The 137,258-nt window shown below is 51.5% G+C and overlaps 7 protein-coding genes across 10 annotated transcripts; 4 read left to right on the top strand and 3 right to left on the bottom strand.

Annotated features, from left to right (window-relative positions):
* Nucleotides 1–934: 934 nt before the first annotated feature.
* Nucleotides 935–22,339, bottom strand: TAF15 (TATA-box binding protein associated factor 15). The gene is made up of 16 exons (XM_054287249.1): nucleotides 22,231–22,339; nucleotides 18,125–18,161; nucleotides 17,266–17,314; nucleotides 16,992–17,082; nucleotides 16,796–16,913; nucleotides 13,952–14,235; nucleotides 12,159–12,273; nucleotides 5,799–5,833; nucleotides 5,173–5,205; nucleotides 4,558–4,667; nucleotides 3,896–4,025; nucleotides 2,529–2,618; nucleotides 1,944–2,028; nucleotides 1,774–1,859; nucleotides 1,576–1,678; nucleotides 935–1,310 (listed from the first exon to the last, which is right to left on the bottom strand). The coding sequence occupies exons 1-16, from the start codon at nucleotides 22,238–22,240 to the stop codon at nucleotides 1,271–1,273; spliced, it is 1,416 nt and encodes a 471-aa protein (XP_054143224.1). The 5' UTR covers nucleotides 22,241–22,339; the 3' UTR covers nucleotides 935–1,270.
* Nucleotides 22,340–25,181: 2,842 nt separating this feature from the next.
* On the top strand, nucleotides 25,182–33,736 carry RHBDD2 (rhomboid domain containing 2). Its single transcript, XM_054287250.1, has 4 exons — nucleotides 25,182–25,326; nucleotides 27,152–27,553; nucleotides 29,110–29,260; nucleotides 31,421–33,736. Exons 1-4 carry the CDS (start codon nucleotides 25,182–25,184, stop codon nucleotides 31,779–31,781), a joined length of 1,059 nt encoding a protein of 352 aa, XP_054143225.1. The 3' UTR covers nucleotides 31,782–33,736.
* A 4,515-nt stretch (nucleotides 33,737–38,251) lies between these two features.
* Nucleotides 38,252–68,480, top strand: LOC128944121 (NADPH--cytochrome P450 reductase). 4 transcript variants are annotated; one of them, XM_054287241.1, is made up of 17 exons: nucleotides 38,252–38,331; nucleotides 40,613–40,748; nucleotides 51,629–51,818; nucleotides 57,735–57,783; nucleotides 58,607–58,735; nucleotides 59,138–59,287; nucleotides 60,120–60,244; nucleotides 61,090–61,179; nucleotides 61,645–61,743; nucleotides 62,525–62,641; nucleotides 63,330–63,448; nucleotides 64,481–64,662; nucleotides 65,369–65,518; nucleotides 66,285–66,612; nucleotides 67,474–67,619; nucleotides 67,798–67,883; nucleotides 68,090–68,480. In XM_054287241.1, exons 3-17 carry the CDS (start codon nucleotides 51,643–51,645, stop codon nucleotides 68,232–68,234), a joined length of 2,091 nt encoding a protein of 696 aa, XP_054143216.1. In that variant the 5' UTR covers nucleotides 38,252–38,331; nucleotides 40,613–40,748; nucleotides 51,629–51,642; the 3' UTR covers nucleotides 68,235–68,480. The 4 variants fall into 4 exon arrangements, with proteins under 4 accessions (XP_054143216.1, XP_054143218.1, XP_054143217.1 ...); XM_054287243.1 differs by lacking the exon at nucleotides 38,252–38,331 and adding an exon at nucleotides 38,352–38,366; XM_054287242.1 differs by lacking the exon at nucleotides 38,252–38,331 and adding an exon at nucleotides 38,361–38,375.
* Nucleotides 68,481–70,028: 1,548 nt separating this feature from the next.
* TMEM120A (transmembrane protein 120A) lies at nucleotides 70,029–77,393 on the bottom strand. Its single transcript, XM_054287251.1, has 12 exons — nucleotides 77,291–77,393; nucleotides 74,979–75,097; nucleotides 74,418–74,534; nucleotides 73,988–74,047; nucleotides 73,238–73,333; nucleotides 72,927–73,016; nucleotides 72,547–72,612; nucleotides 72,376–72,437; nucleotides 72,104–72,196; nucleotides 71,429–71,493; nucleotides 70,597–70,665; nucleotides 70,029–70,517 (listed from the first exon to the last, which is right to left on the bottom strand). Exons 1-12 carry the CDS (start codon nucleotides 77,363–77,365, stop codon nucleotides 70,404–70,406), a joined length of 1,026 nt encoding a protein of 341 aa, XP_054143226.1. The 5' UTR covers nucleotides 77,366–77,393; the 3' UTR covers nucleotides 70,029–70,403.
* Nucleotides 77,394–78,466: 1,073 nt separating this feature from the next.
* On the bottom strand, nucleotides 78,467–90,585 carry STYXL1 (serine/threonine/tyrosine interacting like 1). The gene is made up of 9 exons (XM_054287263.1): nucleotides 90,461–90,585; nucleotides 88,914–88,975; nucleotides 88,368–88,494; nucleotides 87,828–87,881; nucleotides 86,834–86,979; nucleotides 85,371–85,516; nucleotides 84,277–84,371; nucleotides 82,545–82,654; nucleotides 78,467–79,204 (listed from the first exon to the last, which is right to left on the bottom strand). Exons 1-9 carry the CDS (start codon nucleotides 90,561–90,563, stop codon nucleotides 79,073–79,075), a joined length of 975 nt encoding a protein of 324 aa, XP_054143238.1. The 5' UTR covers nucleotides 90,564–90,585; the 3' UTR covers nucleotides 78,467–79,072.
* A 203-nt stretch (nucleotides 90,586–90,788) lies between these two features.
* On the top strand, nucleotides 90,789–99,565 carry MDH2 (malate dehydrogenase 2). The gene is made up of 9 exons (XM_054287252.1): nucleotides 90,789–90,866; nucleotides 93,204–93,372; nucleotides 94,110–94,193; nucleotides 95,118–95,227; nucleotides 95,752–95,877; nucleotides 96,514–96,591; nucleotides 97,673–97,772; nucleotides 98,188–98,339; nucleotides 99,265–99,565. The coding sequence occupies exons 1-9, from the start codon at nucleotides 90,807–90,809 to the stop codon at nucleotides 99,394–99,396; spliced, it is 1,011 nt and encodes a 336-aa protein (XP_054143227.1). The 5' UTR covers nucleotides 90,789–90,806; the 3' UTR covers nucleotides 99,397–99,565.
* An 8,580-nt stretch (nucleotides 99,566–108,145) lies between these two features.
* On the top strand, nucleotides 108,146–136,278 carry SRRM3 (serine/arginine repetitive matrix 3). Its single transcript, XM_054287245.1, has 15 exons — nucleotides 108,146–108,205; nucleotides 116,207–116,436; nucleotides 119,565–119,666; nucleotides 123,230–123,364; nucleotides 123,474–123,554; nucleotides 123,919–123,948; nucleotides 124,355–124,423; nucleotides 124,721–124,756; nucleotides 125,374–125,424; nucleotides 125,523–125,627; nucleotides 126,442–126,613; nucleotides 132,077–132,405; nucleotides 133,041–133,268; nucleotides 133,520–133,657; nucleotides 135,951–136,278. The coding sequence occupies exons 2-15, from the start codon at nucleotides 116,213–116,215 to the stop codon at nucleotides 136,165–136,167; spliced, it is 1,917 nt and encodes a 638-aa protein (XP_054143220.1). The 5' UTR covers nucleotides 108,146–108,205; nucleotides 116,207–116,212; the 3' UTR covers nucleotides 136,168–136,278.
* The last annotated feature ends 980 nt before the right edge of the window (nucleotides 136,279–137,258 follow it).

Here is a 137,258-nt window from a genome sequence, read left to right as displayed (position 1 = left end):
TTCCACTGTCTTAAGAAGACAAGCTGTCCCTAATCTGTGACAAATGTCTTTTCTAACACTGCAGATGCTTTCAAGAGAAACCTGAAGGCCCAGCAGTCACCACATTTACAACCCTGGGTAATGCTGATTTGCACTTTGTTACCATGACCATCAATGCACACCAAGCTGGGGAGTGGCTCACAAACCTTAACAAAAGCCATTTCTGCTCATTTCTGTGAGATATGGCCCAGCTCTAAGCCCAGCTGTAACCACAGCCCCCAAGGACCTGTATTCATAGTGCTGCCCACTGGAATACTGGACAGCCAGAGGTTCTCTCTCTAAGGCCTGTGATGCAGAGGCAGCACTGCCATGACCTGGCTGGGACAGTGCCCCTTCTCAGACTGCTCACCTGTGCAGTGACCTACCTGAGCAGGAGGGATAATCAACCTCCCTTCTCTCCTCTCCCTTGGCTGCAGAGCTCAATCCCAAATGCTCACAATGCACCTACTGAACCTCACCTGCATCTGAACTCCAGGATGAAGCAGCTGCACACAATTGCTTCTATCACCCACATTCCAAAAGCAGCAGGATGTAGCAAATCCCTTTTTTTAAAGCCATCCCACCTTGGATTTTGAGCTGTTCTGCCCCTTGGCAGCAGCAGAACACACTCACATTGCTTCTGCCTGCTCCCCTCAGGGTGCAGTGAATCAAAGCAGGTTTGCAGGCACCACAGGGGGGAAAAAAGAAAGGAGCAGGGGACAAGTCTGCAAATCCAGGCCAGAGGATATGGACAGCAAGGAGGCTCATCACTGACCTGCCTGCAGATTCTGTGAACACACAGAGCTTGGGTCAGAGCTGCAGTGCCATTCCAAACAAGTGCCTATTTACTGTTTAAACCATACCACAGGAACACTGGGAATATGTAAGGAAATGCATGCAACTCAAGGAATTGTGAAACAGTAGGATTTCACAAATAAAACAATCAGCATTTATTGTTGTATTACAAAACACTTCATATTTTGGCAATATTTTACAGTTTATCTCTTCCTTCTTAGGGCCTGTTGAAAAGGTATGGGGTGAGGGGGGGAAGAAAAGAGGAGAATGTGGAAATTAGGATTAAATTTCAATGTCCTGCTTAAAAAAAAATCCTCCCAAACCACCCCAGTCCCTCCCACCAAAATAAAAATCTAGTTTCACTCAATTCCACTATCGAAAGAGGCCATGGGTGAAGCTGCAGGCAATTTCACTATCAAACGCATCAAGAAGACAAATAAAACATTCACAGTGGTCTTCAGTATGGTCTGTTGCGTTGATCATTTCTGAAATCATTTCTGGAAAGGGAAAGAAAAGGTTCTAAGCATGTAATAAATGAAGCAAATAACAAACAGTCCCTTCAGTCAAACATTTCTGATGTCTGTGTTTACAGAGAGCCTCATCCAGAAACATTCACAAAACTCAACAGACTGAGTGGCTCTCTCTGGAAGCTCCTGTCTGTAGTGAATACTTTCATGGCAGTTGTACTTGCACACATAAACAACACTTTTCCCACAGTCCCCATCAATCCCAGAGCCAGGCAAAGGCAAAGGCTGCTCTTACCTCCCTCCCATTTTGCCCCCATATCCTCCTCCCCTGTCGCCGCCTCGACCGCCGCGCCCTCGATAGCCCCGCTCTCCTCCGTAGCCACCTCTGCCACGGAAATCTGGGGAAACACATGGAAATGCATCAGCATCTCCAGAAAGATGCAGGTGATATGAATACTTGAAATGTTTAAAAGCTGTAGCTGGTTTTGCACACCTCCTGATGGACGTGAATCCTCTGGTCTGGGCTCCCCACACTGGTTGCAGGAATTCCTGCGAGCGAAGTTCATGTTGCCACAGGAGCTGGAACAGACAAGGATTGCCCAGACTGAGCTGTGAAGGTGAAGCACACGGGGAACATCCCATCCCAATTCAAATGACACTTACGGGTTAGGACAAACCCAGTCACCATTTTTGGGTTCCCCACTTCTGCCCTGGAAGCCCCCACCTCTTCCGTAGCCACCTCGTGAACCTGCAGACAAAATCATAATCAGAATAAAGTTCTATAAACTGCACATGACAAACAGGTTGATTAAAGGAAACAGAAATTTAAATGCTGCTCCAAATCAGCAGCAGCTGAATTATGTACCCTGCTTTATCCCAGCTGGAAAGAGAGAATCTCAGAGCTCTGCTGTAACAAGCAAATACTCACTGGGAACTCCCCCCTATATATGTGGGGCTGGTACAGCTCAACATCCCTGTTAGACTTTCTCTTTAAAAGCAGGGCAGACAAGATCTGGAGACTTTCCAGTTCTAAAGGAAAGCATAAATTCTGTGCTGTGCAGAAGAGATTACAGATTTCAGTTTACTTAACTGGGTTCAATCCTTATTACTCCCTTTCTTGGCAGAATCCCTAAGGCTCATATATTTGATGAATCACTGCTTCAAAGTCAACTTCTTTTTAATAAATCAATCATAGTGGAAAAGCATTTAATTGTGCAAAAACAAGAACTCTACAGACTTCAGTCCCACCTCGACGGCCGCCACCTCCACCTCCTCTCATGAATTCAGGTCTTCTGGTTGCAAAAGAAACTTTGATAACATTGCCATTGAATTCTTTTCCTGTGGGAGGAGAGAAAGGATCAATACAGCTCCCAACAACACAGCAGCAAACCCAGCAGAGCAGAAGTGATTTGCACACCCAGACTGAGCACAAAACTCTTGAGACACAGGGAAGCTGCTGTAAATCTCTTGGTTTTGAAAGCACTGGTCCAAAGGTGAGTTGGAAACCCTGATCTACTTGCTAAACTCTCCTCAAACCCACAGATATTTTAGTTTAAATGAGATCTGTAAGTTGAATTTAAAGACATAAGAATGTCTAGAAGATTTTTGGCCATGCTCATGGGGAAGTAGTTTGGATGTTTGAACTGTCTGCAATTCCACCAAGGCAACAAGGCTTTTGTACCACTCAATAGCCAGCCCAAAACTCAACTCCCAAGTGTATTTAGATAAAGTTCATGATTTTCAGTGGCTGCATTCTTCATAGATCCAATGTTTATCACAGACAAACAGCACTGCACATGTGCCTAATATAGTCATATTTGCCTTACCCTCTTAAACAAAAGTCAATTTGCATTTTATTAGCAACTACAAACATCAGACAAGCGTGGCATGCCAATTTTTTAAGCAGTATCATTTCCCACGAGATACAGAGCATGACTTTTTGTTTCTACCCAGTATCACTAAAATTCTGTCAACACACAAGGTGACAGGAGAAGGCACTTTTCCCTCACCCCCTTGACTTTATTACTACAAGAATGTCACTACTTCCTGCAGTCTGAGGAGTTTTACCTCAATATATTTCTGGGGATAAATCCACAATTTTAAAACCTTGTTTTTCACTGTGTATATACAGTGAAAAACAAGGTTTTAAAATTGCCAGAACCATTCCCAAACTCTAAGAATGCTCCCACAACACTAAAAATACCAATGCAACCCTGTAGGGAATCCCTCCAGCTGCTAACAGAGATTACAGCTCTGTTGGTCTAAACAAGAAGTGACAAACACCACCTCTCATACCTTGGGCATGGGTGACTGAGGTACAGCAGCAAACCCTCAGTTTCACTGCACATTTTTGGTCTAAATCACTATCTGCTGTTTAATGAAATGAGAGAAATCCAATATACACAAGAAACAACGAAATATAGGCCTTTGCTTAAGGGAAAAAAAACCCCAAATTAACTATAATCCTAACCAAAACCCCCAAAAACCAAACCAAAAGCCCCAACCCAAAATCTACATAAATAGCAGCACTGGGCCCCCAAAAAGGTAATTGATTTGCTTCTTCCACTGCCTGTCAGATTCAAAAATGGCCAAAGGAACAGGTAAGTCTCACCCACCATCAAACCAGTCGATTGCTGCTTTAGCAGAAGGAGGGTCATCAAAAGATACTGTGGCTTCTCCCTTGGGCTTGCCAGTATCCTTGTCTGTGTACAGATTTATCATGGGTTTGCCAGTCTTTTTGTTGGTCTGAAAAGAAAGGTTGTACATTTGGCATAGCAGAAACACTGGTGAAATCAGTTCAGAGCATACACTGTAACACTAAGTATCTTTAGAGAGAATATTCTCCTGGAGCTGGCCTGCAGAAACAGGATTTGACTGAAGGATACTGACTGGCTGCTCTCCATGAAGTAATGATGAGCCCAGCTTTAACAACAAAATGAGGTCAAGTGCATAAAATCCTAATTTAGAATGGCAGAACCAGAAGCAGCAGCCCCAGAACAGAGGGACACGTGGTGCAGTACGAGGGTGGCACAATGGATAGAGTGTCAGGGCTATAAAGACTAAAGAAGAGACACAATGCAATCTAAATGTCACCAGGAGAAAGGTGCTAGTGCTGCCAGCTTACAAATGAGCTGTCAGCTGGGAACCCAGATAAAATATTATCTACAACTGCTGGGGAGTCAGAGAGAACTCTGCCTTGGATGATACCAGTACATTCCCAGTACACCAGCTCCACCAGTTCCCCTCCTTCTGACCCAAGATTTCTCATTTCACCTACCTTTATGATACCAATCTGTTTGAAATAATCTGCCACTTGATCTGTTGAAACATCCTCTCCAAGTCCTTGCACGAAGATGGTGTTGTTATCAGAGTTGTCAGACTCTGAATCTGTGGAAAATTAAGCTACATTTACCATGGATTTTTGTGGGAGCAATACTATGAGCTCAGCTCTGTGCTGCCCAGTAGAAAACCCTTAAATACAGAGACATTTTGTGTGAAATAAAAGAGGAGCAGGGAGTTTAATTTTGAGGTTAACACCATCAACTGAGCACACTGGACAGCTGACCTGCCTTATACCCAACATGCATGCAGCTGGGCATCCCAACCCACCAGAGCAGTGTGTGTTTTAAATAACACAAGCTTAGCAGAAGTGTGATGACAGTTAAAGCAGCTGCTTGGCTCAAGCACATTCAGAATTCAACAGGAAATTCTTACTTGCTGCATTAACATCCAAAATTTCACATGCACTTAAATTAAATATATTTCTTTCATGGATAGTTAGATTTCTTTTGAGCCATGGGAACTGCAGCCACATCCATCTTTCCAGACAAACATTTTAGAAGCAGTGACCTAAGAGCTACAATCCACTCCCACTCACTGCTTGTTTCCTCACCAGCATCTGATCTCGGTCCATAATCCCTTTGACCTATGATACAGGTTTGACCAAAAAAAAAAAAAAAGAAAGAAAGAAAAAAGACTATTTTTAGCACAACACACTCAAGTGACTTTTTTAGCAACAAGAAAATATACAAAGAATGTATGCAATGCATCTAAGATCTAAGACATTCACCAGAGATTTAGAGAATATTTAGATTTAAACGTTCAACAGAAGGCGTCTGTAGGACGTTAACGTGTTCTTTAACTTGCAGCATGTGGCACTTGCCACACTGATGCTGTGCTGGTGTTTGCTTGCAAATGCTGGTTGTCACATCACCAAGCAGTTTCCCACTTTTTTTTTCTACCTCTAGTACCTTTCTAAGAAGCATTTGTAACAAAAATTAAAAAAAGAAAAGAAAAAAAAAAATCCGGTGAACGTCACTGTCTCCACAAATTCTCTCATGCAATTTGACAAAGCAGAAATCCAGTTTATTGCTATAAGTTTGGCTATTAAAACTCGTGAACACACCAGCCTCACCAAAACTCTATAATGCTTCTACTAGATAGTAACAAGATATTATTGGTGGCTTTTAGATTTATAAAGAATTTCCACTGAAACATTTTTGGATACTCGGCACTTACCACCGTAATTTTTGAAGCCACCACGGTCACCACCACTGCAGAGGAAAAATTGAAGAAATGATTTCTTCCTTAAGTCTCTACGTGCTGAGCCCAAGGCTCAATCTACAGTTAACTGATGACAAGTTGAGAATTACTGTCTGGCAGCTAAAGCACCATGTCTATGTTTTCCTCACTACCCATTCATGTTCAAAGATTAAATTACAAAAAAAGAAAATCTCTCAGGGTGCTGCATTGGAGAAGACAAGCCCTAAGGAGTATTTTAAACTAACCCATACACATGTGGTTGGTTCAATACTTTCTCCCATCCCATCAGCCAAAATAACAGCTATTCAAAACTGGGGTTTAAAACAAAAATGGTATTTTCATGAAGATTAATGTGGGCTTTAATTGTAGATGTAATTGCTACTTTGGAATAATTAGTACTTTAGTACTTTCCTAGAAGTCAAAAGAGCTAAAATTAATCTCTATTGTTATGCATTCATAATAGAGGGGATAAATTAGCAGAATGAGCCATTCTCTGAGCAAGGGTCTGTGGGGACCTACTGTACTACAGCACTTGGCATTACAGACAAGGGGTGTGTGTATGTGAGCTTCAAAAGCAGAGGCCGTGAAGTTTTATTTCATTCATTCTGAAACCTGTGGCACAAAATGTAGACCAAGTTAAGAGAATACACACATCAATTTTCAGAGGTTAAAAGGGGATTTAAAACAGGTGGTTATGCCTCCAGTTATGTGCATGAAAATAAACCCTCACTTTTTTTTTCACTGGATAGGTTTGTACTGGAAGGATTTTTCACAGCAGCTTTTTAATTGCATCCATGTTATGAACATAAGATAATCAATACTCAGAGCTGTCAGAAAAAAACCACTGGGTTTTTCAGAAAGTCAATAACCAAATGTCAGAAGGACTCTCTCATACTTCCATGTACAACTGCCTGCTTGTCCTCCTTGTCCTGAGGGACACAGCTGCCACCTCAAAATCAAGGCAGGGTCACCTCATCCCAAGAGCTTTGGGAGCTCAAACCCACCAGTGTGAGCTCAAACCCTGCTGCAGAGAAACATCTCCAGCCTCTGGAGCTGTTGTGCCTCCTCACCAAAGCATTTGTGACCAGAAATCACTGCAGGTGTTAATTCCATCTGTCTGCTCACACGTCAGCCCAAACAGGGCACACAAGCACCCACCAAAAGGCAATGCAGTAAAATTAGGGAGTCATTTCTCTGGCACTCTGTCCATCTGTTACAGCAAATGGAAAGTCATAAATGGAAGCTGCTGATAGTTAACATTTATGAGAAAATCTGCCCAAAGTGAGGATCAAATAAGGTTTCAACAGGTTATTATCAAACCTGGATTAACAGACACTCTTTGGAGGATGACAGACGTCTGGACAGTTTGGCACAACAGACAATATCACTTTTACTGGGACTCTTCTTAAAATAAATTTCTGCTGCAGATTTTATTGCTGTTCCACAGAAGAAATCTGAATGCTAAATTGCAGCGTCATTTATTCATTAATTCACTCTGCTCATTAAAGATTTTACATGCAGCATCAGTGCTGGTCTTTACTCAAGGCTGTCTGTTTTCAAGGACTGATGATTGAAAACACAATGGTGATGATAAAATTTACTGTAAATACCTTTCTGCCACCTCCAATTCACTTCAGCTAAAAAAAAAACTTCATTATGACACAACAATTTTGAGTAAGATGCCTGTTTTTCTGGGATTTTAACTCAGAAACAACAACAGTGAATAATATCAACCATCTAAATGTTATGAAAATTTTCCAACCCCAGATTATGGTCCCAGCTCATCAGGACAGCAATATCCAGAACAAATATATTTTCTGGTGTGGAAGTGTATGGCAGTTAGAAAATCCAACTTACACAAAGTAAGTTTGTGTCAACACATGCAGGATTTTGCTGGAAGTGAGGGTTTTGTAGGATGCTGGGGTGAAAATGTGTCCACCATAATCCTGAAAAGCAGGAGCTGAATATACAAAATGTAAAGGAAGTCACAATCCAATGCCTTAAATCTGTGATACAGCAGTTCTGCACTCTGCACTAATGAGTGCAATGAATAATTTTAATTATTTTTTTAATTAATGTCTACAGAAATACATTTTTGCTCAAGTATGCCTCAGCTTGTTGTCTGCTTAGTCACACATGACCAACCCAACAGAAATGTGGAACAATCTACTGACAGACACCTTTGACAGTGGATTGATGCTTTGCTACATTTTTATGTGGCATTTGATATGGGATTTATGAAGCTGCAGTTTGTTACCTTCCTGCAATTGCTGGGCAAAGCTAGCCAAGACTCCCTGGGATCAGATATCCAAGCCAAACACAGACACTGCAAGCAGCTGATGCCACAGTCTCAGATTTGCCCCTCATTGAGACCCAAAATTCAACCTCAGCAACTGAATTCGTCCCCACATTATTGGTATAAAACCTGTGGAAAATACAAGTGCAGCATTCACAGCCCACTGCTTTGCCAGACCTCAGAGAGGGGTGACCAGATGGAATTTGGGGTCTTTGTAATATTCTGTGTCAGAAACATGAACAGGCAGTTAAAATTCAGCAGTGCCACCAGCTAAGATAATAAATAAGAGGCTGGCAGCCAGAACATGCCAAGGCACCACTCACTGTGTGAACTTGCTGCCTCAAGTACTCAGTTGTTCATTTCTCCCATATTCAATCACAGATTTATCATCCCCTACTAGACTTTAACTGGATTTCATCTGGATATTGCTTAATCCAGCTGGGAACATCTCTTTAAATTAAAGTGCAGGTGATACAGGGAGCTCAACATACAAGAAATGCAGTTTTAGAAATATCAGATACTGGCAGAAGCAGCACTAAGAATTCAGGGACCAAATTCAGCCTGCAACATGGATCTGTCTCACCAAGTATGTCCCTAACACCTAGAGTGTATTTTACAAACAAGAAAGGAATATTTAGTGCACCAACAGATGGGGTTTTTTCCCTTGCTTATATTTATTGCCTCTGTTCACATTTTTCCAAAGTCTCCATAAGGCTAAGCTCAAGTATATCTGTTACAAGTCAAAATATCAATTCTGAACACAAACCACACTTATAAAACTCATCTGCAGTATGCTGCAATTTTTTATATCACAGTAATTCCCACTTCTAATAGCTGATAAATAAAGCTGCACAGGTAGCTTGTGTTTATAGATCACCATAAAACTGCACAAGAGAGAGAAAATAATCTCTGCTGAGCAAAGTCAGGATTTCTATGACAAACCCTAACACAATGGCAAATCCTCTCTGAACTGCATCTCTGTGATTCCCCCAGCACAGTTTGTGTGAGCAGAGCCAAAAGCAAAGCTCCTCTCACCTGCTCTGTTTGCTGCTGTGTTTCCCACTTACAGCCTTAACCAAAACAATTCAGTCCCCCAGCCACATTAACCATTAATTCCTTGTTTTTTTCAGATGAGGACTCTAAAAATTGGGTGAATTTCTTAAAGTAAAGCTCTGCATTCTCAAGACTTGCTGTTCCTGCTTTCTAATCAAAAGATGACACTCTTCTAACGATGAAGAAAAGAGAAATATTTTACTTCTTAGCCAGAATAAAAATTTGGGAGATCATCAATTTTTCAAGCTTCAAAACAACAGGGTGGGGAAATTCTACTAAAATCCCAAAAGATGCAATTCAAGACCATTAAAAAAATCTCTAGGATAATTCTGAAACCTTAAGTTATTTAAACTAAAATGTAAACTTCTGACACATGACAAAATGTATGTTCTTCACTGGACTAATATCAGCTAAGAAATGTGAACAGGAATTTCTCCAAAGAGATTTTCTTCTTAGTGCTGGGTGACTTTACACAGGCACTAAAGAAAAATGAGTGCTGAAAGCATTCAGTCCAGGACATGAACTGCTTGTCACAATAAAACTACACCTCTAAAGCTTCTCCTTGTGTCTCAATGTCACACAAGGAAGAATTATTACTAGCTAGGAAGAAGAGATCCATTCATTGTGGTCTCACATTTGATGTTGATTTGTTTGTAAAGTCAAGGAGCAATTTTTACATATTATTTTCTAAGCACTGTAAAAGTCAAAGCCTGTTGTTATTCCATCCCCTGCTCAAGGCCAGGTTGGATGCAGCTCTGGGATAGTGGAAAGTGTCCCTGCCCATGGCAGAGAGAGGGAAAAGTTGATTTTTGAGGTCCCTTCCAACCCCAAACCATTTTGGAATTCTGTGATTACAGCACCATTAAAGTATCTGTGCAGACAAGATTTTTAGATTATCTCCTGATGGTTATGGAATTGTCATGGTTTAGCATTAAAAGGGGATCAGAACAACTGAAAATAGTGGCTACTGAAGATGAACCTGATACTCCTACACATATTTTCCCCCAAGAAATAAACATATAAATAAGAGAAACCCAAGAATATAACCCCCTCAAAGAACCCTTACCCTTAAATCCCACATTTTCACAGGACTAAACATGATTTCTTACCTTATTACAAGTTATTTTCCCCTTCATTATAGAGTTTGTTAATTAATTTAATCTTTTAGACTTCTCTAATAAGCATGTCTGGTAAAATACATATGTCAGAAGGAGAATCCTCTGTCACAATTATGCAAAAAGACTGAATAAAGATATATGACACTGCAGTTCCAGAAAATTTCCACAAAAATACCCTTAAAGCCAACATCACTTAACAGAAGCAGACAGAATTCCTTCCACAAATGCCTTCCCACTTCATTGAATTTTCCTCCACTTCTTCATTAACTTCCCCTCTTTCCCTTTTTTTGGCTCCATGATCTACATGGATGTGTGAGCAAAATTTCCTCACATTTTGGAAAAATATGGCAAGAGGCTTTATTTTCACAGACATTAATACATTTGACTTTATTTTGCAAAGACCCAAGTTTGTTTCAAAGTGACAAACTCTATCAGCAGTGTGTTTTTTGAAGCTCACATTCATTGCTATTATTGAAAGGGCTAAGCTATGAATTTTTTTTTTTAATAGTTTTTATCACAGGAATATGGAAAGTCCTCATCCACAAAGAAAATCCTAATTTAAGAAAAAGGTTCAATTTTAACTGAAAATTAAAATTAACTTAGAAGTTATTATGCTTGTTATTTTTGTTTTATGTGAGGTGCTATATATTATAGAATTCTTTGTTATATATATTTATGTTTATTTATAGTATATAAATTTGTGGCTATTATAAAAATATTACAGAAAAATATGCATTAAGTTTATATTATATAAACCCCCAGCAAACATAAAATAACATTAATGATTTTCTAATTGTACTACCACACCTAATTAGAAGAGGTAAGATCCTCCTACATCATTATAAACAATCCATTAAGTACAATTTAAGAGCATCTTGGAAGCAGGCAGATTTTAAATATGATTTTAAAATAAATACCTTTACAAGTAACCAAGTAGAGGATTATTTTATTTAAATCAGATCAGTTCAGAAATAGAAAACACTGTATAATTATGGAGTTTTTCATCTGGAATTTAGGAATAACCCAGAGTTGTGCAGCCTTTTGAAGGGTAAGTGGTGCTGACAAGCAACACCTCAAAGCTCTCTGGAAGCTTCAGCATTCCTGCCCTGCATCAGTGAGCCCTGTGCACCTCCCACCACCCAGAGGGACAAAGGGGAGCCTGTGGTGTGAGTTATTAATAAATAATATGTCATATGTTTAATTCAGTAGGCTTTAAAGCCAAAGTCCCAATTGCAGACCTCGGCATGAGATCATCTGCAAGCACACAATTAAATATGTGCATAAATTTTCTTGACAGTGCAGGGCCTAAGGCAATGGGGAAAGGGGTGACTGCATTGTTAGTATTTCAGATCTGCCCAAAATAAACGTGTTCAGACTGACAAATAAATCAATAATAAAAATATGTGGATTTTAATAGAAGCTTATAACTGAAAAAAAGCAACAAAGAACAAATAATGTTACTACTAAATTATTCAAGGCCAAAATAGTTCCCTGGTAAAATGTGAGCTACCTTAAGTATAAATTACATTTTTCTCAATTGTCTGTTGGTTTTCTCATCACTAAAAACAAGTGATGGGCTGGGGCAGTTTTGGTATTGCAACTCATGCAAATAAAATGCAGCTGTGTGTCAAAACAATCAAATGCCTGCTCTCAACCTATGTGAATCTAAAAGCTGCTCCCATAAGCAAAACCCATTTCTGTGCAGTGCAGAAAGGTTTAATTTTAGAAACCTTCCAGTTTTGGAAATCTAAACCTGAACCACCTTAGGAATAGACATATAATAAACAAAAATGAAAAGCAAATAATTGGAATAACTAAATAATAGGAAACAAGGGTAAGGAGCTGCAGCACTGGAATGAGATCACTTACCTATATCCAGACATATGACCTCTTCCATCCATGTCATATCCCCCTCTACCTCCTCCCTGTGACCCGCCATATCCTCTATTATCTTCTCCATACCTGCTCTTTTCACGGCGATCATCTGGGAGGAGTCAAACCAAACAGAGTCAATTGTAGTGCAAACTGCAGCACAGAGAGAATTCACACCCTGCAATTCCCACCTCCTCTTCATTTACATCTGAAATGTATCAACTCCTAAATCTCTCTGATATTCTCTGTGCCAAAAATGAAAAAAAAGAACAAACTTTGCTCCATTATCTCCAGGGTCATTGAGTATATCAAAATGTAAAACCACTCTGTAATTACATTCCACTTTCCAAACATTAAATACATAGTGGCTAAAATACACTTTCCATTTGATTTCCATACATTTGATTTCCATGCAGTCCTCCCAGTTTGCAAAAGACATCGTTGAAGACAGAACAAGGATAAACAGAGTGGGTTGTGCTGCTGGTGTGAAGTTAATGCAAAAAAAAAAGCTTCATCTTCAACTTCTCCTATCTCACAATTCACCTACACAGCATAAAGCTGGAATGTGAAGTGCAGAAGCTCTTCATGACTGATCAAGACATGTCACCCTCGTGCAGGAAGAGGGTTCAAAATAGCTTGGGCAAAAAAAAAGCCATCTAGAATTTGCAGAACTGAGGGGCAGAGTCTCTGCAATGCTGTTCTAACACACCTAAATGCAACCATTTTGGGGCCTCAAGAGATTTTAATCTCCCTATGTTTTGAAATGTTTAATGTTTTGAAAGTCTTAACAAATAAAACATCCCCCAAGAATATCAACACGGAAAAGAATTTAAGTATCCATCAAATCAAACTGCTTGCAGAAGGAAATCCAACCATTTCACAGAGCTTCTTCAAGACATGTCACCCTCGTGCAGGAAGAGGGTTCAAAATAGCTTGAGGAAAAAAAATCCATCTAGAATTTGCAGAACTGAGGGGCAGAGTCTCTGCAATGCTGGTCTAACACACCTAAATGGAACCATTTTGGGGCCTCAAGAGATTTTAATCTCCCATCTCAAAACAACGTTTTGAAAGTCTTAACTAATAAACACCCCCCAAGAATATCAACATTGAAAAGAATTTATGTATACATCAAATCAAACTGCTTGCAGAAGGAAATGCAACCATTTCACAGAGCTTCTTTATGACTGATCAAGACATGCCACCCTCGTGCAGGAAGAGGGTTCAAAATAGCTTGGGGAAAAAAATCCATCTAGAATTTGCAGAACTGAGGGGCAGAGTCTCTGCAATGCTGTTCTAACACACCTAAATGCAACCATTTTGGGGCCTCAAGAGATTTTAATCTCCCTACTTTCAATGTTTTAAAGTCTTAACAAATAAAATATCCCCCAAGAATATCAACATTGAAAAGAATTTAAGTATCCATCAAATCAAACTGCTTGCAGAAGGAAATCCAACCATTTCACAGAGCTTCTGGTCAATTTTATTGGTCAATACTGAATTCAAGCTGTCAATTTTACCTGTTGTGGCTATAGTTTCCCTTCTGGGACTGGTAGGATTGCTGGGAGTGCCCATATGAGCTTTGGTGCTGGTTACAGCCAGACTGCTGGTCATAGAAGCAGCCACCTCTTTGGGTCCCCAAGAGATTTTAATCACCTTACAATGTTTTGAAAGTCCTAACAAATAAAACATCCCCCAAAGATATCAACATGGAAAAGAATTTGAGTCATCAAATCAACAACTGCTTGCAGAAGGAAATCCAACCATTTCACAGAGCTTCTGCTCAGTTTTACCTTGGCTGTTGTGGCTATAGCTTCCCTTCTGAGACTGGTAGGATTGCTGGGAGTGCCCATATGAGCTTTGGTGCTGGTTATAGCCTGACTTTTGGTCATAAGAGCTCTGGTGGCCATAGCCAGACTGCTGGTCATAGGAGCCCTGGTGGCCATAGCCCGAGTGCTGGTCATAGGAGCTGGACTGCTGGTCATAAGAGTCTTGGTTTTGTCCATAGCTTGACTGCTGGTCATAAGAGCTTTGGTGCTGACCATAGTTTGATTTTTGTTCATAAGAGCCTCTTCCACTTGAAACAAACAGAATTGGAATTAATAGCTAAATGTTCAGAGAATAGAGAGGAAAATAATGGTTGAAAATTCATGATATTGCTAACATTTCCTAATTGCAGTTAACTCATTATGTAAATTAGGAGCATCATTCCTCTCACATGTCCCAGTCCAACATTTGCTTTCCCCCCTCTCCCCAGTACCATCAATGGCTGATTGTGACCTGCTGAACACCAAATCCTTCCCTCTGGACCTGCAGGGCAGAGCCTCAGTGCTCATGCTCATAGTGCAGCTGAGACTTGCTGCCTTAAAAATCCCGAAATTTTGCTTTGCTTTTTGAATTGCAACTTTTCTTCTTCTAGGCATTCTACAATTTTATCAAGAATTTTTCTAACTGTAATATACCTGAGGTTCTTCTCATTTCAGTGCCATCTACACTATCCCAGCAGCTCTCATCAGAAACACTGAGCAGCATCAAGGATGCTCCAACACAATGCAGCTCTACATGCCAAGAGGGAGCCATAAATCTTCTCTAAGATTAAGATTAATAACTTTAGAGCAACCACAAGGGAATCTCACCTGCACCACACCTGCCTACACCACACTACTTCAGCAGAAACTGAAGTATTTTGAAAATCTAGATATATGAGACAATCGTTCTCTTAGCCTTTCATGGCAAGGCATAATATAGATTTATGAGAAATAAATTGCATCCAGGGAACACTGGCTGTTACTCATTCCTTTGTTTCCCCCAGGTACTTAGTTGTGCCTTAGCTGTCTTATTTTTTCAGTAACTGAAAAGAATCTCTGACCTCTACCACCTTTTCTTCCCTTCTCCCTTCCTGCTTCCACCCTTTTTGGAAGGATGAGGCACTAAATCTGCCACTCTCCAGTCTCTGACAATCTTACTTGCCAGTGAAAGTATCTCAGAAAAAGGAAAAAAAATCCACAAGAACCTCCAGGAAGTTTCCAGCAGCTTTTCAAAGCACTTTCAGATGTAGTGCACTGGGTCTAACCAATCCCAAAATATCCCATCTGTGTAAATACCATTTAATCTGCTCTCTCCCACTTGTAGCCTAGATATCAGCTTTAACCTTGCTAATCCCAGTGGTAAACAGCTTGTGAAGATTCTTGTTATTATCTCCATTGCAAAAAAGTCAGCTGTGCTTTAGCCTTTGCATCTTTACCACCAAAGGCAGCACTGCTGAAAGCATCCACTATTTGCTGTCTCCCTCCCCTAGGATGTGACAGCTGCAGTTTTGTGACACCCTCTTCAAAGCTGCAACCATTTAATTTCTCAGTTTCTCCTTATTTGTTACAACCCTACATTGAGAAGCTTCCCTTCAAGGCCTTTTCTTCATCTTCTAGATCACAAACTTGCTGGAGAACCTATGTGCTGTATTTTTATTCTACTGGACATCTACAGAGTTAAAAACTCCATTGTTACCTCTAATAAATACTCAGAAAACAAAGCAAAATTTAACTGTGTACCTGCCTTTGTTACAGAAGCAAAAATGACATCTGAGTGAAAGCACTTATTGCTGGCAGATTAGATCTTTTTTTAAATATTAAAATGTTTTATTGTAAGAACTACAAAACCAGAAACCAGGTAGAGGTTTGCTCAAGAGCAGATTGTTTTATCACCTCAAAATCATTGTGATAATTGTTTTATCACCTTGTAAAAAATACAAAACCATTTGGACCTTGGACACAAGAAGGAGGTTTAGGACTCAGAGTATTTCAGAGAGGTCACATGAGCCTCAGTAAAGCTCCAACACAGGCAGTGACCTGGGGGGAAGCACAAAGCCTGTAAAGCAGACAGGGCAGGTATTCTTGCATTAAATGGTCTTTTTAGTCATTCTGGGAAGTTGGGTTGTGTTCTCCAACATACTTTCAAAGCTGTATCTTTAATCCTCCTGAAATTGAATCCAGTACAACATCACAAGTAAAATACATTTGCAATAGCACAGAGTGCAGCATGCATGGGCACATTTAATTTCCTGATGAGGATATAAACCTACCATGTTCTGAGAACTCTACTTAGCTGGAAAACCAAAATATATTTCTTACATGACATTTCTGAATCCCTTCTCTTTCAAGAAAAGGCATTCTGAGCCAGATAAGTAGTCTGCAATCTGAGAGCAGCTAAGAGTTGCACGGCTAAGAGCTTATTTGAAGTTAATAAAAGAGCTCTGTGAGTTTATACAAAAGAATGCGATTGGAGAGGGATTTGATAGGTCTTTCTCCTAATCAAAACACTCTGCCAAGTCCATTCTTCATTGTAGCCACAATCCAAAGACTTTCTAAAGTGCATGTCCCCATACAGCTTGACTTCAAAACAACTACACCCATCCTTCTCACATAAAGAAATATTCTGCCTGTACCTCCTTTCAGACATTAAACATGTTTCAAAGATGTGGACCTTCAAATATTTGTATTTTTCTAAGCAATATTAGCAAGAAATATGTTATAGCTCTAGTTAAGAATGTGTCAAAACAATCAATACCTGGTCTCAATCTATGTGATTTGTGACTACTAGACAATACTTTAAATAGATACTGATAAATTCTGCTTCCTTACCCTCTGGATGACCCTTTCTGCTGCCCCTGGCTGCCATAGGACTGCTGGTTGTAGGAGCTCTGATTCTGATTTTCATAATTAGATTCATCATCATATCCCTGGGAATCTTGTCCATAACCTGGAAACGGAGGAAGAAAATTTTTAGTCAATATTCACCTTTTCAATCCTGCCAATGAATGTAACAAGCTAGCCAAACCTGATTGATTTTGTCCATAGTTCCCATGATAGCTTCCATAGTTCTGTCCATAGGAGGAATTGTCTCCACTTTGCCCATAACCAGAATATCCCTGTAATTTCAAGAATGTACTCAAATAAGTGGAACTTCCATAACAGTAAATTACAATTTTCGTTGGCTAGACACAACTGCAAACATCAAGCACAGCTGAGACTGGAATTCTTCCTGGCCCAGGAACAGTTTTTTCACTCAAGGAACATCTGCTTTGAAAGCCACAAGGTTTTTTTCAACATACCTGTCCTTGTCCATAATTCTGACTGCTCTGATTGCCATAGGATGAGTAGCTGGAAGAGAAAAATGCATTTAGGAAATGTTTAGAGTGCCCTCCACACAGGCTGGAAAGTAAAGGTATTTTTGGTGTCTCTAAGTTTCTTTTCATTCCAACATAGGTGTTTAATCCAAGTACTGCAGTTCCAGGCATATTAAAACTGCATCAATGAATTAATGTTGACTGGCAGATGCCAGAAGACCTCATTTTAATTTCTGCTGTGTTTCAAATATAAATTTTAAGTCCATGAAAGCTGGGTTTGCTGTAATTTTATATCATACTTACTCATTATTCTGCCACTTTAAGCCAGAAGAAGCACATGCTGTAACTCATCATACTGAGGTACAAACCCAAACTCAGGCACAAAGCCTCATGATCCTCATTAGCACAGGCAGCATTAGCCATGATTTTTATACTTCCATAAAAACCCTTGTCTCACTGATTAAAACATGCCCTGCAGCCTTGGGCCATGTAACAAATATCATAACTTTTGGCTAAAATCTCAGTGAACAGCTTAAGGCAATCACATGGAAAGTATTTCTCTATATTCATGTCATTTCAAAAGTTCTCACTATTACAAGATGTCATCCCAATTTACATCCATTTACATCACATGACTATTGTCTTCTTTTCAGGAATACAGACTGATTTCTCTTTGTTTTATAAGACATCTTGAGAAAGGCCCACGTGCAAGCTTTCTGCATCCTTAATTCCAAAAACCTATCAATACTCCATCCTGAACAATCAGCCATCATGCTGGGAATACTAAAGGGTCTTTTAGTCTGCAGATGTAATTGTTAACAGCAAAACAGAAATCCTTACATACCTCTGCTGGCCCCCAGACTGACTGTAACTTCCAGAATCTAGAAAAAGAAATAAGTCATATTGAGAATTTCCAATGAACATTTTAGTCTCTGCTTACTAGAAGAGAAAATTTGGGGAGAGGGAGAAAGGTTCAGGTACCCTGGATATTACAGCTGCTATCCCTGCAGAGTGAAACTTCCTCTTCATTAACAAAAGTGAAAATATGGAGACTGGAATGACAGCAGCACAGAGTGTGGGGGACACACACACTTGGAAATGTCCTTTTTGAAGGAATTCTGTTTTCAAGGAGTCTTTCCAAACACCCAGAACTGTAGAACCCCTCTAATGGCTATAGAGTACAGTACCATCATCAATGAGCAGAATGCAGCAGCTTAATTAATCAAGCAAAGCTAAGTAGGTCAGTGCAGCTGAACCCCTTTTTGGGATGCTCTGAGAAGGCTCTGCTGAGCTAAAGGGCACAAACACAGAATGGGAGATGGAAAACCAGGGATGGAGGAGCCACCACACTTCCCTCTGCTCCTGCTGCAAGGGGAAAATCCCAGCTGAGAGCAGAGCAGCACGTGAGAGATACAGACACAGAACACACACACAGAAAACACACACACACAGAACACACAGAGAACACACACACAGAACACATACACACACACAGAGAACACACAGAGAGAACACACACACACACACAGAGAACACACACAGAACACACACAGAGAGAACACACACACAGAACACACACACACAGAACACACACACACAGTGAACACACAGAGAACACACAGAGAACACACATAGAGAACACACACATACACAGAGAACACACACACAGAGAATACACACACAGAGAACACAAAGAATACACACACACAGAACACATACACACACAGAACACACACAGAACACACACATACACAGAGAACACACAGAGAACACACACACACAGAGAACACACAGAACACATACACACACAGAGAACACACACACACACACAGAAAACACAGAACAAAGAACACACACACAGAGAACACAGAGAATACACACACAGAACACAGAAAGAGAACACACACACACAGAACACACAACACACACAGAGAACACACACACAGAGAGAACACACAGAGAACACACATACAGAGAACACACACACAGAGAACACACAACACACACACAGAACACACACACAGAGGCTCCCTCAGCTCACATCCATCCCCAGCCCAGCTCTGCAGAATTCCCCACTCTGCCCCGAGCCCTTCCAGCCTCTGTTCTGCTCAGGCTCCATCCAGCTCCCTTCCTAGGCAGGAGGAAACTGCATGAAATTCCCACCTTCTTGTTAAAACCCAAACTTTCTGGATAAGCCCTGCAATTTTTCTCTTCAAGAATGTACAGAAATACTCTTGTGCTATGGTGTAATAAGATCTATCAGGAGTTTCTCACCCCCATTTTCACCCTTCCCCCCACATTCTCTCTCCAGCCTCCGTCCCCAGAAGTGCCTGAAATGCTGACACTGAGAATTAATGACAAGGCAGGGTAAATGTCAGAAATGACTGTGACCATTTTCCAATCAAAACACTCATCAGATTGCTGAATGTGCTCATTACACCTCCCCCAGCAGGCCATAAATCCAATCCTGCCCGTGGTTACAGAGCTTAAGCAGAGCTGTGATGAGAGAATCACCTGAGGTGATGGATGAGAGATGGGGGGGATCACCCCAGATATTCACACACAAAACTGCATTTTTAATGGTAAGGTATCTCCTCAAAGCAACACAAAGTATCCCATTTCATATTCTGTAACAGAAACATTTACCAAACCCTAAGATGAGATGAAAGGAGGTTAAATTTCACATGTCCTATAAAGCAGTTTCACTCAGATGTGAATTTCTCCTCCTTTTGCACTGCTACATAAATATTTCACTGCTTTTTCGTATTGAAAGGCAATTAAAAACCCAATGTAGAGGTGCAATTCAAAAGGGGTAAGGTAAAATTTTTCATTTCAATTTAAATGATCACAAAGATTACTATTAAATAGATAACCACATTGTGAAACATGGTTGTGGTTTAACTCTAACATTTCTATGCCATTAATACTGCTAATTAAAGAATATTAATGGTAGTATCAGAATATCTTGAGTAAGGATAGAATTAGCTATAAATTTAAGAACTGCATTTCATCTCCTTCACAAACTTCCACCAAACCACAACATTTTGGAAAAAAAATTGAAAGCAACCAGATAAGGAGCCTGTAAAAAATGAAAACACACAAGCAGAGGAATTTCCTTTATTTATACAATTTTCTACATCCTCTGCTTGACCTCTTACAGACTCCTGATCAATTTATTTTCGTGGGCTCAATGGGGACAAGAGTCTGTAAGGATTTTTGGAAATAACAGTTTATTCTGGAAATTCCTACACAGATTTTTTTTTTTAAATGTAATGTTTAGAAAGTTGATGGAAGGATTTCCTGTTGATGAAGTGGGATGTAGCACCCTAATCACCTTGCACTGCTCAGGGGGTTTATTCCTCTCTCAAGATACAACAATCTGCTGTGTACATTTGAAAACAGATTTTCTTATTAAGTAATTCATATAAAGGAGCAGTAGTGCCTCTCAGTATCCTCCAAAGAAAAAGAAGCTCATGTTTGAACATCACTAAAAACAGAGGAGACAAATTGAATGGTCAGTAGCTGATAGATGAGGGGAAAGTGGATGTAATTTATAGAAAAATTCGTGATTTGGACACATCTGCTTTTCCTGAATGAAAGGATTCCTGCAGCAGCCCTTGCTTTGTTTGTATAGTCTATCACTCACACACACAACACGAGACAACGCCAAAATGGCTCGACCACAACAAAACATGGCTCGCTCCACAAAGCACGGGCAGCCTTGGAATTCGTCCTCCCACTCTGGGACACACCAGTACCCACACCTCGCCAAGGCTGCCCTGCCGGGGGAGCAGCCACCAAAGGGGAGAAGGAATTGTGCTCCGAGAGGCCCCAGGGGAGGCTGGGCTGGCTCAGGTCACCAGGGAGAGCAGATCCTGCCTCTGCGCTCGGCTAAAGCCCCGCTGGAAAACAATCCCAGCCAGGGCGGTGTTAAACCTACAGCAGGGGTGAAGCCCCCCCATTTCACACTGTGGAGAGTAGAGGCAGCACATGCAGGGACACAAAGGTGGCACACACCGGGACACAAAGGTGGCACACACCGGGACACAAAGGTGGCTCCCCTGCTGGAGGTAGGGAGGGCATTGCCCATGTAAAGAAGGGCAGGACCCCAGGGAGGAGGTGCCTGCATTCCATGCGGGTGCTGATCCAAATGGAGAGCACACAATGCGGGTTATGGAGAGGGGCACGACACAAAGGTGACCCCATCTCACACCGGGATGGGGTCACACAACCCCATCACAATATGATGGGGGGGCACCACAACCCAAAGTCCACACAGGGGAAAGCTGTGACCCTCAAGGGGGAGCTTCCCTATCACACCGGGGGGAAACTGAACACAACTCAAAACTAGGGGAGCCTACAGTGGGGGGCATGAACCAAAACAGGGCCCACATCCCACACATGGGGGATACACAACCCAAGGCGGGCGGGCCTACAGCGGGAAGTATGAACCAAAATGGGGTCCGCACTCACACTGGGGGGGCTGTGGCCTAAAGGGGGGGCTCAGACCCCATAAGGAATGGTGCACCCCACGCATCATGGGAGCACAGGCCCCCACAGGGACCCTGCCCCCAGGGCCCCCCCATTACGACACGGGCGGGGGGCGCGCCCCAGGCCACGCCCCCGCGCCTAAAGGGGCGTGACCCGCGCGGCTCGCGCAGCGGGGCTCCCCCGGGAGGGGGCGTGGCCTCGGCCGAGGGGGGCGTGCCCACGGGGGCCACCGGCGGGGGCGTGGCTCCCCTCCCCCTCACCGAGCGCAATGGTGGGGGGGGGGGGGGGGGCGTGAGGGAAAAAGCGGGCGCGTCCCCCGCAACATGGCCGCGGCCTTTCCCACATGCGCCACATGGCGCTCGCTCCGCCCGCCCTCCCGCGCCCCACCGCGCCCGCGCTCGGCGGCGGGAAGCGGAGCCGCCGCTGCCCGCTGAGCCCGGCGGGGCTGGCGGCACCTACCCGAAGCCATGGCGGCGGCGCTGAGGGGCGGAGGGAGCGGAAGGAGCGCAGGGAGCGACCCGCCCGCCGCGCCGGCCGCGCGCACACTGAGGCACCCGCAGCTCGCGCGGACTGCGGGGCCGGGCGGCCAATCAGAGAGTGCGGCGTCTACCACTCGCTGGGGAAGCGGGGGGGGAGGGGAGGGGAGCTGGGCCGTGCCAAGGTACAGCGGGCGGGGGGGGGGGTTGGACCAAGGGGAGAGGGTGCGAGGATGTGCGGGCGCAGCGTCAAAGGATTAAATTAATTTAATTAATTAAATTAATAAACTCACAGGGCACGGTTAGGGTGCGCAGAGGGAAATGAGAGGTTTGCACACCCGCCTTTCAGCAGCAGCCCCTCTGTTTCCCTCAGTACCCCACTTGTGCATCACCGTTTGTAGCAGATGCTAAATGGGCTTAGAGAAAACATCCAAAATCTGGGTCCTAAAGGAAAAATAAGAAAGGTTTGCCAGCGTTTCTGAGTATCCTAAAAAGCCAAATATCAACCTGGAGAATGGTTTTCCAAAGAAAGGGACGGGTCATGATCTTGGGAGCCACTTCTGTGAAACGTGAGGGTTGGTTTGCTTCAGAGAGGAAGAGTGATGAAAGGAGAAGACAGCAAAAGCGACCTTGATTATTTAATCTGATTATTTTTAGAAGTTGTATTTCTTGTTTCACATCAAACCACCTTCTTGTTAGAGTTGGTAAGTGAACAGTTGCACCTTTCTGTCTAGGGACAGTCTGCACATGCAGACTGAGAACAGTGAGGATTTACCCTGTTTTTGTTTTTTTTTAATTTTCAAGGCAGTGAGGAGCTTTCTCTCATTTCAGCTGAATGCTTTGAGCAGATTTGAGAGAAGTTGGGTTGTTTCTTTTCCCCCTGGGCGTAGCAGCAGGAGGCAAATCCCACTGCCACAGCCAAAAATAAGTTTGGGCAAAACAAGCAGTGACTGGAATGATTAATTAAAGAAAAAAAAAAAAAAAGAAAAAAATAAAAGGGGGTTGAGCTCCCTGCCTGTCTTTTGGTTTCTCCTTGAGAAACTTCTCCTCCAGCCATGATGCCTTCTACTGCTCTGTGAGTCTGTCTGTGCCAACCTGGGAGCTCACAAAGGGATTAGGGCAGATCCCAAACAATGCTCCCTAGACAGGGGATGTGGGGGATGTATAGCCTCTGAGTGTTTGTGCATTCCTCAGGGTTTCTCATAGGTGGAAATGGAATTAATTCAGAGAGTGTTTCAGGCTTTTGTGCCTGCCTGCTGGTAAGTCTGTGCTATGGTCCCAACCAAAAACTTTGAAGCTGAGATGTGGGAAAAACATCAGCCCTTCAACCCTCTGCTCTTTCCCCTTGCCTGGAAATTATTCCAGCTGCTTCAAATCCTTCTCCACGTTGCAAAATCAGAGGTGGTGTGGGACGATTAAGCCAATATTCTGGGGGATTGAAGGCAGACAACACAAACCTACCACAGGTTTTGGTTTGAGCATGGCAGGAACAGCTGTGGTGGTGGATGTTCCACTCAGCCTTTGAGTCCCATGTCCAGTTCTGGGGCTCTCAGTTCAGGAAGGACATTGAGGGGCTGCAGCAGAGAAGGGGACAGAGCTGGGGAAAACTCTTGTGAAAAATGCCCGTCACTTGTTTTTAAAATTTAAAAAATTTAATAGTAATAAAATGGTTATACAAATAGTAATACAATTAGAATATTAATAATTTGGACAATTTGGATTAGGACAATATGAGACAATAAAAACAAAGAGTTACGCATGTCCAGGTACCTTTTTCTGAGCAGCAGGAGCCCAAAAAAGGACACAGTTAACAGAGGATTAACCCTTAAAAACAACAGCCTGTTGCATATTCATACATCTCATACATGATGCATAAATTCCATTCAAATACAGAATTCTGTCTGGTCAGTGTCAACTTCTTCCTCTGAATCCTAAGAGCTCTTCAGGGCTGAGCAAGGCAGGAAGAAATTCATTTCTTCTGATAATGGGGCAATAAATTCTTTTTCTCTGACAGATTTAGGTGTCCTGTGGCTGCTATCTCACTGCGAGTCCTTTCTTTAGAAAAAAAGTATCTTGCATAGCATAGTTTCTATTTTAACCTTATGTTATAACCTAAAACTATATTTAACACAGTAATTAAGAGAATTAATGCAGCGTAACTTTCTAACATATCACATATAATATTCATTTTAATATTTTCAAAAGGACAATAATAAAATACACATTTATCACAGAGAGGACCTTCTTGTGCTCTACAATTATCTTACAGGAGGTTGTAGCCAGGTGAGGGCTGGGCTCTGCTTCAAGGGACAGGGTGAGAGGATTTAGTCATAAGCTGCATCACAGCAGGTTCAGGATGTGGGAAATGAGGAGGAATATATGAGGAGGAATTCCTTCATAGAAAGGGTGATTAAACATTGGAAGGGGGTGCCCAGGGTAATGATGGAGTCTTTGGAGTCTTTGAGGTCATCCCTAGAGAAGATTACAGAAGCACTGAATGTGGCACACACAGTGCTCTGGGCTAGTTGACATGGTGGTGTTCATCAGCCACGGGCTGGACTCGATGATCCCAGAGACCTTTTCCAGGCTGACTGATTCTCTATTCCCAGCAGCCAGACCCTGAGGCTCGGTGGAGTGGGTGGTGGCTTAGATGGGTCTCCCACACCCTGGGGAGCAGTGTGGGCACACCCGGCTAGAACCCAGCCCTGAGCGGGCTCCCAGCGAGACATCACACCTCCCTCTGCGATATTTCCCCTTCTGAACAGGGAAAAGATAACAATAATTAAATAAAAACCCAAATGAGGGGGTGGAGAGAGAGAGAAAGCGAGAAACCCCCCTCGTTTCCATGGTAACGACAGCAAAGCGCCTCTTGTTGCCATGGTAACGGCCAGGCCTTCCGGCGTTGCCCGGAAGCGGCGGGCGCGCGGGGCAGCAATGGCGGCGCCCTCGGCCCCGCCGGCCGCCGCCGCCCTCACGGTGCTGCTGTCGCTCGGAGCCTCCGCGTCCGGGCTGCTGCGGGCTGTCCCCGCCGCCCGCTCCGCCGCCGCGTTGCGCCCCGCAGCCCTGCACGACGGGGAAGGTGAGCGGGGCCGCCGGCGGGTGCAGCCGCTGCCTCCTTGGTCCCTCTGCTCGCCCCCTTCCGTGCCTGCCCCAAATCCCTTTGTGTCTCCTTTCTCCGTCCTTCCTCAAATCCCAGCGCAGCTTTTGTGTTCCCTCTCTCCGGTCTTCTCCTTGTCTTGCCCTGGACCCCGTGGTACCACCAAGCCCCCATTTCTGTTCACTTCCTCAAGCCTGTCTCCGAGTCCGCTGCTCCTCCCCGTCCGTCTCACCGTGTCCTTTTCTTCCCTCTCTCCCTGTCCCTTCCCTCTCTCCGTGTCCTTTTCTTCCCTCTCTCCGTGTCCCTTTTCTTCCCTCTCTCCCTGTCCCTTCCCTCTCTCCGTGTCCCTTTTCCCCCCTCTCTCCGTGCCCTTCCCCTGACCTGTCCCGACCCTGCTGCTCACCCATCTCAGTCCCTGGACGTCAGGCTGCTCCTCCACACCCTCATCTCTGTTCTTTGACAGTCAGCCCAGTGAATAACCGTGCGGGGAGCTTGAGGGATTTGTGTTTCTCACTCCCTGTGGTATTCCCAGAATGATTTTTATCACACTTTTAATTCCAGCTTACCCCTGTGCAGTGATTTCCCCTATCAGTCCAGGGCTCTGAGCTGATGGGTGATTCCACCATCTCCTCACCTGTCTCCAGGGGCTGCACTGCATTGTTTTATTTCTCACTGGTGTGAAATAAAACAATGCAATTTTTTCTGGCTGTGAAACTGAGGTTGATGGGAGGGAGGTGGAGAAATGTCTCAATCCCTGCTGTGTGCCATGGGGAACACCTAAACAGAGGGTCCAGAAACACTTCTGAGCTGTGACAACCTCCAGCCTGGTGTTTGTGAGGGTCCCCAGGATGAGGGAAGAGATGAGAATCTGACTCCTTGTTCTCAGAAGGCTGATTATTATATTATATTATATTATATTATATTATATTATATTATATTATATTATATTATATATTATTATTATATGATATTATTCTAATATTATTCTAATATTTTCTAATATTTTTCTATTATGTTATATATTATATAATGTGTAATATATAATATATTTTCTATTATACTTTCTGTATTATATTATATTATATTACATTACATTACATTACATTATATATTACATTATAGAATACCTATACTAAAACTATACTAAAAATGTTCATTCATTAACAAGAATGAATAATAAAAACTCAAGGCTGACTCAGAGTCCAACCCACTGGCTGTGATTGGTCATTAATTAAAAATAATTCACATGGAACCAATCAAAGATGCACCTGTTGGTAAATGATCTCCAGACCACATTCCAAAACAATCTGATAATTATTGTTTTCATTCTTTTCTGAGGCTTCTCAGCTTCCCAGGAGAAAATCCTGGGCAAAGAGGCTTTTTCAGAAAATATCCTGGTGACACCAGATATTTTTGGTGATGAAAATCAGCCTGCCAGCAATTTAAGAACTGTTTATCTTTTTGCCAAAATCATCAGTGCTGTAACAGTTATTTTTATGTCTCTTGCCTTCCCTTTTAATGAGACTGAAATTTACTACAGATGCTGTTGCTTTTTTCCAGGCAGCTTCCCAGGAAGCAGCAAGAGCCAGCCCATATGTTTGTGACACCCAAGACAGCACTTTTTTCCACTCTGTCTGCTTATTTATGCCTGGTTTTAAAGGCCTCAGGTTCCTTCTCTTCTCAACCAGGATAGAAATAAAAGCTCTTAATGAATCCCATGGGCTCACTCTCCCTGTGCTCAAGCCTGTAATTGTTTTCCAGCAGCCCCAGAGCTGTCTGTGCCTGTCTGAGGTGCTGCTGTGCTCAGTTCACAGGTTGATCACCTACATCTTCATCTATGAGGACCTGACCTCCCTGGCCTGTGGTGCTGTCATCATCTGGTACTTTGCTGGCAGCTTTGAGAAGAACGTGGGCACAGTGAAGCACTGCATCCTCACTGCCACCTTCTCTGTGCTCTCTGCCCTCCTCTACCTCTTCCTCCAGCCCCTTGTCTCCAGGCTGCTGGAGGTGGGAGATGCCAAGGGGTTCATGCCAGTGGCTTTTGCCATGCTGGGGGTGTCCACTACCCGCTCACGCATGAAGAGGACTCTGCTTTTGGGGTACAGAGTTCCTGTGCTGCTGGTGCCGTGGTTTGGGCTCTGCCTGGCGTGGTTTGTCCCCCATTCTTCCCTCTTGGGGAACCTGTGTGGGCTCCTGGTTGGGGAAGCCTGTATCCTTTGTGAGTGGGAAGCCCTGGGCCAGAATGGGATGGTGGTGGGAAGGAGGTGCTGTAGTTCTCACTGCTGGCTTTCCCTGCACTCTTGCCCTGCACTGAACCCTCACTGGCTTTTCTCATCTCATCCCATTCTGCATTTGTGTTTCACTCACACTGCCCCCAACCCTCACTGGCTTATCCCATCCCATCCCATCCCATCCCATCCCATCCCATCCCATCCCATTCCATTCTGGATTTGTGTTTCACTCACACTGCTCCCAACCCTCACTGGCTTTTCTCATGCTCATCCCATTCTGGATTTGTGTTCCACCTCTCACTGCCCCCAACCCACACTGGCTTTTCTCATGCTCATCCCATTCTGCATTTGTGTTTCACTCACACTGCCCCTAACCCTCACTGGCTTTTTTCATGCTCATCCCATTCTGAATTTGTGTTCCACCACTGGCTTTTCTCATGCTTGTCCCATCCCATTCTGGATTTGTGTTTCACCTCTCACTGCCCCAGCCCTCACTGGCTCATCCCATCCCATTCGGGATTTGTGTTTCACTCACACTGCCCCAACCCTCACTGGCTTTTCTCATGCTCATCCCATCTCATTTTGCATTTGTGTTTCACTCACACTGCCCCCAACCCTCACTGGCTTTTCTCATTCTCTTCCCACCCCATTCTGCATTTGTGTTTTGATTTGTGTTTTGTTGCTGTCCAGGTGGTCACGACACAAAGCAGAGACTACAAGCAGTCTCAGATGGCAGCTCTTTATTATTGAACATGGCTGACTTTTTATACACTTTCTAATTGTTTATGCTTTTTCTACCCTAACTATTGGCTACAATAAGTCAACATAACACTTTTAGTAAAAAGTTACAGTGACTTCAACTAACTTTCTAAAAATACCTCGTCCAGCTGCAAAATTCTCTTATTTTTCTTCAATTTCTCACTTCTCTCAGTCTCTTTAGTTACAACCTTAAAGAGATCTCTTTATCAGCTTCTTCTTGATTCTCAGCTTCTTTTCACTCCTTTAGCTAACAAGCCCTGTTAGCCCCTTCCACAGTGTTCCACCTCTCACTGCCCCAACCCTCACTGGCTCATCCCACCCCATTCTGCATTTGTATTTCACTCACACTGTCCCAACCCTCACTGGCTTTTCTCATGCTCATCCCATTCTGCATTTGTTTCACTCACACTGCCCCTAACCCTCACTGGCTTTTCTCCTGCTCATCCCACCCCATTCTGCATTTGTGTTTCACTCACACTTCTCCTAACCCTCACTGGCTCATCCCACCCCATTCTGCATTTGTGTTTCACTCACACTGCCCCAGCCCTCACTGGCTTTTTTCATCCCACCCCATTCTGGATTTGTGTTCCACACTGCCCATTCTCAGTGCCTGCAGAGAAGGTGGAGCTGAGGAGGGTGATGGTCTCTGAAGGTGCTGCTGGATAGAGCTGGGAGAATTCCCCAGAGGAAATGCTTGGAACAGAGGGGCTCTCTGTTTCTGTGTCAGAAATGCGTGTGTTGTCCTCAGCTCTCCTTAACAAGCTCCTGATCTCAGATGGCCTTGGCTACTGTTTCTGCTTGGATTTCCCAGAGTCTGTGGGCTCTAAGCTGGACCAGGTGTTCCCTTTCACTCTGCTGAAGAGAATACCAGGGCTGAAATACATCCCAGGGTCCTTGGCAGAGAGGAGAGCCTCTGGAAACAACGTGTAAGTACAGGAGTTCCTGTGAAACGTTTGTAGGGGAATTTTGAGGTGTGAGCAGAGGCCTTAAACCATCTCTCAAAGCTGCATTGTGCCTCTCCTGTTCACACAGTGGGTGCCATGGGAAGCAGAGTCACCCACTGATGTTACACTGGTGATATTAGTGTGATTAATGAATCTCTACACATTAATTCAACCAGGTCTTTAAATGGAGGTTCTAGACCTCTCCTTTGCTGCAAGGGCAGTGTCTACATATGGGAATATTGCAGCTCTGGCTGACAGGGAAGCTAAGTTGTGCAACTCTGCCCCAGCTTCAGGCAGTTGTTCCTGGCTATGTGGCTCCCTGGGCCATGATCCTTATCTTTACCTGCCCCACCTCTCCTGCCAGGAATGCTGTGAAGTGAGTTGTGTCCAATCCTACTTAGGACCAGAGCATTGTAAATTAAGGATGGCACTTACAAAGTTCAGTGCAGAGCTTTTGGTGTCTTTTAACCAAAGACCTTTTGGTGTCTTTTAAACCTTTCAGCAGGTTTTCAGTGTCAAGGCAATGTTGCTTTACAGAAAAGAAACCTTAGGGCCCACATGCAGGAAAGGTTTTAAGTTTAACACAAACCATGAGAATTCATTTGTACTCTAAAAAGCTTCAAAATGCAGGTCAAATATTTACTTATTCTAAGGTGTCCTTTCAGTTTCACAGAGGTAAAATAGTTTTCTATTCAGGGTTACATTTTATGTATTGTTTAAGCCATCAACTTGTTGTAAAGTTTTATTTGAAGTGGAAGCATTCCCAGGTGTTTGCACTGCCCTCACCCATGGGAAACCATAAAAACAACCCTTGCCTGCAGCAGGAATGTCCCCCAGGTCCATCAGGGCACTCAAAACCTGTGAGTGCTTGCAGGGGAGGACAGACAGAGCCAGAATTTGTGTTTTTCCCTCCTGTGCCAGTGCAGCTTTTGGGAGGAGAGGGAGCCTGGCTCTGTGCTAAGCCTGTGTCAGCAGCAGTCCCAGCCTGCTGTGCACACACCTCAGTGCCTGAACCTGCCTCCTTTGCTGAGGTGACACAGACTGTTGTGACACAGAGCTATTTACATGAACATTTGACTATCAAACAGAGGGTGGGAAGGTGTTTCTAGGATGCTTCCACTGCTGCAGCTGAATTTGCATGTCTGTGTCTTAGATACAACTTCTGTAAGTGCTTCTGGAGTTTAATTTTTATTATTTTGATGCTTATTCCAAGCAAAAGCTCTTAATAGTTTGGGATTTGTTTTAATTTTAAATTTTCATAAGGTTCAGGCATTAAATGGCTGCAAGACAGGAGATATTTCTTTGAAGTCCAAGCCTTGGCATCGTGTTTGTGTCCACAAATAAAAATCCAAACTCAACCCCACACCTCAAATAATTAAAAAGAAATCTCCAAGCCTGAAAATCCCAGCATGAGCCAGTCTCTACTTCTTGCTGGGAACTTGGCACCCATGGCTTGATGAATATTGTCTGGATTCTCAGCTCTCATCCTCCTGTGCGTGGGCCGAGCAGCACTCCTGAAGTCCCAGAGGCTGAGGCTTGCAGGCAGATTGCCTCTCTCCTGATAGGTTTTGGCAGGATGAGTCATGCCTTCTGCTGGCAACCCCTTGCTTCTGAATGATTAATTTTATTTCTAACACTCTCTTTTATTTCTAACTCTTTCCTCCTTCCTTTTTTTTTTTTTCCCCTTTGCTCCATACTCTGGGCTCTTACTCGCACCAAAGGCCTTTTGTGTTTTCTTGATAAATAACACTTGGCAGCTGTAAGTTCTCCTGATTAATGACTTGGCAGATGTGTCACTCACAGGGCAGGGAGGATGTGCCCAGGGATCTCAAAGCATGTTGAAATTTGGCTTTGTGTATTCCTTGCACAAAGAGTCTGGGGCCAAGAGCCAGGCTGGTTCAGTGGGTGTGGAGTGAGAGTGGGTTGGGAGTGGGAACAGCTGTCCTAGGAGGCCACTAAAGCCATTTTTTACTCAAGTGCTGCTTATAATGAGAGCTCCTGTTGTAGTGAATCCCTCTGATGGATTGCAGTGACCTCTCTGAGCGCTGGTCAGGAGGAAATCTGCCCCCAGGGCATTTCCAGCACTAATTGGGCAATGGCAGCTCTGAGCACAGTGTAACCTTCTGTTTTCTTCCTGCCCAGGATTAAAGCCGTGCCTGGCACTTACCCCACCCAGAGCTACCAGTGCCCATCGCCTCTGGCTCTTCCTGCTCACCCCAGTGCTCAGGGCCAGGCCTTTCATCACAGCCAGGCTCTGGGACAGCAGGCACCTCAGCGTGGCTCTGCTGCAGGACACAGCCCCAGCTCTGCCCCCTGCCAAGCCAGAGGTGCCTTTGGAGAGTGCCCTGGGCAGGCTGGAGCCTCACCAGGACAGTGCTGCCAGCTGGGCAAATTCTCTGTCCCACAGCCACCCACAGCCATGGGCCTTCAGCCAGCACCAGGGCCCCCAGCAGCCCCAGTGGGGCCTGTTCCAGCTGAATTTACCAGAGTGCAGGTGTACTGATCCTCCAGAGAGCAGCAGGACTCAGGGCACGAGTGCTGAGTGAGGCTGGCACAGCAGTGCATTGCTGGATCTGTGCTGTGTCTGGGTGAGTGTTGGTAACTCCAGGGAAAGCCATTCCCTTGCTACTTGAATTATATTTCCTTTATAATTTTTTTTATTTTATTTTTTGATGTGGCTGGAGGATGGGAACTGTGTCACCTCAGTGAACTTCTCATCCTTTTTAAGTCTTTCTTCTTTGCTGCATTTAGCAGCTGCCTTTTTCCACAATTCCACTGGAGTTCCAGTGCACCAGGTCCCCAGGCCAAGGTAGGAACCTCGGTGGCAAACAGAGCAAACCTGGGCTTTAACTAAGATTTGCTCATGCTCATTGCAGCTTTAACTGAGCTGCAGCAATAAGCAATAGGCACTTCTCATTTACATTCCTGTCTTTTTTACAGCTTTGATGTAGCTAGAACCCAAAAGAGTGGGAATCATATGAGCTTTAGTTTGTAACTTAAAATTAAATGGAGTAGGACAATGTCTGTTCTGGTGACTTTTCCACTTAAGAGAGTGCCTTGAAGGGGGCTTGTTACACCAACCTGGGGCAGGAGGAGAGAATACAGAGTACCTTCTTCTGCTCCAAAACTCAGCTCTAAAATGCTGAAGGTCCTGTGCCTGCATCAATGCATTGCCTTCATTATCTGAGAGCATTGCACCAGCTCAGCCTGTATCACCAGCCCTTGGCAACCTCAAATGCCTGTGAAGTAGTGAGAGACTCTTCAATAAGGGATTTTGGCCCTTTGTGGAGCAAATATTTATGAATCCAAGGAGCTGGGAGGGACCTTAACAATGGGTTAGAAGAATTAAGTGGAATGTAGCAGTGCTGTTGGGGGTGTTCACACTGCTCAGCTTCAGCAATCTCACCCACCAATATTAGCACAATCTCTCAGGTTTTTTCAGAGCTGGTGGGCAAGTGTGTGGGAGAGAGGAGTTTTCAGCCAGGGATTTACAATAGGATTCACTGTTTGGTGCCTGAGGCTATAATGAAGGAGTTGCTGGGATTTGAGCTTTATTCCCAGCTGTGTAGCCCAGTGTGCAGTGCCCAGGAGGAATCTGCTGTCTCCGTGGCTGTAAATCAGCCAGGATCTCAACAACTGCCCTTGACTCTCCTTGGAGTTTTGCTGTGCTCCATAAAAAAGTGCTCCATGAAGCACCAAGTGCCATTCCTGCTCTTGGAGATGTTCTTGCTGTGCCTCACCCATCCCCAGAAACTCCACAGCCTCGGGGCTCCTCCCTGCTCTCCAGTGAGCCTGCCAGAGGCAGCTCTGGCACATTCCAAACCACATCCCTGCCTCTTTCATTTTTCCATCATCAGGGTGAGAACAAACCCTGAGTTGTCACCCAGCTGCTTTACTTCTCCAGCAGTCCCTCTGGAGTCACTGCCATGGTCCCATGTGGGATCCAGGGGCTTCCTTCTGGAGGAGACCAAAGTCAGTGTTGACAACTTGCACCTCACAGGAGTAAAACATGAGTAAGAAGCTCTTGTGAAGGTGAGCACCCAGGCAGAGCTTTCAGCATCAGCTTGGGAACCAGCTTGGAGTTGGGGGACAACTCTGTTTCATACCTGATTATTTCCTCTGTGGGATCACAAGTGGACTTGATTTTATGGTCCTCTTTTTCCTGCTGACAGCAATTGCATTGTTATACTTTAGTGTGGAGCAAGAGCAGGATAAGGAGTTTGTTTGGAATTTAAAAGCATGTTTTTAATACCAGGAAAGAAATGCTAGAGATAACATTGAAATGTTGACACTCCACTCCTGTTAGTGCCTTGATTTTTCCTCCTTGTGAAATCCTTGCCTGTAAACTGAGCAATTTTACCACCGATTTTTTTTTACCAGAAGGGTGATGAGGATCAACAGCAATCACAAATGTTGTGTGTCTCCAAAGTGTGAACTTGAAATAGAATCTGAAAGATGGACTGGTTTTCTCTGGGATTGTTTATTAGTGGGGAGCTGGAGCTGCCCCTTGGGGGATGGGTGGGGTGGGATCAGTGGGGTGGGATCAGTGGGGTGGGATCAGGGGTGGGTTCAGTGGGGCAGAATCAGTGTGATGGGATCAGTGGGACTAGTGGGATGGGATCTGTGGGATGGGATCCATGGGATGGGTTCTGTGGGATGGGATCAGTGGGATCAGTAGGGTGGGATCAATGGGATGGGATCCCTGGGGTGGATCAGTGGGATGGGATTTGTGGGGCAGGATCAATGGGATGGGATCAGGGAGGTGGATCAGTGGGATGGGATCTATGGGGTGGGATCAGTGGGGCGGGATCAGTGGGATGGGATCAGGGGTTTGGGATCTGTGGGGTGGATCAGTGGGATGGAGTCTGTAGGATGGGGTCCCTGAGGTGGGATCAGTGGGATGGGATCCCTGGGGCAGGATCAGTGGGATGGGATCTCTGGAGCAGGATCTGTGGGGTGGAATCTGTGGGAAGGATCAGTGGGATGGGATCTCTGGGGTGGGATCTGTGGGAAGAGGGATCTGTGGGGTGGGATCAGTGAGATCCCTGGGGTGGGATCAGTGGGATGGAATCTGTGGGGTGGGATCAGTGGTGTGGGATCCTTGGGGTGGGATCAGTGGGGTGGGATCGATGGGATGGAGTCTGTAGGATGGGATCCATGGGATGGGATCAGTGGGATGGGTTGGGATCAGTGGGTTTAGTGGTGTGGGATCAGTGGGATGGGATCAGTGGGATGGGGTGGGATCACTGGGATGGGATCAGTGGGACGGGCACAGCAGTGTGTCAGGCCGGTGGCTTTGGTCGCGCAGTGAGGACGAGCGCTGGGGACAGGCGGTACTACAGCTGCAATCCGCTGGAATCCCGGTGTTTTTCCTGCTCCAGCTCCATCAGTGATGCGGTGAGGGATCGCTCTCCCCACAGAGCTGTCCCAGGGATGCGTTTCCAGGGAACATTTCCTGGCTTTAGTGCCAGAGAGCCCTGTAAGAGTCACCGCCCCAGTCCCAGTGGTGCAAACCTCCCTCCAGCAGGGAAGGAGCACGTCCCAGCCATGAACCTTTCTGTGCTGGGACAACACAACTGCCACAGCCTTCCCGGTGAGCCCCGAGGACAGGGCTGAGCACAAAAGCACAGTTTGGATTTATTTTCATTCTGCTCCCAGATATTTTGGGAGCTTCTCAGTCGCCATGGCAGATCACTCGGTCTCTCTGGTTTCTGCAGCTTCCACCATGTCCCCAAGGAGTGTTCAGAGTCCAGCTGCACCTCCTGGTCACGTGCAATGTGTTGGACCTGTCTTCAGTGCCTTTCAGATGGCTGTTTGTGGGGATTTCTTTTCTGTTCCCTGCTTTCCTGAGGGCATCCATTCCACAGTGAGATGCTCTTGGGCAGTGGAGTCCAACAAATCCTCAGGGCTGAGTGTGAACTCAGAACCCATCACCCAGGGAAGTGAAGTTGCTGAGAGGGAGGAAACAGGTTGGGATGAGGATTTGTAAACATGTCTAAGGCTGAGAGGGGGATTTAAATTTGGAAGAGAGGGAAGTAAAAGTCATCAGCTCACTGGGCTTTGGCATCTGCCTGTCTCAGCTCTCAGTAATGTTACTCATCACACATTGCAGTACCCACTCATTTCCTTGGTGGGGAGACAGAGAATTGAAGTTCCTAAAGCAGGAAAAAAAAAATTAAAAAAGAAGAAAAGAAAAAAAAATCATAACCTCCCAGTTCAGCCTGGGATGGCTGCCCCTGAGGTGACTGCCCTGGGAACGTGCTGTCCCTGGAGGTTGTTATTCTGTGCCTCTGGCTCATTCCTAGTAAAACTACCACTGCATCCCATGCCAGGGTGTGCAGAGAGTCCAGAAATCCCCGTGGGTTGCCCCCATGTCCTCAGAGGGTCACTGCAGAGGGACAGTCTGGGGACAGTGCTGGGAGCAGAGCCAGCTGCTCCCTGTCCTTGCAGTAGCTGTCCTAGCATGGGAGGGATGGTCTGGATGTCCAAGTCCATCCCCTCTGCATGGTGCAAGGGAAAAGGAGTCAGGGGTACATGAGGAAAGCAGAACTGACTTTGACTCCATTGCTGCCCCATGCAGGAGTGAGAGGGGACCCACAAAGAGGGGAGGCTGGCAGGGGACATTGGTGCTGGCAGGAAAATGGGTCTGTGTTTGCTTTCCTGCCATTAACTTTTGGCCATGCAGACATCCTGACTGGGGGCCAGGTTCCCTGTGCCAGGCCAGGACACTGCCAACACCACCTCCGTGGCTGTCCCATGGTGTCCCCTGTCTGCTGCCACTGTGGGGGCTCTGTGGCCAAAAGTTCAGCCTCAAAAGTTCACTCTCTCCTCTGCTGGGAACAGAGGAGAGCTGGGAGAAATAGGCAGAGAGACAAAGCACTGACCAAAGAGGTCTCTGTGGGCTGCAGGACTCTGCTGCAAACCCTGGGGGGTTTGGGCTGGGTGTGATGAGCCCCCAGCCCCTTCCCTGTGGGGACAGAATGGGACAGGCTGTGCCATAATGCCAGTCTGGGCACCTGATGGGATGACCCCAGCCCTGGACCTGCTGTGTCCTGCTGTCCCCTCAGGGCCACTGGGATCTTTTAACTCATGTCCATTCACCCTGTGGGCAAGTGGACCAGGCAAGTGCTGCCCCTTCAAACCTCTGAAACTTTGATTCTTTCCCTGCCTGTTCCACTGTGTTATTTGGGGATGAAACCTTTGAAACTTTGATTCTTTCCCTGCCTGTTCTACTGTGTCACTTGGGGATGAAACCTTTGAAATTTTTATTTTTTTCCTGCCTGTTCCACTGTGTTATCTGGGGATGAAACTTTTGAAACTTTGATTCTTTCCCTGCCCCACTGTGTTATTTGGGGATGAAACCTCTGAAACTTTGATTTTTTTCCCCTGCCTGTTCCCCTGTGTCACTTGGGAATGAAACTTTTCAAACTTTGATTCTTTCCCTGCCTGTTCCATTGTGTTTTTTGGGGGTGAAACCTTTGAAATTTTGATTTTTTTCACCCTATGGTCACAGACCAGCCACCCCAGGGGGCTTCCATAGGGTCAGTCCCAAAGCTGCTGTGAGTGGCACCAGTGTCACTTTGATTTTTTAAGATTTTCTAAGCCTTCTGATGTTTACATTCTTGTAACGAACTTTCTCACATACTTTTTGTAAATAACTTATTGTTTTGCATTCTTTCATGGAAGAAGAGAAATTTGATGGACTGTTGGTTTGTCCAGTGTCATTGGAGAGGTGGCACTGTCACCCTCCAATCCACTGTCACTTTTGGAAATCTATAAATGTTGGAGTCAGAAAATAAACTTCCCTTTTTTCACCTTGAGAGCAGCAGTGTCCTATGTCCTGTAGTGACAGCACCAGGACTCAGGTGACCTCACAGCCCTGGACCCTCTGCTCAACTGCTGTCAGGAAAGTGTCCCTGAATCCCTGCGTGTTCTTTGGGTCTGTGCCCCCTCCTCACACCTCTTCAGGTGCCTGCCAGGCCCAGCTCGAACTTTGGACCTTCCCCAAGTGATTTATTGACTCTGGAGCAAACGTCAACACCACGCTGGCGTCAGGACGGTGACTTTGGATGTGCCAAGGGACCCAGCCTGGGGTGACCCCACACAGCTGTGGGGCTGTTCAGTGACAAGCTGTCCCTCTGGCTTTGGTCAAGCTGGGAACAGCAGAGTTGTAACTCAGCTTCCCTCTCCCAAAAAAACCCAACAGGGAGGAGAGCAGCAGTTCCTGTGGTATCTGAGGTCTGGGTTGTGAAATGTCCCACTGGGAATGCTGGGGATGCTTCCAGAGCTGCTTGAGCAACTTCCTGCTGTGGCAGCAAGAGAAAGGTCACCCCAAAATACCGAAATCATCCGGGCTGTGGTTACATCAGAGCATGTGCTTGCCCCTGGCTCCATGGAGGATGGCAAGGACTGGGTGCCAGCCCCAACATGGGGTCCCCTTGTCCCCCCACGGGGCCCTGGTGTGGGCAATGACCCTAGGGGAGCTGGGGGTCCCACACCATGGGCACCCAGCAGCGGCCACAGACAGGGCTCCTGGGTCTGCAGGTGCTGGCTGAGCCAGAGTCAGTGTCCAACACTGACCCCAGTTCACGACCTCACAGTGCCCCAAGCCCTGCTCCCACTGTCACCCCAGCTCTGACCCCGCCATGCCCCAACACTCGCCTCCATACCTCAAACTACAATGTTCACCCCAACCTGTCCCCTCTCTGAGCCTGCCCCCAGGCCGAACCCCTGCTGGGATCCACGGTGGCCTCTGGGCCCTGTTCTGCGCCCTGACCCCACCTGTGACCACCCCACGCCCTGACCGTCCCCTGACCCTCACCTCACCCGGCCCCTCCCGCCGCTCCTGTCCCTTTAAGACCCCTGTCCTGGGGCTGTACCACGCGCCGCCGCAGAGGGGTGATCTCCACACGCGGGCGCGCTCTCCGCCTATTATCGGGCGGCAAGGGCGGAGCGTGCTCCCCCGCGGGTGTGCCCGAGTGGTGCGGTCCGCCGTACGTGCCGGCCGCGCCGGGGCCGCGGGAGCCGCCAGCGCCAGACGGGCCGGAGCGGCGGTGAGTGCGGGGAGCTGCGGCGCCGGGGGCGTGTGGTGAGGAGGGTGCGACACCGGGGCTTCTCTGGGGCTGAGCCCCGCCGCCGGGGCCCTCTGTGCTGGGGAGGGGCGGTCCGGCATCCCCCGGTGGGGTTGGCGTGGCATGGGGGCTGTTTCTGTGTTGGGGGCACTGGCTGTGTGTTGCGGGCATGGCTGCTGTCCCCCTGTCGGGGTGAATGGCACCGCTGGTGCTGGCGGGGACATCGATGTGAATGGATCTCTTTTTGGGGGGGACTGGGATGGCCAGAGCCCCCTGTTCACTGGGAGGTGTGGTGTGAGTGGGCATCCTCTTACTGGGAGTTACTGAGTGTTTAGAGATCCTTCTTATTGGGGGGATCGGGGAGGGCTGAGATCACCAGTCCTTATCGGGGAGGACTGGGATGACCAATCCTTATCAGGGAGGACTGGGGTGACCCCTGTTATCTGGGCACTGTGCTGTGCTGTCCCCTCTGTGATTTGGGGGGACTGGGATGGCCAAAGCTCCCTGTTGCCTGGGGAGTCTGATGTGACTGCTCCCCTGTTACCTGGTAGGAATTAGGATTTCCAGAGCTCCCTGTTATCTGGAGAGTCTGACGTGACTGCTCCCCTGTTACTTGTTGGAATTGGGGTGACCAGAGCCCCTCTTACTTGGGAGCATCTGGTGGTGCTGAGCCCCTGTTACTGGCAAGATTGTAACAAGATTGTGGCCGATGTGTAATGTCTCAAAAGCTCTTCCATTCTCAGAGGAAACTGGGCTTATAAATACAAAATATCCTGGTTCTTTCCGAACAGTGCTTGCTTCTCTTGAAATAAATAAATGTGTGTGTATGGAGGGCTGGCAGGTGTGCCCCCCTGTTTTTTGGGGGTATCCCATCACTCCTGTCACCCCAGGGCTGTGGGGCAGGGGACAGACCAGCACCCTTGGGAGCTGCCCTGCCTTGCTCTCACAGCACTGAGGGTTGCTCAGCCTTACCCCATCCCAAGGTGTTGCTGGTTAAAAGCCTTTAATGAGATTAATTTCCTGGCACTTCCCTGGAGAACGTTATTCCCAGCATTTAATTGATACCTTTGCTGCAGGCTGGGCTGTTCTGCTGTTGCTCCATCTATTTCACTTTATAAACTGCTGGGGTGTGGGAAGACTGTTTGTTTGCTCCTTAGCTTTCCTGCTGGAGTTTCTTAGAAGAGTGAAATTATTCATCTAGGAAGTGTGCTTGTCAAAGGAAATGATGGGAAGCCCCTGGTTTAGGGAATATTGAGGCTGGAGGGGGTGAAGGTACCTGGATGGTGGTGTTGGGAGTTAGTCATCAGCATGGAATTGGTTCCTGGGGAGTTGTCTTAGTTGCAGGAGTAAGCACAGCTGGTGCATCTTTAAGTGTGCTTTGTTGTGCCAGTGCTTACACCTTGGGTTAGCTTTTGGAGTGAGAAAGGAAATGGGAATGCTTAGTGGAATGTGTACAGACAATAGGAATCACTGAGGTGCTCTGATGTGAGTCTGGAAAAGTGAAATGAGTTTGTGCTTTAAAAAGTAGAAACATCTATCTGGCTGAGAAGCTGGAAAAGTGCAAGGAAGGAGTAGGGTCTGTGTTTCTGAGTTGTGGAAGTGAATCACTGACAGCGTTGGTGGGGACATCCCCTCCTCAACAGAACTCTACACTTTGTGTGGGCTGACAGGAGGAGCTGTGGAGTTTCAGAATCTTTTTTGCTTATTGAGGTGCAGTGGTGTACACATCCCTTTTGCTAGATGGGCTTTGTTCCAACATTTCTGTAATTCTCTGAGAAATTCCAAGGAACTGCTGCACACACGCATAGCAGCTCGCTGATTAATCTGTTGCAAATGAGGAAATCAGTGTTTTGTCTGGGAGGGCTGCTGAGCCAGACCCTTCCTGGAAGGCCCAGCATTGTCTAAGTACAGGTTTTTCTTGGGCTGGTTGAGGCAGGGTGTGCATGGCATGGATGTGCCTTGGTTTTGCACCTGCATGTGACTGTGCACGAGAACTGTATTTGCAGAGCTACAGAAGAAACACCAGCTGAGTGCATTCTTGTAATCCTTGAGTGTGAGAGCCTTGAAGAGTGGGCAGGAAGGAGGGTGTAGAGTCACAAATCTGGCTTAATCCCCTCTTAATTAGTCCTGCTCTAATTGTGACAGAGAAGAACCTCTCGCTTGTCATCACTTCAGAGTTGCCTCCTGTTCAGTCAGTAATTTCTGGGTTTGTGCCTCCTGGACTGCTAAGTGCCTTCTGCAACTTTTCTTATGTTCCTTGCAGAGCATCTGGAGGAGCTGGACCATACAACCAAAACTCTTTGAACTGTCTCAAGGGAGACTTTCCCTGCTGCTCACCACCCTCCGTGCTGGAGCTCTCAGGCCCCACCAGCTGTTGTTTGCAGAGCCATAGGTGCAAGGTAACCCCTTTCTTTTGGGTGTCACAGGTTCTGGAGCATCTCTGGGTGCAGCTGGGTTTGGGGAGAGTGGCTGGCAATGAGTGCTGGGAGTGATGCTTTCCTTATCTGCAGCAAAGTGTGGAACTGCCTGACTGAAACCCCATTTGGTCTTTGCTCTCTCCTTTGCCTGTTGGGATACAGCAAAGTTTGTGTTTGCTCGGTTCTGAAGGACTGGGGAAAAGGCTTCTCTGCTCAGGTCTGTGCTCCTGCCATCTCCTCCCCTGGTATAAAGGAAAACCACCTGCAGTTACCTCTGTGGGCACTGAACTTTGTTCTGTATCCTGACGTGGACTCTCCTGCCTCAAAAAACACAATTCTTAGAACTTGCATAATTTGCTTTCCCAACGAGATTATTTGATGCCAGTGATGAGATTACTTTGTACACACTGCTGTGCAGAGTGAATCACCAGCCCTGCAGTGACAGGTGCACCTCTGCTTTTTTATAGGCTCGACAATCTCATAGGTCAAAACAAATAATAATTGCAGGCTGCTCATAATCTCTTGCTGTTTGTCCCTGTGTAAACATTTCAAGTTAATTGCATGCTGCTATCACCCATGGAATCCACACAGAGAGACCAGAAGCCATGTCTGGTGGCTTCTGGAGGGCCACAAGTCCAAAGAGTGGCTGAGTTTGACCCATGGTGGCAGATTATTATTGTATTTTCGCTTAGTAATCAGCCACGTTCGTGCCTTCAGTCACTCCTTTGCAAGGAGATATTGATTTATTTATCTTCCTTTCTTGCTGTGTGGAGTTCGAGATGGGGTTAGATTTTTATCCTTGGTAAAATCTGGCTGTGGCAGTGCAAGGGAAGTCTGCTGGGAAGGTTTAACAACCAGCCTGGGGAGTTGGTAGCTCTGGTTTTGTGGTGCTGGATGTTGCTGTGTGGTTGTGAAACACATCAACTGACTCTCTTTCACGGGTCATTGCTGCATCTCCTCTCTAACTCCAAGCTTTGGAGGAGCAAGTTGATCAAATGCCTTCGAGGGTTGTGCAAGTCCTGGTTGTGTAACAGGACTCAGTGCATAACTGCTGGAGGTGAGAGGAGCAGCTCCTGTTACAGAGGAACAAAAAACCCCTGTGTCAAGTGTCTGTTCTCTTTGTGTTGATTCTGCTGGGGCATTGGAGAACTGTGGTTTTTGCAGCTTGGGGCCAGCCTTTCAACCTGTGACCCCTGAGATCTCTGGTGTCCTGTGTCATGTTTTGGGGCTGGAATTGATGTTTTGAGGTCTGCTGTGATTGCAATGGGCTGGGAAGTGGCCTGTGTTTCCCAAATCATTTCAAAAAGGTGAAGTCCAGGTCAGATTGCTGACCCATGGCAGGCAGGGAGGTTCTGTAGGGTGATGGCACATCCTCCTGATAGAGCAGCCAGAGCAGGACAGCTTTGGTGCTGAGATTCCAAGAGGTGCAAGGATCATGCAGTGACACCCCCAGACCCTACAGCTTGTGATGTCTGAAAAGCTCTTCCATTCTCAGAGGAAACTGGGCTTGTAAGTACAAAATATCCTGGCTCCTTGGTTCTCTTGAAATAAATAAATAAACCCCCAAAACACTGTTCTGATCAAAAGCCTTGGCGACTGTGAAAACTTTTCAAGATGTGTTTAACCCTGTCCCTCTGGTGCTCTTTCAGCCGTTGGTTTCAAAAGGAAACCTCTCAAAAGAGACCAGCATTGGAAGGTTTTGCTGTTCAGACTTTTCCTGGTGGCAGAGGTCAAAGTCTCTGGCTACTGACCCCATCCATGGGGCTCCTTTCCCAGTGGCAAAGCCACAGCCTGTCACACCAACCCTCCACAAACTCAGGCAAAGGGTGAGCAAACAGCCTGTGGGGAGGAGAGCAATGTCCAGCTGTGGCTGTGGCAGCACAGGGTACAGCACTCACAGAAGAGGCTGCTGAAAAAATGTCATTTTCCCTCTTGATCTTAGAAAAACATCTTCAGCAGGACCTGAGCCATGCAGAGTCCATGCCTGGATGGGTTTCTCCTCAGGTTTTGCAGCCTTCTGAGCAGTTGTTGGCCTGAGAGTTGCCTGTGGAGTTGGCATCAGGGTGGTGTAAAACTCCTGCAGGTTTGTCCCTGCTCCTGAATATTGATGCTAGCAAGGCCCCTGTTCCTGTTCCAAGCAATTCCTGAGCTGTGGGGCTCTGGATTTGTCCCTCCCTGGGAGGGGAGCCTGGGGAGCAGTGCTGGTTCACAGGGGCTCAGTTACCTGCCATTCTCAGCCTGTGTTTATCCTGCAACCCTGAACTCCTGCCTTTCTCTGCTGGCTCACATTCATCTGTGAAGGAAGGTGTCTAAGCTGGGGAGGTCCCCCCTGTTTAAAGGCTCAGAGTCAGGCTTTTATCTCACAGAAGGAAATGTGCAAGTTCAGTAATTCTAGCTTGCTTTAAGGCAGCTTGGCAAGTTTGAGTTCATTTTTGTGTTGGATTATGCCTTAAATCCTTTGTTTCAGGGCACTGGGCTCACTGCACAGCCCCACCTGAGCATACCCATAGCAGAGATTTCCTTTCTGCCTCAGTAAAACAGTTCTTGTTCTCTTCCTTGCTCCTGCAGCTGCTCTGCTGTCCTTGAATAAGACCCAGGGGCCAGAAAACATGCAAGTGTGACACAGTAGAAGCTCAAATATGCAATATTTCAAGATCCAGACTGACTGATGCACACTCTGTATCTGTCCTCTGTCTAAAATATTAGTTTTGCTGATGCCTGAGCTGGTGTGTCAGGGTCTGGGTAGGAAACACCTTTCACAGCGAGAGTAAATTTTATTTCACAAAAAAAACCCAGCAGTTTTTGTGTTCCCTTCCCTGCTTGAGGTGCTGCTGCAGCCAACTCCTCAGTCTGGACTGGGATTTCTGAGCTGGTGGAAGAGTGCAGAAGCACTTCCCTGGTTTTCTGTGGGGTTTTGCTGCTTTCTACCCTTCTTTATTGAGCTGGTTAATGGGAAGCTGTGGGAGATATGTGGGAATAAAGGGATAGGGAAGCTGTAGGTGTAGCAATCCTCCACACCAGGACCTGTGGTCCAGCAGAGGCTGAAGGGACAAGGAAAGCTGTGAGCTTTCTCACTGTGCCTCCCTTCCCCACGAGCCCAGGGACTCACCTGTGGGATGATTCCCACCCCAAGCATGGAGCCTGTGCAAACCAGGCCAAACAGGGCCAGACCAGCATCCTCTTGTTGATGGGAAATGCAGTCTGTGTGTGGCAGAGCTGTGGAGAAAAGGCTGATCCAAAATAACCCGGATCTGAGCACCTGCTTCCTTGGACTGCTTTTGTTTTGGAAAAGCTGACTTTTCCTGCCAGGTCTCCTTTTACTAAAAGGGAAAGTAAAAAGAAGCAGGCACAGGCTGATGTAAACAGAATTCCTTACTCTAATTGGTTGCATTTCTGAGAGAAATAAGAGAAGATCTGGTTTTGCCCTGGGGGTCTCCTGGCTCAATATCACATTAAACATGCAGGGAATCTTGGCTGCAGTGGGGTTCAGAGGAGAGCAGGCACAGGAATGGCAGCTCCACCACAGCCCTGCTCTCTCTGCTGCTGCTGCCTCTCCTCCCTCCTCCTGGGATTGTGTCTGTGGGGCTCCTCTTCCTCACAGCCACCAGGGACCTGCCTGATGTCATTAGTGGGTGAAAGAGGAGAGCCCTTGGCTGGTCACAAGACTGCATTCCTGTTTGTGGGCAACTCTCTTCCTTCTGCTGCTGCTGGGAGGAGTGCTGGGGTCTCAGTGCAGCTTCCTTTTTGTGCTGCAGTGTCTGTGAGCTCTCCACAAACTTTGCAGACCTCTGAGAGGGTTGTCCAGTGGTTTTCTTTTTTTCCTCCCACATGGAAATTGTTTAATTTCTATTTACAGTCTCCCCGTTTTGCCATTGTACCTAAATCTCAGGCTGCAGGTCAGAATTGGAGTTTTCACTTGGTTTGGTTGCTTATCAAAACGCCCAGGGTTTTTCCAGGCATCAGCAGCCTTTGGACACCTGCAGATAAGGTTGTTCTGTTCTGAGGTTGAGTTTTAGGGCTGTGCCATGATGCTGGTGGAAAAAAAATGGTCTCTGATTTAAAATTGGGCTTTTTAAAGGCTTCTTCTTAAGGCTGATAGTGCCCTTAATCTGTGAGCATGAGAGGAAGGGCAGACAAGGTGGGAAGGGAGGTCTGGTCACACACACCTGCCTTGGGAATTCAGGATGGTCAGAAAGAGGGGTCTGGCAGATCTGGTGGCAGTGGTGACATCCCCAGCCACACAGAGCTGCCAGCACTGGAAATCATGACAGCTGCACTTCCTCTGTGCTGCCTGACTCGATGGCTGTGCTGAGTCAGGGACATGAGGGTCACTGTCACGTGGCTGCAGGGAGCACGAGTGCCCTCCCTGCCCTGAGTGCCTCTGCAGGGCTCTCTGTGGCAGTCTGAACTGCAGAAAGTCAGTCTGAAGGAGCTGTTTGAGGGTGTGTTGTTATATCTGCAGTTGGACTTCATGGACTCCTGTTTATGAGAATCTGGAAAGCAATCCTTGGGTGAGTGTTGCTGGAGGGGTTGGGTGGGCTGGTGGGGAGGGGATGGGAGCTCCAGAGCTTGAGTTGGCATCTTGATGGTGTTGTGAGAAATGAGGGGATGGGAGCTCCAGAGCTCCAGTTGGTACTGGGATGGTGTGAGAAATGAGGGGATGGTGGGCTGGTGGAGAGGGGATGGGAGCTCCAGAGCTCCAGTTGGTACTGGGATGGTGTGAGAAATGAGGGGATGGGGGCTCCAGAGCCCCAGTTGGCACTGGGATGGTGTTGTGAGAAATGAGGGGATTTGGGCTCCAGAGCTCCACTTGGCACCGTGATGTGAGAAAGGAGGGGATCTCGTTGCTGCAGGGCTGGTTTGGCCCCAAACCCCTGCCTGCTGTCCCTGCTGCTGCTCAGCTGAGGCAGCCTGGGCCTTGCTGTGGGCTGGGAAGGCTCCTCTGAGCCTCAGCACCCTGCTGAGCTGCCTTTGAATGGAGCCTGGCACCGGTGCCAGGGTCGGGCACAGGGTGGCTGTGGCACTGCACGTTTGTCACGCAGCTCCTCTTTGACTCCATCCTCACTGGTTGTCTTTCTGCACATGCTGCAGAGCACAGGTTCCACCTGCAGCTCCTGTGCTTATCTGCAGGTGTCCGAAGGGAAAAACCTTGGGTGTTTTGATAGCTCTGGGGGTGCAGCCCCTGTGCCAGCTGTGCCAGGGCAGGCAGTGTCTGCAGGGCATGTGGGGATCCCTCTCTGGTGTGCTGGGCTGCAAGCAGGGGCTCCTTGGTGCTCCAGCTGCTGCTGGGGGTGGATGATCAGAGGTGGGGGCAGTGAGCAGCCTGGGCTCAGCAGTTTTCCTTTTCCCTGCTTAGCAAGGCATCTCCCTTCTTATGCTTCTCAAGGAAAACCCTGGGACTGATTCTTTCCCTCTGCCCCTCCTATTTATTAAATAAAATCAATCCAATGTGTTGATCCACAGAAAGATATCCATCCCCATCCAGGAATTGATAACTTTTGTGTTCCAAAGTTTGCTAACACCTCAGTGCCCCCCAGGAGAATGCAGTGCTGAACACAAGATGGGATAAGACAGATTTCTGCATAGTAGAGCATTTCATTTGGGGCCCTGCTGATGTGTCACTTTATCTTCCTTCAGCTGGCCCCTTCCCTGGAGCAGCCCAGGAATGAACAGCCATATCACACAAAACCTGTGAGATTGTGCTTGCTCAGCAGTTTTCCTTCTCCTTCCCCTCTGGGCAAGGCTGACTCTGCACTCAGGGTGTGCTGCTGGTGCCACGGGGCAGAGTCAAGCACAGACCTTGGTCACTCATTTTTGGGGCAAGAGTCACAGGCTGCAGTCCTGGTCTGGGACTGGGAAGTCCAGCTGAGGTGCTTGAAATTCATCACAGGAACTCATCACAGATACTGCATTAAGAAAAAGGCTGCCTCAGTCTCAAGAGAGAACTTCCTGCCCACATTGCCACTTTAGCTTCAGAGCCAAGGCTTTTGGTCATATGAGATACCACAGAGTGACTTCCACAAGGGAAAACCTCCCAGCCATGTTTTGTGCTTCTGGTTCTGTGTCCCGGGATGCTTTTGGTCATAGGAGATACCACAGAGTGACTTCCATGAGGGGAAACCTCCCAGCCACATTTTGTGATTGTGTTTCTGTGTCCCAGGGTGCTTTTGGTCACTAGGAGATATTACAGGGTGACTTCCATGAGGGGAAACCTCCCAGCCATGTTTTGTGCTTTTGGTTCTGTATCCTGGGGTGCTTTTGGTCACTAGGAGATCCCACAGAGTGACTTCCATGAGGGGAAACCTCCCAGCAATGTTTTGTGCTTGTTGTTTCTGTGTCCTGGGGTGCTTTTGGTCATAGGAGGTCCCACAGAGTGACTTCCATGAGGGGAAGCCTCCCAGCCACATTTTGTGCTTTTGGTGCTGTGTCCCAGGGTGCTTTTGGTCATAGGAGATATCACAGAGTGAATTCCACAAGGGGAAACCTCCCAGCCACATTTTGTGCTTTTGGTTCTGTGTCCTGGGGTGCTTTTGGTCATATGAGAAACCACAGAGTGACTTCCACAAGGGAAAACCTCCCAGCCATGTTTTGTGATTGTGCTTCTGTGTCCCAGGGTGCTTTTGGTCATAGGAGGTGTCACAGGGTGAATTCCACAAGGGGAAACCTCCCAGCCATGTTTTTTGCTTTTGGTGCTGTGTCCCAGGGTGCTTTTGGGAACACCTGATGCACCATCTCCTGATGCAAGGAAGGAGAATAAATATCTTCAACTTGCTGACCACTTGGCGTTCATCACTCCTGTCTTGTTTGTTGTAATATTGTTTCTCTATGTATTTAAGTATTTTTAACCCTGTGACCTTATAGATCCTTTAGTCTGTATGGAAATCATGGGGAATTTGAGGATGCCTGACACTGAGAGTGCTTCCAGTCCTTTTTTGTTTCAAGGTGTGCATGAGAATGAGGAACACATTTAATTTAATATGAAGTGTTTGCTAGCACAGAGATGTGCAGGGAAGGTCCCTGATGATTTGAATTATTGTGAGCTGCCATGTATCAAGCAAATTCTCACATTCAGGGGCTGAAAAGCTGTGCTAAAACACAGCATTGCTTGATAGCAATCTTTCAAAATGTTGTGACTTTTCTGTGTGATGGAAATGCTCACATCTTGCTGAGCCTGATGGCTTTGCTGTGTGCACAAGCAGGGATCCAGGAGCTGGAGCCACCATTAGAAAAAGCCCCAGGGATATGGACATCTTGTCTTACCTTCATTAAAGATATAATAAACACTAGGGATAAAATTATCACCCTTGAAACTGTTGTCAGGGAAAGTTTTACTCCTGTATCATAAATTTCCTTTTAAAAATTTAGTTTGATTCTACCAAGGCCCTTCCAGAGACTGCAGGATTCCCAGCATAGCTGAATTTCCAGTAAGAGTCAGGTTTCCTTTCACTGGAAGTTAGTAAAGGACATGTACTTGAAAATTACATGAAAGTGTCATTTGAAAATGACAAATTTGCTGTGAACTTCTGGAAAATAATTGTTACAGCCAGCTAGGTGAGACTGAGATAAACTGAGCAATAATCTTGCTCTGCTGGGTGAAGTGAGTTCAATAGTTCCTGAGTTAAGACAAACCTTTAAAAGAGAGAAATGAGGCCTAATTTCACATTCTTTGCTTTTCTCTTGCTATGTCTAAGCAAACCTTTTCCTGAGGGTAAGGGTGGTGAAGGGCAAGCAAAAACAAGAATCTGTAACTGGGATGTAAACCTTGAATAACCAAATGTCCAGGACCAGAGGGAGCCCAAAATTAAAATTAATCAAAATTAAAGCAGCTCTTGTCACCAGACCATAACCAGGTTTCCTGCCAGGCTAGAGCTCGGTGTGGAAACTTTGTGCAGTGGAGATTGTGAATGAAGAGAGAGCAAAGCAGGTTCTGCTCCACGCACCAGAGCCATGAACCTCCAGGAAGGCTGTGAATGAAGAGAGGAGAGCAAAGCAGGCTGTGCTCCATGCACCAGAGCCATGAACCTCCAGGAGTATTCCCTTCCCTGGCTGTGGGCAGTGAGTGGGTGGCCTGGCTGCAGCTGCAGGGCTCCCTTTGAAGCCCTGGAGAGCTGCAGTGTGGTCAAGGCAAGCAGATAGCACAGCTCCCACCCCCACATCCCCACAGGGCAGCATTCCTGGGAGCTGCTCCCTGAGGATGCCTCTCTGCAGGGCAGCACTGCCTGGGAGAGCAGAGAGAAAAAACCCAAAACCTTTGGGAAAGCCAAACCCCTCTGCTCTGGGAGCTGGGGCTCTGCTGCTTTGAGCACAGTGGTGAATTTTGGCTGCAGACAAAGCCCTCTACCTTGCTGAGCAGAGCACAAGCTCCTTCTTGCCCTCATTCATGAGCTGCCATGTGTGGGCAAAGAATATCCATGAATATCCATGTCTGAGCTGTCTGGAGCTGGGAATTGCTGTGGGCCAGGTGCTGCTCACCACAAGCATGGCTGGTTTGGAGCTCTCTGCAGCTGCACTTGGGGGCAGGGGAGGCTGCTGTGTCCTGAGCAAGGAGCCTTTGCCAGGGCTCAGAAGGGAAGGAGCTGCAGCTCCTGCCCCAAACCAGCTCCATCAGCCTTGTGTTTATTCATGGCTTCCCCTGAGCAAAGGTTTGTCACTGCCTTGTGTGCCTTGGGGTTTTCAGGGAAAGTGAGTGGAAGATAGGATGTTTTGAGGGTTATTTTACTGACATGGCCATCACTGCCCTGTGTGAGGGGAGTTGTCCAGCCTTGTGTAATTCGGGCAATGAAACTGCTGCTGAGCAAACCAAGCCACCTCTCAGAGTTGGAGATGTTTACTCCTGCCTGTGTCTGGGCACTGATTCCTCCTTCTCTTTGCAGAGTTGGGCTGTGCTGTGCACAGGCAGCAATTGAGGCTCCCTGGGAACCGTGGACCACTCAGAGCTTCTTTGACCAAAGATTTAATGAGAGCTCAAGTGATGAGTGAGATGGCAAGAACCAAAACCTCAAAACTCTGAAATGAAAGGTTAACTGTCAGGTTTTGACTGAGATTTGCTGTAATTTCTACAGCTTGGGTGGCAGAGGGGAAGAGAAGAGCTTGTAATTGAAATTTCCAAGCTTTCATCAGGACTAAAAGCAATAAACCAGCAACATTTCCCCCCCACCAGCAGATTCCCCTGGTGCTGATTGCCAGACCAGCTCCTTGGTGGTTTACTGGAACCAGATAAGGAGGAGGAGAGGGATCCTCCTGAGAGCTGTGCCTTTTTGGCACCTAATCCCCACTTGTGGAGGCTTTAACTATCAGTTTAGTCTACAGTTGTACTGAGGTAACATCCAGCTCTTGCTTGGCTCCAAGATCAGCCATGGAAAGCCTGATTGCAAGGAGGGAGGACAGGGTGACCTGCCTGATGGAGAGGAATGTGCAATTTGCTTGTCTGCAGTCACATCACTTTTATTTTTCTTCCAGCACCCTGCTTTGGTGTTTTCTGTGGGAACCTAACGGGCAGCTTTAGTGCTCTTTGTAATGCAGTTACTTGCCAAGTTCTCCACCAAATGAAACTTCTTGTGGGGCTCAGCACTCTTTGGCTTGCCAGAGTACCCACCCAGGGTCACTGCCAGGTGGCTGTGGACTTCTCCCTGTGCTCACAGGGTGCTTTTTATGGCTGGTGCCCTGTGGCACAGGGCTGTGTGTGCCTGGAGCTGGACTTCCCTCGTGGGGGTAAAAACAGGGAGTTGATCTTTGCTGAAGGTTATACCTGGTCTCCTTGTTAGTGCTCCCTAAGCATCACCTTCCCTTCTCTTCCCAGCTCCTGAATGTCTTAGCATAACCTTCCGCTTCAGTCACTTTTGTTTCTCAGCCATGGCATGTATCCTCTGTGACACCAGCACAGCTCTGGGTCACTTTCCTACGTGCAAGTTCAAATGTCCATGGTCCCCTGGCTTGGCAGCATGCCCAAGTACAAAGAGAGAGTCACTTTGCCCTTCCAAATCAAGTTTAGAGTTAATTATCTGTTTATTTGGACAGAGTGTGTCCTTGCATGTAGGGAAGATAATCTTGCCATTGGCTTAGGGTCAGAGGGGTTCAGAGCTTTGGCACAGCAGAGGGATGGGTGGCTCCCCAGGGGAAGGACAAGGGCCATGGGGCTGCCTGGGTATTTGAGGGCTGGGCGTTGATCCTTGTGCTCCCACAAACTCTGGGAATGGCTGTGGGCAGGTCCCAGATCACTTAAACTCTGCCTTGGTAAGTGTAAAGGAGCAACTCAAGGAGATGGAAATTAAACTGGGAGAGATCATGGAGGGGACTGGGAAGCCAAAGGCCCAGGGAGAGATGGACAGTAAATCCAGTCTGCAGTGGAGTAAATCAGAAATATTCATGATTTGTGTTGTAACAACCTGCTGTGGGGATGCTCAGGGGGGTTGGTGCCACAGTCCTGCTCTGTGGTTTATCAGCACAGCAGTGGGGCCAGGGCATCCTGTGGCCTTGTGGGAAGGAGGGAGGAAGCCCCAGATCTGTGGGGTGACTGAGGAGTGGGGTCATCCCTCAGTAACACCCCAGGGCTGTGTGGTGAGTAAGGGCTTTAGTAAAGGCTGGCCATGAGCCCCTGTAGGGTATTGCTGGGGTGTCAGTAGGAGCCTGGTTTGGCTCCTTGGCTGGAGTGGGATGGATCAGCATGGATACAACAGCAAGGTAAAAGCTTGGTGGGACACAGAAGAACCTTGCAGAGCTGTGCTGCAAGGCCTCTATCCAAAGAGTTGCTAGGCAGCCTTGTGCTCCTAAGACAAAGTGTAAAGCAAAACTCATTTTCTGTGTGTGTGCTTTAATGCTGTCCCATGTGGCTGCTGGTGCTCACTGTTTTTCCTTGCTCACAGTGCCTCTGAGTGCCATGGGGGAGCCCAGCATGGACCCAAGCATTGCTGCTGACAGCCCTGCCCAGCAGGACTCTCTCTTCAGCATGACAGACGTGTTCCTCATCTCCCTCATCACTGGGCTTCTCACCTACTGGTTCTTCTTCCGCAAGAAAAAGGAGGAGGTGCCTGAGCTCCCCAAGATGCAGACAGTGTAAGTAACAACTCCCGGCCTGTGTGGCTCTAGTGGAGCTTCTCTCTCTCGTGGTGGGTTGTGGGAGGTGGTGAGGGGGCGTTTCTGTGCCCTCAGCTGCTGTGGGTTCTGCTCACAGTGCAGAAGTCCCAGGCTGCAGTTCTGCCTTACCCCACCGTGTGGCCCAAATTGGGAATTGGCCTTTCCCAAGCAAGGCAGGAAAGCGTCTGGCTGTACTTCAGAACTCTTAAGGATTTCATTCTCGGTGTTTTCTGATAAAAGTCACATTTTGGTAAATCTGGTGAAAGGTTGCTTGCTCTTAAACAGATTTCCTGTTTATCTACCCTTGGCTATGAAGGAAAGAAATAGTTCCTGGGATGTGCTGCTTTGCAGCTCCTGTAAAACTTGATTGGCTTTTGATACCAGGTTACCACTGGAGTGGAAGACTGGATTTGGAGAGGGAGAGCTTTGTTCCACCCTGTCTCCTGCAAAGGGCTTGGGGCCAGGAATGAGCCACACAGGTGGAGATCTGGGGGTGCATTTCGTTCCTTGTCTCAGTCACATTCCAAACTTAACATCAGTTTTCTGCTGGATTTTTTTAGCTCATGCTTTGTTTCTGGAGGTTGGAAAGTACATTTTTTTTCTGGCTGGGAGGGTTTTAAAGGGCAGCAGTGTCCCTGGCTGTGCTACCTTGTGCAGATGGGTGCACACATGGCTGGCAGCAGCCCAGCTGCCTGTGCCAGCCCAGCCTTACCTTGGGAATGTGTCCTGTTGGATTGCTGGGATGCTTTCCCTGCCATGCCTGCCAGCCAGGGCTGTGTGTGTCAGTGCACGTGGTCGCCTCTGGAGATTGTAAGAATGGCTGTGCTGGCTGGGCAAAGGGCACTGTCCATGTGAAATTGGATCCTGCCATGGCACAGCCTGGGCTCCCGTGCTCCCCATCCTTGTGACTGATTCCACCTGCAGCCCATCATGTGCAGCTCTTCCAGAGGCTGTGGTGACCTTGCAGGGAAGCTTTGCTGCTTGTGTGTTACCACCTCGTTCTGCTGCAGGGCCTCAGCCCGTGGGTCTATCCCAGCCTGGCTGCAGGTCCTGGCTCTGAGCTGCCTCACAGGCACTTTGTTTCCCCTGTGGGGTCTGTGCTGCTTTCTCTGTCCCTGTGAGCAGTGAGGGAGCAGCTGCTCCTTGTGGGAGATGTGCAACAGCAGCACCTCTTTCTGATAACCAGAGAGGTGAGGTTGTTCAGCAAGTTGTCTGACACAGCTGCACTTTGGAAAAGTGTCAGCCAGGCAGGTGCAGAGTGAGAGGAGGCTGTGGGGTGGTTTTACCCTGTACCCTGCTGCAGCCCTGCTGTGGTTATTATATCAAGCTGGTCCCAGGGCAGTGTGACCCTAAAAGCCAAGGCTGTGGCTGGTGGCACATCCATCCTTCAGGACCGAGACAGTGACTTCCTGCAGCTTTTGCAGTGGGATTTTATGGGATGCCTGGAACTGTGAGGAAAATGAGTGAGAAAACAAGCTTGGTCAGCCTTGGGTTTCCTTCCCTCCTGTAATCCTTCAGTCTGGGGTGGAGTTTCCTTTCTGATGAACAAACAAATCAGGATCCCACTGCCAGCCTCTGCCTGTGGCTGGCTGGATATGGGGGACAGGGGAGCTGTCCCAGAGCCATGAAGGCAGAGAGGCCTCAGTGGGGCTGTCTCTGGCTGCAGTGGAGAGCCTTGACCTTTAGAGGGTTTGCATTTCTTCAGCTCATTCTCTGCAGCTCTGCCAAAGTGCCTGAACTGCTTTATCTGATGGCATTGGATGATGGTTTCTGTTGTTTTCACTTTGGTCCCCCAATTTCAGCCTCAGAAGGTGCTGAATAACAATTCAGACACATCTCAGTGGCTGCTGCTTTAGCAATGTGTTGGCAATGCTGAAGAGTGCAATGCTGACCTAAACACAGTATCCAGCACCTCAGTGCCCTTCTGGGGTTTTTGGGAGCAGCACACCTTCATGAAACCATGTCAGTTCAGCAGGGTCTGCAAAGAAAATGCCACTTTTGTCACTGCCTTTGATTATGGAACAGCAGATGTGATGTTGAGATGCCCTGTTCTGGGCTGGTTTCTCTCTGTGTGGCCTGGGAATCATGATCCTTTCCCAGCAATGCATCTCCAGTTCAGCCACAGCTCAGAGGGGGATCAGGCTGCTGATCTCCACCCTTAAGTGGAGCTGTTTTCCTGCCCAAAGTGCCACAGAAGGGACAGAACCCAGCACGTGCAGTGTCTCCTGCAGATGAGGTGTCCTGTACCTGTGACGTGTAACACGTGTGTGTGGGCCAGGCAGGGATCCCACTGACTGAGCATTGCTGGTGTTTTGACCATTTTCAGACTTAATTAAAACCACCAGAGCAGCCCTCCCTGCAGCCTGCTCTGCAGATGTCGTCAGGGAGAGCAGCTCTGGATCCCAGCAGCCACGGCCACCGCGCTGCTTCCTCGCAGGGCCATTGCCGGGGAATGCAGGAATTTATTTTTGCTCTTTGGCTGCTCCTCCTCTGCAAGTTTCTCAATCACAGATTCCTTTCCCTTCTCCTGTCCCCACTCTGCAGACAGTCATCCTGGGGAGATGCTGGTGGGACAGCCATTGGTATGCTGAGTGTCACCCTCTCCCTTCTCCCCCCCCTCTTTAACATTGTTTGGGACAGAAGCTGGCTTATCTCTATTCTGCAGCTATGCACAAATCCATTCCCTGGTACTTGTAGGGCTTCCTGTGGCAGGAATTGCTCCAAGTCCTCAGCCTGATTAGCTCTCTGCTGCCTGTGTGTGTGAGAGAGACCATCTCTAATTTAATTTAATAGGATCCTGAGGAAAACAAACTCCTTTGAGCTGCCTCCGTAATGGCACTGCCATAGTTACCCAAAGCGTTGCTCACACAGTGTCTGGAATCGTTTCATTCAGCTACAGCATCAGACTTTTTTTTTTTTTTTCCCTCTTTTTTTAATAAAAGAATATATAAAAGCAGCTGTGATATAAACAGTTTCCAAGGGAACGAGGCTGGGGGAGGGTTTTGTGTCCCGTCCCCTGCTCCGTGCGGGTGGGAGAGGGACGTGTGTTGCGGAGCATCCTGGGAGCTTTCATTCTCCACTCCTAATTCCTTTCTGCCACTGCTGCCAGATGTTGCAGTTTCTCAGGACTGAGCAGATCCACTCAGTAACTTCCAAAGCCCCACCAGGAGGATTGGAGTGGACAGCACCACTCCTGCTATGACCCGTGCCGGGACCTTTTGTGCCGGCTCTCTTCTCCTCAACAAAAGGCTGATGCTCGGTTTTAACGCCCGGGAGGAGCAGAATGGAAAGGCCTGTGTGCCTGTGGCTCCAGAGCTAAGTTAGATCCGTCCCCCCACGGCTCCCTTTGCAGACACAGCTGCCCTGGACTCTTTGTCTGCCTCCTCCCTGCCCTGCCATGGGCTGTGTGTACTCGGCCCCGCGGGAAGAGCCGGCCGTGGCCAGGTGAGTTACTCTGCCTGATGGGCTGCTGGGGTCCTTCCAGCTCCAGAGATGGGTGGAGTGGGTGCCTCCTCCCTCTGCAACAGGAGGAGAAGGAAAGGGAGAGGCTCTGCTTGGAAGCAGGCTGCTCCTCACTTCTGGATGCACCGACCGAGCTGTTGGTGCTCGGTTTCTGTGCAGCTTCCAATCTGCATCCTCACTTCTGGATGTATCTGTGCTTTCAGCAGGAAAGCCACTGGAGCTTTCTGAAGAGAGTTGTTCAGCTGAGACAGGCTTTGGTATTCTTGCTGAGCTGTTGGAAGCTTCCTCCCCTGTCCTTTCTTTCTCCTGAAACCAAAGTGACGGAGAGCCCTGGGAGTCGTTTGTGCTGTGGGCTCTCACCAAGTGCAGGGGGAGCTGTACAAGTTACAGGCTCACTCTGACAATGGGGTTAATCCCCTTCCCTCACCCAGTGCTTCTTCCAGTGCTTGTAGCTGCTACCTTCATCTGTCTAAGCTGTAAGAGCAGTCCTTGCTGAGGACAAACTTTCTCTTCCAAGTTTCCCTGGCAGAGCAGTGGAAATGTGTGTAGTTTCTGCCTTTGGTGCCTGTGTGTTTTCGTTGCTCAGATTTTCAGGCCACCCTGATGAAACAATTTCAGGGAGTTGTGTAGCCTTTTTTCCAAAGCCAGGCTCATTATTTCTTCTGTATCTGAGCCACAGCCTGTTCTCCAGCACTCACTTCAGTGCAGGGTTGCCTCCTTTGAAAACAGACGAGCTCCATGTGCTGCTCCCTTTTCTCTTCCAAAGGGAGCTTGTTGAAAGGATCTAAAAACTTTTCTTTTTCTCCTCCTTTAAAAGCATTTTGTGTAGTAGTTAAACCAACAGTTGTTCTAATTGGATCTCATTTGCAGAGGGCAGGAATTAAAAAGTTCACCAAGGAGATAAAAACTAAGTGAGGGCTGTGTCTTGAGAGCTTTCCCGAGCCCCTGCCCTGGCTGCAGCGTGGGCAGGGCTGAGGCTGCTCCCTTAAGATATTTTTGATATCCCAGTTCCCAAAAGGGGACAAATGACAATGTGGGGAGGCTGTTAACTGCTGAGAGAGCCAAGCAGGGTGTGAAGCAGCTCTCCTGGGAGCACGGCTGCCCTGGGGAGCTTTTTGGGGTCAGCTCTGCTTGTCCTTTGTGTGTGCTTTGTCTTTTGTATGGAATGTTGGTGCTCAGAGCTGTCAGGCCCAGTTATGGAGCTCCTTGATCCCTTTGGGTAGCAAGGGGTGCTGGAAGGGATGTTTAATGAGTGTCCCCCACCCTGCCGCTCTGCGTGTGTGTGCTCTCCACAAATGCCTCAGCACATCCTCGGGATCCCTCCCTCTGGGCTACAGAGTTGAGGAAACTGTTAGCAAGCTCTTCACATTCTCACATGGGCTGGAGCCAAAACCATTTGTTTTTTTGCCTGGAGGCTTCTCTCTTCCCACAGGAGACCTGGCCTTGCATTCTTCCATTGTGGAACAGGAGCGGGTCCCACGTTGCTCCTCCCTGCTACCAGAGCTGGGGGAGGACAGCAGGGGAGCTTCTGTCCTGGCCTGCTCTGGAAAGCTCCCAGCACCTGATCTGACTGCAGTTATGGTCACCTCTGCTTGTGAGGCTCCCAGGGTCCCCAGGGCTGGGCTGGTTTCACTCCATGACACTGAAAATCCAAAGATTTGCTAAGGATAGCAAAGCTCTGCTGGCTCCCTCCCTAACAGCGCAGCCCCAGCAGTGTGAATCCAAACCTCCAGTGGGGTTTGTCCCACTTCCAAGCTAGGGAAAGCCACATCTATACAATAATGCAAATGTTCTGTGCAGGAGATCCATCCTGGGAATGGGAAGCCAGCACAGAATGAGCTCCACAGGACCTCGGCTGGCAGTGCTGGCCTTGCTGGGAGCTCTGTGGCTCTGAGCAGCTGTGTGTGCCTGCTCCACAGGGCTCTGGGGCTCATGGCTGGCATTTGGAGGTTCAAACAGCTGATTTTTAGCCCTGTTTGACTTCAGGTTTGGGGGATGTGCCCGGGGGAGCATGGCTCAGGACTGATCCTGCTTGCCCACAGTGGTGTGGGAAGGAAGGAGTTTTCCATTCTCTTCTTTCAATCCCTGGCTTGGCCCCTTAGACTTATCTGGAGACCTGTTCCTGTGAGATCCTTTAGCTGAGCTGTGAAATATCTCAGAGCGGTTGATAAAGGTTTCCTGGTGAGCAGGGCTGTGTGCCTGGGCTTTTCCCATGGGAGGATTCACTGATGGGGGTCAGGCAGGAGCTCAGCTTCTCCCCTCTGCTCCATGGTTGTGTTCAGAAGCCCTGTGGCTGAGCACTGTGGCCAGTAGAGATTCTCACTCTTTTGGGCAGCTTTCCTGAGGTCTGGAGGCCACTTTTCTCCCACTTGCTTATTCCTGACCTCAAAAATGAATGGGCTCATCTGAAAAGATGTTCCTCCTGTCTTTCAGAGCAGCTCCAGTGAGAGACAGCAGCTTCATTGAGAAGATGAAGAAGACGGTAAGCTGCTTGTTCTGGGAAGGTGGGGGAGCTCATGTCCATCCCAGTTTCCTCTGGAACCATCCCATTTTCGTCTGGAAGGTGTCAGCAGGAGGAGCTGGTTTGGATTCAGACACATGGCTGCTGCAGAGAGCATCCAGAGGAAGGCTGTGTGAGCAGCCAGGAATAGCTCTTTCAGTCTGCGCCTGAGAGTTGTTCTTAGAGAAGAAATTAAAGTGAAATTTCAGTGGTGGAAAAAAATAATGTAATATGAGCTCAAAGTCAGAAGGGAAATGGCAGAGACTTTGAAGTCATTGGCTGGCAGTTGTTTATCTGTGTGGTTGGTTCCCAAACTGGCTTGGCTGTGCAGTGGGAATTGTACACAGAACTGTCAGCTTTTGACTTTGGACACAAGAGGAAGCAAGGGCTGGATGCATTTTCCATTCTACTTCAAAGGAGCTGGCTTGCAGCAGAGCAGGAGCTCTGGTGCTCAGGCACTTGCCCAGAGCCTTTGGCAAGTTCTACATTCTCATCCAGGGTGTTCCCATTTCCAGGAGTCACGCTGCAGCCTCCAAGTTGAGAATAAATCTGGAAAGTTTATCCTTTGCTTTGGGTTTTAGTCTGACCTGAATCTCCCCTCTGAGAGTGGCAAGAGTCATGTTCTCATTAACAGCTCAGCCTGGAGTTTTCTGCCAAGCTCTTGGAGTCCTGCACAAGCACACACTCCTGGTTGCCTTTAGGTTGCAGTCCAGGATTCCTGATCTCAGGCATTTCCTTTGTGCTTCATCCATACATTTGCCAAATGGCTAATCATCACTTAAAAGGGATTTTTCTCTCTCTCCAGGGCCGGAATATTGTGGTTTTCTATGGCTCCCAGACGGGCACAGCAGAGGAGTTTGCCAATCGCCTGGCCAAAGATGCCCATCGCTATGGCCTCCGGGGCATGGCAGCAGACCCAGAGGAGTATGACCTGGTAATTGAGCCCTGAACAGCCTTGGGATAGTCACAACCTTTCAGTGCCCCCTAGAAAAATCCAATGAGCCTGGCCAAGAGACAGTTGTGTCATTTAGGGTAGAAAAGATCAGCCTGAGTGATGCAGGTACAGCTCAATCCTTGCCATTCTGCATTCTCCTGGTCCTTTAAAGCCTTGCATGGGAAATCCATTGCTTTTCTTTCTGGTGGAGCAGAAATATTGACTTGTAGTCCAGTGAGGGTGGTTTCCTTTATTTTCCCAGCCATTTTGGGTGGGTCTGGCCTTTCCCAACCCCTTCTGCAAACACGTGGTGCTGTTTGCACACCTACGCTGTGGGAATAGGAATTGCCCAACAACCACAGTGTGGGATCCTTGAAGATTCCTTCTTTCCTCTGCTTGCAGTCGGACCTGAGTCGCCTCTCTGAGATTGACAAGTCCATGGCAGTGTTCTGCATGGCCACCTATGGAGAGGGGGATCCCACAGACAATGCCCAGGATTTCTATGACTGGCTGCAGGAGGCTGATGCCGACCTCTCGGGTCTCCGTTTTGCAGTAAGTGGCCCCATTCCAGTTTTTGTGTTGTATTTGGGCAGGAAGGCCAAGAGCCCTCCAGAGTGGCTTGAGGAAAGGCACAACATGATGTCTGTGCCTTGTCCACCTTGTCTGGGATGAGGTCCCTGCTGTCTTCCTGCCCAGGCTTTGTGGAATCCTGCAAATGTACTTCTGGAGGCTTTAAATGCAGATGTCAGAGTTTGCTCTCCACTCTCTAAGTCATGAGGGTTTCCTGGTATAAACAGCCCCAAACAGCCCTGCAGGCACTGAATACAGGTTTGTAAATGAGCTACAGGCTGCTGCTGCTCTTCAGAAGCTAATTGAGCAGCCTGGGGCCAGATCTTCTTCCATGAATTAAATCACTTGGAGGAGTGTGTAGCTCTCCTCCTGTGCAGAGCTGAATAACTGGCTGAGAAACAGCCACCTCACCTAAACCCTGGCCAAATTCCTTAGGCAGCATAATATTGCAAATGAGAGTGAAATCCACTGGTGGAGATGTGAGGCTGCTCTGTGTGAAGCAGTGAGCAAGGATTTATTTACTGTGTGTTTTGTGGGAGGCAAAGGCCAGCAATGGCTCTCCAGGCAGTCCAGGTTCTTACTGGTCCCACAAGGAGACATGCAGGAGTTCCTGGATGTGCATCCAGGCTCAGGGGAGGTGCTGGTGCCTCCTGACCACACACTGGTAGATTCTTACTGGAGAGCTGATGGGGGAGCTGGGAGAGGTCTCACTTTGTTCTGCATCCTTTGTGGGGTGATACCTGGCCAGAGGATGTCAAATGGATGGGGAAAGTCCACCTCCTCCTTCTGCATGCTTATGAGTGTTCCCTTCCAGGTGTTTGGGCTGGGGAACAAAACTTATGAGCACTTCAATGCCATGGGGAAGTACGTGGACAAGAGGCTGGAGGAGCTTGGAGCGCAGCGCATCTTTGAGCTGGGGCTGGGAGATGATGATGGCAAGTGAGTGCCTTGGGCTGAGGGGCTGGGCAGAGCTGGCTGAAAGCACCTTGGAAGGGACCTTGGCAGGGAATGGGCTCCACTACCAAGCCAGAAATAAGCTCCACAGGGTTTGTTGTTGGGGTTGACGTGTTTGTGTCTGCTGTGTCTCCCACAATCAGCTCCCTGTGCACAGGGAGTGTCCTGAGGGATCCTGTGTCTGGGAAATCCCACCTCAGCTCTAAATGTCCATGGGATAACAGGAGCAGGCTTTGCAGCCTCCTCTGCCTTTGTGGATAAACTCACCCATCCCAGTGAAGGAGGCAGGTTAATCTCCTTGGGAGCTGTTTTATGGTGGGAGGCAGCAATTTTCCAGCTCAGACAATGATATTTTCTTTCTTTTTTTTTTTTTTTAACCTCTTTGTGTTCACCTGAGCACCTTGGGACATTACATCAACCTGTGGCTCTACCTCTAAGGTCTGCAGGGCTTTGTAGGAGGGATATGCCCTGTGTGGAAGGCTCTGAGCCTGGAAAAATAAGCAGTGCCACAGTGGAATAATGACCTTTTAGGAAGGTTCTCTCATGCCAGGGATGGACAAAGGGGAGCTGAGCTTTTTGAAGACTGAGCCTAAATAACAAAGCCTTCCTTGGCAGGGCTGGGGAAGAGAGGGGTGTCTGGTGTAGCAACAGTTCCCACTCAGTGCCCTGCAGGTGCTTTCCTGGTGATCCATGGGCATGTGGAGGTACCAGGGGTGCCTGGGTCTAAGGAAATGCCCTTTCCCACAGTGATGGGAGGAGGGCACAGGGACCTCAGGTGGCTTCTCTGGGAATGGGGCTGGGTTACTGACTCTCTCTTCTGCCCTGGCTAGCCTGGAAGAAGACTTCATCACCTGGAGAGAGCAGTTCTGGCCAGCAGTGTGTGAGCACTTTGGGGTGGAGGCTACAGGAGAAGAGTCCAGGTGGGTTTGGGAGCAGCTCCTCCTGGGTGTCACAGACTGGCCACCTTGACTGGTGGCTGTGCCATCAGCCCTGGGCTGCTGTTCCCTTTCCTCTGTGCTGCCTCCCCTTCCAGACTCAAGGGCATGAGTGAAGTGTAGCAGTGAGTGGGGCTCTTTGGCCTGAGCCTGTGCTGGTGTGAGTCTGAGCCCAGCTCTGGGTTCCTGTTCTGAGTGGGGAGAGGATGGCTCTGGTTCCTTTGGGGCTGGCTGTGCTGGTTGTGAGGCTCCAGGGAGGCTGAGTGTTCCCCTTACTTTGGGCTTTCTGCAGAGTCTGCCTGTTTTCTCATCTCTCAAGAGAGGCAAAGGGGTGGAATTTGCATTTGTTTTTGAGCTGCAGCAAATCCAGCAAAGGAGATGATGCTTCCAGCTGTACCTTGTGGGTTCTGTTTTGACTTTTTTCTCTTTTCTCTCCTTTTTTCCCCCCAGCATCCGTCAGTATGAGCTGGTGGTGCACACAGATGTGAACATGAACAAAGTCTACACGGGGGAGATGGGCAGGCTCAAGAGCTACGAGAACCAGAAGCCGTGAGTGCCAAACCCCTGGGCAGGGCTTGGCTGGTGGCTCCCTGATGTTTGTAACAGCACCTGCAGTGCAGCAGGTCTCTGCCCAAGAGAAATGGGCTCAGAGCTCCACTGGGACTGTGAGATTCCCCAGTTAATGAATCATTCATGGTGATGAATGGCTGTGGCCACATGTGCTGCTTGGCTGGTACATCCACAGCATTTGTCCTGAGCCTTGCCTTGCCTGCAGTGGCCAATGCATGATGGCTGCTGGTAGTATTGCTGTGGGGAGATGAGCTTTAAACACGAATTCCAGCCTGAAATATTCCTTTGAGATGTGACAGTGCCTCCAATCCAGTTCTGTCGTGTCCTTAATGGGACAGAAGCTGTTGACTGCTGGGCTGTGCTGAGAAGGAAAAGGATCTGTTTTCTGTGCCAGTGTGGGGAGCAGCAGGGCCATGATCTGGTTTCTGTGGCAGTGTTGGGAGCAGCAGGGCCATGATCTGTTTCTGTGGCAGTGTTGGGAGCAGCAGGGCCATGATCTGTTTTCTGTGCCAGTGTTGGGAGCAGCAGGGCCATGATCTGGTTTCTGTGGCAGTGTTGGGAGCAGCAGGGCCATGATCTGTTTCTGTGCCAGTGTGGGGAGCAGCAGGCTCATAATTTGGTTCATGCTGGGGTGCAGTGTGCTCTGGAACAGGAACCAAATCATAGCAGCCTGCTCTGGAGTCAGAGGAACATGCTGGATAGCAGGAGCTCCATGAGCCTGCAGGAGGGAATCCCAGAGCACCTTTGTGTTTCCTTGCAGCCCCTTTGATGCCAAGAACCCCTTCCTGGCTCAGGTCACGGAGAACCGCAAGCTGAACGAGGGTGGAGAGCGACACTTGATGCACCTGGAGCTGGATATCTCCAATTCCAAAATCAGGTACTGCCCTGGGGGAGACTGCTCCTCTCTCTTGTCAGGAGCAAAGGAAAGGATGTGGCACCACCCTCACCCAGCACGTAGAAGGGCACCTTGCTCCTTAACACTGCCCTTTTGGGCTTTTGTACCAGGCACCCCCTGCCAGGTACTGCTTGCTCCCAACTCTTGCACTGCTTGGGGTCCATCCCATCCCACATCCCTGTCCTACCTGAGCAGTCCCAGTTGCAGGAATTCTCTAGAAGTCAATAAATGGGAGGACAGCTGAGCTGGAGGTTGCTCTTGCCTGTATGTGCCTGGTTTAGGTCTATGAGCATAGGGGGAATAAAGCCCTGTTCTTAAAACCCTCTCACTGGCCTAAATCCCTTAAATTCTTAGGAAGTTACGAATTCAGGTGGCTTAACATAACAATTGCAGAGGTTTTGAGGAGCTCTGCTCTGTTTTGTTGGGAAACTTACCTGTCCTTGCTGAAACTCTGGCAAAACTGCTGTTAATAAAAACCCTGGGAAACCATTATCCCACAATGTCACTGCTGGCTCTGTGGATCCTGGTGGTGCAGGTCCTGTGCATCAGACCTCAGAGTTGTCCTGCTGCCCCTTGCCTCAGCCCCCTTGTGTTCTGGCTGAGCTGCTGGGGGTGCTCAAGAAGAGGTGCAGGTGTTCCATGTGCTCTCCTTCCTCCTGCCCTGTGCCAGGTATGAGTCTGGGGACCATGTGGCTGTGTACCCAGCCAACGACTCCTCCCTGGTGAACCAGATTGGTGAGATCCTGGGCACAGACCTGGACACTGTCATGTCCCTGAACAACTTGGATGGTGAGTAGGGATCTCCAGTTGTGGTCTGTCCTTCACCCTCAGATCCCGTGGGGCACCTCCAGATGTCCCCCAGCCCCTCTCAGTGTTGTGCTGTTTTAGCAGGGGCTCAGAGCCTCCTTGCTGAGATCAGCTGAAGTGGGTCACTTGTGAAATGTGCTTGGTGAGCCCATTCAACAACAAATTATGTAACAGCACGCTCCTAATTTTGGAGCATCAGCCCACCAGAGCATCCTTCAGCAGCCCTGGAGCTCCTCAGGGCCCTGAGTGTGTGAGATGTTCTTATTCAGTCCTGGGAGGAGGCACAGGCTTGGGACTGAACAGCCAGCAGGGAGCACTTGTGCTGATCCAAGGAGCTGTTCCTGGGGAGCATTCCCAGCAGAACCAGCCTCTGGCAGGAGGGAGATGGCAGCTGCTGCCCATCACAGTCCTGGAGCAGCACAGCCAGACCTGAGGCACCAGATGTGCTGGCCCAGAAGCCTGAGAGAACTCCTGATTTCTAGAGACAAAGTGGATTTAAGGCATTGCTGGAGCCTGTGGCCCCCTGTGCTGTCATTCATGTCCCTTATGGACCTCTTAAGGCTGAAGAGAATGGTTCTGGCCTAGGAGCACAGCTGGATGTGGCTGACAGAGCCTAAGGACACTTTTGAGGCCAGATCTGATGGAGGTGTAAATGCCTGAGGCCAAATTAGCCATGGAGGGCAGCCCCCTGCTTAGCCTGGGGGTTTGCTGGACTGTGTGTGCACATCTTGGGGCAGGAAGCCCCTTGGGGAAGACAGGGTGTATTTTTTGTATTTTTTGCTTCAAAACTGACGGGAAGCATCTGTAAAACACAAAATGGGCTACTGGGAGATGGAGCTGCCTGGGGAGGGAGGTGATTCAGTGTGGAGCTGGGGCTCTGACCCACAGGCTGCTCTTTCCTCCCTGAAACCCACTGTGCTCTGTCTCCAGCCCTCACAGCCGGCACAAAACCTCTTAACACACCAACACGAGGCGGATGGATTTTTAATTTTTCTTTCTCTCCCACTTCTCCAGAGGAATCCAACAAGAAGCATCCCTTCCCCTGCCCCACATCATACAGGACAGCCCTGACCTACTACCTGGACATCACCAACCCTCCCCGCACCAACGTGCTCTACGAGCTGGCCCAGTACGCCTCGGACAGCGGCGAGCAGGAGCGCCTGCGCAAGATGGCCTCGTCTGCTGCTGAGGGCAAGGTGGGAGCACTGCCCTGCCCACCTGCCCTGGGGGTCCCCAAAAGGCATCCAGAGAGCCTACAGAGTGTGGAGGGCCTGGGGAGCATCTCCTGAGTTACACCCCATTGGCTCCTTCCCCTGTTCCTATATCTGTCCGTATGTTCCTGAGCCGTTCCCTCCCATTTCCCTGCTTGGCCCTTATCTTTGTATTGCCCCAGACCAGGGTCAGCCCCCAGGCCCCTGGGAGAGAAATCTGAGCTCTCCAGGTGTGTGTGCTGGAAATCTGAATGTTGTCATCTTATTGCAAAAGTTCCATACCTTCTTGGTGATTTCTCATGGGCATCTCCCCACAGCACTGACTTCTTCATATCCACAGTACAGCCAACAAACTCCAGCTCCCTTCTCACCCAGCTAACCCACTCTTTTGTAGCACTTGTCTTATTGGACACAGCTGTGGTCTAAAAAGGGCAGGCCTATTCCTAATCTTTGGTGATTAGTGCAGCTGCAACTCCTCAGGTGTGAGATTGCCTTCTGCACTATTCTCTTACATTCTCTCCCTCCACACCTGACATCTCACGGTGCAGCTGAATTAAACATCTGTGGATGTTATGCAAAGGCCCTTTTTTGCTTCTTTACCCTGGACTTTACTAGCAGCAATTCAGGCTGTAGGGGGGTGTTTGCCAGCCCTGTGGGGAGGTTGTGATGCCTGTGCTCTCCTTGCCTGCAGGCACTGTACCTCAGCTGGGTGGTGGAGGCCCGCAGGAACATCCTGGCCATCCTGCAGGACATGCCCTCCCTGCACCCCCCCATCGACCACCTGTGCGAGCTCCTGCCCCGCCTGCAGGCCCGCTACTACTCCATCGCCTCCTCCTCCAAGGTGGGTGTGCTTCCTGCAGGGAATGGGCCCGTGGAGGGACCTCTCCAGCTGCAGCTCCCCTCAGCTGGGAGCTGGACACAGGGAGCTTCTCCTGGTGCCATTTGATATGAGAGGGGCAGATTTAGTGATCTCCGATTTAGTTATCCCAGCTTCACACAGGGTTTGTGCAGAATGCCATGCTGGAGCCAGCTGTGCCCTGATACCACCAGACTCTCTGGAGTCCTGCTCCTCTTTGCCCATTTGCCTGGCAAGGTGGCATTTTAGGGGCTGGTCAAAAGCCCCCCTTGGCAACCTCCAAGGAAGCTTAGTGGTCCCATGATGAGTTGAGGACAACACAGCAGCCCCATGAGGAGCACACAGGGAGGAGTAGCTGTCCCAATGTTAACATGAGGTTGAACTTCTCCCACATTCCTTAGCACAGTGTGGGGTTGCTGGGGCTCCTTCTCTGCCTGGTTCCAGCATCTCTTCCCTTCAGGTCTGTATTGCAGGGGTTCCATGCTGTTGTCTCCTTATGACAAAAGTTCTATACCTTCTTGGTGTTTCTCGTGGGTGTCTCCTCAGAGCACTGACTCTTCACAAAGTAACCAACTCCAGCTCCCTTCCCAACCAGCCACCCCACTTTCATAGCATCTTCTTCTCATTGCTTACAGTTGTGGCCTGTTCAAGTCAGGCCTGCTTCTAATCTTTGATCATTGACCCAACTGCAACTCCTTAGGGGTAAGATTACTTTCTACACTATTTTCTTACATTCTGTCCCCTTACACAGGTCCATCCCAACTCCATCCACATCTGTGCCGTGACGGTGGAGTACGAGACCAAGACGGGCCGCCTGAACAAAGGGGTGGCCACCAGCTGGCTCAGGAGCAAGGTGCCTGGCCAGCCTGGGAGCAGCTCCCAGGCGCCTGTGCAGCAGGAGAGCAGCTCCCAGGCGCCTGTGCAGCAGGGGGGCAGCTCCCTGGTGCCCATGTACGTGCGCAAGTCGCAGTTCCGGCTGCCCTTCAAGCCCAGCACGCCCGTGATCATGATCGGGCCGGGCACCGGCATCGCCCCTTTCATGGGATTCATCCAGGAGAGGGCCTGGCTCAAGCAGCAGGGTGAGTGAGTGAGTGAGTGAATGAGTGCCCAGGGGCTGGAGCTGCTGCAGGGCTCTGTGGGGGCAGTTTGGTGCCTCCAGGCTGCAGCTTTGCTGGTCCTGTTGTGGGTTGGCCCAGCCAAAAGCAGAGAGCTGAGGCAGGGTGAGCAGGGCTGGGTGGTTTTGTCCACACAAGGGTGTCTGTCCTGCTCTTGGCCACAGAGGATGTTTGGGGGTGGACAGAGCTGGGGCACTTCTCTGAGCTCTGCCACTATTGTAAATCTAAGGTGACTCCAACAAAGGGGAGAGAGAATGATGCATCTGACTCCATCATCAGAAGGCTAATTAATTACTTTATTATACTATACTATATTATTTCATCTAAATTGAATCTGCCATGCACTCACTCTTGCTCACAACTGCCTAAAACTGCACTCAATTCTTATTCTCTTGTGAGTGTCCCATGACAATCTGATACACACACTCTTCTTGGCTCTGATAGGCCAAGGGAACAAACCATCCTCACTTTGGGTAAACAATCTCCATATTGCATTCTACTTTAGCACAACACAGGCACAGCAAGCGAGATAAGAGTTGTGTTTTCCTTCTTCTCTGCTTGTCTCACAGCTTCTCTCTGTTCAGAGGGCATGTGAATACCACATGCCAGCACCACACCTCCAAGTAACCCCAGTCACGTCACTCAGACTGGATTCTAAAGCCTGTGGAATCAGTCCTGAGCTTCCCCTTGTAACCAGAAACCATCTATGAGCCCAGGGTGGGGGAGAGCACAGGGCTGGGGGCTGCTGGGGGTGTCGGGACAAGGGGAGGGTGGGAAGGGGGCTGGAAGGCCCAGCTGATGGGGCCTGTGTGACCCACCCTGCAGGCAAGGAGGTGGGTGAGACGGTGCTTTACTATGGCTGCCGCCACGAGCGCGAGGACTACCTGTACCGGGAGGAGCTGGCCCGCTTCCAGAAGGAGGGAGTGCTCACCCAGCTCAACGTGGCCTTCTCCAGGGACCAGGCTGAGAAGGTACCACACTGTTCCTGCTGCCCACCATCACTCCATGGCAGGCAGGAGCAGCCAGCACCCTCCTGTCTCCCAGAGCTGTGAGCACAGCCTTGCCTTCCCTTCCTGAGCCTCCCTCTCCAAAGTCTGTGGTGTGGGGGCTCTGCTCCTCTCCCCTCACTCCCACCTTGTTTCCTGCCAGGTTTATGTCCAGCACTTACTGAAGAAGAACAAGGAGAATGTCTGGAAGCTGGTTAACGAGGGGATGGCTCACATCTACGTGTGCGGGTAGGTCTGGGCACAGGGTGGGAATTTGGGGGCAATTCTCAGGAAAAGGAGCGTGACTCAGTTTCCCCAGCTGTGCATTACAAGCCCTGGGAGGGTTCTGCTGCCCTGGTTCACAGGAGGGCAGGGGGCTGGGGTGAGCACACCCTGCAGGGTGGGAGGTGGCTGTGTGGCTGTGCTCTGGTGTCTCACTCACCCCGTGTTTGCAGCGATGCCCGGAACATGGCCCGGGATGTGCAGAACACCTTCTACGAGATCGTCTCCGAGTTTGGCAACATGAGCCAGCCCCAGGCCGTGGACTATGTAAAGAAACTGATGACAAAGGGCCGCTACTCCCTGGATGTGTGGAGCTAAGAGCAGGGCTGGCAGGGCCAGGGAGAGAACAGGTCCCCAGGTGTGGGCCAGGGGAGCCGGCAAGTGCCTGCTCACCCACTGCTGCTGTGGGTGACGGTGTTGTCCCCTGCCCACGGCTACCCCGGTGTCACTCCCAACCCTTCCTGGGCCTCTGCATTCCCTCGGGGCAGGCTGGGCACCCAGGAGGTGGAAAGGGTTGAGAGGGGCAGGGGGGTAGCTCAGGCTGCTGCCCAGGAGCTGCGGTGTAATCAGCACCTCAGGGTGCACCAGCATTGGCCTTGAGGCCAGGGACAGCAGGGACACGGCCACGAGGGACAGACACAGCCAGGGAGCCCTTCCCTGGACACGAGGTGCTGCCTTATCCCCGGGGCTGGAGCCCAGCCTGGCCTGCAGGGACAGCGGAGGGGTGGAGGGGCTGTGCTGGGGCTGGGGTCGCAGCTTTGCCTCCCTCCTGCCACCCCTGGCATGTGGGGCTGGCAGTGGGCACAGAGCTGTCCCATGGCCCCAGCAGCGTGTCCTGCTCCATTCCTGCTGCCTGCCCTGGCTCCAGCAGCAGCGGGAAGCTCCTCCCCCTGTGGAATAACGCCGGATTGGAGGCGGGGTCTCAGCCCTTGGGGGCCCTGCCTGCTCCCCTAAGCCCAGCCCCTCCCTCACATCATGTACGGTCATTTTTTAAATACGGTTTTTATTTTGAACATCTTTGTGATTTTAGCATGGAAAAAAAAAAACCAACCAAAAAACAACAACAGAAACCCCAGACTTCCAGGCTGTCCAATGATTGTAAATTATTTAAATACATTTACCCTTGGAATAAAAACCCTGTGTCTGGAGTTTGCTTCCTGCATCACTCTGCTCAGCCAGAGGGAAGAAGGATGCAGGAGGAGCAATGGATGAAAACCAGGAGGGAATTTGGGGATGGTGGTGGCAGCTCTGGGTTTGGTCTGAGCTGGGGCAGCCCCTACCCTGAGTGCTGGGCTGTGGAGGGGAGGGAGGATGGCAGGGGGGGCTCTGGACTGGGGTGCAGCTGTGCCCAACCTGCTCTTTGGTTCTTCCAGAGCTCCCAGTGCTGGTACAGCTGGTGCAGGGTGACTCTTCCCCACCTCCAGGGACACTGAGGTTCTGCTGGGCTCACTGGGATGCCATGGGAAGGAGCACCCCCTGCAGCTCAGGCTGGTGGAAGGGCACAGGGAGATGACTTCTCATAAAATCATGGGCTCAATTTAGGTTGGAAAACCCCTCCAAATCACAGAGTCCAACCCTTAACCCAGCACTACCAAGCTCACCACTCAACCGTGTCCCCAGCTGCCACATCTACATGGCTTTTAGATCCCTGCAGGGATGGTGACTCCAGCACTGCTCGGGGCAGCTTCTGTCAGGGCTGGACAACCTTTTTTGTGAAGACATTTTCCTTATTAGCTGATCTAAACCTCCCCTAGTGGAAGCTGAGGCTGTTTCCCCTTGTCCTACTGTGACAACTGTCCTATTGCCCCCCACCTCCACCCTCCTTTCAGGGAGGTTGTGCCAGGACCCCCCTCCTGATGAACCAAAGCCACAGAGCAGAGCGTGGGAGCAGTTCCCAGACTGAGCCAGGGCAGCTCCTTCCCTTTATTTTCACATCTGCAGCCTCAGGAGCTGCCAGCCCAGGCTGCTGCTTGCATTGCCCAGCCCCAGCTCCTGCTGCTCCCACCCCACTCCCTGTGGATTGGAGGTGAGGGAGGAGCTGGGGCAGCCCTGGAATCAGAGCTGTGCACAGCCCCAGCTGCCCTTGGAGGGTCTCTGCCCACAGGGGCTGCCCTGGGTGCAGGGCTGGGGGGCAAAGGGGGAGCCTGCAGCACCGCAGGAGCTGTGGGAGGCAGTCCCTGGGCACTGCCCTGTCCCAGTGAGGAGCAGCAGCATCCAGAGGACATCCCAGTGCCAGGGAGGGCAGTGGCTGTCCCCTGCTGTCTGGATGGGGAAGGCAGCCAGGACAGGAGGTGCAGGGTGCCCCTGGCTGCAGGTGAGTGACTCCAGCAGGGATCCAGCCCCACAGGGACTGTCCAGGAGCAGGCCCCAAGCTCTGTCCCACAGCCAGGCCTCCAAGGGAGGGGATGAGACCCCAGAGTCCGGACGGAATCGAGGAGATGGGGACAGGGGATGGAGGAACAGTCCAGGCCCCCACAGGGCCCCACTTCAGTTCTCCTTCGTGTCCTGGTTCTTGTTCTGGATCTTCTGGTGGACGACACGGAGCGTGGTGAAGAAGTTGCCCAGGAAGAGGATGGAGAAGGGGAGGCCGCACATGAGGACCTGTGGGAGGAGAGGATGGGGTCAGGAGCAGGGACCTGCTGGGGATCCCCCTCCAGGGCCCTGCCAGGAGCCTCCTTACCTGCCACTCCTTGCACTCGGGGTGCTGCAGCATGCGGAACAGGGTGATGGCGTTGTACAGCTGCCAGAACTGAGGGGAGAGGAGAGTCAGGAGAGCTGCTGCTGCTGCTGCCACAGGCTCAGCCCAGGCCCCAGCCTGTCCAGCTGCTGCCCCTGGGTACAAACCCCACACCCACTGCTGCCCCTGGGTACAAACCCCACACCCACTGCTCCCGCTGGGTATAAACCCCACACCAGCTGCTCCCTCTGGGTATAAACCCCACACCCACTGCTCCCCCTGGGTATAAACCCCACACCAGCTGCTCCCTCTGGGTATAAACCCCACACCCACTGCTCCCCCTGGGTATAAACCCCACACCAGCTGCTCCCTCTGGATACAAACCCCACCCTGACCTCGTGTGGGGGCAGTGAAACCCCATCCAGGCTCATTCCCAGAGGACTCCAGCTGGGACATCCCCCCTGTTTCAGGCCAGCTGGAGCCCAAGGGCCTCAGGAAGCCTCAGAGCAGCCTCTGGCCATCAGCCTCAACAATCTGACCGAGGAAGGGCTCAATCCTTTCAGCAGCAGCTCAAAGCTGGAGCTCAGAAGGGCTTTGGAAAGGCTTTGGAAGGGTTCTCACCCAGCAGAATCACCCCAGCTCCTCCCCACCTCACTCCCCCAGCTGTGGTGGCTGCTTTGCAGGGAGAGGCTCAGCATTTGTTGGAAGCATTTCCCTGCTGTGGCAGCCTGTGGGGTCTGTGCCATGTCCAGGCCACCGAGCACAGCTGGGAATGTGGCACATCCCCTCTCCCACCCCAGGCTCTGCCATCCTGCAGGGATTGGGGCAGCCTCACCTGCCCAAAGAAGAGGAAGGGGAGCAGGAACGTGAGGCCTCTCCACATCCAGGACTGGAAGCCCTCTGCAAAGGAGGAAGGTTTCTGTGAGGAGCTGGAATGGGCTGTGGACAGGGCATGGAGCCCAGCTCCCCCAGACATGGAGGGCAGGGAGGCTCAGTGCCCACACGAGCCTGCCTGAGGAGGTGCTGCCATTCCAGCCTCACTGTGGGCACAGGCAGGGGGGACAGGGGCAGGGACCCCTAATCCAGCACAGGGCTCTGGCCTCCTGCCCTTGGTGTCACAGGGGCTGGGGAGGTGACAGCCCACAGTGCCTGGGTTTGGAGGGGTGTGCCACGTCTGAAGGAGCTTCCTGGGCAAACCTGGGATGCCCAGAGCCACATCCACTGCCACCTCACATCCAGAGGGAGCCCAGGAATGCCCAGAGCCACATCTCACATCCTGAGGGAGCCAGCTGTGGGCTGGTGGTCCCAGCAGAGCAGGAGGAGGGGGACAATCATCCTGTGGGGTGGTGCTGCCCCACAGGAGATGCTGCTCTGGGAGCTTGGGTTTGAATTGTAGCTTTTACTGTTCCTGCCACTGATGGAAGTGACCTCAAATCCAAGTGCCACCATTTCCTTCAGCAGAACCCACAGCTCCCAGTGGGCTGAGCAGCACAGGGCACACCCCACTCACCCACAGTCAGGTCCATGTTGTGCCTCTCTCCCAGCGCCCGCAGCCGGTACAAGCACCCACTCTGGTAGTAATACTGCAGGAACTGCACAAAGCCTGCAAGGAGAGCAGGGCTGCTGTCAGGAGCTGCCCAGGGATCACCTTCCAGCCCCAGCAGCCCCCCACAAAGCCAAGGGAACCGCCAGGTGAGCTGAGAGCTGAGCAGCTGCAGCCAGGTCTCCGTGTGCAGAGCACCTGGGTTAATTCCCTGGCCCAGCACACAGGGCAGCACTTACTCTGGTACATGGAGAAGGACAGAAACTGGTTCCTGAACATCTGGTACATGAGCCCATCTGGCCTGTGGAGAGACAGTGCTGGCTGGGGGACGTGGGGCTGCGAGGGGACAGCCAGCCCTGCCTGTCCCACAGCCCAGGAGCCCCTCCATGGGACAAGGGACACAGACTCACCACGTCAGCATGACACCTGAGAGGAAGGTGGAGATGTAGTGATGGAAAACCCACCAGCCTTTGATCCTGGAGGGCAGACACAGAGAAGCACCATCACATCTGGAGCATGAACCCAGAGCCAAAGGCAGCCTGGAGAGTGCAGCAGCCCAGCCCAGCCATCCCAGCTCCCAGGGCTGGTTGGGAAATGCCCCAGAGCAGGACCCAGGGCCTCGGGGCTGGGCAGCACCAGGGCCCTGCCAGCTCCACCTGCCCACGCGGAACGGGAGGTTCCTCCTGCCCCTCCTGCAGCTCCAGCAGGGTTTGCACACACCCTGAGTGGGAGGGAGCGGCTCCCCCGTGGCAGGGAAGGCCCAGCCCCTCCCCGGGCCCAGGGCACTCACTTGGAGCCGTTGTTGATGAGGATGCTCTCGCGGATGGTGAGGGTGCAGTAGTACCACACCAGGAGGAAGTTGAAGACGGCGTCTGTCACCCTGTGTCACACAGAGCAGAGTGTGCTGGGGGCACAGGCACGGTGACAGCCCATGGGACACCCACCCCAAGGGAAGGGACCTGCTCCCCACCACCCACCATGGCCACAAAGGCCACCCCACCTCCAGGTGCTTTAGCAGCATCTCCTGTTCAGCTCTGGATACTCCAGGATGGGAGAGAAGGACAGCAAGGAGATCTCTGCCCAGCACCAAGGCAGACTCACCTGGAGTTGAGGAGGAACCGACAGGAGAAGGAGACAATGAGGAGGATGATGGTGAGGTAGAGCTTGAACTTCTCGTACTCATCTTTATATGCAAACCTGCAGGGAAGCACAGGGACAGGCTTGGAGCAAGGGGGCTGCTGGAAATCTGTGTCCTCCCATCCCATCTGGCTGGGCAAAGTGATGGTTCTGGGAGACACTCAGGGAGAAGCTTGCATTGGGGGCATTTCTGAGAGCAGAGCACATCATCAGGCTGCTCCCACACAGCTGGGACACATCTGAGCACCCCAAACCACCCCAGCCTGGGGGTGGCCCTGGTGGGGAGCTGGGCACACTGGGATGTGCACAAATCTCCAAGGGGAGGATTGGGGAGCAGAGGGAGAGGGGAGTGGCCCCTGGCTGGGCATCTCTGGCAAGGGAAAGGCTCCAAGGGGCCAAAACCAACTTCTGGTGCTTCCCCAAGGGAAGAGGAGGGGACTATCCACTGTCTGCCTCTCCTGGAAGTTCCTGACACAGTGGAAACACGGACATGGTTTCAGTGGAGGATCCCATTAACTTGTCAGAGCTAATGGTCCAGCCCAGCCCAGCAGCAGGAACGTGAGGGGGAGCCAAGGATTTGGCTGATTCCTGGGAAGGGAATCTACAGCAGGTGAGCCAAGGCAGTCCCGTGTCTGCCTGGGAGGAGCTGCTGTTCCTGGTGCCAAGGGGATGCCAAGGCAGGAAAATCAGAGGAGCAGCGAGGGGGGGCCGTACTTGGCCTGTTTGCTGAGCAGGGTCACGTTCACATTGCCGAGCACCAGACTCAGGTACAACCTGGGGAGAGAGCAGAGCGTCAGGACAAGGACCTGCCTGTGCAGCTGTCCCCTCCTGTGCCACCAATGAGACCAGGGATGAGCCCCAGGTGCTCCCACAACCCCTCTGGAATCTCCTCCCAAGGGTGGGGAGCACACAGCCCACCTCCCACAGCCCTGAGGTGTTCACCAGGGCTTCTCCTCAGGCACAGCCACTGGGCAAGGGTGGGTGATGGCCATGAGCAGGCAGAGGAGTGAGGGCAGCACTGCTGGTGTCCCTGGGGAGCCCAAGGGGAGCAGCACAGCTGGTGCAGGGTGGCAGCTCTGGGGTCTGTCCCTTACAGCCACAGGGATGTGGAGGTGGCCCAGGCAGAGCTGAGGCGCCTTCTCACCCGTTCTTCTTTGGCAGATAGGCCTCCATCTCAAAGAACACGTTCTGCCTCTCTTTAATCAGGCTCTGGGTCTCTTGGATGGATGCTTCCTGCTCGGGACTCGCCTGGGCTCTGCATCTGGGGAGCAAACACAGGCACTGGCACCAGCAGAGCCTCTGGGACGTGAGCAGCACGGGCTGGCACTCCACAAGTGACTGATGGGGCAAGGACACCCCAAGGACAGGGAAGGGGCATGGAGGCAAGTCCACAACTCCATCTGCAGGGTGAGCTCCTCTGTCAGGCTCTGTCAGGCCATGGTGGGGCTCAAGGTGAGGCCAGGTGGGTCTCTCACCCTCAGCAAGGATGGGGAGAGCTTTGTGCAGGAGGGGAGCAGTTCATGGTACCTGCAAAACCCCTGCAAGCCCTGAACTGCAAACAGGGCACAGGAAAGGGGGGCTGGGGATGAACAGCCTGCCCACAGCCCCTGGCTGCAGAGAGGCTTGCATTTGAGGCATGAGGGGAGCTCAGCAGCCCCATCCTTGCTGCTGTCCCCTCCTGTGCTGTCACAGAGCACTGACTCACTTTTTGAGGGACAGGGACAGCTCCTTCAGCCGCTTCTTCTGCCGGGCTATGGAGCTGGAGATGCCATCCTGCAGCTTGGTCAGCTCCTCGAGTTTCTGCTTGTACAGCTTGTGGTTGTCCTGGGAGGGAGAGAGAGACCAGCACACGTTAGAGCTGCCTGCCCAGACACCTCTGTCCTTGGGCCCTCTATGAAAAATGTCCTTAATTTCACCTGTGCTGCTGCTGGGTGAGAGGAGGGGTGGCCAGGTGTGTTTGGGGACAGCCAGCCCTGCTTCCATGGGGATGCCCAGCCCCAGTCCCAAGCAGGACATGCACAGGATGTTCCCGTGCTGGGGACACCAATGTCTGCACACAGCAGATAGGAAAGGCTTGGGAATAAACCCTGGGTGGGACAACTGTGGTGCCACGGTGGCTTTGAGTGCTGGGATAGGATGAGCAGCACTTTGTGCCACCAGCTCTCCCAGCTCATGGCTTTAGGGCTCCACCTGAGCTCCCCTGGGAGGCTGGAAGGAGCTTGGGCCCTCTATGATGCTTTTGTTAAAAAATGTCCTTAATTTCACCTGTGCTGCTGCTGGGTGAGAGGAGGGGTGGCTGCATTAGGCCAGGTGTGTTTGGGGACAGCCAGCCCTGCTTCCATGGGGATGCCCAGCCCCAATCCCAAGCAGGACATGCACAGGATGTTCCCGTGCTCAGGACACCAATGACTGCATGCAGCAGATAGCAAAGGCTTGGGAATAAACCCTGGGTGGGCCAGGGTACAACTGTGGTGCCACAGTGGACAGGATGAGCAGCTCTTTGTGCCTCAGCTCTCCCAGCTGGTGGCTTTGGGGCTCCCCTGGGAAGCTGGAAGGAGCCTGTCCATGAGCTGGACAAAGGAAGGGCTCCCAGCAGGGCTGCAGCCAATGTAACCCAACCACACCTGGATAAGGCTGCCTGCATTTCTCCACTATTTTTAGTAGGGAAAGGGGAGAGCTGCTGGATCAATGCTGCTGCTGCTGCTGCTTGTCCAGGTCAGCAGGAAAACAGCCTCACCTCGGCCACAGCAGCCTGAGGGCCACCTCCACACGCTGCTCACTCCAACCCTTGGACTAGACCTTGGCACGAACAAATTCTAACCTCTGTGGCTCTTATCAACCACTCGATCACCAGATCTTAAAAGTTGTTCCCAAAGGAGAAAGGTGAAACCAAGAGCAGAGGAGAGAACCCTTCTCCCTCTGGTGACAAGCAAGGAGGGAACGGATCCCAGATAGTCCCGGTTCCACAGCAGTGATTTATGCCCCTGATTTATCCCAGGACATTCCCTGCTTGACCATGGAGCTTTCCTGCTGCCACCTAGAGTCACCTCGCTCTGGCTCTGGGGTTAACCGTGAGCGAGTGGCTTTTGTGACCAGTCCTTGAGCCGTGCCAGCCTCGGGGACAGTCCGTGTGAGGAGTGACCCGGGCAGGGAGGAGTGTCCCAGGGGAAGGGCCGGCGCTGAGCGGCCTCTCAGGGCTCGGAGTGGGCGACATCCACGCAAGCCCTATGGAGCAAGAGGAGGTTTCTCAAAGCCTCCCTTGCCCCAGATCTGGGCAACAACATCCGCTTCACCCTGCTCTGGGGGGGAAGGAGGGCGAAAGGGAACGGCTGCGGCTGCAGCCCGGTGACCTGAGCGGCAGCAGGACATGGTTGGCCAACCTTTCCCTGGGGTGACCCTGTGCGAGCTGAACCCTGCCCACTCCTTCTCCGGCAGGCAGGCAGCGCCCTGGGGATTACACAAAGCAGGTGGAAGCACCTCTGACACCGGTCACCTTCCTGGCACGGAGCGGTGACAGGGGACAGCACTGGGGACACGGCTGGAGCGTTCCGGGAGCGCTGGCTCTGCTGGCCGGTGTCCCCGCGGGGCTGGCGGGCTCCGGGCTGCCCCGAGAGCGGCGATAAGGGCTGGGACAGCATCTGCGCACCTCGTCCGGCCGTGCCACGCCGGGCACCGCCGCTCCCAGCAGCAAAACCGGGAGATCTGAGCTCTGCACGCCACGTCCGCGCCGGGCCGGGGCATCAGAGCGGGGAACCCCGCTGTACCCGAGCCCGGCACAGCCCGGTACAGCCCGGCACAGCCCGGTACAGCCCGCACCCTGCCCTGCTCCCAAACGCTCTGCCCCAAGGCACACGGGGGCTGGGGCACGGCGGGAAAGCAGCCGGACCGCAGCGGGGAGAGCCCGGCTCCCGCTGGGGATGCTGCGGGGCACCCGCGGGGGATCCCCCAGCCCCGGTAACCGCGGCGTGCCGCGCTCGGCCGGAGCGCTACCCCGGCCCGTGCCGGCCCCGGTGGTACCTGGATGCGCTGGTAGCCGTCCTGCAGCTCCTCCCACTCGCGCAGGCACTCGGCGAGCGAGGCGCCCCAGGCCATGGCGGCGATGGCGGCGGCGGCGACCGGCCCGGCCCGGCCCGGCCCGCGGCGACGGGCGGCGCTGGCCACGCCCCCTTCCGGACACGCCCCGGGGCGGGGCTGGGGGCGGGGCCTCCGGCAGTGCGCTCTTCCCTCAGAAACCGAGCCTGGAAAATGAGAAATTCCCCTGGAAAACCAGAAATTCCCTCTGTAACCGAGCCTGGAAAACCAGAAATTCCCCTGGAAAACAGAAATTCCCTCTAAAGCGGAGCCTGGAAAAAGAGAAATTCCCCTGGAAAAGCAGAAATTCCCTCTAAATAGGAGCCCGGAAAACCAGAAATTCCCCTGGAAAACCAGAAATTCCCTCTAAAGCGGAGCCTGGAAAACCAGAAATTCCCTCAAATGGGAGTCTAGAAAACCAGAAATTCCCCTGGAAAACAGAAATTCCCTCTAGAGTAGAGCCTGGAAAACCAGAAACTCCCCTGGAAAACCAGAAAGTTCCCTGGAAAACAGAAATTCCCTCTAAATAGGAGGCTGGAAAACCAGAAATTCCCCTGGAAAACCAGAAAGTTCCCTGGAAAACAGAAATTCCCTCTAAATAGGAGGCTGGAAAACCAGAAATTCCCCTGGAAAACCAGAAATTCCCTCTAAAGCGGAGACTGGAAAACCAGAAATTCCCTCTAGAGTGGAGCCTGGAAACCAGAAATTCCCCTGGAAACCAGAAATTCCCCTGGAAAACCAGAACTTCCCTCTAAATCTGAGCCTGGAAAGTGAAAAATTCCCTCTTAAGTTGGAGCCTGGAAAACGAGAAATTCCCCCTAAATCGGAGCTTAGAAAATGAGAAATTCCCTCTAAAGTGGAGCCTGGAAAACCAGAAATTCCCTCTAAATCAGAGCCTAGAAAACCAGAAATTCCCTCTAGAGCGGAGCCTGGAAAACCAGAAATTCCCCTGGAAAACCATAAATTCCCTGGAATCGCAGCCCTGGGTGCCCCGGGCTCACTCCCAGCTCTCAGGGTGCCCTCCTGGCCCTGGGTGCCCGTGTCAGAATGAGAAACCCAAACCCACCCCTAAATCCCAAACACAGAGTGCTGCAAAGGCAGGGAGGGTTTTCTGTCGTGTTTTATTTTGTGATTCAAAGAACAGAATTCAGAGTGCTCTGAGAGAAAGGATGGACTGATTTAGGTACTGGTTGAGGTTTCATGTGACAGCACTGAGGGTTTAAAATCACCACCTCTGCCCAGGGGTTTGGCTGTGGGATTAGATGGCAGCAAATGGGAAGGGTGGATTGTCATCAACCCAGCCAGCGAGGCTGAGGTGGCTGAGAAGGCACTCACAGGGCATGGAGAAATTCTGAAATTTGGTTGTCACCTCTCTGGGCTGGAAGTGGGCATTGTCAGACTCTAAATTTCCTATTCCAGACCATGGCTAACAAACCCTTACAGTGATAACCCCACTGACTGCCCCACAGCTGTGGTTATAATCCCCTTTGCTCACAAAAAATTCTAGCTGTGTCCAGTGGGCCACATCCTGCAGGACTTGCATTCCCCAAACTTCCACCTCCTCCAGCACAGCTGAGTTCCCCAGGAAGCTCCAGATCTTGACCCAAAATGAACATGGAGCTAGAGGAAAGCTTTTCCATCACATTTGGGTCTTTTTTCACACAGCTTTCAAGTAACTTTCTCCCCAGAGAGGGGGAGGGAAGTGGCTTTGCCCACGGGTGTTCTCTGTCAGTAATTTGGTTCAGACACATCTGTGACTGGGTACCCATAGATTTGGGTCTCCCAGGCTGAGAGCTGCTCCACAAAGCCCCGGTTTGGTCTCATGTTCATTTTGCATTTCAGAAGGTATTTCCAAGCTCTCTGCAAACAGAAGGAAAGAAAGGAAGTGTTAGGAGTTGAACAGAAAGTGACTCTTGGGCATTTTCACAAAGCAGCTACACTTAGTCAACACAGCTTTGTATTTGCTGCCTGTGCTGGACAGCAAGAACCTGCAGAGAGGAGTTTGGGGCCAAAGTGGGGACAGGCTGGATCCAGATGTGACCCTGGGAGAAACCTTTGGTGCCACAGTGGGGACAGGCTGGATCCAGATGTGACCCTGGGAGAAACCTGTCCCCTTTCATGCTCTGCTCTCCTGGATGTGAGGACAGCTCAGGCTGTTTTCACTACTTAGTGTTATTCTACTCTGCTGGAATGATGCAATCCTGGATTTTCCACCCTAAAATGCTGTTCCTTCCACAGATGATGAGCAAAGCAGTGAAGTATCAGCCATAAAGGTTATAAACCAATGAAGGTTATCACATTTTTGGATTGGTGTGACCTGATGTGGCAGAGCATTTATGACCTTGCACTTATCCCACTGTATTAATTACAGCCATCTTAATTATTTGTTAGCTCCAAGTAATCACCCAGAAACTCTGACACACACAGGGCAGATCCCCCAGCATTACTGCAGCTCCATCCCTGGGGTTTCCTGTCAGTGCTCATCTTCCTGCTTGTAAAAGTTTGACCCCTGCACTTGGAGGGTTGCTTAAGGGAAATGAGACCAAAGGTCAGCAGATAGTGCTCCATTGGTTTGTTTTTCTAATCTTGCTGATTCTGCAGGCTCTGAGGTTGATATTTCAATATTTACTCCTCTGGGTTCACAGTGTGGGTGTCTCTGGTTCCCCTGGACTCAATGGATTTACTCACTAATAGAATCAGGGGCTGCACATCCCAACTCTGCCTTGCTTTTGCTTTTTTGGAAGCTTTCAAAGATCTTTGCCTGGATTGGCTGGAGGGTCACAGAGAAATCTGTTGCACTGCTTTTGTCTGCAACAAACAAACTTGGCTGCCAGGGTAATCCCTCAGGAAAGCTTTGCCCAGCCAACAGTGGGCAAGCACTGCCCTGTCAATATTTTCTTTTTTCTTTCTTTTTTTTTTTTTTTGGCATTTAGTAAAATGCTGAGACTAACCTGTTGATGCCAACTGAGGGGAATGGCAAGGCTCAGGCTGTGACTTTTGCACTGCCATTGGAAGCACATTCTGTGATTCAGTGAGTGAGTGGCTGTTATCAGCCTGCAGGAGCAATCACATCCCTGATAGTGCAGGGGCTAAACCCTGTCTGAGCCCTGCTGGCACCCTCAGCCTCTAATTACCCACTGGCACACAGCCATGGAAAGAGCTTTCCTCTTACACTGGACATGTTTGCACAAAATCAATCCCCTTATCAGATACAGACCCAGCCCTCAGTGAAGTTTGGATCAACCCCTTCGAGCTCCTGAACTTTCCAAACAAGGGTGAGGTTTTTAAGGAGAGGCTGGTCAGCTGCCATGGGAACTCTGCTCCCTGTCAGGAGGCACCAGGAGATGCTGCAAAGGGATGGCACCAGGGGAGAGGCCACCAGGCCATCCCCAGCCACCCTTCTTTAATTTCTTTCCTTATTCAGAGCTATGGAACAGCCTGTACTGGACATCTGACCTGCACATCTCCTCTGGGCAGGTGTTATCCCACTGCAGATTTCTATACTGGGGTGTCTGTGGGAGGGGATTGCTTCTGGAGGAATAAAAAAGGATTTTGGAAGGTGTCAGTGCTGAAGTCAGTGGTGAATGAGAGCCCTATGAACACTGGGTTCTGAATTTCTCTAACACCATGGAATTAAGAGAGAGGATTAACTGCAGCAGCTTCCCCTCTTTCCCTCAAATCCAGGAGATAAATGCCATGTTCTGTATCCACAGCTTTGCTTTTCTAGCCCTTTAGTTATGTAGGGAAAATAAAAATATCTCAAGTTCTAAAGTAAGGACTCACAGACCCAAAATCACACCTAATCCTTAATGGTCCAAAGAAGATGCAATCTCAAATCTCAGATCATAATCAGTTCCATTATCAGGTGGATATTGTGCATGAAATCACAGAGAATATTATTACTGCAAGATGGGGTTTCAGGAGGAGAAGGGCAGTGCAGAGGCAGTGGTGTGGCACTGTGACAGGGAGTGTCTGTGGGAGGGGATTGCTTCTGGAGGAATAAAAAAGGATTTTGAAAGGACTCAGTGTTGAAGTCAATGGTGAATAAGAGCCCTGAGAACACTGGGTTCTGAACTTCTCTAACACCATGGAATTAAGAGAGAGGATTAACTGCAGTAGCTTCCACTCTTTCCCTCAAATCCAGGAGATAAATACCATGTTCTGCATCCACAGCTTTGCTTTAGTTAAGTAGGGAAAACAAAAATATCACAAGTCCTAGACTGAGGACTCACAGACCCCAAATCACACCTAATCCACCTCCTTAATGGTCTAAAGATGCAATATCAAATAATATAATTAGTTCCATTATCAGGTGGATATTGTGCATGAAATCACAGAGAATATTATTACTGCAAGATGGGGTTTCAGGAGGAGAAGGGCAGTGCAGAGGCAGTGGTGTGGCACTGTGACAGGGAGTGTCTGTGGGAGGGGATTGCTTCTACAGGAATAAAAAAGGATTTTGGAAGGAGTCAGTGCTGAAGTCAATGATGAATAAGAGCCCTACGAACACTGGGTTCTGAACTTCTCTAACACCATGGAATTAAGAGAGAGGATTAACTGCAGTAGCTTCCACTCTTTCCCTCAAATGCAGGAGATAAATGCCATGTTCTGTATCCACAGCTTTGCTTTTCTAGCCCTTTAGTTAAGTAGGAAAAACAAAAATATCACAAGTTCTAGAGTGAGGACTCAGATCCAAAATCACACCTAATCCTTAATGGTCCAAAGAAGATGCAATCTCAAATCTCAAATCATGCAATCAGTTCCATTATCAGGTGGATATTGTGCATGAAATCACAGAGAATATTATTACTGCACTGATGGGGTTTCAGGAGGAGAAGGGCAGTGCAGAGGCAGTGGTGTGGCACTGTGACAGGGACATCCCTGCAGGGAGAAGCAGCAGGAGTGCATCAGATAGACCATGTTTTGTTTGTTCTTTTTTCCCCAAGCACTAGGCCAGCATTTTTAAGCTCATTTCTAGAGTGGGACACTGAGATGTGTGCAGAGGCAGTGCTGTGGCACTGTGACAGGGACATACCTGCAGGGAGAAGGGGGTGCAGAGGCAGTGCTGTGGCACTGTGACAGGGACATACCTGCAGGGAGAAGGGGGTGCAGAGGCAGTGCTGTGGCACTGTGACAGGGACATACCTGCAGGGAGAAGGGGGTGCAGAGGCAGTGCTGTGGCACTGTGACAGGGACATACCTGCAGGGAGAAGCGGCACGAGTGCATCAGATAGGCCATGGTGGCCGTGCTGCTCCGGCTGATCCCCAGGCTGGAGAACACCAGCACTGCTCCCTCATCCAGCTGAGCATCTGAGCCAAGAAATGCCAGTCACAAATTACTGAGCTGGGAAACGGAGCCCCCCGTGGCACTGATTTGGTGACAGCTGACAGGGGGGCTGCAGCCTGAGAGACAGGAGCCCTCAGGAGCCCTGACAGCAGCAGATGGGCACTGCCAGCTCCCATTTCTGTAAGCATTTGCCTTTCCTAAAAATCCACAGTTAAAACGTGGCCTTGAAGAGCAGCACCAATGACAATGACCAGTCAATGCCTCATTACACAACAGTGTCGCCCTCACATCAGGGATCTGAGGAGATTTCATCTTTCATGACCTACCAGCTGTGGTCAGCATCACAAACTCTCCCCAGACAGGTCTAAAGGTGCTGAAATTTTATTTTGCCTGGAAGGTTGCATATTTAATTAATAACTTTTTAATTCTTTCCCTCCCTCTCTAGACAGAATGATGTTTTTGAAATACCAGCAGCTGAACTCCGGAATTCATAGAGCAAAACCTTTTCTTTTAGTGCTGTCAAGATGTTTTGGTTTGGTTTTTTTTTTTTTCCCCAAGCACTAAACCAGCATTTTTAAACCCATTTCTATTGTGAGATACTACTTCTGTCTGGGTAGAACTGGCCTCACTCCAACACACACCTGGCATGAGGACATGCACACTCCTCTTGGAGTATGTGGAGAGCTTTAGTCTCGTGTTCTGGTTTGAGTAATCTGCTCTCCACTGCCAAACAAACAGTTCCACTATCAGGTAAACAGTGCAACACTTCCACAAGTGCAGCTAATAGGCTCTTGTAGTCTGCTTTGGAAACAGCCACAAGTCATGTGTAATGTCAGAAGGAAACTTCTGAAACACTACTGGGGAAAAGCATGAGGCACAATGAGAGGCAAGTCAGTGAATGTCAACATTCAGGCGCACCAAATAATGAAATTCAGTTCAGGACTACAAAATGATATCCTCAAATGTTGTTTCTTTGTGTTAACATGTCTGATATTGTACTTGGGTTAAGCTCTGTGGGGACAGGGTGGTCTTTTGCTTCTGGCTCTGTCCAGCACAGCTCAGCAGGGCCTTGGTCTGTGGCAGGTGTTATTTGATAAGCACAATAAAAGATAACAACATGGTTGGACAGCATCAGGATGGAGCTGCAGGAGCCTGAGCTGCAGAGTGTTTTTTTCTTGTCCTATCTGATGTGATCAGCTGAAGGCAGGTTCATGCTGTCCAACCTGAAAGTCCTCCTGGGCCCTACAGTGGGTCTGCACTGCAAATCACAAAGATTATCAATGCCTCGTGCTGAGCTCTCTAATGTGTCACACTCTGCTCCAAATAAAGCTCTGGTGGCTGCAGATTTGGGCTGCTGAGAGTCAGAGGAGTAAGAGGGAATCCTGTGCAGCCCTGGTAGATTCCCTGCTGCAAAGATCTGGGTGGAAAGCTCCCTGTTATCAGTGAGGTATCCCTTAGGGTGAGCAGGGACATCAGGGTCAGGTGCTCTATAAAATCTCCTCTCTGCCCATCAGGCTGGTTAGGGAGGCAGCTCTGGCATCCACCAGGTGTGGGTGTGCTCACCCTCCTGCCTGGCCTTCCTGTCACTCCCATCTAATATCCCACACTGAGCAAGGGCTCAGGAATTCCATCAGGATCCACTCACCTATGAAATGAGAAATGGTGGGGAAGGAAGAAAAAAGATCTGCTTCCAGTGAATCAGGAACAGGTACATGGAGGGATTTACCTTCTTCTGCAAACCTGGAAAAAGAGCACACAGACCCCATGGAACACAGGAGCAGCCTTGACAAGATGTGCTTGCTGGAGGCAAGGTGATCATTTTATTTGCTGTCACATTTGTGAGTTTTTAATCATCAGCATCATTAACATGATAAGGGATTTATTGTGGTGAGGCACAGAGATGTTTGTAACACAGAACCAGTTTAATCACTGATTTTCCATTTCAATGGTATCAGTATTGCTGCCTTACCCTACAGATAGATAACCTGCAGAGAGATAAGTGAAAGCAGATGAACTGAAAGCAGGTGTGCTTTCACAGAGTGTGGGGTGGCTGTTTTGTGGGGCCCCCCAGTTCCCTTCATGTGGTTTTCTATGGCAGCATCTCCTCCTTCCACAGACTCAGAGGGGCAAAAATTGGTGAGGAATTTCCAAAATGTGGAAGCACATCATGCAGAGGGAATGGGAATATTACCCTCAGTGCAGAGACATTCCTCTGGAGCCAAAGGCATGAGAAGTGTCTGCTGGGGGGATAACTGGTTTTGTTTCCTTGTTTGGGTCACCACCTTGAGAAATGCCACTGGGTTTTTCACTGTGTGAAATTGCATTTATAGCAAGTCTGTCTGCTCATGGACAGAGCAGGTAAGGAAGACCAAAAATGTGACATATTGCTGATTTAGCTTTTACACAGGTATGTTGGTAAGATTTTGCTCTGAAAAATGTTTAGAGATACAGGTTTTTCCTGAAGAGTGGTGGTATGTGATAGACTTGAAATACCAAAGGCTTCCCAGTCCTCCTCTTACCCAATTCACCCATTGCATGGTCAAGGGCTGCAGGACTGTGTTGCTGTTGTGCTAACTGTAGAGCAGAAATTAGAAAACTGAGCATGAAATGACACTGGAATCTGCAGAGGTTTCCTTGGGAGGCCACAGGCACTGACTCCTCTGCCAATAAACTCTGTGTCACCTCTATTTTTCACATCACAGACACTGGTGAGGGTGAGCCTTGAACTGTTTAACTTACAGAGTCACAGGCTGTTCTGAGACGTTGACCAGTGCTTTGATCTTCAGATCTTTCTGGATTTGTTTGTCACTGGCCTGCTTGAAATTGCCCATATATAGCTTGGCAGGCAGTATTTCTACAGGGTATGGCTGGAAGGTGTCTAGTTCCTGCCAGAAAGAAACCACAGGCTCAGGTTAGAGAGAGTCTTTGCTGGATAAGTTCTTAAACAGAAGTCATGAGAAGAGTTGAACAGGCACTTAGTCAGCAGCCCATGACATATTTTAGTGTAATGATTCATTCAATCACCTGGATTTGCTCTATTTTCAAGTCTTTGCTAGTTTTACTGAGAATAATTAACAGCCTCACTGTTGCTGTGGCATTACTTGAAGCAAATCCCAACCAAACAGGAGGTGGAATACATTCTTCCCACTGTCTGGAGGGGCTGCAGCAGGACAGATTCCTTTGATGCTCTCCCTGGTTACTGTTTACAAGGCTAAATGAAATAATCTGCCACCTGCAGAGCTGCAGGTGCCCTGGAGTGGCACAGCACAAACCCACAGCTGCATCCTCCTGGAGAGGAGGAAAACACCCAGCCAGCCAGCAGTGCCTCACACCCCTGAGGGGATGAGCCTTGGATGCTGCTCCAGGAGCACACAGGAGCAGTCTGACAATTTAAACCTTCAATTCTCAGTTTAAGGAGGTGCCTGTGTCCAGCTGAGTGTAAGCAGGAAGCTCAGCAGTGAATTGCCCTTCACCAGGCAGCACAAAGTGAATTATTTTGAATGATTTTCTCTCCTGTGCTGTGGCATCCCCAGGTTAGCACCGTGTCATGGGCTGTTCCCTGGGAACCACATGGGAACAATGGGAACAAAATAGACCTTGGAATAAATGCTCCATTGTTCAGCACCTTCTTAACCTGCCCTGCCTCTCCTAAATGTGCAATAAAGGGTAATTGTTTCTCATAAGGTAAATAGATTGATTTTATAGGTGAATCCAAGCAATCAGGACTCAGTGTTTGAGTGGATGGCTGTTTTCTTCCTGGGCCTATTGAAACAAGGCATTTGTGACCCTTCCTGGTGAAAAGACATGGATCCCAGTGCTTGGTAGGAATTGTACTTCTGTTTGAAAACATTTGCTGAGTACTATGCCAGATAACCACGTGTGAGAGAGCAGCCTGCTCCCTGCCATCACTTGCTACTGTTTGTTCAGTTATCTGTGCTCTCCATGGGCCAGTTTTGGGCTTATCAGAAGAACATTCCCAGCTTGTTTCCATGAACTTCCTTTCAGGCAACAGAAGAGGAAGAAGTGTGGCTGTAAAAGTATCAGTAGTGAGGCTCAGAGCAAGCACAGTAACTCAAATTACATTCAATTTCTTTGTCTGAAATAACTGTGATACCAGGTTTGCAACACCATCTAACCTGAATTCACCAGCCATCAGCAGCTGAATATTGATGTGATCTGCTTGGAAATTATTCTCATCTCACCTGGGGCATCCACAGTGTCTTGTGGCTCTTGAGGAAATGGTAACAAGCTGAAAAGCGCCTGTAGCCTCCCTTGAGGAGCAGCACGGGGTGCCGGGTGAAATGCTCCAAGTTCCTGGCGTGGAAGATGGCACCTCTTTCCTCAGGACCTAAAGGGACCAAAGAGCTGCTGGCCTGGGCAGGTTCAGGGTCTCCATCTGCCTCCCTGGGTCCACAGCAAATCCCTTTTCATTCCATCTGGAGAAAACTTTGTTAAAAGCTCGATTTATTCTTTACTTGTTGCTGCAGGTCAGTTACAGGAGGTGCTGCTTTTCCCCTCTCATCCTGATCTTTTATTCCTCTCCTGGTTTCTTTTCCTTTCCCCATTTTTCTTTAGGAAATGCTTGTAATAAGTTCCCATAACAGGGAAGTTTTATTAATTTAAATTTAATAATCTTAGTTTTACGGAGGCCCTTTTCTTTAGCCTGCTTTAGGCAAACAGGGGGGAAAAAAGGAAGTGTCTTAATTAAATTTTTCACAAATGTTTTAAACACCCCTCTCAGTGAGGTAGATTATGGGAGATGGCTGCTCCTCCTCCTCCCAAGGAATCCACCCTGCTTCCCTCTAGCTGTGTCTGCTTTAGAAATGGATCAGCACAATAGAAATTCTGATTCTTCACACCTTCCCTCTACTGCCTCACCACTGAGCATTTAGGAACCTGCTTGTTTTATTCATTTCCCGTACACCTCCACTGTTTTTTTCTTTAAAAAGTGATGCAAATCTTTGCTAAAACTCTGTAGCTTTTGTAAAACTCAAACAAACAGAAGTGGTTCACCTCACAGAAGGATGTGTGAAAGCCAAACACTTCCATGGTTCAAGGAAAACTGAACAATGCCATGGAAAAGTTTCCAGCACTTCACGTTTCTTGGTGAACCCCATGAAATTGCCATCCCCATTAAAGGTAAATCTTTTTAAATATCATGAAGTGAAAGCCTTTTGTGACCCTCAAAGTACTCACTGTGGGAACACACGGAATCTGAGCTGCTGATTTCAGTCTCTGAAGAAGTGCTGCTCCCTGAAAGGCAATTGTTGGACAAGCCAAATCTCAGGGAAATGTGACAAAATAAAGAACCCATTCCTCACATGCAACAAGGAGCTTCAGAGGATCATCCACAGATGGGAAACCAGGGCTGCCAGGATGCTCTGAAATAAAACCTGGATTTTTGAAGCCTGAGAACATACACAACACAGTGAAAAAACAGAGGCAGGGCACAGTTTTTCACATAAAACTGGGAACATTTGCATCTCTTCCAACAAGCTCATAACTGCTTTAGGAAAACAGGGGAAAAAAGGAAATGTCTTAATTAAATTCTTCACAAATGTTTTAAAGTGAAGTAGATTATGTGAGATGGCTGCTCCTCCTCCTCCTCCCAAGGAATCCACCTCATAACGTTATTATTCCTCATAACATTAAATGAGGAATGGGAAGGATCTCAAGGACTGGACTGACACGGGTCACACGTACCTGTTTCTTCTTCCTCCTCCTCCTCCTCCTCCTCCTTCTCCTCCTCCTCCTCCAGATTGTCAGTGTCAGTCAAAAATCCAGTGTCATGGTCATACACCACACAGAATCTGACATAGCCCAGCTCCTCGGGATTGGGGATCACATACTGCCCTGCAGGACTCTGCCAGAATCACAGAGCAATTCCATCACTCTCCTCTGCTGCCATCAACGCTCCTGACACCCTGCAAGCTGCAACCCTGGCTTGGGTTTGTTGTGTTTGCACGTGTGACAGCCCCGGTGAGGAGCCAGGGATGATGCAAACCCCGCTGATTGCTCCACCAGCAGCAGCGGTGCAGATGCCAGCGCTGGCCTTGTGGGGCAAGGCTGAGCTGGGTGAGCTCTTGAGCAATGTTCTCCCTGATTTTCAGCTGCTGTGCGCCAATCCTTGGGGCTGCTGGAGCCACCTCTGCTTTGTGACAGAATGCATCCCCCCAGTGGCGGCCGCGGGGCACGGCCGGGCAGGGCTGGGACATTTCCCCTGGGTTTCAAAGCAGTTCTGGCTTCCTGCTAATTGCTAAATTCAAAGAGCAATCCCCTCACCAGTACGATCCTTTGGGCTGTAACAATGTGGCTGTCATCGAATTCATACTGAGAACGGGCATCTGAAAAAAAAAACCAAAACCAACCAAGATAGAGCAATTGGATTTTAAAGGTGGAATCCGCTTTGTATTTTGTCAGTGGGAATTCAGGCAGCACTCCAGAGAAAGAGGTTTGGAAATGTGGCACTCGGGGATATGGTTTAGGGGTGGTTGTAGCGTTGCAGGGTCACCTGTTGGGTGAACTTGAAGGTGTTTTCCAACCTTGATGATTCTGTGATTTGTTTTTTTTTAGAATCTGATGGTTTCTAGTGTGGATATAACAAACCCCAGGGCTGATGTGAGTCTGTGTGTAACACCAGCAGTGTTAATGCTGCCCCAAGTGTGCTCCTGCAGCACTGCCAGCCTCAGTCCTGTGCCTGCCCTGACCTGCCCAGCAGCTCTGTGTCACAGACATCTTTTATGAAAAATCCTTTCTTTAGGATTTTTCCTCCTGAGAAGCTGAGAGGCCTCAGGAACAAAATGCAAACATTGATTATCTGCTGCTGTGGAATGCAACAGGTGCATCTGAGATTGGCTCATGTGGTTGTTTCTAATTAATGGCCAATCACAGTCAGCTGGCTCAGACTCTCTGTCCGAGCCACAAACCTTTGTTATCATTAATTCCTTTTCTATTCTTAGCCAGCCTTCTGATGAAATCCTTTCTTCTATTCTTTTAGTATAGTTTTAATGTAATATATATAATAAAATAGTAAATCAAGCCTTCTGAAACATGGAGTCAGATCTTCATCTCTTCCCTCATCCTCAGACCCCTGTGAACACGGTCACAGCTCTGCCTGTGCTGCTCCAGAGCTGGGGAGAGGGGCACTGCAAAGACCCCCAGCCCCACTCCCAAACTGGATAACTCCCTCACCAAAACATTTAGTGACATTGCAATGTCAGGCACCCCTCTGGGGGTATTGGCACTGTGCAGAATGGATGTGATTTTCAGGAATCTTTGTGTAATGGCTGAGAAATCCAGTCCAGCTCCAAAACCTCTAGGAGGAGCAGGGCAGAGCGTGTGTGCATGGGACTGGTGAGAGCAGGGAGAGCTGAGCACGAGGAAAGCCAAACAGCACCAGCTGCTTTCACAGCACCTGAAATGGGATGGGAGGGAAGTGCCAGGCCCCAGAAATGGTGAGAAGCGATGTGTGTGCTTTTCCTCACAAGCCCTGATGGCTTGGGATATCTGCCTGGGCTGAGCACAGTGCCTGGCTGATGGCAGAGACAGGGACAGGGACAGGCAGGGACAGGGACAGGGAGGAGCAGAAGAAGCAGGCGGGGAAGGAGCAGACAGGGCAGAGACAGGTAGGGACAGGGAGGGGCATGCACAGGTGGGAGGAGGGACTGGGACAGGCAGAGGAAGGGGCGGCAGCAGCAGCAGGGACAGGCAGGGGAAGCAGCAAGCAGAGGGAGGGACAAGGCAAGGAAGGGACACGGACAGGGACAGGCAGGGACAGGGACAAGACAGGGATAGGGATAGGCAGGTACAGGCCTGTGCCGCGGCCTCACCCAGCAGGCACAGGTAGTTGGGCTCGGCCAGCCGCGATCTCCACCGGTACTGGTTGATGATGTTGTAGAGGTGTCGGGGCTCGCAGAACATCACCCCCGCCATGCCCCATCGGCCCGGCTGTCGCCGCCTATCGCGACACCGCGCTGCCCCGCCCCGCCCGGCCGCACGCAGCGACGCCCGCCGGTCTCCAAGGTTACCTCAGGCGGGATCTCGCGAGACTTCCCCCCCTCCCTTTCCGCCGCGGGCGGCACTCTCGCGAGAGCGGCGGGCGGGGCCGCGCAGGCGCAGCGCGGGCCCTGGAGGTCGTTGGAGTCACCGGAGCCGCCACCGCTCGCCGTGCCCGCCATGCTGTCCCGCCTCAGCACCGCCACCGCCCTGCGCCGCGGCATCGCCACCTCCGCGCAGGTACGGCCCGTGCACGCACACCGCCCCCCGCAGTGCGGCCCCGCGCTTCCTCCTCCGCTCTGGAGCCCGAGGGGGAAGCGCGGGAGGAGCCCCGGTGCTGCTCGGTGAGGAGGCTGTGCAGCACGGGCGCTGCCCAGTGAAGGGGTGCAGCGCGGGGATGCAGGCGGGTTGTTCTCCGTTCTGAGCCTGCAGGGCCGGAATTGGGCGTAGTTCCTCCTGCGGGGCTCGGGTGGAACGCAGGCCCTCGATGGGGGTGCGGGGTTGGGAAGCAGCCCCGGTGCTCCTCGGCTGTGGAGCCCTGGGTCTGCTCGGTGAGGGCTGCGGGGCTTGGGTGGAGCCCGGACCCCTCCTCGGGCTTGGGATAGAGCCCAGACCCATCCTCGGAGCGGGGCTGCGGGGCTCGGGTGAAGCCCGGACCCCACCTTGGGCTTAGGGTAAAGTCCAGAACCCTCCTCGGAGCGGGGCTGAGGGGCTCGGGTGGAGCCCGGAGCCCACCTCGGGCTCGGTGGAGCCCAGAATCCTCCTCGGAGCGGGGCTGCGGGGCTCGGGGTGGAGCCCGGAGCCCACCTCGGAGCGGGGCTCGGATGGAGCCCGGACCTCTCCCCTCTCCTGAGGGGCTCGGTGGAGCTCAGATCCTCCTCGGGCTCGGGGTACCCTCCTTGGAGCCGGTCTGCGGGAAGAAGCTCAGGGCCTCAATGAGGGGATTGTGGAGCCCGGTAGCTCCGCAGAGAGGGGCTGCAGGGCTCGGGTGTAGCCCAGAACACCTCGGAGAGGGGCCGGGAGCTGTGCCGGTGCCTCAGGCACGCAGGGCAGCGGGCTCGGGGGTCTCTGTGCTGGCTGTGTCCGGTGACAGCGCCGTGGCCCTGCCAGGCTGTGAGTGTGACAGTGCTGTGTGAACTCACTCTGATGGTGTGCAGAGCGTGATGGGTTTGCTGCTTCCTCCCTCCAGTGCAAAAATGCCCCTGTGTTAAGGAGGTGTTATGAGCTAAAGCTGGTGGTTGGTTTAGCAGTAATCCTTCATGTGCCAAAATCCACTGTGCTGGCTCCAGAGCACTCTGCTGTGGCTGCACAGATAGAAACCGACCTCTGTCCAGTGTCAGTACACCTGGAGGGATGTAAAACACTGATTATTGCACCTGTAAGTATGTGTTATATAGGAGAGCCTTGTCTAAGTCTTTTCATGGAAACTGTATTGATTAGCAGTGAGATTTTGACCCCACAGTATTAGCTGTCACAAATGGGGCTCAGCAGTGACTCATGCCAGACTTTGCTTCCTCTTCAAGAGTTTCATGCAAAATTATCTTTGTTACAATAGCAAGAAAACTGGGTTGAGGTTAATCTGGGATAGATTATTTCCTGCATAGCACAGTAATTAAGCTGTTCATGAAGGGACTTGGAAATATTATGGCTTTTATCTGGAAAGATTGTGATAAAGAATGGCTTTATCAGCAGTAATTGCTTTTACATCTCCACAGGAGTTTTCCATCACTTTGGCAGTGTTACACTTTAAGGTTGTTCTGGCCCCTGGAAGAAGCTTTCCTCTTGTGGAGCAACACTTTGCAAACAGGCAAATTTTTGAGAGAAATTACACCTGAGTGAGGATAAAATTGGTCCACAGGGCAACCAAGCAGAGTTGATTTTACTTGGTTCTCAGCCATGTGATCCAAGCTGGAAATTGTAGTCACTTAATATTCCCAGTCCTCAATCTGCAGGTGCTATTTTGGATTTATATCAGGTCTAAACATGTTCTTCACATATGTGCAGTGCATATACGTGAAGAACATGTTTAGACCTGATATAAATCCAAAATACTACTGCATTTCTTGTACTCCATTAGATGTATTGATTTGCCAAATGGAAAGCATATTTTTTTTTTATTGGCAACATAAACTAGAAAAACTACAAAGCAGATTTGCCCTAAATCAGGCCTGGCCCCATGGTGGCAGGTGTTAGTGTCAGGCAGGCATTTCTTTTAAAGGAAGAGAGATCCCTTGGGTTCCTTTAACCTAGCCTTGCTTCCCTTTTGAGCTCAGATCACAGGTAACCATCTCCTTTAACCCTTTTTTGGTTCCTTTAACCTAGCCTCACTTCCCTTTTGAGCTCAGATCACAGGTAACCATCTCCTCCAACTTGTCCTACCAATAAACCTCAGGCAGGCTGCTGCGAGGGTCATTTCCTGCAGGCTTAAACCATCATATTTGCACAGTGCTTGGTAAAAAAATGAGAAGCAGAACTAAAAGTAAAGAAAGAGTGGTGAAATCCCCAAGGTCACTGCTGGGGGAAGGTGGGCGAGTGCCAGAGCTGCTCTACACCGTGTTTGCCGTGTGTTTTGCACAGAACCATGCCAAGGTGGCCGTGCTGGGGGCCTCGGGGGGCATCGGGCAGCCGCTGTCGCTGCTGCTCAAGAACAGCCCCCTGGTGAGCAAGCTGAGCCTCTACGACATCGCTCACACGCCGGGCGTGGCCGCCGACCTGAGCCACATCGAGACCAAAGCCAGCGTCAAAGGTACCCTGGGGATGGCCTCACTTCCAAAGGGATCCTCCCACAGGGGTGGCTCCGAACCTCGGTGCTCATTGCTTGGGAGGGGAGATCCTCACCCACTGATCCTGAAGCCCAGGATCAATTTAAGTAGCTTTTTCCTCAAGCAGTGAATGATTAATTAAGGTTTAGCTGATTAGGTTGATGTGTGTGGAGATAAATATGGGCTGTGATTGAGGGGAAATTTGTGATATCTGGCAGGAAACATTCAGTGAAATTATCTCAGAGTGTTGAATTTAAAAGTTTGACTAGAAATAGGTGTAACACTCCCTGGGTGGATTCCATGTGCTTCTTTTCTCTTAGATTCTGATGAAATCAAAACTTAATCTGCTCATCTTTCTTTTATCTGAAGATCACCAAAAGGTGACATTTTACATGAATGTGCCAGTCTGCAGTTCTCTGGGGGCACTGACTCTAGTGCCAAGGCTTTTGGAGAGTAATTACACTCCACACCGAGAGTTTGGAAACAGGTGAATGTGAGATTCTCACCACTCTCACTCTGTAAGTTTTGAAACAAGGATAAAAATAAAACATCAAATGGGATCCATCCTTAGTTGTGTTTCTTTGCTTTTCAGCATCAAGTCTAAATTGAAGGTTAAATTTTAAAAAAAGACTTGGATGCCTCTGGGCATGATTTTATACTTCAAAGTGTCAACTGTTTAACAACTGTCAGAAACATAATGCCTGAATGTCTTCCATTTCAGGCTACATGGGACCTGAGCAGTTGCCAGAATGTCTGAAGGGCTGTGATGTTGTTGTTATTCCAGCAGGAGTCCCAAGAAAACCAGGTAGGTTCTGTTTGTTGTGGATCTCTGCAGTTCTGCTGCTCAGAGCTGTGTCTGTTGGGGTGTCAGGGGTCTGTCCATGCTCCTGCCCCAGAGCTCCTGGTGGTACCAGGCAGCTCCTTCAGCCTCTCTGACTCTCTCCCTTCTGAAATGGGCTAAACTGATTTCTGGAGTTCCTCCTTGGGCCTGAGCTGCAAAGGCTTTTCATGAAAGTGATCCTAAATCTCCCTTAGTGTTCTTTGTCCCAGAGCAAAGCTCAAGGAAAAAAAAATCGGTTCTTTGTTTCATTTCTCAGCAAAAGAGAAATAATCCATTTTGTTTTGTGTCAATTTTACAGCAACTTCTTGGAGCATCTCTGAATAAATTCCTAGAATAAGCCTTCCTAGAATGTTTCTGACCTCCTCCATTTCTGTTTTCCAGTATCCTATTAGGAGCATAGCAAAATTCTAGACTTTAGAAAGAGCTTAGCTCTTTCTAAATCTTCATTTTTCATGGTTAAAGTAGTCCTGCAATAGCAGTGGGGGGTGGCACTTACCCAAACCAGCATTATTTGCACACAGCAGTTGTCATTTAAACTGTAGTGGTGGAAGTGGCTTTCAAGAGGAAGGAGAGTTCATCTTGGGAGCAGTTGTGCTGCTCTGAGCACCTCTGGTGTGGGTTGTGTGCTCACAGTGCACTCAGGCAGCCTCAGTGGGGTGGGTTCTGTTGGGCTGGTTCCTCCTGGGAAGGGCTCATCTCTTTATTAGTGAGAGGAGTTACCTGTGGAGCCAATCCCTTACTGCAACTGCAGAATTTGTTCTTCATCTGTGAAACCAGAAGCTGATGTGTGTCTGTGCAGAGCAGAGTTTGATTTTGGATTTTGATTGCATTTCCTGCCTGTGATGGTGACTGTGGCTAACCTGGAATCCTGCCCTGGCTGTGTTTTAGGTATGACCCGTGACGACCTGTTCAACACCAATGCCAGCATTGTTGCCTCTTTGACAACTGCCTGTGCAAAGCACTGTCCAGAAGCCATGATCTGTATCATTTCTAACCCAGTAAGTGTTTTCTGGAGACCTTGGAATGTAGAGGAGAAACCTCACCAAATTCCAGATACTAGAGTATACCAAATATTAGAGTAATCCAAATTCCTGCTAATTTTGACCAGTATGTTTAAAGTCTGCAGTGTATTTGCAGAAAAGCCTGGTTCTACTAACCCATTTTTCTTGGCTGTATTTAATTCAGAGAAAACTTGGATGTAAAAGTGCTTAATATCCCCAAGTCTGTGTGACTGGTTATAATGGAAGCTGCTGTATTAGCTGGGATAAAAGCCTTAGCTCACTAAGGGAGGAGCCTTTGTAATGGGAATGAACAAATTTATTGTCTTAATGGTTATTTAAAATTAATGATTTTTATTCCAGCCTGACTGTAAATTGCTCTTCAATTTAGGCATTAAAGTAATTGGCTACAGTTGATTCCAAATTGGAAGTATAGTTCAGGTTGTTAATTGGCTTGTTAAGTTCATGCATTGGCTTCTTTATTAAACTGCTTTTAATCAGTGCTTTCCTCTTCTTGCTTGTAGGTAAATTCAACCATCCCAATAACTTCAGAGGTCTTCAAGAAGCACGGTGTGTACAACCCCAACAAAATCTTTGGTGTTACAACACTGGACATCGTCAGAGCGAATACTTTTGTGGCTGAACTCAAGGCAGGTCATGGTTAATGTGCAGGGGGAGGGACACTGCCTGCTTTGATCATCAGATCTATCAAGTGCTTCCAGAATCACTGCAGAGAGCCAAAGGAGCTCAGATTTCTGTGCAGCTAGAGGCGAAGGCAATGATTCCCTGTCTCCCTTATTTAGAGGAGCCTCAAGATAAGGTTTCTTGCAAAATGTGGTTGGAGAGACTTTGACCTTTCCTTTTCACAGCTGAGCCCTGCAAGTGAGCTGAGTGTTGGCCTTAATTTCCTTGGCATTCCCAGCCCTGCCATGCAACCAGAGGAGAGGCTTGAGCTGTGGTGTGTGTTTGCAAGTCAAACTCTGTGCTGTGTGTCACAGGATACTCTGCAAAGTGTCAGGAGCTGTGACAGGTTACTGCTCTTAATAGCCCAGCTGGTGTTTATGTTGTGCTGCTCTTTACCCAGCCCTGCAGTAATAATATCCTGTAACTGTATGAAGTGATCAGAGCCACCCAGAGTTCTGCTCTGTGGATGTGGCTTTGTCCCTAGAGTGCAGCTGCTCTGGAACTCCTGCCCTGTGTGTCCTGATATCCAGGACAGGGAGTGAAGTCACTTGTTTTTCTTGCCTGTGTGCTTCAGAAGCTGGAAAGTTTTGTGTTTCCTTCAGGGCTTGGATCCAGCTCGAGTAGCTGTGCCAGTTATTGGTGGCCATGCTGGGAAGACCATCATCCCTCTGATCTCTCAGGTGAGTCAGGGTGACAGCTGTGTGTGGCAGCACACTCAGCAGCATGTTAGGGTTGATATAAAGTGCCTTTGTGATGGCAGGAAAAGTGCTGGGATAGAGCACAGAGAGTTTTCCTGCTCTCATGGCTGCTTTCCTTCTGGAATGGGGTGCAGGATGAAGTAGAAGGCAGCAGCCTAAATCTGAACCCATCTGGGAAGTATAAACAGTTCCAGCTTTCCTCTAAAGGAGTTTGGGATAAGAGCTGAGGGGTAGTGTGGGTGTTTAGGTGTCCTGGCACTGTTTGTGACAGATATCTCATGACAGGAGAAAAATTGGATTGATTTTGCTGTGGTGGAGTGGAAACCCCGCTTGAAGCTCCAGCATTGAAAGCACAGCTCAGGCTGTGCAGGGAGCCTGTTCCAGCCATGACTGCTAGTCTGGCCCTTCAGCCAGGCTGAAATGCAGTTCTGAAGCAGGTGCAGTCTCATGGGGAGATGCTGGCATGTGGCCAAGGAGCAGTCTGTAACAAAGGGAGGAAAGCTGTGCTCTAAGTGGGGAATAAAGTATCCTTTAGAGAAGGATTTTCTTGGGAATAGGAGCAAGGGCTGAATGCTGAGAGTGCTTTAGTTAAGCAGTCCATTGGGACAGACACAACTGTGCTTAAGCTGCTGGTGGAGCTGTAGCTGAAGGTTCAGTGAATTCCCAAATACTGCTGGGAAACTGGATCTTCCATAGGCTCGACTTCCATAATGCCACGGTGACCCAGATATTTACAGGATGACTTTCTGAAATTCCTAAAGCTTGGAGGGTGTCTGTAATGCACAGGGCTACACAGTGTGAGGAGCCATGGCAAGGCCTGGTTTGGCTGTGAAGCTGTGGTTTGTCCCTGAGGAAGCTGGGCATGGCTGGGTTCCTGTTCCAGGCCATGCAGTAACCCCAGCTGTGACTTTTACATTTGCTCAGTGTCACACAAGCTGGGGAAACCCATTTTACCCAGTTGAGAATTATTGATAACAACAGCAGTGGTACAAAAATATTGTGTGTTTATGCTGAATCTGGAGGGGTTCTGGTATTTGTAGTAACTTCTTTTTTTCCCACCCAGTGCACACCAAAAGTGGAGTTTCCTCAGGATCAGCTGGAGAAGCTTACAGCAAGAATTCAAGAAGCTGGGACTGAAGTTGTCCAAGCTAAAGCAGGAGCAGGTGGGTTCTTGAGTAAAGCTCCCAGGTAATTCTTGTTGACTGTTTGTAGGGCTGCAGTCCTCTGCAGTTTAATCTTATTTACAGGTTAGGAACTGCTGGTTGTCATTCTCACTGCTCTGCTCTGTCAGCTGCTGCCTGGGCTGTGCTACAGCTCAGTATGTAACACTAAATATGAACTGATCCCACATCACCTATGGCTTTAAAAGAATTTTCTCTGTCAAATTAAGCTGTTTGTTTTATAAATCTGGTCAGTTAGATACATGTAGCTGGCCAAAAGCTTCTTTATCTGACTGGCCATGAACTTGAAGTCAGTGACACTTTATTACTGACAGCACACTGGTATGGAAACCTTTGATGCTAAAGGAAGTATCAGATTTCAATGTGCTCTGTTCTGAAAGTGGTGTCACCCTTGCAGGATCTGCCACCTTGTCCATGGCCTATGCTGGTGCTCGATTTGCATTCTCCCTGCTGGAGGCCATGAGTGGAAAGCAGGGGGTTGTTGAATGTGCCTTTGTTCGGTCAGATGTGACAGAGGTCCCCTACTTCTCTACACCTCTGCAGCTTGGGGTATGTACTTCACATCACAAGCCTTATGAGCAGCAGTAAAACCTCATGTGGGTTTTACTCAGGGGTTTCAGTTTAGCTCATGCCTGCTATTGCTGAGTGTGCCTTTAAGGGTTGGCAGTGTTTGGGTGTGGTACTTAGGCACACAGCTCAGCTTGACAAGGATGCTGCTGCTTTTATCTGCTCTTAGAGTGCAGGTCACTGAGTAACCAGAGGTTCAGACTTGGCTTAAGAGGTCACATTTGCCTCAAGGCAGGCCTGTTTACTCTGGGCTTTCATATGATTAACCAGAGTCAGCAATCCTGTCTCCTCAGCTTGATCTGCTACAAGCAAATCCTCACAAACTGAGGCACATGGGGAGCTGCAGCATGGATTAGGATTAATAGCTTGCTTTCAGGACCTCTGCTGAACTCTGAAAGCAGTGTTCCTTTTGTCACCCCCACTCTGGGGGAGTGGAAAACAGTGATGCTGCAGCCCTGTCATGGCTGCTGGGATGCAAAGGGCATGTTTGCTGGTGAGGGGGTGGAAGCAGAGGGATATTAAGAGGGAATATAGACATCTTGAAAACCTGGGAGTGCCACTCTGGGGCAGTTTGAGATGGCAAGCAAAGGACACACACCAGAGCAGATCCTCTTGCCACATGGTGGGTGTGGGGTTAGGAAGGTTTAGTTGGTGTCAGTCTCCTCTTGAAGGAGCTGCTGGGTTGGCTTCTGGTTTCACACATGTGAATGAGAAGTTGGTGAGGGCTCTAGAAGTTGCCACAGATAGTAAGAGGCTTCTTTCCAAGAAGCACAAGGTTGGCAGACTAGAGATGACACAGGTGCCAGGCTGGGTCTCTCTCTCAGCTGGATAATACTTAGTCAGAACTGTTAAGCTACTCTTTAGGTCATTCAATGAATGGTTAATCCTTAAATCCTCTTTCCCTCAGAAAAAAGGAATTGAGAAGAACCTAGGCCTTGGCAAGCTCTCCCCCTTTGAAGAGAAGATGGTTGCTGCAGCCATGTCTGAGCTGAAGGGCTCTATTAAGAAAGGAGAGGAATTTGCAAAGAACTTCAAGTGAAGACTTGACAACGGAGAGGAATTAACTTCCTTAATTTATTAAGGCATCATGTCACTTATCGACTTCTGATTCAAAGCTCATGCTTTGGTTGAAGTCTGTCTGTATTAGCTTGATGCTTGTTGCCAGTGCAGTCTAATCATCAATAAAACAGCCTCATTTTTTCAGTGTACCATGTGGAGTTGTCCTGATGTGCTTGTCCTTTGGAAGGTGGAGGGTGTAGGTCTCTGAGAGGGGATTGGTTTCAGCAGGGATGAAATAGCCTTGGAAAGGGGATGAACTGATTATTCCCAACTCTGCTGCTGCCTGGGTTTGGGCTCCTTGTTCAGCACAGCCACTGGGAACCATATCAGGATGGGTATAGGGATAACTGAGTGAAATTATGCAAAATTTGTTTTTTCAGGAGGTGGCATTACTTCTATTACCTCATGTTACCTTAATCTCTTATGTAATTTGATTTTAAAGGAGTTAGTGAACGAGCACAGCGTTTGAAACGTCAGTCCTGCACTAAGACAATAATTAAACTGCTGAGAGCGACTTCTTTCTAGTTAGGAACAAAAGCCTTGATTTAGCATCTCCATAAATTTCTCTTACATTCATCCTCTTGTGAATATAAAAATAAATGTCTGCAAGAAGATGGTGATGACGAGTTCTGTTGCTGACTTCTTTGAAGGTAAGCTTTAATGAAGGAAGTTATTAATTCACTCTTCCTCCGTGCTCTGCGCTGCTTACGCTGGTGCTTTGAATTGCTCTCATCCGTGTAGGTTGAATTCTAAGTTGAACAGACTTTATTTTGATGAGTGAAGGAAAAGCCAAAGCCCAGCACCTCTGGAGGAACTGAGGTGAGCTCAAACTGTTGGTTTGAGCCAGAGAGCATGGGGTAGTTGCTTAGAAGATACCTAAAAGTCATAGATACTCTTTGGTCACTGCCTTTTATCTTCCTCCCACATTTATTTTTTTCTCTTAACCAGGTTTTATTTTTTTGATTTTAATTAGTTCATCATTCTCAACCACATCACACAGTTGTGACCGTTGTAGATGCATGGAGAATAAAGTGCCTGGTTCTTCTGCCCCATGGAAGATGTGGGCAAGGAGGACAGCAAGCACAGTCCTTGTCACTCCTCTGCAGAAATCCAGCGTGTTAAAAGCTTGGTTTCTTTACAGGAATAGTAATGAAATAGAAGCGTTGGCAGTCGTTACTCAGCAGGCTTGGAACAAAGTAATTATTAGGTGGTATTAATAGAATTAAAGATGGTGTTGGAGGGGGGCAGGGGAGGATGTGGGACTGGAGGACACTGAGGAGGAGTGACAGGCCAGACCTGGTAAATGTGGCAGAGGCTGTTCCAAACAAGAAATGGAAAGCATGTGGCAGACTGTTCTAACTTGTCAGCAATTTCAAACCTGAAACAGGCAGCACAGACTGTTAAAACCAGTGTGTGTGCACCTGCAGAGGTGTGTGTCCAGTCTGGGTGCCCAGGTGGTCCAGGGGCACTGCTCCATGAGGCTGCAGGACAGGGACACACCTTTGTTCCAGTCCTGCTATTTTTAATATAGCAGATAGAGCACATTTCTGAGCACTGGAGACTTTTCAGAGCTTGAGGTTCATTGTGTGGCTTAGGTTATTCAATCTTTTTTTGTGTCAGCAGTCCAAACACAGCAGAGTCTGGGGGAATTGCAGGGACAAGCAGAAAGCTTTGCCTATACCAGGAGGGACTCAAGGACAGCATGGGCAAGTGGAGCTGAGGTGGAAGAGGATTATGTCTCAGCACCTGCTGACTTTTAGGTTCCCCAAGGTCTCCTTCAATTCTCCTGAATGTTAACAAAGTCCCTGCACTGTTTGGATTTTGGGGTTGTTTCTTCTTCTCCCCAATCCCATGCTGCATTTTGGAGTTGCAGCTGTTCCCTGTGCTGGAAATCTGCTCCCTTTTGGGAAAGGACAAGAGACAGCCTTCTGTGGCTTTCTGCAGTGAAGTCAGAGGCCAGAAGGACACTGGCTAAAGGTGAGAAATGTGCCAGTGCTCCCTGTGCTGTCCCTGTGGCTGAGCAGTGCTGTGGTGGGTAACAATCCCTCTGAGGACTGGAGATGGTTTGTAGAGGTGTGGGTCATCCCACCCTTCTCTCTGAGCAGATTCCCTGGAGGAGGAAGAGATCTGGGGCATAATCCTCCCTGGGAGGGGTGGGAATCAGCTGTGTGTACCCAGATAAGCCAACCCTCTGTTCTGGCAGTTCTTTCCTGGTGCTGTGGCTCTGACATGAGACCTTCATCCCCTCTCCTCCAAGCTCTGCAGCAGGGCTGCCCTGCTGAGTCACAGCACTCCTTCCAGGCTGGCAGCGTTTGTGTTAACCTCCTGTGGAGAGGGGTGACCAGGTCTGGAGGAGGTGAAAAGCCTGCCCTGTGCCCATCTCTTGGGTTTCATCCTTTTCACTGAGCAGACTTTTGCCTTATGGTCTCTGAGCACCTCTTCCCCTGCAGCATCATTTCTGCACATGGAGCTGCCACCTCCTTGGGCAGCCCAGCCCCGCATCGGAGCACAGATGTCAAGATACAGAGGAGAGTGTATCATACATGTGTGGAGAGTCATAAATAAAGATTCTCCAGATGGCCATATGTCAGGTCACTGGAGCCCACCTGCTGCTCCTGTGCTGCTGCAGCAGGGTGTTAAATGCAGGAAAGGATGGAACAAGGAGAAAAGCAAATGCTGAGTGGTGTAACTCATCCTGATCATCACTGTCCTGGGGGGCTGGGGTGGGATGACCGCAGGAGCAGGCTGGTTATTCCTGGGAACTCTGTTTTCCCTTCCTGGCTCTGTGCAAGGCCTGGTGCTTTGGTGTGGGGGTACAGAGCACCCACCCAAACCCCAGCTCACCATGGAGGCTCTGGGTGCTGCCAGCAGCCACTTTCGTTGGGGTAAGCCTGGTACAGCTGCAGCAGGCGTGGCTGAGCCTGAGGACAATCCATGGCATTTCGGTGATATTTAGGAGAAGCAGAAGAAAGAACAACAGTTTAGTGCAGCCTCTGCCTTGCCAAAGCTGGCTGCCTTCCCAGCTCCAGCAGAAGAGCAGGACTGGAGGGGCTGGAGGTGCTTCAGAAAGGTGCTGGGTAACTTTTGCCCTCTCTCAGGAGCCAACCTCCAAAATTCACAGTCTCCAGTGATTTCTCCCCACAGAAGCTGCCAGGACAGGGAGCTGTTGCTGCCCTTTCCCTCCCCTGGGCAGCCCAATGTGTACACCACTAACCTGAGGTACCTGTGCTCAGCCTCACATTACTGGGGCTGGCAGTCCAGAGCAGGCAGCTCATCCTCTGCCCAGGAATGGGGAAAGGAGAGGTGGAAATACACCCCGAGGTTGGCTGGGTGTAGCTGGGGGCACAGGCAGATCTCCCCCACAGCCAGCTCAGCTTCCCCCTTTCCTCACAGGGCAAGGGCAAAGGGTTTTAGCGTGAGCAGGAGCATCACCAACCATCTGAGCTGCGGATTTGGCTTTGCACAGAGCTCTGCCCCTCCCCTGGCTCTCCCTCCTGGCCACGGGCAGTGTGAAATCACCACCTTTGCATTCCCTGCTCCTGATTTACTGCAATGCCCCAGAGCTCCCACCTCCCTCCTGGGTGCCTCAAAGCAGAGCTGGAGAGCAGCGCCGAGGCAGGAGGGTTTGTTTGCATTTACAGGGAAACCTGTTAATAAAGGAGACCAAAGGGACTGCTCTTTTCCTGGCTGTGGGAACAGATGGCTGGATAACACAGTGCAATTAATATGCAGGGAGCCCTGCCGGGGCAGGGATTCGATTGCCTGTTAGGAGAGGTTAGCACGCTCAGGCTGAGCTCTGCCACCACCCCGCCTGTCCCTGGCACCTGCTGCCTGCAGGGACTCTGTGGGGACACTGGGACAGACTGGATGGGGTCACAGATGGGAGTGTGGGCACTGGGTACACTCAGGATGCAGCTGGGGACTCGGGGACAGGGGCAGGTCTCTGCTTCTGCCGTGCCGGGCGATGCTCTGGGAGGGTTTGTGTGGTAAAGGCCAATCACTTGTTTTTAAAATTTTGAAAGTTTAATAGTAATAAAATGGTTATGAAAATAGTAATACAATTAGAGCAATAATAATTTGGACCATTTGAATTAGGACAATATTAGACAATAGAGACAAAGAGTTACCGATATCTGGGTACCTTTTCCTGGGCAGCAGGAGCCCAAAAAAGGATCCATGCTAACAGAGGATTAACCCTTAAAAGCAACAGCCTGTTGCATATTCATACACCTCATACATGATGCATAAATTCCATTCAAATACAGGATTCTGTCTGGTCAGTGTCAGCTTCTTCCTCTGAATCCTAACAGCGCCTTCGAGGCAGGAGGAAGTTCATTTCTTCTGATAAGGGAGCATAAATTCTTTTTCTCTGAAAGATGTAGATGTCCTGTGGCTGCTATCTCACTGCAAGTCCTTTAAAAAAATATCCTACATGGCATAGTTTCTATTTTAAGATTTTTTATAACCTAAACTATATTTAACACACTACTTGAGAGAATTAATACAGCGTTACTTTCTAACACAACACATATAATATTCATTTGAATATTTGCTAAAAGCCAATCATAAAATCCATGCATTTTTCACAGTTAGCAAAAAGCAAAGGATGGCTCTGGTGATGAATGACTGCTCAGGGGTACTTCCAGGCTGGATGGGGAGCTCTGGATTGTGTTCTTTCCCCCTGGGCTTGTTACCTCTGGGTGAGGAGGTGCCAAGGAGAGCAGCAGGCAGGAGTTCTGGATGAGCTGAGGGAGGTGGGCATCTTGCTGCAGCACAGTGTGGGTACAGAACATTTCCCAGGGCTTCAAACCCAAAATCCACAGGGAAGAAAAACCCCTGCCAAGGCCTAGGAGGGTTAGGTAACCCTGAGGAAGCAGGAAACCCATCAAACCCACCCCAGCACTGAGCTGGGCCTCATGACCACACGGTCAAGCCCAAATCGATGGGCCAAGGTCACCCTGGGCACATGCGGGGCTGTCCCCATGCCCTGTGCCCATCCCATCCTGGGCTCCCACAGGATGGCAGTGTCCCATCCCCATCCTCTTCATACCTTTGCTTTCACCCCCCATTTTCTGGTATTTTCTGGTATTCTCTGATATTTTCTCCCCCTCCCCGGCTCATTGAGGTTGCTGAGCCCCATGAAAGGCAGCTCAGCTTTGATCAGGGGCTGCTCCTGTGCCGTGCCAGCAGCGCGGTCCCTCCCGCCCGGCACCGCCACTCGCGGCCGCGCTTTCTTCTGCTTCGGGAGGAGCTGCTGGAGATGTCGATCCTCGGCGCAAATCCTCGCAATTAGGCCTGTTCTGCTGCCTGCCTCGTTTGATCTCCTTTAATTATTTATCGCCTTTTTCTTTCTCCTCTTTCCTAAATCCTCGCTTTCTTTCAAGTGATGATTCCCCTCCTCTCCCCCCAGCCGCGGCTGGCTCTGCCTGTTTGCCTGCAATTACCGACCCTTCTGCTCCTTCCATCTCTCTCCCCTTTTGTTCTCCACCACATCACTCCTCGCTGCTCTCGTGGCTTCACCCTGCCCACCTGCCTGCCTGGCTGCTTTTTCTCTCCGCTTTTCTTGAATTTTCCCCACCTGGCTGGGAAAAATTCAGTATATTGCCTGTCTCCATCCCATTCCAGGTGTGGTTCTGGCTGTGTTTGCTGCCCGTGCCAAGGATTCTGCGCCTTGAGCTGGGTTATTCTCCATCTCCCACTGCTGTTGTCCTGGTCCACTGGTCAAACCCTGCCACAAAGCCCTGGCTGCTGGCCAAAACCAGGAAACCCCACGGGGCTCCTGTCCTTGCCATGCCAGGGTCTCCCTGTGCTGCTTTTCCATCCCTCATTTCTTTGTTTCCCAGGGCCTGATGCATTATTCAGCACTGCGGGGTGTGGGGAAGATAATGGTGCTGCAAAGGGCACGGGCTCACCCTGGCCATGCTGGATTTGCTGTCATGGGCTGAATTTCCCCTCCAGCACTAAACCAGGAATAGTCCTGACCAGGCAGGAGGTTCCTCCTAGGAGGTGACATCTGCTGTCAGCCCTGGGGGGACGTGGCAGGGACAAAGGTGGGAGCAGGGGGAGGCAGCAGTGGCCCTGGCAGTGCTGCAGGGGCTGCACCTCCCAAATTTTTTAATAGAGTTTAATAGAGACACAGGTCCAGCACATGGCCCCTTGTTTCTGTAGCCCTGACATGGATAATGGATGCAGGACGCAGGTTTTGCTCAGCAGATGTAGCAAACCACCCCAAAACCTGATGTTTAACCCTTGTGGGAAGAGGATGCTCATGCTTTCCAACCCTGTTTGCATCTGTGACCCCCAGCTGGACCTGTCCCCATGGTTTGCTGCCACCTCAGCCTGTGCACAGGGACAGGGAGGAAGGTGAGGGATGAAGGTCTGGTGTTGCTGGCTCCCCAGCCTGTGCACAGGGAAAGGGAGGAAGGTGAGGGATGGAGGGATGGTGTTGCTGGCAGTATTTTGATTCCTGGGTCTGTCCTCCCTCAGGAAGCAGCATCACCCTGTTGCTATCAGTTTTGGAGACATCCCCACCAGGACAGGCCTCTCCAGCCTTGCCTGCCCCCAGGAAAGCTCCCCTTAGACCCCATCTTTGGCTTCCCATCCCTGTCTCTGCAGGAACTCCCTGCCCAAATCCTGCTCTGGGGCCAAGTCCCCCATGGAGTGATGGCCAGGGGCTTTTGCTGGGCTCTGCTTGGGAGCTGTGATCACAGGGGATGCAGGGCCCAGGCAGTGCAGGGGAAACTGAGCCAGGGGTGACACCAGCAGTCCCCAGCCAGGTGTGTTTGGTGTCCCTGGGTGACAGCCAGGGTGAATTCAGAGTGTTTTGGGAGGTTAAACCCTGGCCATGACCAAACTGGGCTGTTTTGAGGTGGTTTAGGGTAGATTTGGGAGCTTTTCCCCTTCTCTGGATTCACCATTTCCTGTCTGCTGAGGAGGGCGAGTGCTCAGCATCACTGAAGGAAATTAAAATTAATTATGGGCTCATTAACACGGACTCATTCCCTGAGCTGCAGCACTGGGGAGTGTCCCTGTTGGGGACCCAACAGCTCCCAAATCACCACAAGCCCCCAGCCATCCCAAAGCCATCCCAAAGGGTGTTCAGGTGCTCCCAGGCAGGGCTGGGGAATCAGCTGGGAACTGGGCAGGACTGGGGGCACTGGGGGATCACTGGGGGCACCGTGGTGAGGAGGTGAAGGGTGGGATGGAGTTCAGGGTGGAAAATGGGATGGGATGTGATTCAGAGTAGGGATACAGGGTGGAATATGGGATGAAATGCAGGGTGGGGTTTAGGATGGGATATGGGATGGGATGAAGTGTGAGATATGGAATGGGATGGGATACAGGGAGGGGGTGCTCTGTGGAAGGATGGGGGGCTCTGTGCAGTGTGGGAGAGCTGTGGAGGGGTCAAAGGGGCTGGAGAAGGACAGAGTGCTCTGTGTAAGGATGAAGGAGGCTCTGTGTAAGGATGATGGGGGTCTATGGAAGTATGGGGGTCCCTGTAAGGATGGAAGGGAGTTTGTGTAAGGATGATGGGGGTCTATGGAATGACATGGGGGGATCTATGGAAGGATGGAGGTCTGTGTAAGGATGACAGGGGTCTGTGTAAGGATGATGGGGGTCTATGGAAGGACGGATGTTTGTGTAGGGGCAGGGCTCTGCATAAGCACAGGGATCTGTGTACGGATGACGGGGGGAGCTCTGTGGAATTTCAGGGGTCTGTGGAAGTATGGGGATCTGTGTGAGGACGGGGGTCTGTGTAAGGATAAGGGTTTATGGAATGATGAGGGCCTGTGGAAGGATGACAGGGGTCTGTGTAAGGACAGGGGTCTGTTAAGGATGACGGGGGTCTATGGAATGATGGGGGTCTATGGAAGTACAGGGCTCTGTGCAAAGACGGGGCTCTGTGTAAGGGTGATAGGGGTCTGTGTAAGTACCGAGCTCTGTGTAAGGATGGGGGTCTGTGGAAGGACAGGGGTATGTGTAAGGATGACAGGGCTCTGTGTAAGTACGGGGCTCTGTGGGAGGACAGGGGTCTGTGTAAGGATGATGGGGGCTCTGTGTAGGTACCGGGCTCTGTGTAAGTACCAGGCTCTGTGTAAGGATGCCGGGGGCTCTGTGTAAGCACCGGGCTCTGTGTAAGGATGAGGTTCTGTGTAATATCGGACTCTGTGTTAGTACCGGGCTCTGTGTAGGTACCGGGCTCTGTGTAGGTACCGGTACTAACCCATCTGTGTAAGGATGACGGGGGCTCTGTGTAAGGATGATGGGGGCTCTGTGTAGGTACCGGGCTCTGTGTAAGTACCGGTACTAACCCATCTGTGTAAGGATGCCGGGGGCTCTGTGTAAGGATGCCGGGGGCTCTGTGTAAGCACCGGGCTCTGTGTAAGGATGAGGCTCTGTGTAACATCGGGCTCTGTGTTAGTACCGGGGTCTGTGTAAGTACCGGTACTAACCCCTCTGTGTAAGGATGCCGGGTAATACCGGGCTCCGTGTAAGCCCCGCGGTCCCGGAGCAGCGCGGCGCGGTGCAGGGCGCCCTCCGGCCGGCAGGCGGCGCTGCGGGCGGTGGCGGCGCGCTCCCCCGCGGCGGCGGCGCTCTGTGTCGGGCGGCTCCGTGTGCCGGAGCTGTCCAGCACTTCAGCAGGGGCCGCGCCGGGGCCGCGCCGAGGGGCCGCGGCCGGCGGGACCCCCGGCACCCCCGGCTCCCCCGGCACCCACCGGCACCCACCGGCACCCCCCGCGGCCCACAGCCACCCAGCGGGGCCGGGCCCAGCGGGACGGCGGGGCGAGGTGAGGCGCGGCCGGGCCCGGGGCTGGGGGGCCGGGAAGGGAGCGGAGCGGGGCGGGGGGCGGCGGGGCCGAGCCGGGCCATGAGGGGGCTCTGGGAGGTGCAGGGGGTGCGGGAGGATGGAGCCCCCCCACCCATCCGGTGGTGCTGGGGACAGGCGGGTGATGGCCCCCGTGATGGGGATTTGGGGGTGCGGTGCCGGGCAGGGGGCTGGGAATTGGGGTCTGCAAAGGGATGGAAGGGATGGGGAAGGCGTGCGGGGTATTGGGGGTGCTGGGACAGCTGGGAACCCCACGGGAGGGGTGTGCTGGGGGTGTCCCCTATGAGGTTTGATGCTTCTGGGGGTATGAGATGGGTGAGGAGTCGGGAGATGAGGCGCTTTTTGGGGTACAGGGGGTCCCTCCAGGGATAGGGATGTGCCGGGGGCTCTCTGGTGCTGGGGGGGCACCCAAATCCCTCCTTCCATGCTGGGGGGAGCCAGGATGGGACAGGGACAGTGGGTGACCCCCAGCAGTGGTTTCTGGCTGGGAAGGACGGGACAGGGATGATCCCTCAGCTGATGCTGGTGCAGGTGGGACACAAGGCTGAGACAAGGTTCCCAAAGCCCCTCTCTCCTCCTGCTGCGTGGACCCCCAGGCTGTGCTGGGGAGGGTTTGGCTGATGAGATTTCAAACCCTGCGGGTGTTGCGCGAGGGAAGGAGAAGGGGGCAAGGCTTGGCAGCGGGGAGCCACAGCAGCAACTCAACCGCTTTTGTCTTTTGGGAGTGTTCTGTGCTTCTCCTTCCCACATCAGGTTTGTCCCCGGGGATGTCTGGGCTGTGCCATGCAGGGGGCTGGGGGTGATGGGTCAGGCCATGGCTCAGGGGGACTTTCAGAGGACACAGGTTCATTCATTCCCTCCAGAGCAAGATTTCAGACTGGATGTGTCTTGGTTTGCCTGCTCTCCCACTGCTGTAGGGGGGTCCCCTGGGAGCTGGCAGCATTTGGGGGTGTCTCAGGTTGATGACAAATGTCAAGGACCTTCTCTGAGGGTGCAGGTGCTCGCTGGTCTCCTTGCCCTGGCATGTGGATTCTCCTCTGGCAGGAGCACAGGGACACCCCCTCTGGGGGGGGGATTTTGGGGACAGTGTTTGTGTCCCCACACACACATCGTCATTGCTCTGTCCCACTCTGCCTCACACAGTGCCACCGTCTGTGCCTCGCCTGCTTTCCCCAAAATCCCCCTGGCATCCCACCTGCCCCCCCTGCCCCAGGACTCATCCTGACAGCACACGCAGGGAATGTCAGGGGCTTTCAGAGCCACAAATTGGGCAGGTTTGAAGGGAGCCTTTGGTCCTTGGTCACTGTGGGAATGGCAAACAGGGATTTTGCCAGGCAGAGGGGTCCAGGGGTCTTGGTTGGCTTTGTCTCTGGTGCCAAGAAAATGCTGTTTTTCCCCTGGACAAAGGGTCTTGTGCCCCGGGGCCAGATCCATTTGTGGGTGTGTGTGTGGCAGCAGGTCCTGGAGGCTGCTGGAAGAGGGAGCAGAGGGTGCTCACCCCATATCTGGGCAGGGGATGCCTGTGGGGTGCAGATCACCCTGTGGGGTTGGTGCTTATGCTGAGGGTCTGCCGGATATGGGGGTCCCCCATCCCCAGAGCCCTTCCTCCTCCTCCTCCTCCTCCTCCTCCTCCTCCTCCTTCCTGTCTCCCAGCTCCCGTTTTCCCCGGCCAGGTGGCCCGTGGCTTATATAATGTGCTCAAACCCCGGAATAGCTCCTCCCGTTACACAACCACCCAGCCGGGCACGGCAGGGGGGTCTGGGGGGGATTCCCGGCTGGATGCTCCCCCTGCACCGGCAGTGACCCCCCTGTGCCCGCGGTGCTCAGCTCCAGGGCTTGTGCACCACGATTGTGTCCCCGTTGGGGAAGGTGACCTCATTGTGACAGTCATCCCCCTGCTCCTCCATGTGCTCAATTATTGCTTTTATTTGTAGTAGTGTTGTTACTCCCCTTCCTCAGAGGGGTGATGGGCCTCGGGCTGACTGTGCCTCCTCCTGGCTCCTTGCCCAGCACCCCAAAGGTGCAAAACTTGGGGTGGCTGATCCCCCTCTCCATCCCCATTCCCTATTTAAGCACCTCCTGTCTGGGGAAGGTCTGACAGGGCATTCCCAAGGGGATGAGGGAAGCGTGGCCAAAGGGGTGCAGGGCTGGGGATCCCATGGAAAAACCCCTCAGCTGGATCTGCTGCCCCTCCCCTCAGCATGGAGGGATTGCTGTTACCACGTGGGTGTGCTGCTCCTTTCCCTCATCCCTGATTCAGGAACAGGGTCACTGCGTGGGGCTCCCTCCCTGTTATGGGGTGACCCCTTTCCCACCAGCTCTTCTCCAGCCAGAGCTGGGAATGGAGCTCCTCAACAGCCAACAGCCCAAGGGGTTCAGGCTGCGGGGGCTTCATCTGCAGCATTTTGGGGACAGGAGTAAATCCTGGCTCCTCACCCTCCATTGTGCCCCTTTCCCTGGATCATCTCCAGGGGATCCCTGTGCCCACACCCCTGTGTGATGCTTGTCCAGTGTGGGACCAGTTCCCAATCCTGGCTCCCCCATCCCTACATCCCCAAGCCAGGAAGGAGCCCAGTTGCTTAGCAACTGTTTAGCTTCTCCACCAGCCTCCTCATCTATTTTAAAATATATATGTATTTATATATATATATATATTTATATATATCTGCACAGACGTAGGTATGCACACGCATCTGCAGCTCCTGACCCCCCAGCCAGCATCCGTATATTCTTTACTAATTGCTTTAAAGTCTGTGAGGTGTCAAATTCTGTTGAGGCAGCTGTAGGAAAAGATGCCCTGGGCTCGGGAAAGCAGGGATGGAAGCACTGGGACGGCTGTCAGCAAACCATTCCCACTGTCCCTTCCGAGGGGCATCATCCCTGTGCCTTGGGGCTGGAGGGCAGCGCTAACGAGCCCCAGAATGGCTGCACTTTTAAAGCTACATTTGCCTTTTTCCCTCGTTCTTCAAGGTCTGACTCACAGTTTTTGGCACTGGAAGGCAGCTCCGGAGAAGGTCAGCCCAATTAATGGCAGCAACCCCGGACTTTTCCTCCTTGTAACTCCAGCTGGGTGTTCAGAGGAGGCTGCCTGCCTGGCCGTGGTGTTCTGGCATATTTTGTGTCCTGAAAAAAAAAGATTTTTCTCCCAGCTGTCGCCAGAGCACAGACAGGGAGCAGCCTGGGATGGGGCTGTGCCTGCTTGGGGACAGGGTGATGGTTTCAGTCCTGATGAGATCCCAAGAGGCAGCAGAACCATGGGGACCACCCCTGTCAGCCTCTCTGGCGCATCCTCACCCCATCTGGGCTGTCTGTGGCGTGTTGGGGCCGAGCTCTGGCACGCTCAGCCGTCCAGGGATCCTCCGTGCTGGGCTCGGTGCCCACATCCCGTGCCCGCATCCCCGGTGCTCACTCACGGCCGCCCCGGCTGGTGCAGCTGGATGTGGCGAGAATTAATGGAGCGCCGGCCGGAGGCGGCTTTAATTAGCACCGAGGCACGGCAGGGGAGGGGGCAGCACGCCCGGGGACCGCTGCCGCCCTTCCCTAGCGAGGGAGGGACACCGGGAGAGCATCCAGGCCCCCGGGACAGCATCCCGGCACCCGGGAGAGCATCCCGGCACCCGGGACAGCATCCCGGCACCCGGGAGAGCACCCAGGCACCCGGGGGAGCATCCAGGCACCCGGGGGAGCATCCCGGCCCCCGGGACAGCATCCAGGCACCCGGGAGAGCATCCAGGCACCCGGGAGAGCACCCAGGCACCCGGGAGAGCACCCAGGCACCCGGGAGAGCATCCAGGCACCCGGGAGAGCATCCCGGCGCCCGGGAGAGCACCCAGGCACCCGGGAGAGCATCCAGGCACCCGGGAGAGCATCCAGGCACCCGGGAGAGCATCCCGGCGCCCGGGAGAGCATCCAGGCACCGGCGGCTCCGCGCTGCCATCCCCGCTCCCCCCGGGAAGCGCCTCCAGCCGCAGTACGGCTGTGGCAGGGCCCTGCGGCGGCTGCTCAGAGCCCGGGGCTCAGCGGGGCTCAGGGGGGGAGGTCTTAGCACAGCCGGCTGGGAAGGGCCAAAGCAGTTTGGCGAAATAATGCTCTTTCCCCCATCATTTTGCTTCTTTATTTTTGGGCTGGAGTGCCGGACCTGTGAGCTGGACAAAGCCCAGCTGGGACATGGGGACATCCTTGGGCCACCCCACCCCATCCCACAGAGAGTGAGCTCCATTCAGAGCTTGGCTGGAAACCAGCAGCCCCAAACCCTGGCAGGATGGTGAGGCTGGGCCTTGCACCCCCTGTTCTGGCTGTGTGCAGTGTGTCTGTCCTTCTGTCTGTCCTGGCAGTCTCTGAGCTGGTATTGTGGGTGTCCAGGTCCTCCACGCCCTGGGTGTGATTCAGCATGGCTGGGGAGGGAGGGAGAGACCAGGGCATGGGGTGGAGGATGGTGAATGGTGATGGAGGGTGAGGAGGAGGAGAATGGAAAAGAGAGATGAAGATGGATGAGGAGGAGAACGGAGAATAGGGACGAGTATGGAGAATGGGGATGAGGATGGTGGATGGGGAGGATGATGAGGAAATTAATCAGGATGGAATTTGGGGATGAAATTGAAGATAGGGGTGGAGGATGAGGATGGAGGATGGTGGAGGAGGGTGAGGAGGAGGAGAATGGAAAAGAGAGATGAAGATGGAATATGGGAATGGAGGAGAATGGAGAATAGGGATGGATATGGACAATGGGGATGAGGATGGTGGATGGGGAGAAGGATGAGGAAGGGGATGAGGGTGGTGGATGGGGAGAAGGATGAGGAAGGGGATGAGGATGGAATTTGGGGATGAGATTGAAGATAAGGGATGGAGGATGAGGATGGGGCATCTCTGAACACTTCCAAAAGCTCTAATCCAGGTATCAGAAAGCACCTGCAATCTGCAAAGCTGGATTGACCTCCCCAAGGCCCAAGGTGGCACGTAGGAGGAGGATCAGGATCCCAAAATACGTGGGTGAATGCCTGGTTAATATGGGAAAAGAGGGATTTGCTCAGGGGTCTCCCCAGCAGCTCCAGCCCCTGGTGCCAGGGGGTTTGGGCCCTCCTGGGTGGCAGTGAGGGAATTTGGGAGGGGAATGGATACCAGCAGTTGTCCCCAGCTACATCCTGCAGCCTTTGGGAGTGTGTGGAGACACAGAGCTCACCCCAGGACGCCTCCTCTCCCTCTGGGCAAGGCAGGCAGGCAGTGGCTGCCAGTGATTGATGTTTTGTGGGTAATTACTGCAGATAATGAAATATTTAACCATCATCTTTATTATCGGGGTAGCTCCGAGCCTGGTGGGAAACCACTGCTGCTTGGCCAGGGCTGTGCTGATGGCTTTGGTGCTGATTTTGGTGCTGGCAGGGCCAGGTTATCCCTGTGTGGTGGTGGCAGCCACTCTGTGTCCCTGAGCTGTCCCTTGTGAGTGCAGGGCTCTCCTTGTGGGGCAGGGAGGTCATAGACCCAACTGGGGGACATGATGTCTGGTGTCTTGTCCCCATTGTCACCAGCAGGGTAGGGCTGGCTCTGTTTGGCACCCAGGGATTTGCCTGGGGCACCTTTGGAGAGCTGGGGGAGGGTTGTGGGTGGGTTTTCCCCGTTCCTTTGTTTCCCTGCCCGTGCTGTGGCTGAGGCAGGGGGCTGGTGGCAGCTCCCATGAGGACATTGCTCCAGGCTGAGGGGACACTGGGATGCAGAACCATGTCCTCCCCCAGTCCAGCTCCACCTGGTGCAAAGGGATTTCTCCAGCTCCCTCCTTTTCATGGGAACATTTCAGGGAGCATTTCCTGCATGCCTCCCCCACCATGCAGCCTTCTCTCACAGGTACCCATCCAGCTGCCAGTTTGTCTCCATCTCCCTGCCCAGCTCCATATCCCACACACTCTCAAGGTTTTTCAGCAATGAATTTATCCACTGCTGGGCTCAGGATAAAATGAATTCCCACTGGGGACAAGCAAGCAGAGGCTGCTGCAGAAATCATCCTCTCCTTTCCTCTCTCCTTCCCTGAGCCTCTCTGTGGGGAAAGATTTCTAAGCAGGGAACTTCCCCCTTTCTCTAGTTTCCTTCCAGGTTTTTGGTTTCATGTCCTGATGGGAAAAAGAGGGAGAGGAGCCCCCAAGGCAGGTTTTCCTGCAGCATCTCTCTGTTCTCCAGCCTGGAGCCATCCTGGGAAATGGAGGGAGCTGGGTTCAGGGTGGGCAGGGAGTGTCATGGGGTTTGAAATGTGGGTGCTGCAGGCAAGGGGGAACTGGGGGACCCTCCAGGTGTAGGCATGAGCATCCAGGAGTGCAGAGCCCTGCCTGGCTCCTGCTGCACCAGTGTCTCTGTGGAAATAAAGGCTGCTGGCTCCTCTCTGCGTGGTAGTAATGAGGGGGAAAAAAGAGAAAAAAGCCTTGTAATTAAGCACTCAGCTGCTGTCCTCCCTGGGCAGGCTCATCAGGAGATAAATGACTGTGTGGGGCAGCCAGAGGCAGCAGCAGAGTCAGGGATGTCCTGGGGGGATGCTGTGGGGTGGGAGGCACCTCCTGGCCAGGTTGGGATCCCCACAACCCCAGGGAGGGCTCCGAGGTATTTTCTCTTCTCAAACAGCAAAGAAATCTCATCAAAGCCTCTCGTGGGTGATCTGCATTAACACCCTGGCTCTGTCCCAGCTGGCCTGGCCATGGAGAGCTCTGAGCTCTGGTATCCTGCTGGAATGGCACACTGGGAATGGCAAACCTTTCCTGGGCTTGAAACAGTGTGGATCAGTCCATGGTCTGTCTGTCCTTCCTGCTTCTGCTGGGATTGGGATGCCTCCTTCCCTGGGCCAGGGTTTGCCCCATCCATGGGCAGTGTGTGCGAGCCACCCAAGGATTGGCTGTTTCCTGCATAGGAGAAGACATTCAGGCATCATCCATGCTTCTCCAGCAGGATCCCTGGGATAGAAACACCTCAGAGAAGTGCTTTTTCTGGCAAAAGCTGCTTCTCCAAGCCCAAATCCAGCATGGAGAGTGAGGCAGGATGCTCTGCCTCTCCTCCTGCTCGTTTCTCTTTGTGCAGGGCCCCTGTAAAGGCAAGGTGGTGCCTCTGCAGCCTGGTGGAGCTGGTGGTTAAGGCAGCAGATCTCCAGTGGGAGCACCCCATGCTCAGGAGAGGGCTGGAGTGCTGGGCAGGGCAGGAAAACAGGGACAGCAAGGAATGGGTGCTCAGCCATGCACCGATGGCCCCAGGGTGCTGAGACAGGGCTGTGTCTGTCTGCTTGATCCAGGAGATTTGGGAGCATCTCCTCCCTCAGGCTCAGGGAGCATCAGCCAGAGCCTCAGCATGGCAGTGCTGCTTGGGAGCAGTTGTCCTCTTCCAGGGGTTATTTTTGGAGCCAAGTGAGGACACATTGGCTGTGTGGTGGAGAGAGGAGGCAGAGACACGTGAAGGTGAGGGAGCAGGGGGAAGGCAGAGGGGCAGAGGCTGGTGGGGACCCTCATCTGCCCTTGGAGCCCACACTGGGCCATGCCAGAGGGTGCCAGCCCATGGCCCAACAGCATCAGCAAGTGTTTGCTGCCTGAGCCAGACATCAGGGTGTCCCACCACTGCAACCAAACCAGCCAGTGCAGCTGGGAAATGCAAGGGGATATCTGAGGACTGTGAGGGTGGATACCTGTCCCTGCTCCAAACCCACACTGGCTGACAATGGGGTTCATGGGCTGCTGCTGTCTTGGGCCCCACAGACCCACCCTTAGCCAGGTTTTTCCAGTACAAGGTTGGAGCAGAGCATCCTCCTCTTTCCCAGGAGCCAGCCCTTGTCATGGTGACATGAGTCGCCCCAGCCTTGCTTTTGAGGGACACCTAGTCACTGTCCCCATCAACCTGCTTTCAAGGTTTTACCCTCAGGTCCTCACAGGGTCCTCTCACTGCCAGGGGGTGAGAGGGGAAGCAGAGCAGGCACTGACCCTTCTCTTCCTCTCCCTGCCAGGCAATCATGGCTCTGTACAACAATGGGGCTGACGTGCCCTCGCCCCAGGAGGCCTCCAATGGCTTCCCCCAGCCTGGAGCCTCAGGAACGTGGCACAAGGGCGAGGAGGAGGTGAGGCTGGTGGAGCCCAGCATGGTGAAGAAGGCTCACCGGGAAATCCTGGACCATGAGCGCAAGCGGCGCGTGGAGCTGAAGTGCATGGAGCTACAGGAGATGATGGAGGAGCAGGGGTGAGTGCTGGGCACGTTGGGGATGGGATCCTTTTGGCCTATTTGCACCTTGTTCTCCCACTTTAAAAAATAAATTCATGTGGCAAGTGTTTGGAAGTAAATCCATTTTTTGGTGAACCATTTGGAAGTAAATCCATTTTTGGGTGAACCAAGCAGCTTTGGTGGGTTGGTCTGTGGTGGGAAAGGCCTAGGAGTTCATCCACTTTGGTGGGTTAGTCGGTGGTGGGAAATGCCTAGGAGTTCATCCATTTTTGGGTGAACCAAGCAGCTTTGGTGGGTTGGTCTATGGTGGGAATTTCCTAGGAGTTCATCCACTTGCCCTGCTTGGAAGTTTGGGCTCCCAGCTTGTCCTGCAGGGAACACTGAAGCAGGAAAGAGGAGTGAAGTTGCTCATGGGTGTGCAAGTCATCAGTGCCACCCATCCTGTGCCCCACATGCCTAGGATGTGAGATCCCAGAGGAAAGCTGGGGTTTAGTCACTGGAGAGGCCAGTTTGGGGCTTCAGTTTGCCCTGTTTTCCTTCCCCTCCCCTCCCCAGTTTTGGGGTGACAGCCCCCCCCGTCCCCATCCTGCCAATGCCATGGCCACTGAAAGCTGCTCCCCAGCCTTTATTCTTGTTGGGAAACAAAGGGATAAGGAAAAAACCAAGGGGCTGAGGAACATCCTGGGTGGGCAGAAGGGATTGGGGGGCCAGAAAGGAGCCCCCCATCCCTGCTGGGCATGGCTGTGCTGTCTCTGGCAGCAGCCAAACATCCTGATCCCTGTGACAGCTCTCTAAAACCTGATGGATGGAGCAAATTCTTGGGCACACTTGGGTAGGTGGGGACTGGTATCAGCTGGGGAGAAGGAAAATGGATTAAGGGAAGGCTTCGCCAAGGCTTTCATTAAGAGTGCAAGCGTGACCCAGAATTAAATTGTCTCACACTGACTGGAATAATGATTGTGCCTAATTTGTCATTATGGAAATAAATAAGGCTGACCTGGCGCTTTGGGGAGCCCTGAGCCTCCTGTCGGGTTCCCGAGCCCTAGTAGGGATCTTACTACTGGTAGTAGCATTACTGCAATGGGTAATAGCAACACTGCAAGCAGGATTGTTGTTATTGCTGTAATTGCTTTGCTGTTATTAAGGCTATTAATAACACTGATGATGGCGATACGCCGAAATGATAATATAATTAGAGTAATAATCTTGGTCAACCTGCTTAATCCTCTGCCTGCTCTTCCCCTGCACACAGGGGCTTTCCAGGGGGGTTCCATGAGAAGGGATTTGCACCCCTGAGGTTTCTGCCTGCACCAGGGGCAGCCTCCTGGCCATGGCCTTGGGGGAGTTGTTGATGAGGGCAGAGCTCCAGGATGGATGTGAGTGTCAGCAGAGGGGATTCTGCAGGGATTTAAGCACTCCCTTGTTTCCTTAAAGGAGGATGGCTCCTCCTGCCTGTGCTGTAGCTCGCTCCAGGCTGCCTGCACTGTTATTCCCTGCCTGCAGGCTGGATTCCTTGTCCAAAAAAGAAGTGTCAGCACATTTTCTTTCTTTCCCAAATCCATTCTATATGTTAAATGCAAAACCAACCCCCTCCTACAGGGTTATAAGCAGCACCAGGGGAATGCAGGAGGGAAAGGGCTGGTGGTGCTCCTGCCTCCGTCCCTGGAGGTGGTGGGGAGTTCCTCCCCTCGGCCTCCCCCCACAGATTTGCTAATGGCCCAGCCGCAGTGGCCCATCTGTCACCTCCTGTTTGGCCTCATGTCCCCTCTCCAAGAGCACCAGCCCTGTTCTTAATATGCTGCAGCAAATGCTGATCTCGGGCAGACATCTTCCTGCTGCTGTGGGCTGGCTGGTGTCCATGGGATGGCCGGGGCTGTCAGCTCTGTCCTCCTGGGATGGCCACTCTGCCCAGCTGGGTGCACTGCCATCGAGGGAATGGGGCAGAGCAGCATTTGGGGGTGCTGCCCTGGTTTTGGGGCTCCCCATGCCCAGGTGCAAGGTGAGGGGAAGCAGCCAGGCTGCCTCCATACCTTTCCTTCTGTGTGGAGTGTGGCTGGGGAGTTAATGAGAGCCTTTCAGTGCAAATGAGTTCGTTAATATCAATTCCCCTCTCCTTGCCGTTCCCCTTCATGGACACTGCAGGAGGGGTGGGTGGTGCCATGTGCCCTTCTTCACCCAGGGCACCCAGAGCACTGCAAGGGGCATCACTGTCCCCATCATGGGCTGTGTGAAATGCCAGCCTTGGGGACTGCAGGGCTGGGCCTGGCTCTGGCATCCAGCTTTCTGGGCTCGTGGCAGCTGATGGGGTGTGATGGAAAGGGTGAGACATGAGCTGCCCCTCTAGAGTCTGTGGCTGAGCACAGGGTCACACACAGAGCCTGAGCCCTTCCCTCCCAGGGTGGCAGTGTGGTGGTGACATCAGGTCCCTCTCCCCTCACCCTCTCCCCTGGGATGATGCCAAAAGCATCGTGGGTCTCTCCACTCCATCCCTTTGCTGGGATGTTTTTAGTTGAGGAGGATGCCCAGGTGCCCTTGTGCAGCCACGGGATGTGGCACAGGACCACCTGGCCAGGGCTGTCACTTGTCCCTTCACAGGGACACCTCAGGGACGGCAGGAGTGCCGTGCTTGCAGTGGCTGTTCTCAGATGCCAGGACACAGTGATTAGTGTCTCTCGTTAATAACCCTGCGGCGCCTGAGTCAACTCAGCGGCAGCGCGGAGCTGGCACAGCTTTCAGGGCACAGAGCACCAGGGGATGAGCAGGGGGAGCTCATGAGGGGACAGAGATGGCGGGAGAGAACCCCAGAATCACAGGCTGCAGCGGTGGCACTGCCAAGAGGGTTTGCTGGGCACTTTCCCCAAATCCTGGGGCAATCACAGGAATGGCATCTTCATAGTCATCCTTTTATTTTTTGGTGTCCCTTCTTCTGCCAAGCACTGCTGGGAGGAGCAGGCAAGAGAGAGGAGGACAGAGTGGTGGTAGGGGATCAAGCAGAGGTCCTCCTGATGACTATCACCATGCCACCTCTCCTTTTGATTGTCCCCTTGAGCCATGTGTCACTTCCAAAGGTGTAGAGTTCCTCAGCAGGCCCATGGGGAGCCCATGCTCCAACCACAGCGGCTCTGACCATGTCTTTGCCCATCCAGGTACTCCGAAGAGGAGATCCGGCAGAAAGTGGGGACCTTTCGGCAAATGCTGATGGAGAAGGAGGGAGTGCTCACCAGGGAGGACCAAGACGGGCGCCAAATGTAAGTCAGGCAGCTTCCAGTTGGTCCATCTGTCTGTCTCATCTCAGAAAGACATATCCTGATTGCCTCTGAGCATCAATGGGCTGGAGGGTGAGTGGGTGAGGGTGTATCTGGGCATGATGGATAGCTGGATGGACATGGAGAGGGTGTAAAGTGATGGATGGATGGATGGATGGATGGATGGATGGAAGGATGGATGGATGGAAGGATGGATGGATGGATGGATGGATGGATGGATGGATGGATGGATGGATGGATGGGTGGGTGGATGGGTGGGTGGATGGATGGATGGATGGGTGGATGGATGGATGGATGGGTGTTGGCTTTGAGTCAATGCTTGCTTGATTTGATGGTTGGTTGATTGGTTGGTTGGTTGATTTGGTGATTTGATGTCTAGTGGTTGATTTGTTGATTTGATGGCTTGTTGGTTGATTTTTTGGTTTGTTGTTTGATTTGTTGGTTGGTTGGTTGGCTGTTCGGTCAGCTGGAGGCAGGATTTGCCTCTCTAAGGCAGTGTCCTACCTCTGGAGAGGTTAAAGGTTATCCTGCACTGTCATTTGAGACCTCTGTGTGCTGTGCAGAGGCCAGCACTGCAATGCTCCAATCCCAGAGGATGAAATCCAGGTGCAGAAGGTCTCTATGCTTGGCTCACTCCACCAGCCAGGGGCAGGGACCCCATGGAAGAAGCTCCTCCAAGGAGATCCTGTACTGTTCCTCTGCTTCTAATCCCTCCTCACAGTGCCTGGTCCTGGGGGGCTGCATCTGCCCTGGAAGGGGGCTTAGGGCTCAGTTTGGTGTCCAAAGCAGCCCAGCTCCTGCTGGGAACATGCCAGTTGCTGCTCCTGCCCTGCACTGGACTGTTCCCTGCCTCACCAGGGTCCACCCCGGCTTGATGATGATTTATCAGTGCAATGCTCAATGGCCCAGGCAGCATGGCTGGCCTGGCGTGCACCATCCATCAGCCTGGAAACCAGGTCACTTGGGACAGGAATAGATGCTTCAGGTTCACTGAATATTAATGCTTCATTAGGGTCAGGAAATCAGGGCGAGGGGGGAGGCAGGGAAGCCATGGCAGCAGGGAGAGCCTCCCTCACACCACTCTGCTGGCACGCCAGGCAGGGTGGGACACAGGGACATGGCTGTGCCCTGCCTGCATGGGGCTCATGGGCTTGGGACAGCGTGAAACATTCAGGATGCTCCTCCTCGAGGCAGGAAAAAACAAGGCATGGGGGAAACCAACCTGCCCAGGTCACTGAGCATCATGCCTGAGGTGTTAACAAGTGGCCTTTGCTGGTGGGGGCAGGAGTCATCTCCAGGGCATCTTCCTGGCAGGCTCGTTAGGGCCAGCACTGTAACGAGCACATGGGGAAGCCAAAGGTGCCTGAAAGTTACTCAGGCAGCCCTGGCTGTCACCTTTACAGGCTTGGTTTTGCAAAACGAAGGGTAATCATTAAAGATTAGCCCCAGGGCTATAAATAATAGTGCTGAGCTGGAAGGAGCAGTCTCACAGCAAAGGATTGCTCAGAGGAGAGCGAAGCCAGAGGCGCTTGAGGAGGCTGGGTCCAAAGGAGGTGGCTCCTCAAGCAGCAGGGATCTGAGCTGCTGGAGGATATCCTGAGTGCCAAAGGTCTCTGCTGCAGGAAGAGGCTGGACAAGGGAGTTAAATAAGCTTTAAATAAAGAACCTCAGCCCTTGTGGTGGCTGGGAGAGTGCTCAGCAGAACATCTCGTGGGCTGGTCCTGCTCCAGCACCGCTCTGGGCTTTTACCGCACGGTCCTTGGCTGCCGGGACTGTGAGCCTGAACCAGCTGGTCCTGTTTCAGAGCCAATGCAAGGGCTCAGCATCATCTGCATAACTCCCCAGGGAAAAGTGAGGCATCGAGCAGAGCTGTGACCACCTGAGTCCCTGGCTTTGCTCTTTGTGCTCTCCCAGCTCTTGTCTCCGTGTGCACAGCTCAGTACAGCCCGGTCCCCAAGGAGAAGGGTTTAATGGACAGGCTGGTGGGATTGCAGACAAAGGCGAGCGTGTGCTGGGCAGGGAGGGATAATTGGAACAGCACAAGGCTGGTCTTGAGCTGCTGAGCACAGCTAATGGGTGAGATGCTGGCAGCAGGCTCTGGCAGGGAGCATTGCCTGCTCACAGAGCAGAGACACACACAGAGAATTAACCCCGCTCCCTTCTCTCTTTGCCTCTTTTCTCCCCCTTCCCACGGCTGGGTGGGTGGTTGAAAGGCTGATTCTGCCTTTGGGACATGGCCAAAGCAGGAGTCATGTGGAGAGGACCCAGCCAGCCATGGTGGTGGCACAGAAGGGAGCCCAAGTCCTGCTTGAGCGATCATCCATGGTCAGGGGAGGGTGCCTCGTGCATAGTTTCGGTCCAAGGCATCTCTAATTAGGTTAAACAGCCCATGGCCTGCCTGTGGCCAGGGATGCCAACACGTGCCACTGTCAGATCTGCAGTCTGGGACTGGGAGCTTCCCTTTTCTCAGGGAATGGCCAGGCTGCCAAGGGACTGATGCTGTGGGGCTGCACTTCTCCACCAGCATCCCTGACTGCTCACCTCCAGGCTGGGAAGGGCAGAGGAGCCTCCATCAGGTTTCTGAGGGCAAATCTCCCTTGGGAAGCAAACACCTGGGCTGGTGTAGTGCTGGGCACCCTCCATGCCTGTCCACATCTCTTAAGTTTCCTTCCAGTGCACCTGAATGTACCTGGATGTCCTTGTGCCTCCATGGGTGAGATGTCCTACATCCCCCAAGAGCAAATGAGAGGCTCACTGTGGGTTTTGCTCCTGGGGCTGATGGCAGAGCCAGCCCAGGGAGGTGGGGGCATCAGGAAGAGGTTGGGAAGGGACTCCTGACACTGTCCTAGTCCAGCTGCCAGGCCTCTACCAAGCCCTGCCTACAGCCCTGGTAGTCAATGGCAACCTCATGCTGGTTTCCATGGCAGTGGGGAAAATTAATGCTGATGAAATCACTCAGGGGAGAGAGAGAGAGACCCTGATGGCTCTAGGCATGATGTCCCCCCACCCCTTCTTTACCTGGCCCTAGGAGGGACATTGACCATTACCTGCCTGAAGCTCCAGTGCTGAGCTGGTGGCACTGTGGGGTGCTGGCTTCAAAGCCCAGATCATCCTGGGCAGTTCCCACCTAAATTTCCACTGCTGGTCTTCTGCCAGTTCCTCTCACCCTTATCCAGCCCTGCAACCCACCTGGGCTGAGCCAGCCTCCTGCTCAGCCCCAGCACTTGAGCAAAGCCAAAAGTGGCTCCATCGAGGCTGAGGCTGGGCCCTGTGGGGAGATGGTGGCCTGAGTGTCACAGCGTCCCTGTGCCAGCCTGGTGGGGATCTCTGCAGGGATTGGAGCCACAGGAGTACCCTGAGCAGACCTTCACCCTGGGACTTTGCTGTGTGTGGACATCAAGGGACATGACCAAAGTCCCCTGGGGATGCTGTGGCAGAGGCAACGTCCCCCAACCCCTGTGGCTGCATTGGGGCTGCCCCAGCTGCTCTGGTGGGACACAGGCAATGGGGATCCCCAAATAATCCTGCTCTTCCTCCTTTGGCAGAGTGATAGAGAACCACCACGGGGCAGACGGGGAGGAGTACGAGGTGGAGTACCCTGCCTATGGAGAGGGCTGCCTGCTGCAGTGTGACTGCTCGGCCGAGTGCTACCGCGAGGACAGCGGCCACCGCGAGTACAGGTCTGCGTGGCCTTGGGGACCTGCTGGGCACAGGGTGCCCATCCAGGGACACAGAGCCCAGGGGCCTGTCCCTTCTTCTTTTCCCAGCCTTGTTTGCTGTCCCCCACAGGCTGAAAAGACGCTCGAGCAGCTCCACCTCTCCTCCACCCAAGAAGAAAAAGAAGAAGAAATCAGGTCACCGTCGGAGCCGGTGAGTCCCCGGCTGTCCCTGTGCTGTCCCCTCTCTCTGGAGGGCAGCTCACCTCCCAGCTCAGCCCTTTGCCAGCCTCTGGTGGGGCAAGTCACCCCACTTTGGGGGGCAGTACATCCCTGAATGTGCACCCTTAAGAGGTGCAATGCATCTGCATGTACTGATACTGCAACACACATGTGTGTGCACACACCTACTGCATGCACTGGTGGGACCTTGCCTGGTCCATGTGGGGAAGGAGGTCACTGCCACAGGGCACAGCAGCAGGCAGGATATGGCTCTGTGAAGGGTCCATCTGCCCAAAACTTCACACTTAGCACTGCTGTCCCTAATGTCCCTTTCTTCTCTGCCTTTCCCATGGCAGCAAAAAGAGGAAACCCGGCTCAGAGCGCAGGTGAGTGACCACTGGGCTGGGTGGGCTCTGGGGTCCCCTCTGGGCTTGCAAGGCCACTGGGCACAGACTGGCCTCTGTCACCCACTGTCCCCCTCAGAAATCCCCCTGGGAATTGGCCACCTTGTCTCCTGCTGGAGGCAGTAAAGCCCACGAGGTGGCAATGAGACACAGCAGGATTTGGGCATTCCAGAATTGAAGCAGCCAGAGCCCTGCTGCCAAAAGTCCCTTTCTGTCCCTCAGCCCAAGTCCCCCAGGAAATACCTGCCATGTGATGTTCATGCATCCCATGGGGTGGTCCAGGAGAAGCAATGTGGCTGGGGGTGGTGGGACCAGGCTCCCCTGGGCCAGGGGAAAGAGGCTGGGGAGTGCCTTGCTCCCTGCTCAAGGGCACCCACTTCCCCTCTAGCTGTGACAGCTCTTCACCCATCCGCAAGGAAAAGAAAAAGAAGACTGGAAAGAAACACAGACGTGACAGGTAGGATGGACACAACAGCAGGCTGGGGACAGCAGGGGTGGCTGGGGACAGAGGGGCTGGTTGGGGCTGCTCAGGCTCTTGGGCTGGGGTGGGATTTAGAAGTGGATAGGGATGAACTCTGATGATTTTCATGGGGCCATGACCTCCTCACAGCCACTGTCACCTGCCCCATCCAGCAGCCCACCTCAGGGCCATCCCCCTGTGCTTCTCCTCATGCCTGGAAACTGCCCAGCCTTTGCTCCCCCTTGGCCAGATCAGTGTAATCTCCTTCATCTCTGCCTCCTCTTCACCCCTTAGGTCTGAGTCGGGGTCACGAAAAAAGAGAAGACACAGGTAAGAGTGACAGCCACCAGGAGCCACCCCAGTGCCACCAGCTGCCAGCTTCCCCTGCCAGGGACCCCCTGTGTGCTGCCCTCCTTCTGTCCCTCCCCTCTGCCCGTCGTGATGAACCTCCCCACCCCATAGCTGGACACTGCTGTGTGTCCTCTGCCCTTGGATGTGGCACAAGGCCACTCTGGCTGACTGTGGGGCCCCAAATGTCCCCCAGGGGAGATGAGGGGATCCCAGGCAGCCATGGCCAGGGCAAACCTTGACTGTTGCCCTGCTCTCTGATGATACCCTCTGCCAACACTGCTGTTTTAGGGCGAAAGGTGTGAAAAACACACAAAGGGCACCAGAGAGGGCACAGGGCAAAACAACTGGCGGGGTGACAATGGGCTCGAGCCCTGAGGATGCTGAGCAGAACCAGGCCCCCTCTTTTCTCCTGCCTGGTCTCACCAACCTGCACCTGACCCCACAGTCCCCCCAAACCCATCTGGGATCCCCACCACGCTTTGAACCCTAGTGGAGCCCAGCTCCAGACCAGGCAGCTCCTTCCCCTCGCTCCTCCTGCAGCCACCCCCATGTGCTGCCCCCTCTCCCACGCCTGCAGCTTTCGGCTTTTCCCGCAGGTCCCGAAGCCCCAAGAACAAACGGAAAGAGAAAAACAAAGAGCGCAAGAGGTGAGGGCCGGGCTGGCGGGGGCGGCGGGGCTCTCTGTGTCCCTGCGTGTCCCCGCGGGTGCTCAGCTGTCCCTCGGCCCCGGCCGCCCTCTCCGCAGGTCCCGCAGCGAGTCCCCGGCCTGGCGCTCGCACCGCCGCAGCTCCTGCAGCTCCCACAGCGCCTCGCTCTCCTCCGACGACAGCGGCTCTAAATCCCCGGGCAGGTAAGGGACAGCCCGGGACCCCCGTCCCCACCACCACACCCAGCCCCAGACTCCACCATGGGACCCTCTGGGGTAGAGGGCAGGGACAGAGATGTCCTTGGGATGGACACCCTTATGTGGTAGAGGGCAGGGAGTGGGTGACAGAGGTGTCCCAGAGATGGATACCCTGGGGGATGGAGGGCAGAGACAGATGGCACAGGTGTCCCAGGAGTGAGGACCCCGGGGGATGGAGGATAAAGGGAGGTGGGTGGCAGAGGTGTCCCAGGGATGGGGACCTTGGTGAGTGGAGAGCAGAGGCAGGTGGCAGAGGTGTCCCAGGGATGGGGACCCTTGGGGGTGGAGGGCGAAGGCAGGTGGCACAGGTGTCCCAGAGATGGGAACATTGGAGGATGGAGGGCAGAGGCAGGTGGGTGACAGAGGTGTCCCCAAGGATGGGGACCTTAGAGGATGGAGGGCAGAGGGCAAGCGACAGAGGCGTCCCAGGGATGGGGACATTGGAGCATGGAGGGTAAAGGGAGGTGGCAGAAGTGTCCCAGGAATGAGGACCCCGGGGAATGGAGGGTAAAGGCAGGTGGCAGAGACGTCCCTGAGACAGGCATAGAGGGGAGTGGGATGGTGCTGCAGCATCTCTGGAAGGTTTGGGAACATGCTCCCCAGCCGAGGTTTCAATTTTTAGCTAAAGACAGCACAAAGCACCAATTCTCACCCCATTTCTGGCTTCGGCACTGCAGCCGGCGGCTCTGCGGAGCCGGGCCAAGGGCGGGCCGGACTCGGGGCCGGGGGTGCCGGCAGCTGACGGCGCTGTTCCCCTCAGGGTGAGCCCCAAGCGCCGGCAGGATGGCCCCAAGGGCAGCAGCGCCCGCTCCAGCCGCAGCCCGTCCTCGCCCTCGCCCCAGCGCTCGGCCTCGCCGCACCAGAACGGGCACAAGGGCAGCGCCCAGAACGGCCGCCACAGCCACGGCGCCCCGCTCCCGGAGCCCTCGGATGTACGTAGGCTTTTCTTGGATCACTCTTCGCTTCCCTGCCCTCCTCCCTCCACAGGACTGCCCCCCTGCTCTCCTCCGCCCTCCTTCCCCACTCGCTCGGCTCCCCGCCCTGCCCAGCCGGAGCACACGGGGGAGATGTGGGGTGCGGGTTGCACCCTCCCAGCACTCACCGACCCCGCGCTGGGTGCACGATCTCCCTGGGGGAGCCAGCCCGTCGCCCTGGGGCAGAAATCAGGGCAGCCAACAGGTCATCCCTGTCCCAAAGCCACACGTCGCCCTGCGGATGTCACCCCCCCGGATGATGGCTTGGCGGGCCAGCATCACCTGCCAGGGTCACCACCGGGCTCAGCACCTCCCTGAGATTGATCCCAGGCAGCCAAAGAACGGCCAAAGCAGGAAAATTCTTGTTTGCCCGCCAACCCCAACTCTCCCTAGCGCCAAAGGCCAACACCAGTGCTCAACCACTCTGGCCTAGTTAGGGTTTGGAGGGGATTTGATGCTGGATGCTCAGATTTTAGGACCTTGAGGTCCCCATGGCATGTGACATCGGAGCTGAGCATCCCCATCTCTGCCTCAGCATCCCGAGGTGAAAATCTTGGTGAAACCTTGGGGGCTGCTCCCTTGCTGAGTGGTGCAAAGCCCTAACCCAGGGGCCAGCCCCAGTTTAACCAGCGCTGGCATGGTGAGGAGCCTGCTTTGGCTAAGGGGGGCTGAGTGAAAGCAGGACACTCCACTCATGGAGCCCACACAGATCCCCAGGGACCTTTATTCCCACAGCTGAGATCCTGGGGCTGGCAGCACCAACACCGACACCCCAACACCTGCAGGACCAGGGGCACCCCAGCAAGCGGGGTGCACATCCACACATGCCCTTCACCCTCCCCAGCCCAGCACCCCAGCAGCACCAGCACCCTGCCCGGCTCTCGGGGCACCTCTCTGCTTTCTTCTTGGCCGTGGGGCGGGTGGGGTGCCAGGCTGGCCCCGCTCTCCCCTGCCCAGCCCAGCAGCGCCCAGGCCGCCGAGCTCCCTTGGCTCCCCGGCACCAGCGGGACTTTTCTCCAACAACTTTCTCTCTTTCTCTCTCTCTCTCTCTCTCTTTCTTTCTCTCTCTGGTTTCTATTTTTTATTTTTTTTTCTTTTTAATCCCATCTGTGTTTTTCTTTAGCCTCCCATTTGAAAAAAACCCAAACGGTAATATACACTTCCATTTCTTGCTCAGCAGAAGCAGGGACGAGGGGGAGGGAAGGGCAATGAAACGTGCTTTTTTTTTCCCGCCCCCTTGTTTTAGTTTCCTTTCTCATTATTTCTTTTCTTTTCCCTTGTGATGTACAGAAATGCAAACGATATATATTTCTCTTATTTTTATTTCCCCCCACCCCGTCGTCGTCGTGTTGTTCTAGAATTTTTTGCTTTTGTGTGTGTTAATGTGGAGAAGAAAAAAAAAACAACAACAAAACAAAACAAAACAAAAACATAAGCCCGATGTGTTTTCTAAATATTTACGGCCGCTGAACATTGTATTTCCATTTTCTGTATTTTGAATGCGGAATTTAAAAGGGAAGAGAACCCAGCAGCTCTGCACTGCAAAGGAGCGAATTGCCCTTTTCCTCCTCAAATTGGTGTCCTCGGCTGGATGCTGCTGCCGTGGCGAGCTTTTCCTGCCCGGCTGCAGGATGAGGCCGCGGGGTGCGGGGCTATCCCGCATCCTGCACCCCACAGGATGAGTCCCCAGCCCCCTCCCCACCTCCCGCAGACCCCCCAAAAGCTCCGGGTGCCCACCCCAGCACCCCCAGAGCCGCTGGGTGCCCCTTTTAAATACCCAGTCCTGTCTCCATCCATCCCCGCTGCCTTCCCAGCCTTCCTCCTGGGTCTCTCCTCCTCCTCCTCCTCGCCCACACGCACCCTCCAGCCCCTCTCTTTCTCCGGTTTTCTTTGGGCCAGCACACCCCGACATCCCTCGCCGTGTCCCACCTCCATCCATCGCCTTCCCTGCATGTTACCCGGGACTTTGCCATGTTTATAGAGTGACTTTTAAAGAGTGAACCGCAGCCTGATCGGGTTACAGACACCAGCCAGCCACCCCCACCGCGGCCCCCCCGCTCGGCGGAGGCCGCAGCCTTCCTACTAAACAAACAAACAAACAAACAAACAAACAAAAAAATTTTAAAAAAGAGAATAAAAAATTAGAAGCTAAAGAGACCAATTTTAAAAATAATTTTAAAAAATTCTAAGCAAAGCAAACGGGATTAGCCGAGGGGTCTGGATCGCCGTACTAAAGAGTCCTTGTCTTTTTCCCATTCTGCCCTCCAAATGTGGAGATTATTGTTTTCTTTTTTTATTATTGCATTCCTGTCACTGCCAATTCCAAAGGTAGGTATTTTGTCCACCTCTGCACGTTCACTTCTGCAGATGAGCCTGTTGAAAAGCACCGTAGCTTGATTTAATGTTATTTTCTCTTTCTTTCTGACTTTCTTTCTCTTTCTTTCTCACTCCCCTTCTCTGTCTCTCATTTTGTCTCTTTTTGGTGGCTATATATAATTTTTTTATTTGTATGGTTTTCCCCAGTTAGCTGCAAAGCCATGCTCTTCTCTTACGTTCTTTATTTTTAATATATTTTTTTGCCCTGTCCACGTAATATTTTTTTCTTTCTTCCCCCCTTTTCTCTTCCCCTTCTCCTCGTGCTGTCGGTAGAATGCATTTCTGTGTCTTTCAGCCCTCTGAATTTGTGTTCGTTTCCATTCAGGGGCCGAGCACGGCTGTTCCCTTTCAATCCCCCATTAAATGAAGGTGAAGATATTTAGGGACAAATAGGGGCAGTGGCCACGGGTAGAAGTGGGCACAGGGGGTTTTGGGGTGGATGGATGGGGTAAGAAATGAGAAACTTGGGGAGATGTGTGGGTTTAGCCCCTCTTCAAGGGGAAAAAAACCCAGCTCATGGAAAATACTGAGAGAGGCTGTAGTTGGGAAAGTTTAAATCTTTCTGTGTGGAGAGAGGCAGGTCCAGGCCATCCCAGCCTGTGAGGGGCAGGTGACAGCATCCCTGCCCTGGCTGTCCCATCCCCACCGGTGGCCAGTGTGTGTTTTCCCTCTTAGGCTGAGGGAAATTCCCTCTTTGGCAATTTGGGTTTATTGGAGATGCTTTTACCTTTGCTGCCTTCCTGCACAACAGGGCAGGAGACTCCAGGGTTTGGATGGGAGCCCTGCATCCCACAGCCCGAGCCCATGGCATGGCCAGTGGCCAGCCAGTGCCAAAATGCCACCCTGGCAGAGAGGAACCCCCTCTCTTTATCTCTTCATCGTCCTCTTCTTCTTCTTCATCATCTTCTCTGCTTTAATGTTGCTCTCCTGGGATGTGGGGCTGGGCATGGGCTCCCCTGGTCCCCCTCTCTGGGGCTGCTGATCCCCCTGGAGCAGATCCTTGCAGGGCAGCTGGGCAGGGCTGATCATCACTGCCAACCTCCCCCTCACTGCAGCCATTTCAACAGCAACTGGTTTTTAATAAAACCCCCAAATCCCCTCATTTTGGCTGCGGCTTGCTGCTCTGTGGCTGGAGGGATTGGCTTTTCCACGGGAACAAAGAGGTGGTGGAGTGTGGAGCAGTCTGGGATGCTCAGGGACGTGGAAGCTTTGTGTCCCTTTTGCAGCATCTTCGTGGTGGTCCCCAGAATCCCAGCCCTTCACCCTGGCCCCTTCTTTTTTGGGGGGAGAAAAGTGGCATTGAGAGCACAGTGGGATGGGTGGAGAGAAGCTCAGCCTCAAGGATTCACTGACCACTCACTGGTGTATTTGGGGCAAGGGGATGGTGAGGAACTGGGGTCACCAGCCCTGGGCGTGGTGGCACAATCCTGGCACCATCCCAACATCCCTGAACCCCTTTTGATCCCTCGGCTGGACTCAGGGATGCCCTGTGCAGGATTCACCCTCCAGGGTTTCTCAGGGACCTGGCACTGGGCTGTGGCTGTGGGGAAGGAGACCCCAAAGCCCCCTGAGCTGGGGCTTGCCAGCTTGGGCAGGACTGGTGTTACAGGAGCTGTTTCCACCCATCGTTTTGGTCTCTTTGTTTGCAAAGATGGGGGGAACGCCCAGGCAGCGTTTGTGGCTCAGAGGAGCTGAGATATTTGGGAGCCTCAGGGCTGGGCAAAATCCCTTGAGGTCTCAGTGCTCAGGGCTTGGCCACGGTGGTGGGCCAAGGTTTCCCCTCCCCATAGGAGAAGTGAGTTGGTTTGTTTTATTTCTCCTCTCTCTGGCTCTGTCTCTGTCTCTCCTCCTTCTCTCGCTCTTTCTTTCTCTCTTGCATTTTTGTGAATCTAATGATGCACTTATATTGCCCCGCTTTTCCCTTCTCTTCATACCTTACCTACTAAAGGAGGAAATGCCACTTTTTTGGTAAGTGGATGTTAACCAAGAGGGACTTAAAAAAAAAAAAAATCATATAATGGAAAAAATAATAAAAAAAAAGGAAGCAGAAAGCAAAGTCTGTGTTGAGTGCTGATGAGGACTTAGCAGTTCCCTGCAGAGTCACAGCTAACAGCTCAATGCGTGTCCCAGGAAGAGCTCAGAGACATTCGTTTATCTCAGTAACGAGGACATTTGTGAAGTTTTGCTTTGTTTTTTATTTATTTATTTTTATTTTTTTTTTTAAATTTATTTTATTTGGATGGTTTTTCTTCTTTCTTTTTTTGTTGGTTTCTTTTCTGCCTTCTCGCCCCCCCCGGCCCCCTCCCCTGCCTTGCCCTCCATTGTCGCTCTGTGCCGTTTTTTCCTCGTTTCTGGATTTGTTTTAAGCCGAAAGTCGTACTATTGATAAAATCTACACGTATCAGAACATATATCTCTATATATGTGCATGCCTCTGTGTGAGCAGACCCCATCACCTCCAGCCCTCTTTGGTTCGACCCTTTCCCCTCGGCTCAGTCTGATTTACTCTCCCCCACTGCCCCACCTTCCCTCCTCTCATATTTTCTTTTTTTTTTTAATTATTTTTTCCCGCATTTTCCTTCCTTCGTTTGGGTTTTATCCCCCATTTCCCTTCCCCTTTCTTGGTCGGGGCGGGCGGGCACCAGGGTTTGCTTTATCCCCTCTCCAGGTGTTTTTTGGGGTGGGCGGGGTGTTTGTTTCTTTCCCTTCAAGCTTTCCCTCCCCGACGACTTGGGGCTTTCACTGGATTTATTTCTTTTCCTCCCATCCCACCCCTTCCTTTGGGTTTTGATTACGATTTGAGTTGAGTTCTATTTTTTTGGCGTTTTGCATGCGGAGGTTTGCATGACCCACGTTGTTGAGGGCGAGAGGAAGGTGCAGAGTAGCGTCTGTGTAGCCTGCCTTATGCGATGTGCATTGACGTTGTGATCTGCGCCCCCGGCCCGGCGCCCCGCGTTAAAATCCCCTTTCTCCTTCTTTCTTCTCTCCTTCCTCCCTTCCTCCTCTCCCTCCTTCTCTCTCTCTCTCTCTCTCCCCCCTTGCCAGAGGCCGGCCTCGGCGTCCCCCTCTCCGCGGGCTCACGGCAGGACGGAGCCGCCGTCCCCCCGCAGCCGGGGCGGCCGACACGGCGCCCGCAGCCCCCGCTCGCCCTCGCCGGAGCGGGCCAAGCACGGGCACCGGCACCGCTCCCGCAGCGCCTCGCCGCCGCCCCGACACCGCGGCCAGAGCAAGGGGCGGCCCCCGGGCCCCCGGGAGGCGCCGCCGCCGCCGCTCAGCCCCGCCGGCTCCAGCAGCGACTCGGAGGGCTCGGCCGGCTCCCACCCGTACCACCCGCCCGCCGGCCCCGACAGGAACCACGGAGCGCACGGCAAGAAGTAAGGGAGTGCCCGGGATGGGCTCCTGCCGTCCCTGCCCGGGAGCTGGGATCGGGTGTTTGTGGTGCAGCTCCCTGCGGGCACCTTAAATCCACCCGGGCAATGCCCTGGGGGCTAAGCTGAGGATATGGGAGCTGGGCTGGGATGTTTGGGGTGCAGCTCCCTGTGGGCACCTTAAATCCATCCAGGCAAAGCCCTGGGGGCTAAGCTGTGAGCGAGGCTGGGTTGGGATGCTCAAGGGATAGGAGTGGAGTAGGGATGAGAAAGAGACAGGAATGAGGACGAGTTGGCGATGGGAATGGGGATGGGGACAGACCCGAGGATGGTGACAGGGAAGGGATGGGGACAGGGAGAGCCACAATGGGTCAATGGTAGCACTGTGGGAAGGGCCGTCCCTGCCAGGGATTATCCCACTGCGAAGGGCATTGCCCGGATGGCAGCAGGGGATCACAGCATCCCACAGGATGCAGGATGCCGAGCAAATGAAAACCCCGTGCTTTACAGTCAGGGATGTAGCCCAGTCAAAAACTGGTGTCATGAAGCGTTCCTTACGGGAACCTGGGGTCCCTGGTTGGGGTGGGGACACCCTGCCAGCCAGGACAGGTGCGAGGCGGTGCTGGCATCTGCCCTCACAGGGTGAAGGAGCGGCACCACCGGGGCCGACCCAACAGCAGCTCGGAGTCGTCAGCCAAGCACTCGCGGCACGCCTCGGAGCGGAGGAAGAGCCCGTCCCCCAGCCCGGGCCAGCGCAGCAGCTCCTGGAGCTCCAGCGGCTCCCTGTCCAAGTCCCGCTCCCGCTCCCGGGAGAAGAGAGCAGCGCGCAGCCGCTCCCGCTCGCCCTCGCCCAAAAAGCCAGCCAGCAGGTCAGGCCCGAGGGGACAGGGGCACGGGGACACCGCGGGTGCCAGGGCGCTCAGGGGGCATCGCGGCTCAGGGCGGTCCCGGCTGCCCTGGCACTCGGGGAGGGGACATGTCATTGTTGGTCACGCTGGAAACGCCAGCCCCAGGTGGGAGTGACATACGGGCAGGGAACTGCTGCCACAGGGTGTCCCTGCGTGCCACACGGGACCCCAGCCCGTTCCCTGACCCTTCTCCTCTCCTCCCCGGGCTGTAGAGAGAAGGACAACGAGCCCCGAACACGTCACGGCGACCCCGATCCCGCCCGCCCCCGGCGCCGCTCCAGGAGCTACTCCCCCATCAGGAAGAGGAGACGCGACTCGCCCAGCTTCATGGAGCCCAGGAGGATCACCAGGTGTGTCCTGGCACGGGACAAAGGCTCTGCCACTGCCACTGACATGACCACTGCCACTGACATGACCACTGCCACTGCCACTGCCACAGTCACTGCCACTGACATGACCACTGCCACTGACATGACCACTGCCACTGCCACTGCCACAGTCACTGCCACTGACATGACCACTGCCACTGCCACAGTCACTGCCACTGACATGACCACTGCCACGGCCACTGCCACTGCCATTGGCACTGACACTGACACTGACACTGACACTGACACTGACACTGACACTGACACTACCCAGGGCTGGGCTCTGCTGGTAGCTGACCCCAAAGGGTGCCTGGGTGGGCGGATGGATGGATGGATGGATGATGGATGGATGGATGGATGGATGGATGGATGGATGGATGGATGGATGATGGAGGGATGATGGAGGGATGATGGATGGATGGATGGATGGATGGATGGATGGATGGATGATGGATGATGGATGGATGGATGGATGGATGGATGGATGGATGATGGATGGATGGATGGATGGATGGATGGATGGATGATGGAGGGATGATGGATGGATGGATGGATGGATGGATGGACGGACACACAGACAGACAGACAGACGGACAGACGAACAGACAGATGGATGGATGGACACATGGATGGATGGACATACAGATGGATGGATGGGTGGATGGACACACGGATGGACACACAGATGGACAGCAGCAGCTCTGTGGATGCACAGACAGCTCTGAGGATGGCTGGGTGAATCAGCTGGCCCAGACTGATGGGTGACCAGACTGCCTCCAATGCTGTGACCTTCTGATCTCTTCCTATTTTGAGGCAGGAAAACAGGAATTAATTTTAATCCGCTGCGCGTATTCCAGCAGCGCTCACGTCCGCAATCACGTCTCTCCTGCCCTCCAAAAGCTGGCTTCTCCTCCTTGGGATCCTATTGCCTCAGGATCCTGAGCTGTAAGACAGGCAATATTTCCTGCCAGACAAAACACTGTGTGCATATGTAGCACCTCGTTAAGATGCAGCACTGGCGGCGGGGCCGTGCCCAGCCCAGATTACCTCCTTCCTGACCTATTTGTCTCTCCCACTATCAGCTGGGTGATCAGGGGGGGCTGGATTTTCAGAAATCTGCCTCCCCGTGGGAGGGATTTTGTTTTGCCTGGGCAGGGCTGGAGTTGTCAGGAGGGAGGACAGGAGAAAGGACAGGAGGAACACTGCAGAGCCCACGGGTTAGAGCTCCCCACAGTTCTCCCTGATGGATGTCCTGGAAAGAGAATGAGCTGGGAAAGCTGCTCCCAGCCCAGCCCAGGTGCCACTGTCTGGTTTTCCATCCCTCCTGCTCCATCCAGGATGTCCCCAGGGAGGTGGCAGGGCTTGGCTGGAGCACACAGCCCGTGGTCCCTGTGGGGACCGTTCACCTCATCCCATCACCATCCTGGGGTGGGATGGGGGTGGCAGATCCTTCTCTGCTCAGGGTTCAGGAGGGGCAGAGCCATTTCTGTGAGGTTAGAGGATGCTGTGGGGAGGGGGCAGCCAGGGAAACACCCCCAGCCCCCCTTGCCTGCCCCAGGGCCCAGCCAGGAGCTCCAGTTCCTGTCCCCAGTTCCCATCAAACCCTCCACCACGTGGTCCTACCTCAGTGATGCCAACTTCTTCTTTTCCATTTCATCCCAAGGTCCCTCCCGGAGAGCATCGCCGCCAGCCTGGCTCCCAGGGTAACCTTCCCCCTTCCTCCTCCTCCTCTTCCTCCCCCTCTTCCTCCTGGACCCCTCTGTGTCTCCTCACACCTCAGGATGCCCCCAGCACCCAGCCACTCTCTGCTCCCACTAACACCAGGCTGGGACAAGGGACAAGGGGCCGACTCCCGATGTCGCTGTCCCCTGTGTCCCCGTGCCTCCCGTGTCCCTCCTCATCCTCAGGCGCCGGGCGGGCTGCAGCTCGCCTCCCGCTAATCCCGAACGTCTCTTTTTCAGCAGCTTTCAATCTTTGGTGTCTGGGAAACACAAAAGCCACATTAACCTGCTCACTTTCCGCCCTCGACGCTGCCTAATCCAGGACTAACACCCCGGGGGAGGGCGCAGGGGAGGAGGAGCGGGATGGAGGGATGGATGGATGGATGGATGGATGGATGGATGGATGGATGGACGGACGGACGGGGAGGTGATGCCGGGTGGCACATCCTCCCCGCTGGGATGCTTGGCTGCCCTGCCTCAATGCTGGGGGTCCAGCGCCCTTCCAGCGTCCAGGACCCCCTTCCCCTGACTCAGTTTCCCTTTTCCATTCGCAGCGCCCGCAAGCGTCCCATCCCCTACTACCGGCCCAGCCCCTCGTCCTCCAGCTCGCTGAGCACCTACTCGTACAGCCGGAGCCGCAGCCGCAGCTACGACAGCTACAGCTCCAGCCGCAGCCGCAGCCGGACTCGCAGCCCCCCCAGCCGCTCCCGCAGCCCCAGCCGCAGCCCCAGCTACAACAGCCGCAGCAGCTCGGAGAGCGCCGGCTTCTGAGCCCCCCGACAGCCCAGCTGTGCCCCCAGGAGGAACGGGACCCGCGGGGAGGTGGAAAGGAGCCGGGGGAGGCTCAGGATGGACCTGGCAGCTCTGGGGGAGAGCACGGACGGGAACGCCCTGCGAGGGGGTGGCTCCCCCCGCTCCGGGGTGTTTGGGGTCGGGATGGGGAAGGGGAGGATCTCGGATCTCTTCTTATTTCTGCGAGTGGGGCGGGGTGGGGCGGGCGAGCACAGAGCGAGGGAACAAATGCTCTGCAGAGACCTTGGGGCCGGAGGGTGGGAGTGGCTGGGGACACCCCTGGCGTCCCCCTGTGCTTTTTTGGGGGTTGTTTGACTGTTTTTTAGTACAAGAGCATCCCGGGGAGGTGGGCAGATGGGGGGGCCGGCTCAGCTGGAGGGTGTGATGCCAACCAGAGGTGAGCAAGGCCCTGTTTCCCCCAGCAAAGCTGTCCCCAGGGTGTCATGGGGCACAGGGGCTCTGCAAAACATTTTGGGGTGCCCCCAGACCTGAGCACACGCCGAGCCATGGATGAACAAAGCCGGCAGCACCTGTAATTCTCTTCCCAAGCGAGGAGATCCAGGGAAAACGCTGCTTGTCCCAGCTCAGGAGCCGGCCCTGGCACCCGCCCACCCCCCAGACTGGGGGCACCCCGGGAGGAGGGAGCTGGGGCTGGGCAGGGGGTGCACCCAGCCACCCCCCGGCACTGCCATGGCCTGCCCCACCTCTGGGCTCGCAGCCCCCGTCCCCTCCTGATCCGGGGAAATGTGGCTGCTTTTTAACTCAATTATGGGAAGAGAGAGGCAGGAGGGTCCCGGGCTTGGCCTGCCGCCCGGCTTTCGCAGGATTTTGCTGATTTCCCAAAAAACCCCAAGCCCCCAGGCGCTGAGGGCGGTGGTGGCCACGGGGTCGGTGTTTAACGCCGCTGGCCCCGCGTTTGCGGCTGGCTGGAGCAGGACAATGGGGATGAGCCTGGCTGGGTGGGACAGCAGCTGCCGCATTAACCCGCTGCCCCTGCATGCACAGCCGGGCTCTGGCTGGTTCCCGGCCTGCCGGGGTCGGGAGGATCCTCTGGAGCTCAGCTCAGCCTC

The sequence above is a fragment of the Melozone crissalis genome, unplaced genomic scaffold (assembly GCF_028551555.1).
Source record: "Melozone crissalis strain CALT ecotype California unplaced genomic scaffold, PUWL_Pcris_2 ptg000057l_1, whole genome shotgun sequence".
In the NCBI taxonomy this organism is placed as follows: domain Eukaryota; kingdom Metazoa; phylum Chordata; class Aves; order Passeriformes; family Passerellidae; genus Melozone; species Melozone crissalis.
Note: the sequence above shows the minus strand (reverse complement) of the source record. Positions and strands in the feature narration are given on the sequence as shown.

What these genes read in the sequence shown, in the direction of transcription:
- TAF15 (XM_054287249.1), bottom strand. An exon ending in TGGAGGTGGCGGCCGTCGAG is followed by an intron (nt 2,029 to 2,528) that starts GTGGGACTGAAG and finishes TTTTGTCTGCAG; the next exon opens with GTTCACGAGGTGGCTACGGA. An exon ending in GGGGGCAAAATGGGAGGGAG is followed by an intron (nt 1,311 to 1,575) that starts GTAAGAGCAGCC and finishes TTCCCTTTCCAG; the next exon opens with AAATGATTTCAGAAATGATC.
- RHBDD2 (XM_054287250.1), top strand. Translation starts at nt 25,182, where the DNA reads ATGGCGGCGCCCTCGGCCCCGCCGGCCGCCGCCGCCCTCACGGTGCTG. An exon ending in AGCCCTGCACGACGGGGAAG is followed by an intron (nt 25,327 to 27,151) that starts GTGAGCGGGGCC and finishes TGCTGTGCTCAG; the next exon opens with TTCACAGGTTGATCACCTAC. An exon ending in AGAGCCTCTGGAAACAACGT is followed by an intron (nt 29,261 to 31,420) that starts GTAAGTACAGGA and finishes CTTCCTGCCCAG; the next exon opens with GATTAAAGCCGTGCCTGGCA.
- LOC128944121 (XM_054287241.1), top strand. Translation starts at nt 51,643, where the DNA reads ATGGGGGAGCCCAGCATGGACCCAAGCATTGCTGCTGACAGCCCTGCC. An exon ending in GCTACAGGAGAAGAGTCCAG is followed by an intron (nt 61,180 to 61,644) that starts GTGGGTTTGGGA and finishes TTTTCCCCCCAG; the next exon opens with CATCCGTCAGTATGAGCTGG. An exon ending in GGCCTGGCTCAAGCAGCAGG is followed by an intron (nt 66,613 to 67,473) that starts GTGAGTGAGTGA and finishes CCCACCCTGCAG; the next exon opens with GCAAGGAGGTGGGTGAGACG.
- TMEM120A (XM_054287251.1), bottom strand. Translation starts at nt 77,365, where the DNA reads ATGGCCTGGGGCGCCTCGCTCGCCGAGTGCCTGCGCGAGTGGGAGGAG. An exon ending in TATCTGCCAAAGAAGAACGG is followed by an intron (nt 74,048 to 74,417) that starts GTGAGAAGGCGC and finishes CTCTCTCCCCAG; the next exon opens with GTTGTACCTGAGTCTGGTGC. An exon ending in CGGTTCCTCCTCAACTCCAG is followed by an intron (nt 73,017 to 73,237) that starts GTGAGTCTGCCT and finishes TGTGTGACACAG; the next exon opens with GGTGACAGACGCCGTCTTCA.
- STYXL1 (XM_054287263.1), bottom strand. Translation starts at nt 90,563, where the DNA reads ATGGCGGGGGTGATGTTCTGCGAGCCCCGACACCTCTACAACATCATC. An exon ending in CAACTACCTGTGCCTGCTGG is followed by an intron (nt 88,976 to 90,460) that starts GTGAGGCCGCGG and finishes TTTTTTTTTCAG; the next exon opens with ATGCCCGTTCTCAGTATGAA. An exon ending in CACCATTTCTCATTTCATAG is followed by an intron (nt 82,655 to 84,276) that starts GTGAGTGGATCC and finishes TTCTTGGCTCAG; the next exon opens with ATGCTCAGCTGGATGAGGGA.
- MDH2 (XM_054287252.1), top strand. Translation starts at nt 90,807, where the DNA reads ATGCTGTCCCGCCTCAGCACCGCCACCGCCCTGCGCCGCGGCATCGCC. An exon ending in GACCAAAGCCAGCGTCAAAG is followed by an intron (nt 93,373 to 94,109) that starts GTACCCTGGGGA and finishes CTTCCATTTCAG; the next exon opens with GCTACATGGGACCTGAGCAG. An exon ending in TCATCCCTCTGATCTCTCAG is followed by an intron (nt 96,592 to 97,672) that starts GTGAGTCAGGGT and finishes TTTCCCACCCAG; the next exon opens with TGCACACCAAAAGTGGAGTT.
- SRRM3 (XM_054287245.1), top strand. Translation starts at nt 116,213, where the DNA reads ATGGCTCTGTACAACAATGGGGCTGACGTGCCCTCGCCCCAGGAGGCC. An exon ending in TCAGGTCACCGTCGGAGCCG is followed by an intron (nt 123,555 to 123,918) that starts GTGAGTCCCCGG and finishes TTCCCATGGCAG; the next exon opens with CAAAAAGAGGAAACCCGGCT. An exon ending in CGCTCCCGGAGCCCTCGGAT is followed by an intron (nt 126,614 to 132,076) that starts GTACGTAGGCTT and finishes CCCCCTTGCCAG; the next exon opens with AGGCCGGCCTCGGCGTCCCC.